This window comes from Oncorhynchus mykiss, unplaced genomic scaffold (genome assembly GCF_013265735.2).
Source record: "Oncorhynchus mykiss isolate Arlee unplaced genomic scaffold, USDA_OmykA_1.1 un_scaffold_226, whole genome shotgun sequence".
NCBI classification, from domain to species: Eukaryota; Metazoa; Chordata; class Actinopteri; order Salmoniformes; family Salmonidae; genus Oncorhynchus; species Oncorhynchus mykiss.
In genome coordinates this window covers 54,899-199,077 of record NW_023493694.1, presented here as the reverse complement: position 1 = coordinate 199,077, position 144,179 = coordinate 54,899, and the positions used below count along the sequence as shown (strand labels likewise).

The 144,179-nt window shown below is 44.5% G+C and overlaps 5 protein-coding genes across 30 annotated transcripts in view; 2 read left to right on the top strand and 3 right to left on the bottom strand.

Annotated features, from left to right (window-relative positions):
• The window catches only part of ldlrad4b (low density lipoprotein receptor class A domain containing 4b), a 39,654-nt gene extending 29,179 nt beyond the window's left edge, over nucleotides 1–10,475 (top strand). Inside the window, exons 2-4 of one of the 2 annotated variants that reach the window (XM_036973245.1) lie at nucleotides 2,690–2,844; nucleotides 4,689–4,739; nucleotides 9,517–10,475. In XM_036973245.1, coding sequence (XP_036829140.1) covers nucleotides 2,690–2,844; nucleotides 4,689–4,739; nucleotides 9,517–10,038 — 728 coding nt within the window. In that variant the 3' untranslated portion in view covers nucleotides 10,039–10,475. Of the gene's footprint in view, nucleotides 1–2,334; nucleotides 2,845–4,688; nucleotides 4,740–9,516 lie in introns of both variants that reach the window. The other variant, XM_036973244.1, reaches the window with a different exon arrangement.
• Nucleotides 10,476–36,178: 25,703 nt separating this feature from the next.
• Nucleotides 36,179–52,861, bottom strand: fam210ab (family with sequence similarity 210 member Ab). Of its 18 annotated transcripts, none has more exons than XM_036973207.1 (8): nucleotides 52,234–52,801; nucleotides 51,606–51,640; nucleotides 50,980–51,454; nucleotides 43,426–43,566; nucleotides 43,011–43,275; nucleotides 42,593–42,861; nucleotides 42,069–42,530; nucleotides 40,619–41,890 (listed from the first exon to the last, which is right to left on the bottom strand). In XM_036973207.1, exons 6-8 carry the CDS (start codon nucleotides 42,809–42,811, stop codon nucleotides 41,204–41,206), a joined length of 1,368 nt encoding a protein of 455 aa, XP_036829102.1. In that variant the 5' UTR covers nucleotides 42,812–42,861; nucleotides 43,011–43,275; nucleotides 43,426–43,566; nucleotides 50,980–51,454; nucleotides 51,606–51,640; nucleotides 52,234–52,801; the 3' UTR covers nucleotides 40,619–41,203. The 18 variants fall into 18 exon arrangements, with proteins under 18 accessions (XP_036829121.1, XP_036829120.1, XP_036829119.1 ...); XM_036973210.1 differs by having other exon boundaries at nucleotides 40,620–41,890; nucleotides 42,593–43,010; nucleotides 43,041–43,275; nucleotides 52,234–52,803; XM_036973222.1 differs by having other exon boundaries at nucleotides 42,069–42,500; nucleotides 42,593–43,275; nucleotides 52,234–52,802.
• A 2,682-nt stretch (nucleotides 52,862–55,543) lies between these two features.
• On the bottom strand, nucleotides 55,544–57,968 carry mc2r (melanocortin 2 receptor). The gene is given in 3 exon segments (NM_001124680.1): nucleotides 55,544–55,776; nucleotides 56,860–56,873; nucleotides 56,900–57,968. A coding segment is annotated over 1 exon segment (918 nt). The 5' UTR covers nucleotides 57,899–57,968; the 3' UTR covers nucleotides 55,544–55,776; nucleotides 56,860–56,873; nucleotides 56,900–56,980.
• A 13,840-nt stretch (nucleotides 57,969–71,808) lies between these two features.
• On the bottom strand, nucleotides 71,809–108,450 carry ice1 (KIAA0947-like (H. sapiens)). 6 transcript variants are annotated; one of them, XM_036973236.1, is made up of 23 exons: nucleotides 108,212–108,448; nucleotides 108,033–108,091; nucleotides 101,856–101,890; nucleotides 100,092–100,110; nucleotides 99,840–99,951; nucleotides 98,730–98,806; nucleotides 98,612–98,649; nucleotides 98,415–98,497; nucleotides 98,179–98,255; nucleotides 98,045–98,082; nucleotides 97,832–97,914; nucleotides 92,972–93,008; nucleotides 90,084–90,140; nucleotides 88,776–88,841; nucleotides 84,839–88,671; nucleotides 84,644–84,781; nucleotides 82,323–82,491; nucleotides 81,307–81,467; nucleotides 80,918–81,108; nucleotides 78,605–78,705; nucleotides 76,763–76,861; nucleotides 72,198–72,981; nucleotides 71,809–72,103 (listed from the first exon to the last, which is right to left on the bottom strand). In XM_036973236.1, the coding sequence occupies exons 1-22, from the start codon at nucleotides 108,290–108,292 to the stop codon at nucleotides 72,800–72,802; spliced, it is 5,736 nt and encodes a 1,911-aa protein (XP_036829131.1). In that variant the 5' UTR covers nucleotides 108,293–108,448; the 3' UTR covers nucleotides 71,809–72,103; nucleotides 72,198–72,799. The 6 variants fall into 6 exon arrangements, with proteins under 6 accessions (XP_036829131.1, XP_036829130.1, XP_036829129.1 ...); XM_036973235.1 differs by having other exon boundaries at nucleotides 84,644–84,858; nucleotides 84,916–88,671; XM_036973234.1 differs by having other exon boundaries at nucleotides 84,644–87,180; nucleotides 87,211–88,671.
• A 6,995-nt stretch (nucleotides 108,451–115,445) lies between these two features.
• Nucleotides 115,446–120,735, top strand: LOC110513695 (zinc finger protein 239). Of its 3 annotated transcripts, none has more exons than XR_005042079.1 (3): nucleotides 115,446–115,749; nucleotides 118,485–119,588; nucleotides 119,630–120,735. XR_005042079.1 is itself a non-coding variant. In XM_036973247.1 (3 exons), exons 2-3 carry the CDS (start codon nucleotides 116,034–116,036, stop codon nucleotides 119,531–119,533), a joined length of 1,068 nt encoding a protein of 355 aa, XP_036829142.1. In that variant the 5' UTR covers nucleotides 115,446–115,749; nucleotides 115,993–116,033; the 3' UTR covers nucleotides 119,534–120,735. The 3 variants fall into 3 exon arrangements, 2 of the variants coding, with proteins under 2 accessions (XP_036829142.1, XP_036829141.1); XM_036973247.1 differs by adding an exon at nucleotides 115,993–116,052 and having other exon boundaries at nucleotides 118,485–120,735; XM_036973246.1 differs by having other exon boundaries at nucleotides 118,485–120,735.
• The last annotated feature ends 23,444 nt before the right edge of the window (nucleotides 120,736–144,179 follow it).

Genomic DNA, 144,179 nt, shown 5'->3' with positions numbered 1-144,179 from the left:
ATAGTGGTCCTGTCTGTAGTGGTCCTGTCTGTAGTGGTCCTGTCTATAGTGGTCCTGTCTGTAGTGGTATTGTCTATAGTTGTCCTGTCTATAGTGGTCCTGTCTATAGTGGTCCTGTCTGTAGTGGTCTATAGTGGTCCTGTCTGTAGTGGTCTATAGTGGTCCTGTCTATAGTGGTCCTGTCTGTAGTGGTCCTGTCTGTAGTGGTCTATAGTGGTCCTGTCTCTAGTGGTCTATAGTGGTCCTGTCTGTAGTGGTCCTGTCTGTAGTGGTCTATAGTGGTCCTGTCTGTAGTGGTCTATAGTGGTCCTGTCTGTAGTGGTCTTGTCTGTAGTGGTATTGTCTATAGTGGTCCTGTTTGTAGTGGTCCTGTCTGTAGTGGTCTATAGTGGTCCTGTCTGTAGTGGTATTGTCTATAGTGGTCCTGTCTGTAGTGTTCCTGTCTGTAGTGGTCTATAGTGGTCCTGTCTGTAGTGGTCCTGTCTATAGTGGTCATGGCTATAGTGGTCCTGTCTATAGTGGTCCTGTCTATAATGGTCCTGTCTGTAGTGGTCATGTTTTGTAGTGGTCCTGTCTATAGTGGTCCTGTCTATAGTGGTCATGTCTATAGTGGTCATGTCTATAGTGGTCCTGTCTATAGTGGTCATGTCTATAGTGGTCCTGTCTATAGTGGTCCTGTCTATAGTGGTCCTGTCTGTAGTGGTCCTGTCTGTAGTGGTATTGTTTATAGTGGTCCTGTCTATAGTGGTCCTGTCTGTAGTGGTATTGTCTGTAGTGGTATTGTCTGTAGTGGTCCTGTCTGTAGTGGTCTATTGTGGTCCTGTCTGTGTAGCCTGAAGACTAAAGCTCTCTGAGTGTCTGGATGAGCCTCACATGTTGACCTCTGCTTCCACCTGGTGGGGGAATAGAAAAACAACACATCATCCCAAATATATGCTTTCTTAATGCCGTCATCCAACATCAATCTTGCAACCTTTCGGTTCCTCGTCCAACCCTCTAACCACTAGACTACCTGCCCCGCCCCCTCTAACCACTAGACTACCTGCCTCCCCCCTCTAACCACTAGACTACCTGCCTCCCCCCTCTAACCACTAGACTACCTGCCTCACCCCCTCTAACCACTAGACTACCTGCCTCCTCCTCTAACCACTAGGCTACCTGCCTCACCCCTCTAACCACTAGACTACCTGCCCCGCCCCCTCTAACCACTAGACTACCTGCCCGCCCCCTCTAACCACTAGACTACCTGCCTCCTCCTCTAACCACTAAACTACCTGCCTCCTCCTCTAACCACTAGGCTACCTGCCTCACCCCCTCTAACCACTAGACTACCTGCCTCCTCCTCTAACCACTAGGCTACCTGCCTCACCCCTCTAACCACTAGACTACCTGCCTCCCCCCTCTAACCACTAGGCTACCTGCCTCCTCCTCTAACCACTAGGCTACCTGCCTCCTCCTCTAACCACTAGGCTACTTGCCTCCCCCCTCTAACCACTAAACTACCTGCCTCCTCCTCTAACCACTAAACTACCTGCCTCCTCCTCTAACCACTAAACTACCTGCCTCCTCCTCTAACCACTAGGCTACCTGTCTCCTCCCCTCTAACCACTAGACTACCTGCCTCCCCCCTCTAACCACTAGGCTACCTGCCTCCCCCTCTAACCACAAGGCTACCTGCCTCCTCCTCTAACCACTAGGCTACCTGTCTCCTCCCCTCTAACCACTAGACTACCTGCCTCCCCCCTCTAACCACTAAACTACCTGCCTCCTCCTCTAACCACTAGGCTACCTGTCTCCTCCCCTCTAACCACTAGACTACCTGCCTCCCCCCTCTAACCACTAGGCTACCTGCCTCCCCCTCTAACCACTAGACTACCTGCCTCCTCCTCTAACCACTAGGCTACCTGCCTCCCCCCCTCTAACCACTAGACTACCTGCCTCCCCCCTCTAACCACTAGGCTACCTGCCTCCTCCTCTAACCACTAGGCTACCTGCCTCCTCCTCTAACCACTAGGCTACTTGCCTCCCCCCTCTAACCACTAAACTACCTGCCTCCTCCTCTAACCACTAAACTACCTGCCTCCTCCTCTAACCACTAAACTACCTGCCTCCTCCTCTAACCACTAGGCTACCTGCCTCCCCCCCTCTAACCACTAGACTACCTGCCTCCCCCCTCTAACCACTAAACTACCTGTCTCCTCCCCTCTAACCACTAGGCTACCTGCCGCCCGAAACGGTACCTGCCAGACATTGACAGTGATTAATTATTATGTTGTATTGTGGATGTTGAAACCTGTTGTCTTTCTCTCCGTGTCTCTCCTCTCTGTCCTCCAGCTGTCCTGGAGTCTGCTCAGATCCTCCAACCTGTTGTCTTTCTCTCCGTGTCTCTCCTCTCTGTCCTCCAGCTGTCCTGGAGTCTGCTCAGATCCTCCAACCTGTTGTCTTTCTCTCCGTGTCTCTCCTCTCTGTCCTCCAGCTGTCCTGGAGTCTGCTCAGATCCTCCAACCTGTTGTCTTTCTCTCCGTGTCTCTCCTCTCTGTCCTCCAGCTGTCCTGGAGTCTGCTCAGATCCTCCAACCTGTTGTCTTTCTCTCCGTGTCTCTCCTCTCTGTCCTCCAGCTGTCCTGGAGTCTGCTCAGATCCTCCAACATGTTGTCTTTCTCTCCGTGTCTCTCCTCTCTGTCCTCCAGCTGTCCTGGAGTCTGCTCAGATCCTCATCATCCTGGTCCTGATGACTGTAATGCTGCTGGTGATTGGCTGTCTGTTGAACCACTACAAGCTGTCTGCCTGCTCCTTTACGACCAGACAGAGCCAGGCCCGGAGGCAAGCACAACACCTACAGCAGGTCAGTACCGTGTGTGTGTGTGTGTGTGTGTGTGTGTGTCTGCCTGCTCCTTTACGACCAGACAGAGCCAGGCCCGGAGGCAAGCACAACACCTACAGCAGGTCAGTACCGTGTGTGTGTGTGTGTGTGTGTGTGTGTGTGTCTGCCTGCTCCTTTACGACCAGGCAGAGCCAGGCCCGGAGGAAAGCACAACACCTACAGCAGGTCAGTACAGTGTGTGTGTGTGTCTGGCTGCTCCTTTACGACCAGACAGAGCCAGGCCCGGAGGCAAGTACAACACCTACAGCAGGTCAGTACCGTGTGTGTGTGTGTGTGTGTGTGTGTGTGTGTGTGTGTGTCTGCCTGCTCCTTTACGACCAGACAGAGCCAGGCCCGGAGGCAAGCACAACACCTACAGCAGGTCAGTACCATGTGTGTGTGTGTGTGTGTGTGTGTGTGTGTGTGTGTCTGCCTGCTCCTTTACGACCAGACAGAGCCAGGCCCGGAGGCAAGCACAACACCTACAGCGGGTCAGTACCGTGTGTGTGTGTGTGTGTGTGTGTGTGTGTGTGTCTGCCTGCTCCTCTACGACCAGACAGAGCCAGGCCCGGAGGCAAGCACAACACCTACAGCAGGTCAGTACCGTGTGTGTGTGTGTGTGTGTGTGTGTGTGTCTGCCTGCTCCTTTACGACCAGGCAGAGCCAGGCCCGGAGGCAAGCACAACACCTACAGCAGGTCAGTACCGTGTGTGTGTGTGTGTCTGCCTGCTCCTTTACGACCAGACAGAGCCAGGCCCGGAGGCAAGCACAACACCTACAGCAGGTCAGTACCGTGTGTGTGTGTGTGTCTGCCTGCTCCTTTACGACCAGACAGAGCCAGGCCCGGAGGCAAGCACAACACCTACAGCAGGTCAGTACCGTGTGTGTGTGTGTGTGTGTGTGTGTGTGTGTGTGTGTGTGTGTGTGTGTGTGTGTCTGCCTGCTCCTTTACGACCAGACAGAGCCAGGCCCGGAGGCAAGCACAACACCTACAGCGGGTCAGTACCGTGTGTGTGTGTGTGTGTGTGTGTGTGTGTGTCTGCCTGCTCCTTTACGACCAGACAGAGCCAGGCCCGGAGGCAAGCACAACACCTACAGCGGGTCAGTACCGTGTGTGTGTGTCAGTGGAGGTTGCTGAGGGGAGGACGGCTCTTAATAATGTCCGGAAAGGAGGAAATGGAATGGCATCAAACCCCTGGAAACCATGGAAACAGTGATGTGCCTCCACCCATTCTGCTCCAGTCATTACAACCAGCCTGTCCTCCCCAATTAAGGTACCACCAACCTCCTGTGATTTGTGTGTGTACGTGCGTGCGTGTGTGTGCCTGTGTTTGCATGCATATATACCCAGTCCTCCAGACACCTCTTCCCTCTTCATGTGTAATTCACCAGACACCTGTCTAGACAGCTGACCCTGTTCACCTGACACCTGTCTAGACAGCTGCCCCTGTTCACCAGACACCTGTCTAGACAGCTGACCCTGTACCAGACACCTGTCTAGACAGCTGACCCTGTTCACCTGTCTAGACAGCTGACCCTGTTCACCTGTCTAGACAGCTGACCCTGTTCACCAGACACCTGGCCCTGTTCACCTGTCTAGACACCTGACCCTGTTCACCAGACACCTGTCTAGACAGCTGACCCTGTTCACCAGACACAGCTGACCCTGTTCACCAGACACCTGTCTACACAGCTGACCCAAATCACCAGATTGGAGCTGGTTCTTGTTTTAACATATATTGCTGAGTGAAGCAGACCAATATGGCCGTTAGGTTAATGGTTTCCTCCACAGGTCAAATGTTCAGACTGTCTCTTTCTGTCATCAGGACGTATGTCTCTGGCCGCCGGAGAGCGGCTCTCGACAAGGTGCCTCCGAGGTAAAAACCAAGGGTGGGTGTGTGGGTGTGTGTGTGTTTAGTAATGGGTCCCACTGGATCCAATCTGTTTAGTAATGGATCCAATCTGTTTAGTAATGGACCCCACTGGATCCAATCTGTTTAGTAATGGATCCAATCTGTTTAGTAATGGATCCAATCTGTTTAGTAATGGGTCCCACTGGATCCAATCTGTTTAGTAATGGATCCAATCTGTTTAGTAATGGGTCCCACTGGATCCAATCTGTTTAGTAATGGATCCCACTGGATCCAATCTGTTTAGTAATGGATCCAATCTGTTTAGTAATGGGTCCCACTGGATCCAATCCGTTTAGTAATGGACCTCACTGGATCCAATCTGTTTAGTAATGGACCCCACTGGATCCAATCTGTTTAGTAATGGATCCAATCTGTTTAGTAATGGACCCCACTGGATCCAATCTGTTTAGTGATGGACCCCACTAGGTCCAATCTGTTTAGTAATGGACCCCACAGGATCCAATCTGTTTAGTAATGGACCCCATTGGACCCAATCTGTTTAGTAATGGACCCACTGGATCCAATCTGTTTAGTAATGGATCCAATCTGTTTAGTGATGGGTCCCACTGGATCCAATCTGTTTAGTAATGGACCCCACTGGATCCAATCTGTTTAGTAATGGATCCAATCTGTTTAGTAATGGACCCCACTGGATCCAATCCGTTTAGTAATGGACCTCACTGGATCCAATCTGTTTAGTAATGGATCCAATCTGTTTAGTAATGGGTCCCACTGGATCCAATCCGTTTAGTAATGGACCTCACTGGATCCAATCTGTTTAGTAATGGATCCAATCTGTTTAGTAATGGGTCCCACTGGATCCAATCCGTTTAGTAATGGACCTCACTGGATCCAATCTGTTTAGTAATGGACCCCACTGGATCCAATCTGTATAGTAATGGACCCCACTGGATCCAATCTGTTTAGTAATGGACCCCACTGGATCCAATCTGTTTAGTAATGGATCCAATCTGTTTAGTAATGGACCCCACTGGATCCAATCTGTTTAGTAATGGATCCCACTGGATCCAATCTGTTTAGTAATGGATCCAATCTGTTTAGTAATGGGTCCCACTGGATCCAATCTGTTTAGTAATGGATCCAATCTGTTTAGTAATGGGTCCCACTGGATCCAATCTGTTTAGTAATGGATCCCACTGGATCCAATCTGTTTAGTAATGGATCCAATCTGTTTAGTAATGGGTCCCACTGGATCCAATCCGTTTAGTAATGGACCTCACTGGATACAATCTGTTTAGTAATGGACCCCACTGGATCCAATCTGTTTAGTAATGGATCCAATCTGTTTAGTAATGGACCCCACTGGATCCAATCTGTTTAGTGATGGACCCCACTAGGTCCAATCTGTTTAGTAATGGACCCCACAGGATCCAATCTGTTTAGTAATGGACCCCATTGGACCCAATCTGTTTAGTAATGGACCCCACTGGATCCAATCTGTTTAGTAATGAACCCCACTGGATCCAATCTGTTTAGTAATGGACCCCACTGGATCCAATCTGTTTAGTAATGGACCCACTGGATCCAATCTGTTTAGTAATGGCTCCAATCTGTTTAGTAATGGACCACACTGGATCCAATCTGTTTAGTGATGGACCCCACTGGATCCAATCTGTTTAGTAATGGACCCCACTGGATCCAATCTGTTTAGTAATGGATCCAATCTGTTTAGTAATGGGTCCCACTGGATCCAATCTGTTTAGTAATGGGTCCCACTGGATCCAATCCGTTTAGTAATGGATCCAATCTGTTTAGTAATGGACCCACTGGATCCAATCTGTTTAGTAATGGATCCAATCTGTTTAGTAATGGACCCCACTGGATCCAATCTGTTTAGTAATGGACCCCACTGGATCCAATCTGTTTAGTAATGGACCCCATTGGACCCAATCTGTTTAGTGATGGACCCCACTGGAACCAATCTGTTTAGTGATGGACCCCACTGGATCCAATCTGTTTAGTAATGGACCCCACTGGATCCAATCTGTTTAGTGATGGATCCAATCTGTTTAGTGATGGATCCCACTGGATCCAATCTGTTTAGTAATGGATCCAATCTGTTTAGTAATGGACCCCACTGGATCCAATCTGTTTAGTAATGGACCCCACTGGATCCAATCTGTTTAGTAATGGACCCCACTGGATCCAATCTGTTTAGTAATGGATCCAATCTGTTTAGTAATGGGTCCCACTGGATCCAATCTGTTTAGTAATGGATCCAATCTGTTTAGTAATGGATCCCACTGGATCCAATCTGTTTAGTAATGGGCCCCAATCTGTTTAGTAATGGACCCCACTGGATCCAATCTGTTTAGTAATGGATCCAATCTGTTTAGTAATGGACCCCACTGGATCCAATCTGTTTAGTGATGGACCCCACTAGGTCCAATCTGTTTAGTAATGGACCCCACTGGATCCAATCTGTTTAGTAATGGACCCCATTGGACCCAATCTGTTTAGTAATGGACCCCACTGGATCCAATCTGTTTAGTAATGGACCCCACTGGTTCCAATCTGTTTAGTAATGGATCCCACTGGATCCAATCTGTTTAGTAATGGATCCCACCTGTTTAGTAATGGAGCCACTGGATCCAATCTGTTTAGTAATGGATCCAGTCTGTTTAGTAATGGACCCCACTGGATCCAATCTGTTTAGTAATGGATCCAATTTGTTTAGTGTTGGACCCCACTGGATCCAATCTGTTTAGTAATGGATCCAATCTGTTTAGTAATGGATCCCACTGGATCCAATCTGTTTAGTAATGGATCCAATCTGTTTAGTAATGGACCCAATCTGTTTAGTAATGGATCCCACTGGATCCAATCTGTTTAGTAATGGATCCAATCTGTTTAGTAATGGACCCCACTGGTTCCAATCTGTTTAGTAATGGATCCCATTGGACCCAATCTGTTTAGTAATGGACCCCACTGGATCCAATCTGTTTAGTAATGGACCCCACTGGAACCAATCTGTTTAGTGATGGACCCCACTGGATCCAATCTGTTTAGTAATGGATCCCACTGGATCCAATCTGTTTAGTAATGGATCCCACTGGATCCAATCTGTTTAGTAATGGAGCCACTGGATCCAATCTGTTTAGTAATGGATCCAGTCTGTTTAGTAATGGACCCCACTGGATCCAATCTGTTTAGTAATGGATCCAATCTGTTTAGTGTTGGACCCCACTGGATCCAATCTGTTTAGTAATGGATCCAATCTGTTTAGTAATGGATCCCACTGGATCCAATCTGTTTAGTAATGGATCCAATCTGTTTAGTAATGGACCCCACTGGATCCAATCTGTTTAGTAATGGATCCAATCTGTTTAGTAATGGATCCCACTGGATCCAATCTGTTTAGTAATGGACCCCACTGGATCCAATCTGTTTAGTAATGGATCCAATCTGTTTAGTAATGGACCCCACTGGATCCAATCTGTTTAGTAATGGATCCCACTGGATCCAATCTGTTTAGTAATGGATCCCACTGGATCCAATCTGTTTAGTAATGGAGCCACTGGATCCAATCTGTTTAGTAATGGATCCAGTCTGTTTAGTAATGGACCCCACTGGATCCAATCTGTTTAGTAATGGATCCAATCTGTTTAGTAATGGATCCAATCTGTTTAGTAATGGATCCCACTGGATCCAATCTGTTTAGTAATGGATCCAATCTGTTTAGTAATGGACCCCACTGGATCCAATCTGTTTAGTAATGGATCCAATCTGTTTAGTAATGGATCCCACTGGATCCAATCTGTTTAGTGATGGACCCCACTAGATCCAATCTGTTTAGTAATGGACCCCACTGGATCCAATCTGTTTAGTAATGGACCCCACTGGATCCAATCTGTTTAGTAATGGACCCCACTGGATCCAATCTGTTTAGTAATGGACCCCACTGGATCCAATCTGTTTAGTAATGGACCCCATTGGACCCAATTTGTTTAGTAATGGACCCCACTGGATCCAATCTGTTTAGTAATGGACCCCACTGGATCCAATCTGTTTAGTAATGGACCCCACTGGATCCAATCTGTTTAGTAATGGATCCCACTGGATCCAATCTGTTTAGTAATGGATCCCACTGGATCCAATCTGTTTAGTAATGGACCCCACTGGATCCAATCTGTTTAGTAATGGACCCCACTGGATCCAATCTGTTTAGTAATGGACCCACTGGATCCAATCTGTTTAGTAATGGATCCAATCTGTTTAGTAATGGACCCCACTGGATCCAATCTGTTTAGTGATGGACCCCACTGGATCCAATCTGTTTAGTAATGGATCCCACTTGATTCAATCTGTTTAGTAATGGATCCCACTGGATCCAATCTGTTTAGTAATGGATCCCACTGGATCCAGTCTGTTTAGGAATGGACCCACTGGATCCAATCTGTTTAGTAATGGAGCCACTGGATCCAATCTGTTTAGTAATGGATCCCACTGGATCTAGGTGGTGTTTCTGTCTCTGTCTAGGACTAGGTGGTGTTTCTGTCTGTATGTAGGACTTTGTGGTGTTTCTGTCTGTGTCTAGGACTAGGTGGTGTATCTGTCTGTGTCTAGGACTTTGTGGTGTTTCTGTCTATCTGTCTGTGTCTAGGACTGGGTGGTGTTTCTGTCTGTGTCTTGGACTAGGTGGTGTTTCTGTCTAACCCTCTATCTATCTCTGTGTCTAGGTGGTGTAACTATCTAACCCTCTCTCTATCTCTGTGTCTAGGTGGTGTATGTGCCCCAGGCCAGTGAGAGGTTCACAGCCCCCTCCTTTATGTACCGGGATCGTTTCAGTCGCTTCCAGCCCACCTACCCCTACCTGACCCACGACATCCACCTTCCCCCCACCATCTCCCTGTCTGACGGAGAGGAGCCCCCGCCCTACCAGGGCCCCTGCACCTTACAGCTGAGGGACCCAGAGCAGCAGTTGGAGTTAAACAGGGAGTCGGTCAGGGCCCCCCCCAATAGAACCATCTTCCACAGTGAAGTGATAGACATGCACAGTGGAGGGGGGGGAGGGCCGAGACCACCCAGCAGTAACTCTGGTATCAGCGTAGCCAATAGCAGCAGCCACGGACACATGGAACGCCCGCCTCCGGCATATTACGAGGTGATTGGTCACTTTTTTCACCACCCGCACAGCAGTAACCCTCTCAGGACCTGGACCGGGAGTGGGACCAGCCAGCAGGGCCAATCAGAAAGCACAATACCTGCCAAGGCCAGGAAAGGGGAGGAGCTGAGGGACTAAGCTGTCTTAGACTCCTCCCCCCTGTAAAGAGGTGTGGCCAATCTCTATATGGACAGACACTCCCAGGATGCACAACTAAACACAAAATTATCAACCTGCTACTGCTAAACACAACATTACCAACCTGCTACAACTAAACACAACATTATCGCCCTGCTACAACTAAACACAACATTATCAACCTGTTACAACTAAACACAACATTATCAACCTGCTACAACTAAACACAGCATTATCAGCCTGCTACAACTAAACACAACATTATCGACCTGCTACAACTAAACACAACATTATCAACCTGCTACAACTAAACACAGCATTATCAGCCTGCTACAACTAAACACAACATTATCATCCTGCTACAACTAAACACAACATTATCGACCTGATACAACTAAACACAGCATCTTCGACCTGCTACAACTAAACACAACATCGTCTACATGCTACAACTAAACACAGCATTATCGACCTGCTACAATTAAACACAGCATTATCGACCTGCTACAACTAAACACAACATTATCAACCTGCTACAACTAAACACAACATTACCGACCTGCTACAACTAAACACAACATTATCGACCTGCTACAACTAAACACAACATTATCAACCTGCTACAACTAAACACAACATTATCTACCTGATACAGCTAAACACAACATTATCAACCTGATACAGCTAAACACAACATTATCGCCCTGCTACAACTAAACACAACATTATCAACCTGTTACAACTAAACACAGCATTATCAGCCTGCTACAACTAAACACAATATTATCGACCTGCTACAACTAAACACAACATTATCAACCTGCTACAACTAAACACAGCATTATCGGCCTGCTACAACTAAACACAACATTATCATCATGCTACAACTAAACACAACATTATCATCCTGCTACAACTAAACACAACATTATCGACCTGATACAACTAAACACAGCATCTTCGACCTGCTACAACTAAACACAACATCGTCTACATGCTACAACTAAACACAGCATTATCGACCTGCTACAATTAAACACAGCATTATTGACCTGCTACAACTAAACACAACATTATCAACCTGCTACAACTAAACACAACATTACCGACCTGCTACAACTAAACACAACATTATCGACCTGCTACAACTAAACACAACATTATCAACCTGCTACAACTAAACACAACATTATCGACCTGATACAGCTAAACACAACATTATCAACCTGCTACAACTAAACACAACATTATCGACCTGATACAACTAAACACAACATTATCAGCCTGCTACAACTAAACACAACATTATCATCCTGCTGCAACTAGACACAACATTATCATCATGCTACAACTAAACACAACATTATCATCCTGCTACAACTAAACACAGCATCTTCGACCTGCTACAACTAAACACAACATTGTCTACATGCTACAACTAAACACAACATTATCGACCTGATACAACTAAACACAACATTATCTACCTGATACAGCTAAACACAACATTATCGACCTGATACAGCTAAACACAACATTATCACCATGCTACAACTAAACACAACATTATCGACCTGATACAACTAAACACAACACAGAGAGGAACCAAGCATAAATACATTAATTTTTTCATTAATTGAAAGTCTGTACCGACCCCGAGATGTACTGGGTGGTTTTATTCAGACCAGGGTCTGTACTGACCCTGAGCTGGACTGGGTGGTTTTATACAGACCAGGGTCTGTACCGACCCTGAGCTGGACCGGGTGGTTTTATACAGACCAGGGTCTGTACTGACCCCGAGCTGGACTGGGTGGTTTTATACAGACCAGGGTCTGTACTGACCTCGAGCTGGACTGGGTGGTTTTATACAGACCAGGGTCTGTACTGACCTCGAGCTGGACTGGGTGGTTTTATTCAGACCAGGGTCTGTACTGACCCCGAGCTGGACCGGGTGGTTTTATACAGACCAGGGTCTGTACTGACCCCGAGCTGGACCGGGTGGTTTTATACAGACCAGGGTCTGTACTGACCCCGAGCTGGACTGGGTGGTTTTATACAGACCAGGGTCTGTACTGACCCCGAGCTGGACTGGGTGGTTTTATACAGACCAGGGTCTGTACTGACCCCGAGCTGGACTGGGTGGTTTTATTCAGACCAGGGTCTGTACTGACCCCGAGCTGGACTGGGTGGTTTTATTCAGACCAGGGTCTGTACTGACCCTGAGATGGACTGGGTGGTTTTATTCAGACCAGGGTCTGTACTGACCCCGAGCTGGACTGGGTGGTTTTATACAGACCAGGGTCTGTACACAACCAAGCTAGAGAAGGAACGACTCAAACATCCAAATCTTAGTGCCAAGGTTACCGTGGAAACAGAGGAGAGGAACTGACGTGTCTATGTAACTAACATTAAAAATAATAAGCGTTATATGAAGTTGCATTGTCTACTTGTTGAAGCGTAAAGAGAGAAACACGAGATGTGAGGATGTGTGTTGTTGTCCTGTCAGGAGTGGATTGATTGATTGATTGAACTCTGGCTCCAAAGGTAAGGTAAGAGCAGATGGTAGGGCCAGGCCTCTTTCTATTGGAGGACCAACAGCCTATCAGTCCCACTACCACACAGTACACCGACTACCCTGTAGAACCCAGCCTAGTATCTATCAGTCCCACTACCACACAGTACACCAGCTACCCTGTAAAACCCAGCCTAGTATCTATCAGTCCTACCACACAATACACCAGCTACCCTGTAGAACCCAGCCGAGTATCTATCAGTCCTACCACACAATACACCAGCTACCCTGTAGAACCCAGCCGAGTATCTATCAGTCCTACCACACAATACACCAGCTACCCTGTAGAACCCAGCCGAGTATCTATCAGTCCTACCACACAATACACCAGCTACCCTGTAGAACCCAGCCGAGTATCTATCAGTCCTACCACACAATACACCAGCTACCCTGTAAAACCCAGCCGAGTATCTATCAGTCCTACCACACAATACACCAGCTACCCTGTAGAACCCAGCCAAGTATCTATCAGTCCTACCACACAATACACCAGCTACCCTGTAGAACCCAGCCGAGTATCTATCAGTCCTACCACACAATACACCAGCTACCCTGTAGAACCCAGCCTAGTATCTATCAGTCCTACCACACAATACACCAGCTACCCTGTAGAACCCAGCCGAGTATCTATCAGTCCTACCACACAATACACCAGCTACCCTGTAGAACCCAGCCGAGTATCTATCAGTCCTACCACACAATACACCAGCTACCCTGTAAAACCCAGCCTAGTATCTATCAGTCCTACCACACAATATACCAGCTACCCTGTAAAACCCAGCCGAGTATCTATCAGTCCTACCACACAATACACCAGCTACCCTGTAGAACCCAGCCTAGTATCTATCAGTCCTACCACACAATACACCAGCTACCCTGTAGAACCCAGCCTAGTATCTATCAGTCCTACCACACAATACACCAGCTACCCTGTAGAACCCAGCTGAGTATCTATCAGTCCTACCACACAATACACCAGCTACCCTGTAGAACCCAGCCGAGTATCTATCAGTCCTACCACACAATACACCAGCTACCCTGTAGAACCCAGCCGAGTATCTATCAGTCCTACCACACAATACACCAGCTACCCTGTAGAACCCAGCCGAGTATCTATCAGTCCTACCACACAGTACACCAGCTACCCTGTAGAACCCAGCCGAGTATCTATCAGTCCTACCACACAGTACACCAGCTACCCTGTAGAACCCAGCCGAGTATCTATCAGTCCTACCACACAATACACCAGCTACCCTGTAAAACCCAGCGGAGTAAGACCCTAAAACCTTCTCACTAATCCACAACACTGACCAGAACTCTGAAAGATTTAGTAACTAATCCACAAAAATGATCAGATTTGACCAGAGCTCTGTGGGAATAAGGTGCCATTTGGCCAGAGCGCTATGGGAATAAGGTGCCATTTGATCAGAGCTCTATGGGAATAAGGTGCCATTTGACCAGAGCTCTATGGGAATAAGGTGCCATTTGACCAGAGCTCTGTGGGAATAAGGTGCCATTTGATCAGAGCTCTGTGGGAATAAGGTGCCATTTGACCAGAGCTCTATGGGAATAAGGTGCCATTTGACCAGAGCTCTATGGGAATAAGGTGCCATTTGACCAGAGCTCTATGGGAATAAGGTGCCATTTGACCAGAGCTCTGTGGGAATAAGGTGCCATTTGACCAGAGCTCTGTGGGAATAAGGTGCCATTTGATCAGAGCTCTGTGGGAATAAGGTGCCATTTGACCAGAGCTCTGTGGGAATAAGGTGCCATTTGACCAGAGCTCTGTGGGAATAAGGTGCCATTTGACCGGAGCTCTGTGGGAATAAGGTGCCATTTGACCAGAGCTCTATGGGAATAAGGTGCCCTTTGATCGGAGGTCTGTGGGAATAAGGTGCCATTTGACCAGAGCTCTATGGGAATAAGGTGCCATTTGACCAGAGCTCTGTGGGAATAAGGTGCCATTTGGCCAGAGCGCTATGGGAATAAGGTGCCATTTGATCAGAGCTCTATGGGAATAAGGTGCCATTTGACCAGAGCTCTATGGGAATAAGGTGCCATTTGACCAGAGCTCTGTGGGAATAAGGTGTCATTTGATCAGAGCTCTGTGGGAATAAGGTGCCATTTGACCAGAGCTCTATGGGAATAAGGTGCCATTTGACCAGAGCTCTATGGGAATAAGGTGCCATTTGACCAGAGCTCTATGGGAATAAGGTGCCATTTGACCAGAGCTCTGTGGGAATAAGGTGCCATTTGACCAGAGCTCTGTGGGAATAAGGTGCCATTTGATCAGAGCTCTGTGGGAATAAGGTGCCATTTGACCAGAGCTCTGTGGGAATAAGGTGCCATTTGACCAGAGCTCTGTGGGAATAAGGTGCCATTTGACCGGAGCTCTGTGGGAATAAGGTGCCATTTGACCAGAGCTCTATGGGAATAAGGTGCCCTTTGATCGGAGGTCTGTGGGAATAAGGTGCCATTTGACCAGAGCTCTATGGGAATAAGGTGCCATTTGACCAGAGCTCTGTGGGAATAAGGTGCCATTTGACCAGAGCCCTATGGGAATAAGGTGCCATTTGACCAGAGCTCTATGGGAATAAGGTACCATTTGACCAGAGCTCTATGGGAATAAGGTACCATTTGACCAGAGCTCTATGGGAATAAGGTGCCATTTGACCAGAGCTCTGTGGGAATAAGGTGCCATTTGACCAGAGCTCTGTGGGAATAAGGTGCCATTTGATCAGAGCTCTATGGTAATAAGGTGCCATTTGATCAGAGCTCTATGGGAATAAGGTGCCATTTGACCAGAGCTCTATGGGAATAAGGTGCCATTTGACCAGAGCTCTGTGGAAATAAGGTGCCATTTGACCAGAGCCCTATGGGAATAAGGTGCCATTTGATCAGAGCCCTATGGGAATAAGGTACCATTTGACCAGAGCTCTATGGGAATAAGGTACCATTTGATCAGAGCTCTATGGGAATAAGGTACCATTTGATCAGAGCTCTGTGGGAATAAGGTGCCATTTGACCAGAGCCCTATGGGAATAAGGTGCCATTTGACCAGAGCTCTGTGGGAATAAGATGCCATTTGACCAGAGCTCTATGGGAATAAGGTGCCATTTGATCAGAGCTCTATGGGAATAAGGTGCCATTTGACCAGAGCTCTATGGGAATAAGGTGCCATTTGACCAGAGCTCTGTGGGAATAAGGTGCCATTTGACCGGAGCTCTGTGGGAATAAGGTGCCATTTGACCAGAGCTCTATGGGAATAAGGTGCCCTTTGATCGGAGCTCTGTGGGAATAAGGTGCCATTTGACCAGAGCTCTATGGGAATAAGGTGCCATTTGACCAGAGCTCTGTGGGAATAAGGTGCCATTTGATCAGAGCTCTATGGGAATAAGGTGCCATTTGACCAGAGCTCTATGGGAATAAGGTGCCATTTGACCAGAGCTCTGTGGGAATAAGGTGCCATTTGACCAGAGCTCTGTGGGAATAAGGTGCCATTTGACCAGAGCTCTGTGGGAATAAGGTGCCATTTGACCAGAGCTCTGTGGGAATAAGGTGCCATTTGACCAGAGCTCTATGGGAATAAGGTGCCATTTGACCAGAGCTCTGTGGGAATAAGGTGCCATTTGACCAGAGCCCTATGGGAATAAGGTGCCATTTGACCAGAGCTCTGTGGGAATAAGGTGCCATTTGACCAGAGCTCTGTGGGAATAAGGTGCCATTTGACCAGAGCTCTGTGGGAATAAGGTGCCATTTGACCAGAGCTCTGTGGGAATAAGGTGCCATTTGACCAGAGCTCTGTGGGAATAAGGTGCCATTTGACCAGAGCTCTGTGGGAATAAGGTGCCATTTGACCAGAGCTCTGTGGGAATAAGGTGCCATTTGACCAGAGCCCTATGGGAATAAGGTGCCATTTGACCAGAGCTCTGTGGGAATAAGGTGCCATTTGACCAGAGCTCTGTGGGAATAAGGTGCCATTTGACCAGAGCTCTGTGGGAATAAGGTGCCATTTGACCAGAGCTCTGTGGGAATAAGGTGCCATTTGACCAGAGCTCTATGGGAATAAGGTGCCATTTGACCAGAGCTCTATGGGAATAAGGTGCCATTTGACCAGAGCTCTGTGGGAATAAGGTGCCATTTGACCAGAGCTCTATGGGAATAAGGTGCCATTTGACCAGAGCTCTATGGGAATAAGGTGCCATTTGACCAGAGCTCTATGGGAATAAGGTGCCATTTGACCAGAGCTCTATGGGAATAAGGTGCCATTTGACCAGAGCTCTATGGGAATAAGGTGCCATTTGACCAGAGCTCTGTGGGAATAAGGTGCCATTTGACCAGAGCTCTATGGGAATAAGGTGCCATTTGACCAGAGCTCTGTGGGAATAAGGTGCCATTTGACCAGAGCTCTATGGGAATAAGGTACCATTTGACCAGAGCTCTATGGGAATAAGGTACCATTTGACCAGAGCTCTATGGGAATAAGGTGCCATTTGACCAGAGCTCTGTGGGAATAAGGTGCCATTTGACCAGAGCTCTGTGGGAATAAGGTGCCATTTGATCAGAGCTCTATGGGAATAAGGTGCCATTTGACCAGAGCTCTATGGGAATAAGGTGCCATTTGACCAGAGCTCTGTGGGAATAAGGTGCCATTTGACCAGAGCCCTATGGGAATAAGGTGCCATTTGACCAGAGCTCTATGGGAATAAGGTGCCATTTGACCAGAGATCTGTGGGAATAAGGTGCCATTTGACCAGAGCCCTATGGGAATAAGGTGCCATTTGATCAGAGCCCTATGGGAATAAGGTACCATTTGACCAGAGCTCTATGGGAATAAGGTACCATTTGACCAGAGCTCTGTGGGAATAAGGTGCCATTTGACCAGAGCTCTGTGGGAATAAGGTGCCATTTGACCAGAGCTCTGTGGGAATAAGGTGCCATTTGACCAGAGCTCTGTGGGAATAAGGTGCCATTTGACCAGAGCTCTGTGGGAATAAGGTGCCATTTGACCAGAGCTCTGTGGGAATAAGGTGCCATTTGACCAGAGCTCTGTGGGAATAAGGTGCCATTTGACCAGAGCTCTGTGGGAATAAGGTGCCATTTGACCAGAGCCCTATGGGAATAAGGTGCCATTTGACCAGAGCTCTGTGGGAATAAGGTGCCATTTGACCAGAGCTCTGTGGGAATAAGGTGCCATTTGACCAGAGCTCTGTGGGAATAAGGTGCCATTTGACCAGAGCTCTGTGGGAATAAGGTGCCATTTGACCAGAGCTCTATGGGAATAAGGTGCCATTTGACCAGAGCTCTATGGGAATAAGGTGCCATTTGACCAGAGCTCTGTGGGAATAAGGTGCCATTTGACCAGAGCTCTATGGGAATAAGGTGCCATTTGACCAGAGCTCTATGGGAATAAGGTGCCATTTGACCAGAGCTCTATGGGAATAAGGTGCCATTTGACCAGAGCTCTATGGGAATAAGGTGCCATTTGACCAGAGCTCTATGGGAATAAGGTGCCATTTGACCAGAGCTCTGTGGGAATAAGGTGCCATTTGACCAGAGCTCTATGGGAATAAGGTACCATTTGACCAGAGCTCTATGGGAATAAGGTACCATTTGACCAGAGCTCTATGGGAATAAGGTGCCATTTGACCAAAGCTCTGTGGGAATAAGGTGCCATTTGACCAGAGCTCTGTGGGAATAAGGTGCCATTTGATCAGAGCTCTATGGTAATAAGGTGCCATTTGATCAGAGCTCTATGGGAATAAGGTGCCATTTGACCAGAGCTCTATGGGAATAAGGTGCCATTTGACCAGAGCTCTGTGGAAATAAGGTGCCATTTGACCAGAGCCCTATGGGAATAAGGTGCCATTTGATCAGAGCCCTATGGGAATAAGGTACCATTTGACCAGAGCTCTATGGGAATAAGGTACCATTTGATCAGAGCTCTATGGGAATAAGGTACCATTTGATCAGAGCTCTGTGGGAATAAGGTGCCATTTGACCAGAGCCCTATGGGAATAAGGTGCCATTTGACCAGAGCTCTGTGGGAATAAGATGCCATTTGACCAGAGCTCTATGGGAATAAGGTGCCATTTGATCAGAGCTCTATGGGAATAAGGTGCCATTTGACCAGAGCTCTATGGGAATAAGGTGCCATTTGACCAGAGCTCTGTGGGAATAAGGTGCCATTTGACCGGAGCTCTGTGGGAATAAGGTGCCATTTGACCAGAGCTCTATGGGAATAAGGTGCCCTTTGATCGGAGCTCTGTGGGAATAAGGTGCCATTTGACCAGAGCTCTATGGGAATAAGGTGCCATTTGACCAGAGCTCTGTGGGAATAAGGTGCCATTTGATCAGAGCTCTATGGGAATAAGGTGCCATTTGACCAGAGCTCTATGGGAATAAGGTGCCATTTGACCAGAGCTCTGTGGGAATAAGGTGCCATTTGACCAGAGCTCTGTGGGAATAAGGTGCCATTTGACCAGAGCTCTGTGGGAATAAGGTGCCATTTGACCAGAGCTCTGTGGGAATAAGGTGCCATTTGACCAGAGCTCTATGGGAATAAGGTGCCTTTTGACCAGAGCTCTGTGGGAATAAGGTGCCATTTGACCAGAGCCCTATGGGAATAAGGTGCCATTTGACCAGAGCTCTGTGGGAATAAGGTGCCATTTGACCAGAGCTCTGTGGGAATAAGGTGCCATTTGACCAGAGCTCTGTGGGAATAAGGTGCCATTTGACCAGAGCTCTATGGGAATAAGGTGCCATTTGACCAGAGCTCTGTGGGAATAAGGTGCCATTTGACCAGAGCTCTGTGGGAATAAGGTGCCATTTGACCAGAGCTCTGTGGGAATAAGGTGCCATTTGACCAGAGCTCTGTGGGAATAAGGTGCCATTTGACCAGAGCTCTATGGGAATAAGGTGCCTTTTGACCAGAGCTCTGTGGGAATAAGGTGCCATTTGACCAGAGCCCTATGGGAATAAGGTGCCATTTGACCAGAGCTCTGTGGGAATAAGGTGCCATTTGACCAGAGCTCTGTGGGAATAAGGTGCCATTTGACCAGAGCTCTGTGGGAATAAGGTGCCATTTGACCAGAGCTCTGTGGGAATAAGGTGCCATTTGACCAGAGCTCTGTGGGAATAAGGTGCCATTTGACCAGAGCTCTGTGGGAATAAGGTGCCATTTGACCAGAGCTCTGTGGGAATAAGGTGCCATTTGACCAGAGCCCTATGGGAATAAGGTGCCATTTGACCAGAGCTCTGTGGGAATAAGGTGCCATTTGACCAGAGCTCTGTGGGAATAAGGTGCCATTTGACCAGAGCTCTGTGGGAATAAGGTGCCATTTGACCAGAGCTCTGTGGGAATAAGGTGCCATTTGACCAGAGCTCTATGGGAATAAGGTGCCATTTGACCAGAGCTCTATGGGAATAATGTGCCATTTGACCAGAGCTCTGTGGGAATAAGGTGCCATTTGACCAGAGCTCTATGGGAATAAGGTGCCATTTGACCAGAGCTCTATGGGAATAAGGTGCCATTTGACCAGAGCTCTATGGGAATAAGGTGCCATTTGACCAGAGCTCTATGGGAATAAGGTGCCATTTGACCAGAGCTCTGTGGGAATAAGGTGCCATTTGACCAGAGCCCTATGGGAATAAGGTGCCATTTGACCAGAGCTCTATGGGAATAAGGTGCCATTTGACCAGAGCTCTGTGGGAATAAGGTGCCATTTGACCAGAGCCCTATGGGAATAAGGTGCCATTTGATCAGAGCCCTATGGGAATAAGGTACCATTTGACCAGAGCTCTATGGGAATAAGGTACCATTTGACCAGAGCTCTGTGGGAATAAGGTGCCATTTGACCAGAGCTCTGTGGGAATAAGGTGCCATTTGACCAGAGCTCTGTGGGAATAAGGTGCCATTTGACCAGAGCTCTGTGGGAATAAGGTGCCATTTGACCAGAGCTCTGTGGGAATAAGGTGCCATTTGACCAGAGCTCTGTGGGAATAAGGTGCCATTTGACCAGAGCTCTGTGGGAATAAGGTGCCATTTGACCAGAGCTCTGTGGGAATAAGGTGCCATTTGACCAGAGCCCTATGGGAATAAGGTGCCATTTGACCAGAGCTCTGTGGGAATAAGGTGCCATTTGACCAGAGCTCTGTGGGAATAAGGTGCCATTTGACCAGAGCTCTGTGGGAATAAGGTGCCATTTGACCAGAGCTCTGTGGGAATAAGGTGCCATTTGACCAGAGCTCTATGGGAATAAGGTGCCATTTGACCAGAGCTCTATGGGAATAAGGTGCCATTTGACCAGAGCTCTGTGGGAATAAGGTGCCATTTGACCAGAGCTCTATGGGAATAAGGTGCCATTTGACCAGAGCTCTATGGGAATAAGGTGCCATTTGACCAGAGCTCTATGGGAATAAGGTGCCATTTGACCAGAGCTCTATGGGAATAAGGTGCCATTTGACCAGAGCTCTATGGGAATAAGGTGCCATTTGACCAGAGCTCTGTGGGAATAAGGTGCCATTTGACCAGAGCTCTATGGGAATAAGGTACCATTTGACCAGAGCTCTATGGGAATAAGGTACCATTTGACCAGAGCTCTATGGGAATAAGGTGCCATTTGACCAGAGCTCTGTGGGAATAAGGTGCCATTTGACCAGAGCTCTGTGGGAATAAGGTGCCATTTGATCAGAGCTCTATGGTAATAAGGTGCCATTTGATCAGAGCTCTATGGGAATAAGGTGCCATTTGACCAGAGCTCTATGGGAATAAGGTGCCATTTGACCAGAGCTCTGTGGAAATAAGGTGCCATTTGACCAGAGCCCTATGGGAATAAGGTGCCATTTGATCAGAGCCCTATGGGAATGAGGTACCATTTGACCAGAGCTCTATGGGAATAAGGTACCATTTGATCAGAGCTCTATGGGAATAAGGTACCATTTGATCAGAGCTCTGTGGGAATAAGGTGCCATTTGACCAGAGCCCTATGGGAATAAGGTGCCATTTGACCAGAGCTCTGTGGGAATAAGGTGCCATTTGACCAGAGCTCTGTGGGAATAAGGTGCCATTTGATCAGAGCTCTATGGTAATAAGGTGCCATTTGATCAGAGCTCTATGGGAATAAGGTGCCATTTGACCAGAGCTCTATGGGAATAAGGTGCCATTTGACCAGAGCTCTGTGGGAATAAGGTGCCATTTGACCAGAGCCCTATGGGAATAAGGTGCCATTTGATCAGAGCCCTATGGGAATAAGGTACCATTTGACCAGAGCTCTATGGGAATAAGGTACCATTTGACCAGAGCTCTGTGGGAATAAGGTGCCATTTGACCAGAGCTCTGTGGGAATAAGGTGCCATTTGACCAGAGCTCTGTGGGAATAAGGTGCCATTTGACCAGAGCTCTGTGGGAATAAGGTGCCAGTTGACCAGAGCTCTATGGGAATAAGGTGCCATTTGACCAGAGCTCTGTGGGAATAAGGTGCCAGTTGACCAGAGCCCTATGGGAATAAGGTGCCATTTGACCAGAGCTCTATGGGAATAAGGTGCCATTTGACCAGAGCTCTGTGGGAATAAGGTGCCATTTGACCAGAGCCCTATGGGAATAAGGTGCCATTTGATCAGAGCCCTATGGGAATAAGGTACCATTTGACCAGAGCTCTGTGGGAATAAGGTGCCATTTGACCAGAGCTCTGTGGGAATAAGGTGCCATTTGACCAGAGCTCTGTGGGAATAAGGTGCCATTTGACCAGAGCTCTATGGGAATAAGGTGCCATTTGACCAGAGCTCTATGGGAATAATGTGCCATTTGACCAGAGCTCTGTGGGAATAAGGTGCCATTTGACCAGAGCTCTATGGGAATAAGGTGCCATTTGACCAGAGCTCTATGGGAATAAGGTGCCATTTGACCAGAGCTCTATGGGAATAAGGTGCCATTTGACCAGAGCTCTATGGGAATAAGGTGCCATTTGACCAGAGCTCTATGGGAATAAGGTGCCATTTGACCAGAGCTCTGTGGGAATAAGGTGCCATTTGACCAGAGCTCTATGGGAATAAGGTGCCATTTGACCAGAGCTCTGTGGGAATACGGTGCCATTTGACCAGAGCTCTATGGGAATAAGGTACCATTTGACCAGAGCTCTATGGGAATAAGGTACCATTTGACCAGAGCTCTATGGGAATAAGGTGCCATTTGACCAGAGCTCTGTGGGAATAAGGTGCCATTTGACCAGAGCTCTGTGGGAATAAGGTGCCATTTGACCAGAGCCCTATGGGAATAAGGTGCCATTTGACCAGAGCTCTGTGGGAATAAGGTGCCATTTGACCAGAGCTCTGTGGGAATAAGGTGCCATTTGACCAGAGCTCTGTGGGAATAAGGTGCCATTTGACCAGAGCTCTGTGGGAATAAGGTGCCATTTGACCAGAGCTCTATGGGAATAAGGTGCCATTTGACCAGAGCTCTATGGGAATAAGGTGCCATTTGACCAGAGCTCTGTGGGAATAAGGTGCCATTTGATCAGAGCTCTATGGGAATAAGGTGCCATTTGACCAGAGCTCTATGGGAATAAGGTGCCATTTGACCAGAGCTCTGTGGGAATAAGGTGCCATTTGACCAGAGCCCTATGGGAATAAGGTGCCATTTGACCAGAGCTCTATGGGAATAAGGTGCCATTTGACCAGAGCTCTGTGGGAATAAGGTGCCATTTGACCAGAGCCCTATGGGAATAAGGTGCCATTTGATCAGAGCCCTATGGGAATAAGGTGCCATTTGATCAGAGCCCTATGGGAATAAGGTACCATTTGACCAGAGCTCTATGGGAATAAGGTACCATTTGACCAGAGCTCTGTGGGAATAAGGTGCCATTTGACCAGAGCTCTGTGGGAATAAGGTGCCATTTGACCAGAGCTCTGTGGGAATAAGGTGCCATTTGACCAGAGCTCTGTGGGAATAAGGTGCCATTTGACCAGAGCTCTGTGGGAATAAGGTGCCATTTGACCAGAGCTCTGTGGGAATAAGGTGCCATTTGACCAGAGCTCTGTGGGAATAAGGTGCCATTTGACCAGAGCTCTATGGGAATAAGGTGCCATTTGACCAGAGCTCTATGGGAATAAGGTGCCATTTGACCAGAGCTCTGTGGGAATAAGGTGCCATTTGACCAGAGCTCTATGGGAATAAGGTGCCATTTGACCAGAGCTCTGTGGGAATACGGTGCCATTTGACCAGAGCTCTATGGGAATAAGGTACCATTTGACCAGAGCTCTATGGGAATAAGGTACCATTTGACCAGAGCTCTATGGGAATAAGGTGCCATTTGACCAGAGCTCTGTGGGAATAAGGTGCCATTTGACCAGAGCTCTGTGGGAATAAGGTGCCATTTGACCAGAGCCCTATGGGAATAAGGTGCCATTTGACCAGAGCTCTGTGGGAATAAGGTGCCATTTGACCAGAGCTCTGTGGGAATAAGGTGCCATTTGACCAGAGCTCTGTGGGAATAAGGTGCCATTTGACCAGAGCTCTGTGGGAATAAGGTGCCATTTGACCAGAGCTCTATGGGAATAAGGTGCCATTTGACCAGAGCTCTATGGGAATAAGGTGCCATTTGACCAGAGCTCTGTGGGAATAAGGTGCCATTTGATCAGAGCTCTATGGGAATAAGGTGCCATTTGACCAGAGCTCTATGGGAATAAGGTGCCATTTGACCAGAGCTCTGTGGGAATAAGGTGCCATTTGACCAGAGCCCTATGGGAATAAGGTGCCATTTGACCAGAGCTCTATGGGAATAAGGTGCCATTTGACCAGAGCTCTGTGGGAATAAGGTGCCATTTGACCAGAGCCCTATGGGAATAAGGTGCCATTTGATCAGAGCCCTATGGGAATAAGGTGCCATTTGATCAGAGCCCTATGGGAATAAGGTACCATTTGACCAGAGCTCTATGGGAATAAGGTACCATTTGACCAGAGCTCTGTGGGAATAAGGTGCCATTTGACCAGAGCTCTGTGGGAATAAGGTGCCATTTGACCAGAGCTCTGTGGGAATAAGGTGCCATTTGACCAGAGCTCTGTGGGAATAAGGTGCCATTTGACCAGAGCTCTGTGGGAATAAGGTGCCATTTGACCAGAGCTCTGTGGGAATAAGGTGCCATTTGACCAGAGCTCTGTGGGAATAAGGTGCCATTTGACCAGAGCTCTGTGGGAATAAGGTGCCATTTGACCAGAGCCCTATGGGAATAAGGTGCCATTTGACCAGAGCTCTGTGGGAATAAGGTGCCATTTGACCAGAGCTCTGTGGGAATAAGGTGCCATTTGACCAGAGCTCTGTGGGAATAAGGTGCCATTTGACCAGAGCTCTGTGGGAATAAGGTGCCATTTGACCAGAGCTCTATGGGAATAAGGTGCCATTTGACCAGAGCTCTATGGGAATAAGGTGCCATTTGACCAGAGCTCTGTGGGAATAAGGTGCCATTTGACCAGAGCTCTATGGGAATAAGGTGCCATTTGACCAGAGCTCTATGGGAATAAGGTGCCATTTGACCAGAGCTCTGTGGGAATAAGGTGCCATTTGACCAGAGCTCTATGGGAATAAGGTGCCATTTGACCAGAGCTCTATGGGAATAAGGTGCCATTTGACCAGAGCTCTGTGGGAATAAGGTGCCATTTGACCAGAGCTCTATGGGAATAAGGTACCATTTGACCAGAGCTCTATGGGAATAAGGTACCATTTGACCAGAGCTCTATGGGAATAAGGTGCCATTTGACCAGAGCTCTGTGGGAATAAGGTGCCATTTGACCAGAGCTCTGTGGGAATAAGGTGCCATTTGATCAGAGCTCTATGGTAATAAGGTGCCATTTGATCAGAGCTCTATGGGAATAAGGTGCCATTTGACCAGAGCTCTATGGGAATAAGGTGCCATTTGACCAGAGCTCTGTGGAAATAAGGTGCCATTTGACCAGAGCCCTATGGGAATAAGGTGCCATTTGATCAGAGCCCTATGGGAATGAGGTACCATTTGACCAGAGCTCTATGGGAATAAGGTACCATTTGATCAGAGCTCTATGGGAATAAGGTACCATTTGATCAGAGCTCTGTGGGAATAAGGTGCCATTTGACCAGAGCCCTATGGGAATAAGGTGCCATTTGACCAGAGCTCTGTGGGAATAAGGTGCCATTTGACCAGAGCTCTGTGGGAATAAGGTGCCATTTGATCAGAGCTCTATGGTAATAAGGTGCCATTTGATCAGAGCTCTATGGGAATAAGGTGCCATTTGACCAGAGCTCTATGGGAATAAGGTGCCATTTGACCAGAGCTCTGTGGGAATAAGGTGCCATTTGACCAGAGCCCTATGGGAATAAGGTGCCATTTGATCAGAGCCCTATGGGAATAAGGTACCATTTGACCAGAGCTCTATGGGAATAAGGTACCATTTGACCAGAGCTCTGTGGGAATAAGGTGCCATTTGACCAGAGCTCTGTGGGAATAAGGTGCCATTTGACCAGAGCTCTGTGGGAATAAGGTGCCATTTGACCAGAGCTCTGTGGGAATAAGGTGCCATTTGACCAGAGCCCTATGGGAATAAGGTGCCATTTGATCAGAGCCCTATGGGAATAAGGTACCATTTGACCAGAGCTCTATGGGAATAAGGTACCATTTGACCAGAGCTCTGTGGGAATAAGGTGCCATTTGACCAGAGCTCTGTGGGAATAAGGTGCCATTTGACCAGAGCTCTGTGGGAATAAGGTGCCATTTGACCAGAGCTCTGTGGGAATAAGGTGCCATTTGACCAGAGCTCTGTGGGAATAAGGTGCCATTTGACCAGAGCTCTGTGGGAATAAGGTGCCATTTGACCAGAGCTCTGTGGGAATAAGGTGCCATTTGACCAGAGCTCTGTGGGAATAAGGTGCCATTTGACCAGAGCCCTATGGGAATAAGGTGCCATTTGACCAGAGCTCTGTGGGAATAAGGTGCCATTTGACCAGAGCTCTGTGGGAATAAGGTGCCATTTGACCAGAGCTCTGTGGGAATAAGGTGCCATTTGACCAGAGCTCTGTGGGAATAAGGTGCCATTTGACCAGAGCTCTATGGGAATAAGGTGCCATTTGACCAGAGCTCTATGGGAATAAGGTGCCATTTGACCAGAGCTCTGTGGGAATAAGGTGCCATTTGACCAGAGCTCTATGGGAATAAGGTGCCATTTGACCAGAGCTCTATGGGAATAAGGTGCCATTTGACCAGAGCTCTATGGGAATAAGGTGCCATTTGACCAGAGCTCTATGGGAATAAGGTGCCATTTGACCAGAGCTCTATGGGAATAAGGTGCCATTTGACCAGAGCTCTGTGGGAATAAGGTGCCATTTGACCAGAGCTCTATGGGAATAAGGTACCATTTGACCAGAGCTCTATGGGAATAAGGTACCATTTGACCAGAGCTCTATGGGAATAAGGTGCCATTTGACCAAAGCTCTGTGGGAATAAGGTGCCATTTGACCAGAGCTCTGTGGGAATAAGGTGCCATTTGATCAGAGCTCTATGGTAATAAGGTGCCATTTGATCAGAGCTCTATGGGAATAAGGTGCCATTTGACCAGAGCTCTATGGGAATAAGGTGCCATTTGACCAGAGCTCTGTGGAAATAAGGTGCCATTTGACCAGAGCCCTATGGGAATAAGGTGCCATTTGATCAGAGCCCTATGGGAATAAGGTACCATTTGACCAGAGCTCTATGGGAATAAGGTACCATTTGATCAGAGCTCTATGGGAATAAGGTACCATTTGATCAGAGCTCTGTGGGAATAAGGTGCCATTTGACCAGAGCCCTATGGGAATAAGGTGCCATTTGACCAGAGCTCTGTGGGAATAAGATGCCATTTGACCAGAGCTCTATGGGAATAAGGTGCCATTTGATCAGAGCTCTATGGGAATAAGGTGCCATTTGACCAGAGCTCTATGGGAATAAGGTGCCATTTGACCAGAGCTCTGTGGGAATAAGGTGCCATTTGACCGGAGCTCTGTGGGAATAAGGTGCCATTTGACCAGAGCTCTATGGGAATAAGGTGCCCTTTGATCGGAGCTCTGTGGGAATAAGGTGCCATTTGACCAGAGCTCTATGGGAATAAGGTGCCATTTGACCAGAGCTCTGTGGGAATAAGGTGCCATTTGATCAGAGCTCTATGGGAATAAGGTGCCATTTGACCAGAGCTCTATGGGAATAAGGTGCCATTTGACCAGAGCTCTGTGGGAATAAGGTGCCATTTGACCAGAGCTCTGTGGGAATAAGGTGCCATTTGACCAGAGCTCTGTGGGAATAAGGTGCCATTTGACCAGAGCTCTGTGGGAATAAGGTGCCATTTGACCAGAGCTCTATGGGAATAAGGTGCCTTTTGACCAGAGCTCTGTGGGAATAAGGTGCCATTTGACCAGAGCCCTATGGGAATAAGGTGCCATTTGACCAGAGCTCTGTGGGAATAAGGTGCCATTTGACCAGAGCTCTGTGGGAATAAGGTGCCATTTGACCAGAGCTCTGTGGGAATAAGGTGCCATTTGACCAGAGCTCTATGGGAATAAGGTGCCATTTGACCAGAGCTCTGTGGGAATAAGGTGCCATTTGACCAGAGCTCTGTGGGAATAAGGTGCCATTTGACCAGAGCTCTGTGGGAATAAGGTGCCATTTGACCAGAGCTCTGTGGGAATAAGGTGCCATTTGACCAGAGCTCTATGGGAATAAGGTGCCTTTTGACCAGAGCTCTGTGGGAATAAGGTGCCATTTGACCAGAGCCCTATGGGAATAAGGTGCCATTTGACCAGAGCTCTGTGGGAATAAGGTGCCATTTGACCAGAGCTCTGTGGGAATAAGGTGCCATTTGACCAGAGCTCTGTGGGAATAAGGTGCCATTTGACCAGAGCTCTGTGGGAATAAGGTGCCATTTGACCAGAGCTCTGTGGGAATAAGGTGCCATTTGACCAGAGCTCTGTGGGAATAAGGTGCCATTTGACCAGAGCTCTGTGGGAATAAGGTGCCATTTGACCAGAGCCCTATGGGAATAAGGTGCCATTTGACCAGAGCTCTGTGGGAATAAGGTGCCATTTGACCAGAGCTCTGTGGGAATAAGGTGCCATTTGACCAGAGCTCTGTGGGAATAAGGTGCCATTTGACCAGAGCTCTGTGGGAATAAGGTGCCATTTGACCAGAGCTCTATGGGAATAAGGTGCCATTTGACCAGAGCTCTGTGGGAATAAGGTGCCATTTGACCAGAGCTCTATGGGAATAAGGTGCCATTTGACCAGAGCTCTATGGGAATAAGGTGCCATTTGACCAGAGCTCTATGGGAATAAGGTGCCATTTGACCAGAGCTCTATGGGAATAAGGTGCCATTTGACCAGAGCTCTATGGGAATAAGGTGCCATTTGACCAGAGCTCTGTGGGAATAAGGTGCCATTTGACCAGAGCTCTATGGGAATAAGGTACCATTTGACCAGAGCTCTATGGGAATAAGGTACCATTTGACCAGAGCTCTATGGGAATAAGGTGCCATTTGACCAGAGCTCTGTGGGAATAAGGTGCCATTTGACCAGAGCTCTGTGGGAATAAGGTGCCATTTGATCAGAGCTCTATGGTAATAAGGTGCCATTTGATCAGAGCTCTATGGGAATAAGGTGCCATTTGACCAGAGCTCTATGGGAATAAGGTGCCATTTGACCAGAGCTCTGTGGAAATAAGGCGCCATTTGACCAGAGCCCTATGGGAATAAGGTGCCATTTGATCAGAGCCCTATGGGAATGAGGTACCATTTGACCAGAGCTCTATGGGAATAAGGTACCATTTGATCAGAGCTCTATGGGAATAAGGTACCATTTGATCAGAGCTCTGTGGGAATAAGGTGCCATTTGACCAGAGCCCTATGGGAATAAGGTGCCATTTGACCAGAGCTCTGTGGGAATAAGGTGCCATTTGACCAGAGCTCTGTGGGAATAAGGTGCCATTTGATCAGAGCTCTATGGTAATAAGGTGCCATTTGATCAGAGCTCTATGGGAATAAGGTGCCATTTGACCAGAGCTCTATGGGAATAAGGTGCCATTTGACCAGAGCTCTGTGGGAATAAGGTGCCATTTGACCAGAGCCCTATGGGAATAAGGTGCCATTTGATCAGAGCCCTATGGGAATAAGGTACCATTTGACCAGAGCTCTATGGGAATAAGGTACCATTTGACCAGAGCTCTGTGGGAATAAGGTGCCATTTGACCAGAGCTCTGTGGGAATAAGGTGCCATTTGACCAGAGCTCTGTGGGAATAAGGTGCCATTTGACCAGAGCTCTGTGGGAATAAGGTGCCAGTTGACCAGAGCTCTATGGGAATAAGGTGCCATTTGACCAGAGCTCTGTGGGAATAAGGTGCCAGTTGACCAGAGCCCTATGGGAATAAGGTGCCATTTGACCAGAGCTCTATGGGAATAAGGTGCCATTTGACCAGAGCTCTGTGGGAATAAGGTGCCATTTGACCAGAGCCCTATGGGAATAAGGTGCCATTTGATCAGAGCCCTATGGGAATAAGGTACCATTTGACCAGAGCTCTGTGGGAATAAGGTGCCATTTGACCAGAGCTCTGTGGGAATAAGGTGCCATTTGACCAGAGCTCTGTGGGAATAAGGTGCCATTTGACCAGAGCTCTATGGGAATAAGGTGCCATTTGACCAGAGCTCTATGGGAATAATGTGCCATTTGACCAGAGCTCTGTGGGAATAAGGTGCCATTTGACCAGAGCTCTATGGGAATAAGGTGCCATTGGACCAGAGCTCTATGGGAATAAGGTGCCATTTGACCAGAGCTCTATGGGAATAAGGTGCCATTTGACCAGAGCTCTATGGGAATAAGGTGCCATTTGACCAGAGCTCTATGGGAATAAGGTGCCATTTGACCAGAGCTCTGTGGGAATAAGGTGCCATTTGACCAGAGCCCTATGGGAATAAGGTGCCATTTGACCAGAGCTCTGTGGGAATAAGGTGCCATTTGACCAGAGCTCTGTGGGAATAAGGTGCCATTTGATCAGAGCTCTATGGTAATAAGGTGCCATTTGATCAGAGCTCTATGGGAATAAGGTGCCATTTGACCAGAGCTCTATGGGAATAAGGTGCCATTTGACCAGAGCTCTGTGGGAATAAGGTGCCATTTGACCAGAGCCCTATGGGAATAAGGTGCCATTTGATCAGAGCCCTATGGGAATAAGGTACCATTTGACCAGAGCTCTATGGGAATAAGGTACCATTTGACCAGAGCTCTGTGGGAATAAGGTGCCATTTGACCAGAGCTCTGTGGGAATAAGGTGCCATTTGACCAGAGCTCTGTGGGAATAAGGTGCCATTTGACCAGAGCTCTGTGGGAATAAGGTGCCAGTTGACCAGAGCTCTATGGGAATAAGGTGCCATTTGACCAGAGCTCTGTGGGAATAAGGTGCCAGTTGACCAGAGCCCTATGGGAATAAGGTGCCATTTGACCAGAGCTCTATGGGAATAAGGTGCCATTTGACCAGAGCTCTGTGGGAATAAGGTGCCATTTGACCAGAGCCCTATGGGAATAAGGTGCCATTTGATCAGAGCCCTATGGGAATAAGGTACCATTTGACCAGAGCTCTGTGGGAATAAGGTGCCATTTGACCAGAGCTCTGTGGGAATAAGGTGCCATTTGACCAGAGCTCTGTGGGAATAAGGTGCCATTTGACCAGAGCTCTATGGGAATAAGGTGCCATTTGACCAGAGCTCTATGGGAATAATGTGCCATTTGACCAGAGCTCTGTGGGAATAAGGTGCCATTTGACCAGAGCTCTATGGGAATAAGGTGCCATTTGACCAGAGCTCTATGGGAATAAGGTGCCATTTGACCAGAGCTCTATGGGAATAAGGTGCCATTTGACCAGAGCTCTATGGGAATAAGGTGCCATTTGACCAGAGCTCTATGGGAATAAGGTGCCATTTGACCAGAGCTCTGTGGGAATAAGGTGCCATTTGACCAGAGCTCTATGGGAATAAGGTGCCATTTGACCAGAGCTCTGTGGGAATACGGTGCCATTTGACCAGAGCTCTATGGGAATAAGGTACCATTTGACCAGAGCTCTATGGGAATAAGGTACCATTTGACCAGAGCTCTATGGGAATAAGGTGCCATTTGACCAGAGCTCTGTGGGAATAAGGTGCCATTTGACCAGAGCTCTGTGGGAATAAGGTGCCATTTGACCAGAGCCCTATGGGAATAAGGTGCCATTTGACCAGAGCTCTGTGGGAATAAGGTGCCATTTGACCAGAGCTCTGTGGGAATAAGGTGCCATTTGACCAGAGCTCTGTGGGAATAAGGTGCCATTTGACCAGAGCTCTGTGGGAATAAGGTGCCATTTGACCAGAGCTCTATGGGAATAAGGTGCCATTTGACCAGAGCTCTATGGGAATAAGGTGCCATTTGACCAGAGCTCTGTGGGAATAAGGTGCCATTTGATCAGAGCTCTATGGGAATAAGGTGCCATTTGACCAGAGCTCTATGGGAATAAGGTGCCATTTGACCAGAGCTCTGTGGGAATAAGGTGCCATTTGACCAGAGCCCTATGGGAATAAGGTGCCATTTGACCAGAGCTCTATGGGAATAAGGTGCCATTTGACCAGAGCTCTGTGGGAATAAGGTGCCATTTGACCAGAGCCCTATGGGAATAAGGTGCCATTTGATCAGAGCCCTATGGGAATAAGGTGCCATTTGATCAGAGCCCTATGGGAATAAGGTACCATTTGACCAGAGCTCTATGGGAATAAGGTACCATTTGACCAGAGCTCTGTGGGAATAAGGTGCCATTTGACCAGAGCTCTGTGGGAATAAGGTGCCATTTGACCAGAGCTCTGTGGGAATAAGGTGCCATTTGACCAGAGCTCTGTGGGAATAAGGTGCCATTTGACCAGAGCTCTGTGGGAATAAGGTGCCATTTGACCAGAGCTCTGTGGGAATAAGGTGCCATTTGACCAGAGCTCTGTGGGAATAAGGTGCCATTTGACCAGAGCTCTGTGGGAATAAGGTGCCATTTGACCAGAGCCCTATGGGAATAAGGTGCCATTTGACCAGAGCTCTGTGGGAATAAGGTGCCATTTGACCAGAGCTCTGTGGGAATAAGGTGCCATTTGACCAGAGCTCTGTGGGAATAAGGTGCCATTTGACCAGAGCTCTGTGGGAATAAGGTGCCATTTGACCAGAGCTCTATGGGAATAAGGTGCCATTTGACCAGAGCTCTATGGGAATAAGGTGCCATTTGACCAGAGCTCTGTGGGAATAAGGTGCCATTTGACCAGAGCTCTATGGGAATAAGGTGCCATTTGACCAGAGCTCTATGGGAATAAGGTGCCATTTGACCAGAGCTCTGTGGGAATAAGGTGCCATTTGACCAGAGCTCTATGGGAATAAGGTGCCATTTGACCAGAGCTCTATGGGAATAAGGTGCCATTTGACCAGAGCTCTGTGGGAATAAGGTGCCATTTGACCAGAGCTCTATGGGAATAAGGTACCATTTGACCAGAGCTCTATGGGAATAAGGTACCATTTGACCAGAGCTCTATGGGAATAAGGTGCCATTTGACCAGAGCTCTGTGGGAATAAGGTGCCATTTGACCAGAGCTCTGTGGGAATAAGGTGCCATTTGATCAGAGCTCTATGGTAATAAGGTGCCATTTGATCAGAGCTCTATGGGAATAAGGTGCCATTTGACCAGAGCTCTATGGGAATAAGGTGCCATTTGACCAGAGCTCTGTGGAAATAAGGTGCCATTTGACCAGAGCCCTATGGGAATAAGGTGCCATTTGATCAGAGCCCTATGGGAATGAGGTACCATTTGACCAGAGCTCTATGGGAATAAGGTACCATTTGATCAGAGCTCTATGGGAATAAGGTACCATTTGATCAGAGCTCTGTGGGAATAAGGTGCCATTTGACCAGAGCCCTATGGGAATAAGGTGCCATTTGACCAGAGCTCTGTGGGAATAAGGTGCCATTTGACCAGAGCTCTGTGGGAATAAGGTGCCATTTGATCAGAGCTCTATGGTAATAAGGTGCCATTTGATCAGAGCTCTATGGGAATAAGGTGCCATTTGACCAGAGCTCTATGGGAATAAGGTGCCATTTGACCAGAGCTCTGTGGGAATAAGGTGCCATTTGACCAGAGCCCTATGGGAATAAGGTGCCATTTGATCAGAGCCCTATGGGAATAAGGTACCATTTGACCAGAGCTCTATGGGAATAAGGTACCATTTGACCAGAGCTCTGTGGGAATAAGGTGCCATTTGACCAGAGCTCTGTGGGAATAAGGTGCCATTTGACCAGAGCTCTGTGGGAATAAGGTGCCATTTGACCAGAGCTCTGTGGGAATAAGGTGCCAGTTGACCAGAGCTCTATGGGAATAAGGTGCCATTTGACCAGAGCTCTGTGGGAATAAGGTGCCATTTGACCAGAGCTCTATGGGAATAAGGTGCCATTTGACCAGAGCTCTGTGGGAATAAGGTGCCATTTGACCAGAGCCCTATGGGAATAAGGTGCCATTTGATCAGAGCCCTATGGGAATAAGGTACCATTTGACCAGAGCTCTGTGGGAATAAGGTGCCATTTGACCAGAGCTCTGTGGGAATAAGGTGCCATTTGACCAGAGCTCTGTGGGAATAAGGTGCCATTTGACCAGAGCTCTGTGGGAATAAGGTGCCAGTTGACCAGAGCTCTATGGGAATAAGGTGCCATTTGACCAGAGCTCTGTGGGAATAAGGTGCCAGTTGACCAGAGCTCTATGGGAATAAGGTGCCATTTGACCAGAGCTCTTTCTCCTGTACTATTCCTGCTTCCCCCTGTTCTGTTCCTGCTTTATCCTGTTCTATTCCTGCTTTCCCCTGTTCTATTCCTGCTTTCTCCTGTTCTATGCCCTTTCCCTGTTCTATTCCTGCTTTCTCCTGTTCTATTCCTGCTTTCTCCTGTTTTATTCGCCTGTTCTATTCCTGCTTTCTCCTGTTCTATTCCTGCTTTCTCCTGTTCTATTCGCCTGTTCTATTCGCCTGTTCCAGGTGCACGGAGGAAACACCTGGCCATCTTGGCTAGCGTACACTGCGCCCAGCCCGCCACAGGAGTCGCTGGTGCGCGATGAGACAAGGACACCCCTACCGACCAAGCCCTCCCTAACCCGGGCGACGCAAGGCCAATTGTGCGTCGCCCCACGGACCTCCCGGTCGCGGCCGGTTACGACAGAGCCTGGGCGCGAACCCAGGACTCTGATGGCACAGCTGGCGCTGCAGTACAGCGCCCTTAACCACTGCGCCACCCGGGAGGCCGTCTCTGACAATTTGTAAGGCCTCCCTCTGACAACGCCTGGTATAGAGGTCCTGGATGGCAGGAAATTTGGCCTCAGTGATGTACTGGGCCGTACACACTACCCTCTGTAGCTCCTTGTGGTCGGATGCTGGTCAGGATGCTCTTGATGGTGCAGCTGTATAATGTTTTGAGGATCTGAGGACCCATACCAAATCTATTCAGCCTCCTGAGGGGGAAGAAGCGTTGTCGTGCCTTCTTCCCGACTGTGTTGGTGTGTGTGGACCACGATAATTCCTTAGTGATGTGGACACCGAGGAGCTTGAAGTTCTCGACCTGCTCTACTACAGCCCTGTTGATGTGGATGGGGGCGGACTTGGCCTTCCATTTCCTGTAGTCCACGGTCAGCTTGCTGACGTTGAGGAAGAGGTTGTTGTCCTGGCACCATACTACCATGTCTCTGACCTCCTCCCTATAGTCTGTCTCCTCGTTGTCGGTGATCAGGCCTACCACCGTCGTCCACAAACGTAATAATGGTGTTGGAGTCGCGGCCACGCAGTCATGGGTGAACAGGGAGTACAGGAGGGGACTAAGCACACACCCCTGTGTTGGGGGTCAGCGTGGCGGATGTGTTGGTGCCCACCCTCACCACCTGAGGGCGGCCCGTCAGGAAGTCCAGGATCCAGTTGCAGAGGGAGGTGTTCAGTCCCAGGGTCCTATGGCACTATGGTGTTGAATGCTGAGTTATAGTAAATGAACAGCATTGACACTTGCCAGATGTTAGCGCGGCCTTGTGAATGTTAACCTGTTCAAAGGTCTTACTCACGTTGCCTATGGTGAGCAAGATCATACAGTCGTCCAGAACAGCTGGTGCTCTCATGTATGGTTCAGTATGGCTTTCCTCGATGCGGATTTAGCTCGTCTGGTAGGCCCGTGGCTCTGTTTCCCTCTGTAATCTGTGATAGTTTGTAAGCCCTGCCACATCCGACGAGCGTCAGAGCCGGCATGGTATAATTCGATCTTTGTCCGGTATTGACGTCTCGACTGTTTGACGTCTCGACTGTTTGACGGCTCGTTGGGAGGTCGTAGCAGGACTTCTAATAAGCGTCCGGATTAGTGTCTCTCTCCTTGAAAGCGACAGCTTCAGCCTTTATCAATGCTGCTGGTAATCAGTTGTTGGACTTTCAATTCCCTACATGATTTTGGGAGTGAACCGTTCCATAGTTAAGTACAGTACTCAGAACATGGAATGAAGACAGGAAACGGAACGATGTTTGGAAGCTCAATATTCTGCTTTATTGCAAATTGTGATCATACCAGACATGACATTAACAGTACAGTCCAATAACTGGTACTACAGTACCCAACACCCTTCTGTTCAGACTGTGGTTTTAATTTGATTGCATTTTGGTTTAATAATTCTGTAATATCCACAGAGCAACTTAAAGGGATACTTCTGGATTTTGTCCATGAGTTCATCTGACTGTGGAAGTAGATAAAGGGCTGCATTGCCAACATCCAGAAGTCTCCCTTTAAGGAATCAATCAAACGACTTCTGTAATCACACTTCCTATTAAATGCACAACTTTCAATTGACTAGACATTAGGTAGTAGGAACACAAAAATAATACAATATATTAAACTTTGGGTATTGGATTAAAAAGACATTAGAAAACGTGATTTAAAACGTTGAAAGACGCAAGCAGTTACAGTCTCCATGAGGCTTTGATGGACGATGATGAATTAAACAGGAATTTTATTTTTCATACCCAGAATTCATAATGCTCCTCAGTGTATTCTAATGCAACTGAGAAATCCCACCTGCCTCCTCCTTATAGCAGGTATAATGGTACTAGCTGGGGCAGTCAGGAATTGCAGAAGAACAGTAATGTCTGGACTCATTCGTCTCTCAACAATAGGTTCATAATATGGGCCTTAAATCTGTCTTTGACCCCAACCACATTGAAGACACCAAACATGTGTTTATTCACAACCACTTGTAAACAAGACTAATCGAGCTTCTTTCGGTAAGACACTTTGTCTTTGGCTTCCTGTAGTTTATCAGAGAACGTGTCTTTCGTCTCCCCCATCTTTCCAGAGAAACGTTCTTTCGTCTCCTCCATCTTTCCAGAGAAACGTTCTTTCGTCTCCTCCATCTTTCCAGAGAAACGTTCTTTCGTCTCCTCCATCTTTCCAGAGAAACGTTCTTTCGTCTCCTCCATCTTTCCAGAGAAACGTTCTTTCGTCTCCTCCATCTTTCCAGAGAAACGTTCCTTCGTCTCCTCCATCTTTTCGGAAATACCAGACAATCGTTCTTTCGTATCTTCCATTTTCCCCGAGAGTAGTTCTTTGGTTTCCTCCATTTTTTCAGAGAACAGTTCCTTAGTTTCCTCCATTTTCTCTGTGAGTTTCTCCCTGGTCTCTTCCATCCGGTCCTGCAGGTAGTCTTTGACGGGCGGAGGGGTGGAGAAGTAGCCGTGTTTACGGAGGTACTGCACCGAGAAGGACGTCCCACCCAGAGTCACCGTGTATCTGGCGGGTGTTGCAATCTGAAGGAAATCAGGATAAAGAAAGCCACTAAGTTCAGTAGAACAAGTGAATTGAAGCTGATGTTGCAATCTGAGTATTTATGCTTACCCTGAACAGGGCGTATGTACATGTCCTTATACAAGTCATAGTCAGTAAGTATTCTTACCCTGTACAAGTCATAGTCAGTAAGTATTCTTACCTTGTACAAGTCATAGTCAGTGAGTATTCTTACCCTGTACAAGTCATAGTCAGTAAGTATTCTTACTCTGTACAAGTCATAGTCAGTGAGTATTCTTACCCTGTACGAGTCATAGTCAGTGAGTATTCATACCCTGTACAAGTCATAGTCAGTGAGTATTCTTAGCCTGTACAAGTCATAGTCAGTGAGTATTCATACCCTGTACAAGTCATAGTGAGTATTCTTACCCTGTACAAGTCATAGTCAGTGAGTATTCTTACCCTATACAAGTCATAGTCAGTAAGTATTCTTACCTTGTACAAGTCATAGTCAGTGAGTATTCTTACCCTGTACGAGTCATAGTCAGTGAGTATTCTTACCCTATACAAGTCATAGTCAGTGAGTATTCTTACCCTGTACAAGTCATAGTCAGTGAGTATTCTTACCCTGTACGAGTCATAGTCAGTGAGTATTCATACCCTGTACAAGTCATAGTCAGTGAGTATTCTTAGCCTGTACAAGTCATAGTCAGTGAGTATTCATACCCTGTACGAGTCATAGTCAGTGAGTATTCATACCCTGTACAAGTCATAGTGAGTATTCTTAGCCTGTACAAGTCATAGTGAGTATTCTTACCCTGTACAAGTCAGTCAGTGAGTATTCTTAGCCTGTACAAGTCATAGTCAGTGAGTATTCTTACCCTGTACAAGTCATAGTCCGTGAGTATTCTTAGCCTGTACAAGTCATAGTCAGTGAGTACTCATACCCTGTACGAGTCATAGTGAGTATTCTTAGCCTGTACAAGTCATAGTGAGTATTCTTAGCCTGTACAAGTCATAGTGAGTATTCTTAGCCTGTACAAGTCAGTCAGTGAGTATTCTTAGCCTGTACAAGTCATAGTCAGTGAGTATTCTTACCCTGTACAAGTCATAGTCAGTGAGTATTCTTACCCTGTACAAGGCATAGTCAGTGAGTATTCATACCCTGTACAAGTCATAGTGAGTGAGTATTCTTACCCTGTACAAGTCATAGTCAGTGAGTATTCTTACCCTGTACAAGTCATAGTCAGTGAGTATTCTTACCCTGTACAAGTCATAGTGAGTGAGTATTCTTACCCTGTACAAGTCATAGTGAGTATTCTTACCCTGTACAAGTCATAGTGAGTATTCTTACCCTGTACAAGTCATAGTGAGTATTCTTAGCCTGTACAAGTCATAGTGAGTATTCTTAGCCTGTACAAGTCAGTCAGTGAGTATTCTTAGCCTGTACAAGTCATAGTCAGTGAGTATTCTTACCCTGTACAAGTCATAGTCAGTGAGTATTCTTACCCTGTACAAGGCATAGTCAGTGAGTATTCATACCCTGTACAAGTCATAGTGAGTGAGTATTCTTACCCTGTACAAGTCATAGTCAGTGAGTATTCTTACCCTGTACAAGTCATAGTCAGTGAGTATTCTTACCCTGTACAAGTCATAGTCAGTGAGTATTCTTACCCTGTACAAGTCATAGTGAGTGAGTATTCTTACCCTGTACAAGTCATAGTGAGTATTCTTACCCTGTACAAGTCATAGTGAGTATTCTTACCCTGTACAAGTCATAGTGAGTATTCTTACCCTGTACAAGTCATAGTGAGTATTCTTACCCTGTACAAGTCATAGTGAGTATTCTTACCCTGTACAAGTCATAGTGAGTATTCTTACCCTGTACAAGTCATAGTCAGTGAGTATTCTTACCCTGTACAAGTCATAGTCAGTGAGTATTCTTACCCTGTACAAGTCATAGTGAGTGAGTATTCTTACCCTGTACAAGTCATAGTGATTATTCTTACCCTGTACAAGTCATAGTCTGAAATGTATTTTAGTCAATAAGTATTCAACCCCTTTCTTATGGAAAGCCTAAATAAGTTCAGGAGTAAACATTTGGTTAAAAGATGTACTGTGCAGCAATCGCTCCGCCATTAACCTGGTTGCTAAAATAGTTTGAAATTAATCAGTTTGTGACAAAACAAACAAGTATATTGTAGAGAATCATTGTACCATCTAAATTCACTGTGAAATATATTTGCCATAAACCATATTGTATTCTCAGCTGTTTGAAGCTGCTGTACAAAACCAAAAGTAAAAGACAAAAATAACTCAACTTATAAGCACCGGAAGCAAAGAAATAGAGCACATGGAACAGATCTACCACATCTTAGATTTGCTTCCAATGAGAATGACAGATCTATAACTCACATTTCTGTGAATTTGGTCAGGTCTCCTAAAAAGTTCCATATTGCAGCTTTAATGGAAAAATCCACCCAAACCCACTCATTCTTTTAATTGACAGTGTTAAATAACACATATGTGAGAATGTTTTAGTGAACTGACATTTACTCCTGAGGTGCTGACCTATTGCACCCTCTACGACCACTGTGATAATTATTATTTGACCTTGCTGGTCATCTATGAACATTTGAACATCTTGGCCATGTTCTGTTATAATCTCCACCCGGCACAGCCAGAAGAGGACTGTCCACCCCACATAGCCTGGTTCCTCTCTAGGTATCTTCCTAGGTTTTGGCCTTTCTAGGGAGTTTTTCCTAGCCACCGTGCTTCTACACCTGCATTGCTTGCCGTTTGGGGTTTTAGGCTGGGTTTCTGTACAGCACTTTGTGATATCAGCTTATGTAAGAAGGGCTATATAAATAAATAAAATGTTTGTAAATGTATGAGTTAATACGTGTTAGAATCCCCTTTTGGCAGCGACTACAGCTGTGAGCCTTCATGGATAAAGTCTCTAAGAGCTTGTTGCACACCTGAATTGTACAATATATGCACATCACTCTTACAAAAATTATTCAAACTCTGTCAAGTTGGTTGTTGATCATTGCTAGACAGCCATTTAGAAAAACGTATTAAAAAACAGATACCTTATTTACATTTTAGAATACGGCTGTAATGTAACAAAATGTGGAAAAAGTCACGAATACTCAAAGTCACGAGTCTGAATACTTTCTGAATGCTCTGTATCGTAGGCAGTGAGTATTACCTTGTACATGGAGTAGACAGGGAGTATTCTTACCTTGTACATGGAGTAGGCAGGGAGTATTACCTTGTACATGGAGTAGACAGGGAGTATTACCTTGTACATGGAGTAGACAGGGAGTATTACCTTGTACATGGAGTAGACAGGGAGTATTACCTTGTACATGGAGTAGACAGGGAGTATTCTAACCTTGTACATGGAGTAGACAGGGAGTATTCTAACCTTGTACATGGAGTAGACAGGGAGTATTACCTTGTACATGGAGTAGACAGGGAGTATTCTTACCTTGTACATGGAGTAGGCAGGGAGTATTACCTTGTACATGGAGTAGACAGGGAGTATTACCTTGTACATGGAGTAGACAGGGAGTATTCTTACCTTGTACATGGAGTAGACAGGGAGTATTCTTACCTTGTACATGGAGTAGACAGGGAGTATTACCTTGTACATGGAGTAGGCAGGGAGTATTACCTTGTACATGGAGTAGACAGGGAGTATTACCTTGTACATGGAGTAGGCAGGGAGTATTACATTGTACATGGAGTAGACAGGGAGTATTCTTACCTTGTACATGGCGTAGTGAGTATTATTACCTTGTACATGGAGTAGACAGGGAGTATTACCTTGTTCGTGGAGTAGGCAGGGAGTATTACCTTGTACATGGAGTAGACAGGGAGTATTCTTACCTTGTACATGGAGTAGACAGGGAGTATTACCTTGTACATGGAGTAGGCAGGGAGTATTACCTTGTACATGGAGTAGACAGGGAGTATTCTTACCTTGTACATGGAGTAGGCAGGGAGTATTACCTTGTACATGGAGTAGGCAGGGAGTATTACCTTGTACATGGAGTAGGCAGGGAGTATTACCTTGTTCATGGAGTAGACAGGGAGTATTCTTACCTTGTACATGGAGTAGGCAGGGAGTATTACCTTGTACATGGAGTAGACAGGGAGTATTCTAACCTTGTACATGGAGTAGACAGGGAGTATTACCTTGTACATGGAGTAGACAGGGAGTATTCTTACCTTGTACATGGAGTAGGCAGGGAGTATTACCTTGTACATGGAGTAGGCAGGGAGTATTACCTTGTACATGGAGTAGACAGGGAGTATTCTTACCTTGTACATGGAGTAGACAGGGAGTATTACCTTGTACATGGAGTAGACAGGGAGTATTACCTTGTACATGGAGTAGACAGGGAGTATTCTAACCTTGTACATGGAATAGACAGGGAGTATTCTTACCTTGTACATGGAGTAGACAGGGAGTATTACCTTGTACATGGAGTAGGCATGGAGTATTACCTTGTACATGGAGTAGGCATGGAGTATTACCTTGTACATGGAGTAGGCAGGGAGTATTACCTTGTACATGGAGTAGACGGAGTATTACCTTGTACATGGAGTAGACAGGGAGTATTACCTTGTACATGGAGTAGACAGGGAGTATTCTAACCTTGTACATGGAGTAGACAGGGAGTATTACCTTGTACATGGAGTAGACAGGGAGTATTCTTACCTTGTACATGGAGTAGGCAGGGAGTATTACCTTGTACATGGAGTAGACAGGGAGTATTCTTACCTTGTACATGGAGTAGGCAGGGAGTATTACCTTGTACATGGAGTAGACAGGGAGTATTACCTTGTACATGGAGTAGACAGGGAGTATTCTTACCTTGTACATGGAGTAGACAGGGAGTATTACCTTGTACATGGAGTAGGCAGGGAGTATTACCTTGTACATGGAGTAGACAGGGAGTATTACCTTGTACATGGAGTAGGCAGGGAGTATTACATTGTACATGGAGTAGACAGGGAGTATTACCTTGTACATGGAGTAGACAGGGAGTATTACCTTGTACATGGCGTAGACAGGGAGTATTACCTTGTACATGGAGTAGACAGGGAGTATTCTTACCTTGTACATGGCGCAGTGAGGAGTATTACCTTGTACATGGAGTAGACAGGGAGTATTACCTTGTACATGGAGTAGACGGGGAGTATTACCTTGTACATGGAGTAGACAGGGAGTATTACCTTGTACATGGAGTAGACAGGGAGTATTACCTTGTACATGGCGTAGACAGGGAGTATTACCTTGTACATGGAGTAGACGGGGAGTATTACCTTGTACATGGAGTAGACAGGGAGTATTACCTTGTACATGGAGTAGTGAGTAGTATTACCTTGTACATGGAGTAGACAGGGAGTATTACCTTGTACATGGAGTAGACGGGGAGTATTACCTTGTATATGGAGTAGACGGGGAGTATTACCTTGTATATGGAGTAGACAGGGAGTATTACCTTGTACATGGCGTAGACAGGGAGTATTACCTTGTACATGGAGTAGTGAGTAGTATTACCTTGTACATGGAGTAGACAGGGAGTATTACCTTGTACATGGAGTAGTGAGTAGTATTACCTTGTACATGGCGTAGTGAGTAGTATTACCTTGTACATGGCGTAGACAGGGAGTATTACCTTGTACATGGAGTAGTGAGTAGTATTACCTTGTACATGGCGTAGTGAGTAGTATTACCTTGTACATGGCGTAGTGAGTAGTATTACCTTGTACATGGAGTAGACAGGGAGTATTACCTTGTACATGGAGTAGACAGGGAGTATTACCTTGTACATGGAGTAGACGGGGAGTATTACCTTGTATATGGAGTAGACGGGGAGTATTACCTTGTATATGGAGTAGACAGGGAGTATTACCTTGTACATGGCGTAGACAGGGAGTATTACCTTGTACATGGAGTAGACAGGGAGTATTACCTTGTACATGGCGTAGTGAGTAGTATTACCTTGTACATGGCGTAGGCAGTGAGGGCATAGCCGCCAGAAGAGTGATTCAGCAGACCAACGATCTTCTCTGGTAAACCAATGAACTCCAGAAAAGGCACCACATTCACTCCCCTGTGGAATATACAGGTTAACTCAGGCCAGATACTGTGTAATATACAGGTTAACTCAGGCCAGATACTGTGTAATATTCAGGCCAGATACTGTGTAATATACAGGTTAACTCAGGCCAGATACTGTGTAATATACATGTCAACTCAGGCCAGATACTGGGCCTTCACATGAAACAGACTCAGTGGCCAGTTTATTAGGTACACCACTCTGTTCACCTAAACGGGTAGCTTCTATAAAACTGTGAGTCACATGGCCGTGGCAGACAGACATTCTGTTACTGTTAGATTATAATTTCATCTTTAAACATTGTAATGTGGTTAACCTTTAAAATCTAAATTTAAAAGATACAATTCAACTAGAGTGCCCTTAGATCATGGGGAAAGCACTTGATTGTTGTACTTCGAATCAAACTTTATTTGTCACAAACGCAGAATACAGGTGTAGACAAGTGTAGCCCTTACTGTGAAATGCCTAATTACAAGCCCTGAATTAGCACACGGGTCCCGCTAGCGGGATCAATTTCACCCACATCCGGTGACATTGCAGAGCGACAAATTCAAAATAAGAAATGGTCATATTAAACATGAAGTGCCTTTACATCATTCAAAAGCGAAGAATCTTGGTAATCGGACGGCTGATTTGTCATCCTGAGGGTCAGACTTGATGGTTATTTTCGCGGGACGTATTGACCCAAAGAAACCCATTTTGAAGACACTAAGCAATGACCTCATTGCGAACCAATGGGTGGTGTTTCGTTGATTGATTGTATTTTGGCCCAATGACCACTGATCGTCTAGAACTCTAGCTTGGTCGATAGCCAATGAGCTGAGGTAAACGGCAAAGTGTAATGGTTAAATGCTGGAAGACCAGCCTTCGTAGTGAAAGGTTCATTCGCCATTGAAGATCTGAGTTGAAGCAGCTCCCGCTCGTTACGCACAGCAATATTTGGTAAAGAGCATTTTCAGCACTTTCATATAAAACATTATGGCGACTAAATCAGGAAAAGCTAAATCAACGTCTAGGTATACAGATTTACACCAAATGATAGAAGAAATTGATAGGGAAAGTGAGAGAGTTGCTACAGGACGACGAGCCTGTGAGCGAGCATCGCTTCGGCTCACAGACATAAGACATGTTTTTGCACGGGGAGGACATCGTTTTGGACTGGTGAGTTCTTCTCATGCTAATGCCGTTGTTTGAAATGAAAAATATCAAATATTATTCATTTGAGATTTATTTTATTTGCAATATATAAAAATATAATCAGTAATGAAATGTGTAAAGTACACATTGGCTATAGATTGTGGGTGTGTGCGCATATATTTATATATATAAATGGAATGGAACGTCACCATAGTGATTGTGTTCCCTCTACTCTATATAACTCATCTGTTTAATTTACGTGTTGACACAGGGCTCAGACGTGAAAGTATTCTAGCTGAATTTCTTTGTTTCACACTGACTCTGGCTGGGAGCCCCCAGCGCCACCGACTCTGGCTGGGAGCCCCCAGCGCCACTGACTCTGGCTGGGAGCCCCCGGCGCCACTGACTCTGGCTGGGAGCCCCCAGCGCCACTGACTCTGGCTGGGAGCCCCCAGCGCCACTGACTCTGGCTGGGAGCCCCCAGCGCCACTGACTCTGGCTGGGAGCCCCCAGCGCCACTGACTCTGGCTGGGAGCCCCCAGTGCCACTGACTCTGGCTGGGAGCCCCCAGTGTCAAGGTGCCCATCCCCGACTGAAGCTGGTTCATCCAGCCAGACCCCTGCTGTCTCCGGCTCCACACCTACCCGGCCATCGAGAGGTGTGAAGACACTGACAGTGTGAAACCTGCAGACATGGAGGCAGAGGGGCGTTGGCACACTGTGCAGGACGAGGATGTGGAGCCACTTTCCACCAACATTCAGAGCAGAAAGGACCTCAGCTGGACAGGACTGCAAACTACAGCCCCCTTCAGCTTGTTTTTCAACACATCAGTTATTGATTCCCTGGTGTCTGACACTAACAAGTATTGAATCATTCCCTGGTGTCTGACACTAACAAGTATTGAATCATTCCCATGGTGAATGACTAGCTACACTATGAAACCACACACTATTGAATCCTTCCCATAGTGAATGACTAGCTACACTATGAAACCACACACTATTGAATCATCCCCATGGTGAATCACTAGCTACACTATGAAACCACACACTATTGAATCCTTCCCATGGTGAATGACTAGCTACACTATTGAATCATCCCCATGGTGAATGACTAGCTACACTATGAAACCACACAGTATTGAATCATCCCCATGGTGAATGACTAGCTACACTATTGAATCATCCCCATGGTGAATGACTAGCTACACTATGAAACCACACAGTATTGAATCATCCCCATGGTGAATGACTAGCTACACTATTGAATCATCCCCATGGTGAATGACTAGCTACACTATGAAACCACACACTATTGAATCATCCCCATGGTGAATGACTAGCTACACTATGAAACCACACAGTATTGAATCATCCCCATGGTGAATGACTAGCTACACTATTGAATCATCCCCATGGTGAATGACTAGCTACACTATGAAACCACACACTATTGAATCATCCCCATGGTGAATGAAGGTCCACTATGAAACTACACACTATTGAATCATCCCCATGGTGAATGAAGGTCCACTATGAAACTACACACTATTGCAGATATGGTGAAAACAATGTGTGGTGAGGCAGAAGCACAGAAACTCACATCAATACCTTTGTCAGATAACACTGTTAAATAAACAATGTATGCTATAGCTAGAGAGGAAACTGACCGACTCAGACTCCCCAGCTTATGCTCTGAGATATACCACAGCAGGTAACTTGCATTGTAAACTACACACTATTGAATCATTCCCAAACTAAACTGACCGACTCAAACTCGCCAGTTTATGCTCTGAGATATACCGCAGCAGGTAACTTGCATTGTAAACTACACACTATTGAATCATTCCCAAACTAAACTGACCGACTCGGACTCCCCAGTTTATGCTCTGAGATATACCACAGCAGGTAACTTGCATTGTAAACTACACACTATTGAATCATTCCCAAACTAAACTGACCGACTCGGACTCCCCAGTTTATGCTCTGAGATATACCACAGCAGGTAACTTGCATTGTAAACTACACACTATTGAATCATTCCCAAACTAAACTGACCGACTCGGACTCCCCAGTTTATGCTCTGAGATATACCACACCAGGTAACTTGCATTGTAAACTACACACTATTGAATCATTCCCAAACTAAACTGACCGACTCGGACTCCCCAGTTTATGCTCTGAGATATACCACAGCAGGTAACTTGCATTGTAAACTACACACTATTGAATCATTCCCAAACTAAACTGACCGACTCGGACTCCCCAGTTTATGCTCTGAGATATACCACACCAGGTAACTTGCATTGTAAACTACACACTATTGAATCATTCCCAAACTAAACTGACCGACTCAGACTCCCCAGCTTATGCTCTGAGATATACCACAGCAGGTAACTTGCATTGTAAACTACACCGAACAAAAATAAGCATGTTAAAGTGTCCCATTTTTTTATGATCTGAAATAAAAGATCCCAGAAATGTTCCATACGCACAAAAAGCTGATTTCTCAAAAATGTTGTGCTCACATTTGTTTACATCTCTGTTAGTGAGCATCTCTCCTTTACCAAGATAATCCATCCACCTGGACAGGTGTGGCATATAAAGAAGCTGATTAAACAGCATGATCATTACGCAGGTGCACCTTGTGCTGGGGACAATAAAATGCCACTAAAAATGTGCAGTTTTATCTAGGGCTGGGCGATAAGACCAAAATATCATATCATATATAGTATTTTTTTTATTTTTAAATTTGACATTTTTACAGTATTTTATGTTTTTGATTAATAAAAGTTCTTTGTGCTTTATGAGCAGTGGCAACACATACATTCTAAATGATTTCAATGGGTCTTTCTCCATTCTGATTGGTTTATACCGTTCAATTCAACTTCAACCTAAAATCATTTTCTGCATTTCCTGCGACTCATTTGAGATCATTTCCACAGCATAGTGGTTAGAGTGTTGGGCCAGTAACCGAAAGGTTGCTAGATCGAATCCCCATGCTGATAAGGTAAAAATCTGTTGTTCTGCCCCTGAACAAAATAAAAATAAAAATCTTTGTTGACTTTCTGTGTGATGAAAAGAAAATGTGTCTCCTTGCCTGTAACAGACATATTTGGGAACCTGAACGCGAGCATGCAAGGGGAAATACCAAAACATGCTACAGATTAGTGACCCGATCAGTCGATTCAGAGGACGTCATTATTATTGGAGAGAGTCTTTCAAAAGAGAACCGTGCCCCCTTCCCTCCGCTGTGCTTGTTTCTATCAGAAAACAGCATCAGGAAGTGTCCCACCCGAGTGATGACTGCTCACCAACGCTTGGAAGAGCACCATGGGACCCACTTCCCAATCCGTTTGACTGGGATCCTGGCTCAGTTGACATGCCGGTAAGTGAAATCAAACAGCTGATGGAGCTGTCATGTGACCAAAATGCATTTACGGGTCACTACGGAGGAGTTTTGGTTCCTGGCTCAAAGGGGCAGAATACCCTGCTCTCTGAGCATTAACGCTGCGTTCAAAACAACTCGGGAACTGGGAAATCTCCAACTTCCGACTTCAGTGCGTTCAAGACTACTGGGAACTCAGGGAAAAACTAGCTCCAACTGGGAGAATTATTTTTTAAAAACGGGCACCTGACTCAGAATTCCACCTCTGGAACTCGGGCCACTTTCTCTGACCTGAAGATCACTGACGTCATGATTTGAGCTCATATTAGATTTTTTTGAGTTCCCTGTTGTCTTGGAAGCACCATAAATCTCATGGTACCCTTCGTCAGCTCATATCTGTGTGAAGCTGGTTTCAGTGCTCTCGTCTTGCATTAAAACCAAATATCGATCCAGGTTGGATGTGACAGCAGAGATGACGTGCACACTGTCGACCACACCCCCTGACTAGCACACCCATCTCATTAGATGATGCACACTGTCAACCACGCTCCCTGACTAGCACACCTATCTCATTAGATGATGCACACTGTCGACCACGCCCCCTGACTAGCACACCCATCTCATTAGTGGTGATGAGATACATTATGTCAGACTAATTGACTGTCCTAGCCCCACATTATGTCAGACTAATTGACTGTCCTAGCCCCACATTATGTCAGACTAATTGACTGTCCTAGCCCCACATTATGTCAAACTAATTGACTGTCCTAGCCCCACATTATGTCACACTAATTGACTGTCCTAGCCCCACATTATGTCACACTAATTGACTGTCCTAGCCCCACATTATGTCACACTAATTGACTGTCCTAGCCCCACATTATGTCAGACTAATTGACTGTCCTAGCCCCACATTATGTCAGACTAATTGACTGTCCTAGCCCCACATTATGTCACACTAATTGACTGTCCTAGCCCCACATTATGTCAGACTAATTGACTGTCCTAGCCCCACATTATGTCAGACTAATTGACTGTCCTAGCCCCACATTATGTCAGACTAATTGACTGTCCTAGCCCCACATTATGTCAGACTAATTGACTGTCCTAGCCCCACATTATGTCAGACTAATTGACTGTCCTAGCCCCACATTATGTCAGACTAATTGACTGTCCTAGCCCCACATTATGTCAGACTAATTGACTGTCCTAGCCCCACATTATGTCAGACTAATTGACTGTCCTAGCCCCACATTATGTCAGACTAATTGACTGTCCTAGCCCCACATTATGTCAGACTAATTGACTGTCCTAGCCCCACATTATGTCAGACTAATTGACTGTCCTAGCCCCACATTATGTCAAACTAATTGACTGTCCTAGCCCCACATTATGTCACACTAATTGACTGTCCTAGCCCCACATTATGTCACACTAATTGACTGTCCTAGCCCCACATTATGTCACACTAATTGACTGTCCTAGCCCCACATTATGTCAGACTAATTGACTGTCCTAGCCCCACATTATGTCAGACTAATTGACTGTCCTAGCCCCACATTATGTCACACTAATTGACTGTCCTAGCCCCACATTATGTCAGACTAATTGACTGTCCTAGCCCCACATTATGTCAGACTAATTGACTGTCCTAGCCCCACATTATGTCAGACTAATTGACTGTCCTAGCCCCACATTATGTCAGACTAATTGACTGTCCTAGCCCCACATTATGTCAGACTAATTGACTGTCCTAGCCCCACATTATGTCAGACTAATTGACTGTCCTAGCCCCACATTATGTCAGACTAATTGACTGTCCTAGCCCCACATTATGTCAGACTAATTGACTGTCCTAGCCCCACATTATGTCAGACTAATTGACTGTCCTAGCCCCACATTATGTCAGACTAATTGACTGTCCTAGCCCCACATTATGTCCGACTAATTGACTGTCCTAGCCCCACATTATGTCAGACTAATTGACTGTCCTAGCCCCACATTATGTCAGACTAATTGACTGTCCTAGCCCCACATTATGTCAGACTAATTGACTGTCCTAGCCCCACATTATGTCAGACTAATTGACTGTCCTAGCCCCACATTATGTCAGACTAATTGACTGTCACAGCCCCACATTATGTCAGACTAATTGATTGACACAGCCCCAAATAAAAAGTTAATGTGGCTGTTAATTAGAGCATTTTTTCTTTCACGTGGTTGTGGTCGCGAGAGTTTTCAGATATAAAAATAGGGTTGAGGGCCAAAAAAGTTTGGGAACCCCTGGTCCTAGGGTTTACTGAGAACGGTGCGAAAAACATCCAGTCAGCAGCAGTCCTGTGGGTGAAAACAGCTCGTTGATGAGAGGTCGAAGGGCAATGGCAAGAACCGTGCAAGCTAACAGGCGGGCCTAACAGGCAAATAACGGCGCAGTACAACAGTAGTGTGCAGAACGGCTTCTCAGAACGCACAACTCGTCGGTCCTTGTCACGCATAGCCGCAGGAAGTAGGGGTGCTGAAGGTGCTGCACCCCCTGAAAAAACAAATTAAAAAATAATAATACAATAATAATAATAATAATAACAATAATAACAATAACAATAATACAGGACTAGCCTTTACTAGTCCATCCCCCGAAGAATTCAGGCTGTTGTAGAGGCAAAGTGGGGTTCAACACAGTACTAGATGGGTGTACCTAATAAACTGGCCATTGAGTATCTAGGTAGTAGTACAATGAACACAACAGCAATGCCATTAACCTTAGGCCAAAATACCAGTTAGGTACTGCACTTCTAAATGCTCTATGTATAGCTAAATTATTCCTAACAAAAGACCATAGTAATGGAATCCCCAGGGAGATTAGACCAGAGACAGGTGACTCACTGCATAGCAGCGTAGTAGAAGGTCCCGAACCAGATGCTGGAGGTCAGGAGATGGACAGGTATCATCACCTTCCCATACTGCTTGAAGGTCTTCTTGAACCTCTGGACCAGACCAATGGACTTGTCCTGCAGAGGGTCTATCTCTGGGGCCTCCGGTGGGGCCTCCACAGGCAGCTTGGAGGAGTCTGCCCCATAGACGGGCTCTGTTCCAGCCAGGCTGGGGGGATGGCTGGGTGGGTCCTGGTCCTCCGGCCGGAGCTTGGGCTGTTCTACTGCCCTGTTAAAGGCTGAGGTACTGACCCAGCGCTGGCCGGGCCCGGGTGGCAGGCGGCCTACAATACACACCGACACGGCCAGGCGAGCCTCACACACCGACAGGCCCACGACCACAGACCGCATGTAGGCCATCTGCCGCAATGCACCCTGGGACAGAACACGATGCATCTCCTCCTCCCTGAGACGTTTGACCACAGAGCCTGCAGACAGCACACATCATCAGGGTTTACTAATGACTATCAATTACAACAGGAGTAATCATTTATGTTGATAAGTATATATTAAGTTGGGAACGCTATAAATTAGAGTGAAGAAACGTATCTGATGATAAGACATAATACCAAAACATACCTCCAACTAGAGCAGATCAACCATTAATCCAACACCTGAAATGAAAACGTCCAAATAAAATGATACAACAGACTAATCCAGTAGCCACTACTGTGGGTGATCCTCAGCTAAACAACCAAAGTTCTGGTTGAACTAAGTTTACTAGCTACACAGCCATATTCGGATATATAGCTAACAAGGCAAATAAAAAGCTAGCTAGCAAGCCAACTATAGTAAGTAGCTAGTCTGCTCGCTAAGTAGCTAGCTAGCCAAGTTACTATGTGCAAAGGTTAGCTACAGAACTTGCAAAACATCTAGTTATCCTTCTAGAGCTAGCTAGCTAGCTGGCTAGCTAGCTGTCACATACGCAGAGGCTTCTGTGTGGTTGACATTGGGGGAGTCTGGAGGACGACAAAACTTCCTTCACTTATAAAGCTTCCAGAACAACCCTGTGGAAACACGTGCCAGTTTTAGATGTGGTTAGCTAACATTAGTTGTCTGGCTGAAGCCTGATTCTGACAGAACGACAACTGGGGTTGTTTTGCTTACTAGCTAGCTAGCCCGAAACTTGGCAAAGTAGTTGTGTATATACATTTTTCGGGAAGTTGTAAAACTACGTGACAAAGCTGACACGTAACGGAATACATACATTGAAATTCAAGAGGTTTTTGATCCTGTCAAAAGTGTTTTCTGTAGTTGTATGAGCCATAAGTACATAGAATGACCGTCCTGTCAGTAGAAGACCTTACAGCAGAGATCGAGGGGAATCCGCGTGTCCTCGGACAGCGCACGGCATCATGGGATTCGTAGTCTATTTGTCGCGAGATTTGGTGTCTGCAAACTGCGTAAAAAACAGCACTTCCCGATATGCCTAAAACCTTTCGGTCAGAATTTCCATTTCTTTTGAAAGATATACAAACCTCTAGTCCAGCGGATAGGAACCAAATATACCCAAGATCGTTCCACTTTACGTTGGAAGTATCCAAGTTGGTACACAAACACTCAAATGTTACCTTTTTAGTGTGTAAATATAGTAATCACATATTCACTGCACTTAGCCTGTAATAACACCTTAACTCCGTCTTTATGGAACTAACTGCACACCCTCTCTTATATTCAATGTGATGTTTCTCTGTTCCTCTCTTTTCTGTGCTGCAGATCGTTTAACAACTTGATGGTATAGCAAAAGCTTAATAAACTTGACATTAACTTGAATCGTCTCTCTTCATTTTTACCCACAAATAAATTTACTTATAGTCTAGGGTTAGTCCCCTCAGTTGGTAGCGCATGGTGCTTGTGGGTTTGATTCCCACGGGGGTGAAGTATGAAAAAAGAGAAGTACATAAATGTATGCACTCACTAATGTAACTGGTGTCTGCTAAATGTAAAGCATTTTTTATTATTTTTTATTATTGCCAATATAACTTAGCAGCTTTGACGTGCGCCGTCCAAACAGCGGCTGAAGTGCAAATATGATCTAATGGTGACGTCATCTTGCCAATGCGCAAACGCTGTCCATACTCCATCAGCCCAATGTATAATGTATGCATCGGGGCGACGGCGGCTAGATGTATGTGTGCTGTCTGGGAAGACCTTATGGGGGTCATATTGAGGTCATTTTGACCGTAGTCTAGCAGCTATGGGAAAGAATAGTCGACTTTCTGATAGAGTCACACATAGCTGGGGCATGTCTAAATAAGTATTTTTGGGGGTTATAGTGCCATCACAGATTTAGTCCATTACCCCCTGGCGGCCATTTCCAATATGGCGGCCATTCAGCTGCAGGGGGTCATAATGGACTAGATCCACTTGGCCATATCTTATCCCTAGAAAGGCCAAAACCTAGGAAGATACCTAGAGAGGAACCAGGCTATGAGGGGTGGCCAGTCCTCTTCTGGCTGTGCCGGGTGGAGATTATAAACCTAGAGAAGAACCAGGGTATGAGGGGTGGACCAGTCCTCTTCTGGCTGTGCCGGGTGGAGATTATAAACCTAGAGAAGAACCAGGGTATGAGGGGTGGCCAGTCCTCTTCTGGCTGTGCCGGGTGGAGATTATAAACCAAAGAACTAATTACTTCGGCACAATGGCCTGTTCATTGCCTTTACCTCCCTTATCTTAACTCATTTACACACACTGTAGATAGATTTTTCTATTGTGTTATTTGACTGTATGTTTGTTTATGTGTAACTCTGTGTTGTTTTTGTCGCACTGCTATGCTTTATCTTGGCCAGGTCTCAGTTGTAAATGAGAACTTGTTCCCAACTGGCCTACCTGGTCAAATAAAGGTGTTCTCAACTGGCCTACCTGGTTAAATAAAGGTGTTCTCAACTGGCCTACCTGGTTAAATAAAGGTGTTCTCAACTGGCCTCCCTGGTTAAATAAAGGTGAAATAAAATAATAAATAAAATACAATCCACAATATAGCGGGGAGAGTAAAGCTAGACTATAATCGATAATGTCAAAAGCCACACTGAAGTCTAACAAAACAGCTCCCATAATCTTTTATCTTCACTTTCTCTCAGCCAATCATCAGTCATTTGTGTAAGTGGCGTTCTCTCAGCCAATCATCAGTCATTTGTGTAAGTGGCGTTCTCTCAGCCAATCATCAGTCATTTGTGTAAGTGGCGTTCTCTCAGCCAATCATCAGTCATTTGTGTAAGTGGCGTTCTCTCAGCCAATCATCAGTCATTTGTGTAAGTGGCGTTCTCTCAGCCAATCATCAGTCATTTGTGTAAGTGGCGTTCTCTCAGCCAATCATCAGTCATTTGTGTAAGTGCTGTGCTTGTTGAATGTCCTTCCCTATAAGCATGCTGTAAATCTGTTTTTCATTTATTTACTGTAAAATAGCATTGTATCTGGTCAAACACACATTCACCCAAACGTTTACGAAGGGTTGGTAACAGGCGGATTGGTCGTCTATTTGAGCCAGTGAAGGGTGGTTTGCTATGGAAAGCAGAATGACTTTTGCTTCCATCCAGGCCTGAGGGCACACACTTTCTAGTAGGCTTAGATTGAAGATATGACAAATAGGAGTGGCAATATCGTCCGCTATTATCCTCAGTAATTTTCCATATCAGACCCCGGTGGCTTTTCAATAATTTTTTCACCTCTTCCACACTCACTTTACGGAATTCTAAATTACACTCCTCGTCTGTCATATTTTGGTCAGGTTTACTTGCATGTGGAGGTTCGGCTTTTGGCCGAAGGTCATGACTACATTTGCTAATCTTGCCAATTAAAAAATCATTAAAGTTGTTGGCAATATCAGTGGATTTTGTGATGAATGAGCCATCTAATTCAATGAGTTGAGTTTGCCTTTTTGCCTAAAATGTCCTTTAAAGTGTCCCAAAGCGTTTTACTACCATTCTTTACATAATTTATCTGTGTTTCATAGTGTAGTTTCTTCTTTCTTTCGTTCCGTTTAGTCACATGATTTCTCACTTTGCAGTAGGTTTGCCAATCGGTTATTCAGCCAGACAGTCTTTTAGGTGCCTTTTGGCAAACTCCAAGTGGGCTGTCATGTACTTCCGTTTGGCCACTCGACAATAAAGGCCTGATTGGTGGAGTGCTGCAGAGATGGTTGTCCTTCTGGACATTGGGTTCTTGGTCACCTCCCTGACCAAGGCCCTTCTCCCGATTGCTAGTTTGGCCGGGCGGCCAGCTCTAGGAAGAATCTTGGTGGTTCCAAACTCCTTCTATTTAAGAATGATGGAGGCCACTGTGTTCTTGGGGACCTTCAATACTGCAGAAATGTTTTGGTACCCTTCCCCAGATCTGTGCCTCAACACAATCCTGCCTCGGAGGTCTACAGACAATTCCTTCGACCTGGTTTTTGCTCTGACATGCACTGTCAACTATGGGACCTTATATAGACAGGTGTGCGGCTTTCCAAATGCACCTGAGCTCAATTTCAAGTCTCATAGCAAAGGGTCTGAATACTTACTGAAATAAGGTATTTCTTTTTTTATTTGTTATAAATGTGCAAACATTTCAAAAAACCTGTTTTGATGTCATTATGGGGTATTGTGATGTCATTATGGGGTATTGTGATGTCATTATGGGGTATTGTGATGTCATTATGGGGTATTGTGATGTCATTATGGGGTATTGTGATGTCATTATGGGGTATTGTGATGTCATTATGGGGTATTGTGATGTCATTATGGGGTATTGTGATGTCATTATGGGGTATTGTGATGTCATTATGGGGTATTGTGATGTTATTCTGGGCTATTGTGATGTCATTATGGGGTGTTGTGATGTCATTATGGGGTGTTGTGATGTCATTATGGGGTATTGTGATGTCATTATGGGGTATTGTGATGTCATTATGGGGTATTGTGATGTCATTATGGGGTATTGTGATGTCATTATGGGGTGTGTAGATGAGGAAAAACATAATGGAATCCATTTTAGAATAAGGCTGTAACGTAACGAAATGTGGAAAAGGGAAAGAGTCTGAATACCTTCTGAACGCACTGTAGTATACATATAGTATAATATACAGTAGTTATCTATTCTGTACATAGTTATACATATAGTATAATATACAAAAGTTATCTATTCTGTATATAGTTATACATATAGTATAATATACAGTAGTTATCTATTCTATATATATATAGTTATCCATATAGTATAATATACAGTAGTTATCTATTCTGTATATAGTTATCCATATAGTATAATATACAGTAGTTATCTATTCTGTATATAGTTATACATATAGTATAATATACAGTAGTTATCTATTCTGTATATAGTTATACATATAGTATAATATACAGTAGTTATCTATTCTGTATATAGTTATACATATAGTATAATATACAGTAGTTATCTATTCTGTATATAGTTATCCATATAGTATAATATACAGTAGTTATCTATTCTGTATATAGTTATACATATAGTATAATATACAGTAGTTATCTATTCTGTATATAGTTATACATACAGTATAATATACAGTAGTTATCTATTCTATATATAGTTAGTTATACATCCTGTATAATATACAGTAGTTATCTATTCTGTATATAGTTATACATATAGTATAATATACAGTAGTTATCTATTCTGTATATAGTATACATTCTGTATGTAGTTAAACATATATATGTATATACACCTTTAACCAAGGCCCTATTCCCCATATAGTGCCCTACCTCTAACCAAGGCCCTACCCCCCATATAGTGCCCTACCTCTAACCAAGGCCCTACCCCCCATATAGTGCCCTACCTCTAACCAAGGCCCTACCCCCCATATAGTGCCCTACCTCTAACCAAGGCCCTACCCCCCATATAGTGCCCTACCTCTAACCAAGCCCCACGGGGTCAAAAACTCTGGTGGAAAGTTGTGCATTATCTAGGGAATAGGGTGCAGACAAAGCCCTTCAGTGGAACAGAGCTTTGACCTTGTAGCAGAGTGGTGAGTCGGAGCAGAACAGCATCTTCCTGAAGGTGTTTCGTAGCTCTGCGCTGCGGAAGGCGTAGATGGCCGGGTCGACCACGGCGTGACTCATCAGCAGAACCAAATTCAGCTGGAACAGAGAGCGGTAGCACTCACAGTAGGGGTTCTCTACACACACCATGAGGAGGAGGAGGTGGAGGAAGAAAGGCGCCCAGCACACCACAAACACCCCGAATAGCATGGTGAGCGTGAGCGCCCCCCGGAGGCTGCGGTGCGGCATGGCACTCCCGGGCAGCGCAGCAATCTTCCTGGCGTGGGACCGAGCCAGCAGGAACATGTGGACGTAGAGGAAGAGGATAAGGAGCAGCGAGATGAGGAAGAGCACGATGAAAAAGATCTTGATGACCGTGGCGTCACAGAACGCCACCATGACGGCCCCGGCGACGCCGCATAGCGCCCAGATCCCCGCCAGGGCGATGGCGGCTCGCCTCGTGGTCATGATGTTGTGGTAGCGCAGGGCGTGGAAGATGGTGACGTAGCGATCCACAGCGATGGCCAGGAAGCTACAGATGCAGCCGATAAAAGACATGCAGAGCAGTGCGTCTATGATGTCATCGACCCTCCGGACGGAGTCCCCTCGGGAGTCCAGTTGTCCGACATCGCTGAACTCCATCATTAGGGTTTCCCAGGTCTTGGAGAGGGAGGAGATGGTGTTGAACGTGGCCAGGCTACAGATAAACATGTACATCGGGGAGTGGAGGTTCTTGTTGCGCACCACGGCCACCACCACCAACAGGTTCTCACTGAGAGACACCATACCCAACACTAAGAACACCAGGTGGGGTACCTTCACCACCTGACAGTCTGTGTGGTTGGAGGGGAGAGCAGAGACATCATTCATTATGGAGACCACAGACAGTGTCAGAGCAACGTCCACAGTAGATCAGATCAGAACAGGGTGTTTCAGAATAGATCAGAACAGGGTGTTTTAGAATAACATCCAGATCAGAACAGAACGGGGTGTTTCAGAGTAATGTACAGATCAGATCAGAACAGGGTGTTTCAGATTAACGTCCAGATCAGAACAGGGTGTTTCAGAGTAACGTCTAGATCAGATCAGAACAGGGTGTTTCAGAGTAACGTCTAGATCAGATCAGAACAGGGTGTTTCAGAGTAATTTCCAGATCAGATCAGAACAGGGTGTTTCAGAGTAACGTCCACAATAGATCAGGACAGATCAGGGTGTTTCAGAGTTACGTCCAGATCAGATCAGAACAGGGTGTTTCAGAGTAACATCTAGATCAGAACAGGGTGTTTCAGAGTAACGTCCAGATCAGATCAGAACAGGGTGTTTCAGAGTAACGTCCAGAACAGAACAGGGTGTTTCAGAGTAACGTCCAGAACAGAACAGGGTGTTTCAGAGTAACATCTAGATCAGAACAGAACAGGGTGTTTCAGAGTAACGTCCAGAACAGAACAGGGTGTTTCAGAGTAACGTCCAGAACAGAACAGGGTGTTTCAGAGTAATGTCCAGATCAGAAAAGGGTGTTTCAGAGTAACGTCCAGAATAGAACAGGGTGTTTCAGAGTAACGTCCAGAACAGAACAGGGTGTTTCAGAGTAACGTCCAGAACAGAACAGGGTGTTTCAGAGTAACGTCCAGATCAGAACAGGGTGTTTCAGAGTAACGTCCAGAATAGATCAGATCAGAACAGGGTGTTTCAGAGTAACGTCCACAATAGATCAGAACAGAACAGGGTGTTTCAGAGTAACGTCCACAATAGATCAGATCAGAACAGGGTGTTTCAGAGTAACGTCCACAATAGATCAGATCAGAACAGGGTGTTTCAGAGTAACATCCAGATCAGAACAGGGTGTTTCAGATTAACATCCAGATCAGATCAGAATAGATCAGAACAGAGGCAGAGCAGGACTGTCAGAGTTTTGGTTCAGACAGATAGCTGAAATGTTTCAGCTTTAGTTCAGACAGTTAGCTGAAATGTTTCATCTTTGTTTCAGACAGTTAGCTGAAATGTTTCATCTTTGGTTCAGACAGTTGGTTGTACTGTCTCCTCAGCAGTGTGATGGCACTCTGCATGGACCTGATGGGTGGTAATTGTGATGGATCACGTTAGTAGACCAGGTACTGTAGAGAGGAGATGATTCTGGAGAGGAGATGACTCTAGAGAGGAGATGATTCTGGAGAGGAGATGACTCTAGAGAGGAGATGATTCTGGAGAGGAGATGACTCTAGAGAGGAGATGACTCTGGAGAGGAGATGATTCTGGAGAGGAGATGATTCTGGAGAGGAGATGATTCTAGAGAGAAGATTATTCTAGAGAGGAGATGAGTCTAGAGAGGAGATGATTCTGGAGAAGAGATGATTCTAGGGAGGAGATGATTCTGGAGAGGAGATGATTCTGGAGAAGAGATGATTCTGGAGAAGAGATGATTCTGGAGAGGAGATGATTCTGGAGAGGAGATGATTCTGGAGAGGAGATGATCCTGGAGAGGAGATGATTCTGGAGAGGAGATGATTCTGGAGAGGAGATGATTCTGGAGAGGAGATGATTCTAGAGAGGAGATTATTCTAGAGAGGAGATGATTCTAGAGAGGAGATGATTCTGGAGAGGAGATGATTCTGGAGAGGAGATGATTCTGGAGAGGAGATGATTCTGGAGAGGAGATGATTCTGGAGAGGAGATGATTCTGGAGAGGAGATGATTCTGGAGAGGAGATGATTCTGGAGAGGAGATGATTCTGGAGAGGAGATGATTCTGGAGAGGAGATGATTCTGGAGAGGAGATGATTCTAGAGAGGAGATGATTCTAGAGAGGAGATGATTCTGGAGATGAGATGATTCTGGAGATGACACCCACCTGTGGAAAGAGAAAAAAAACATTAAAGAAATTACATCAAATTTAATTGAACACATGATGAGTGTGTTAGTGTGTGTGAATGTGTGTGTTTGTTATGTGTGTATGTGTATATAGTGTATGTGCATATGTGGGGAAGCCACCAGTGGGGCAAAAAAGTATTTAGTCAGCCACCAATTGTGCAAGTTCTCCCACTTAAAAAGATGAGAGAGGCCTGTAATTTTCGTCATAGGTACACTTCAACTATGACAGACAAAATGAGAAAAAAAATCCAGAAAATAACATTGTAGGATTTTTAATAAATTTATTAGCAAATTACGGTGGAAAATAAGTATTTGGTCACCTACAAACAAGCAAGATTTCTGGCTCTCACAGACCTGTAACTTCTTCTTTAAGAGGCTCCTCTGTCCTCCACTCGTTACCTGTATTAATGGCACCTATTTGAACTTGTTATCAGTATAAAAGTCACCTGTCCACAACCTCAAACAGTCACACTCCAAACTCCACTATGGCCAAGACTAAAGAGCTGTCAAAGGACACCAGAAACAAAATTGTAGACCTGCACCAGGCTGGGAAGACTAAATCTGCAATAGGTAAGCAGCTTGGTTTGAAGAAATCAACTGTGGGAGCAATTATTAGGAAATGGAAGATATACAAGACCGCTGATAATCTCCCTCGATCTGGGGCTCAACCGTGAGCAAAAATCCCAGAACCACACGGGGGTACCTAGTGAATGACCTGCAGAGAGCTGGGACCAAAGTAACAAAGCCTACCATCAGTAACACACTACGCCGCCAGGGACTCAAATCCTGCAGTGCCAGACATGTCCCCCTGCTTAAGCCAGTACATGTCCAGGCCCATCTGAAGTTTTCTAGAGAGCATTTGGATGATCCAGAAGAAGATTGGGAGAATGTCATATGGTCAGATGAAAGCAAAATATAACTTTTTGGTAAAAACTCAACTCGTCGTGTTTGGAGGACAAAGAATGCTGAGTTGCATTCAAATAACACCATACCTACTGTGAAGCATGGGGGTGGAAACATCATGCTTTGGGGCTGTTTTTCTGCAGAGGGACCAGGACGACTGATCCGTGTAAAGGAAAGAATGAATGGGCCCATGTAGCGTGAGATTTTGATTGAAAACCTCCTTCCATCAGCAAGGGCATTGAAGATGAAACGTGGCTGGGTCTTTCAGCATGACAATGATCCCAAACACACCGCCCGGGCAACGAAGGAGTGGCTTTGTAAGAAGCATTTCAAGGTCCTGGAGTGGCCTACCCAGTCTCCAGATCTCAACCCCATAGAAAATCTTTGGAGGGAGTTGAAAGTCTGTGTTGCCCAGCAACAGCCCCAAAACATCACTGCTCTAGAGGAGATCTGCATGGAGGAATGGGCCAAAATACCAGCAACAGTGTGTGAAAACCTTGTGAAGACTTACAGAAAACGTTTGACCTCTGTCATTGCCAACAAAGGGTATATAACAAAGTATTGAAATAACTTTAGTTATTGACCAAATACTTATTTTCCACCATAATTTGAAAATAAATTCATAAAAAATCCTACAATGTGATTTTCTGGATTTTTTTTCTCATTTTGTCTGTCATAGTTGAAGTGTGCCTATGATACAGGCCTCTCTCATCTTTTTAAGTGGGAGAACTTGCACAATTGGTGGCTGACTAAATACTGTTTTGCCCCACTCTAGGCCTAAGGCCTTAACTGACTTGCCTAGTTATTAAAGGTTAAATTAACAGATACCCCAAATGCCGACTTCAGTAGTTAGCTGTACGGAATGGCTGTGAGAAGGACCTGATCCCGAGACGGGCATTGGTTAATAAGAATTGAGATATCTGAGAGAGCCGTGCGAGTGAGTGGTGCTTCAGAGCAAGGCTATGGGGAGTACGGCCACGGCCAAGCCTTAGAATTATTACATTCAGCCCAAGGGCACAATGGCCACTGTGGCAGCAAGGCATTCATTTTGTTACAGGGCACAATGGCCACTGTGGCAGCAAGGCATTCATTTTGTTACAGGGCACAATGGCCACTGTGGCAGCAAGGCATTCATTTTGTTACAGGGCACAATGGCCACTGTGACAGCAAGGCATTCATTTTGTTACAGGGCACAATGGCCACTGTGGCAGCAAGGCATTCATTATGTTAAAGGACACAATGGCCACTGTGGCAGCAAGGCATTCATTTTGTTACAGGGCACAATGGCCACTGTGGCAGCAAGGCATTCATTATGTTACAGGGCATTATGGCCACTGTGGCAGCAAGGCATTCATTTTGTTAAAGGACACAATGGCCACTGTGGCAGCAAGGCATTCATTATGTTACAGGGCACAATGGCCACTGTGGCAGCAAGGCATTCATTATGTTACAGGGCATTATGGCCACTGTGGCAGCAAGGCATTCATTATGTTACAGGGCATTATGGCCACTGTGGCAGCAAGGCATTCATTATGTTACAGGGCATTATGGCCACTGTGGCAGCAAGGCATTCATTATGTTACAGGGCATTATGGCCACTGTGGCAGCAAGGCATTCATTATGTTACAGGGCATTATGGCCACTGTGGCAGCAAGGCATTCATTATGTTACAGGGCATTATGGCCACTGTGGCAGCAAGGCATTCATTATGTTACAGGGCATTATGGCCACTGTGGCAGCAAGGCATTCATTATGTTACAGGGCATTATGGCCACTGTGGCAGCAAGGCATTCATTATGTTACAGGGCATTATGGCCACTGTGGCAGCAAGGCATTCATTATGTTACAGGGCATTATGGCCACTGTGGCAGCAAGGCATTCATTATGTTACAGGGCACAATGGCCACTGTGGCAGCAAGGCATTCATTATGTTACAGGGCATTATGGCCACTGTGGCAGCAAGGCATTCATTATGTTACAGGGCATTATGGCCACACAAGAGGACATCAACGGCCATGGACGCCGGGAAATTAGAGCCCTGGTATCAACAGCCTATAATGTTGTGATATTACAGTAAACAGGATAATAACTGGGGTATCAACAGCCTATAATGTTGTGATATTACAGTAAACAGGATAATAACTGGGGTATCAACAGCCTATAATGTTGACTACAGTAAACAGGATAATAACTAGGGTATCAACAGCCTATAACGTTGTGATATTACAGTAAACAGGATAATAACTAGGGTATCAACAGTCTATAATGTTGTGTTATTACAGTAAACAGGATAATAACTGGGGTATCAACAGCCTATAATGTTGTGTTATTACAGTAAACAGGATAATAACTGGGGTATAAACAGCCTATAATGTTGACTACAGTAAACAGGATAATAACTAGGGTATCAACAGCCTATAACGTTGTGATATTACAGTAAACAGGATAATAACTAGGGTATCAACAGTCTATAATGTTGTGTTATTACAGTAAACAGGATAATAACTAGGGTATCAACAGTCTATAATGTTGTGTTATTACAGTAAACAGGATAATAACTGGGGTATCAACAGCCTATAATGTTGACTACAGTAAACAGGATAATAACTAGGGTATCAACAGCCTATAACGTTGTGATATTACAGTAAACAGGATAATAACTAGGGTATCAACAGTCTATAATGTTGTGTTATTACAGTAAACAGGATAATAACTAGGGTATCAACAGTCTATAATGTTGTGATATTACAGTAAACAGGATAATAACTAGGGTATCAACAGCCTATAATGTTGTGACATTACAGTAAACAGGATAATAACTAGGGTATCAGCCTATAATGCTGACTACAGTAAACAGGATAATAATTAGGGTATCAACAGCCTATAATGTTGTGATATTACAGTAAACAGGATAATAACTAGGGTATCAACAGCCTATAATGTTGTGATATAACAGTAAACAGGATAATAACTAGGGTATCAACAGCCTATAATGTTGTGATATTACAGTAAACAGGATAATAACTAGGGCATCAACAGCCTATAATGTTGACTACAGTAAACAGGATAATAACTTGGGTATCAACAGTCTATAATGTTGTGATATTACAGTAAACAGGATAATAACTAGGGTATCAACAGTCTATAACGTTGTGATATTACAGTAAACAGAATAATAACTAGGGTATCAACAGCCTATAATGTTGTGATATTACAGTAAACAGGATAATAACTAGGGTATCAACAGTCTATAATGTTGTGATATTACAGTAAACAGGATAATAACTAGGGTATCAACAGTCTATAATGTTGACTACAGTAAACAGGATAATAACTAGGGTATCAACAGCCTATAATGTTGACTACAGTAAACAGGATAATAACTAGGGTATCAACAGTCTATAATGTTGTGATATTACAGTAAACAGGATAATAACTAGGGTATCAGCCTATAATGTTGTGATATTACAGTAAACAGGATAATAACTAGGGTATCAGTCTATAATGTTGTGATATTACAGTAAACAGGATAATAACTAGGGTATCAGCCTATAATGTTGTGATATTACAGTAAACAGGATAATAACTAGGGTATCAACAGTCTATAATGTTGTGATATTACAGTAAACAGGATAATAACAAGGGTCTCAACAGCCTATAATGTTGTGATATTACAGTAAACAGGATAATAACTAGGGTATCAACAGCCTATAACGTTGTGATATTACAGTAAACAGGATAATAACTAGGGTATCAACAGTCTATAATGTTGTGTTATTACAGTAAACAGGATAATAACTAGGGTATCAACAGTCTATAATGTTGTGATATTACAGTAAACAGGATAATAACTAGGGTATCAACAGCCTATAATGTTGTGACATTACAGTAAACAGGATAATAACTAGGGTATCAGCCTATAATGCTGACTACAGTAAACAGGATAATAATTAGGGTATCAACAGCCTATAATGTTGTGATATTACAGTAAACAGGATAATAACTAGGGTATCAACAGCCTATAATGTTGTGATATAACAGTAAACAGGATAATAACTAGGGTATCAACAGCCTATAATGTTGTGATATTACAGTAAACAGGATAATAACTAGGGCATCAACAGCCTATAATGTTGACTACAGTAAACAGGATAATAACTTGGGTATCAACAGTCTATAATGTTGTGATATTACAGTAAACAGGATAATAACTAGGGTATCAACAGTCTATAACGTTGTGATATTACAGTAAACAGAATAATAACTAGGGTATCAACAGCCTATAATGTTGTGATATTACAGTAAACAGGATAATAACTAGGGTATCAACAGTCTATAATGTTGTGATATTACAGTAAACAGGATAATAACTAGGGTATCAACAGTCTATAATGTTGACTACAGTAAACAGGATAATAACTAGGGTATCAACAGCCTATAATGTTGACTACAGTAAACAGGATAATAACTAGGGTATCAACAGTCTATAATGTTGTGATATTACAGTAAACAGGATAATAACTAGGGTATCAGCCTATAATGTTGTGATATTACAGTAAACAGGATAATAACTAGGGTATCAGTCTATAATGTTGTGATATTACAGTAAACAGGATAATAACTAGGGTATCAGCCTATAATGTTGTGATATTACAGTAAACAGGATAATAACTAGGGTATCAACAGTCTATAATGTTGTGATATTACAGTAAACAGGATAATAACAAGGGTCTCAACAGCCTATAATGTTGACTACAGTAACAGGATAATAACTAGGGTATCAACAGTCTATAATGTTGTGATAATACAGTAAACAGGATAATAACTAGGGTATCAACAGCCTATAATGTTGACTACAGCCAGTTCCGCTACCAAGGACTGTGGGCTCTCCTTCGCCGAGGCCGACGTGAGTAAAACATTTCAACGTGTTAACCCTCGCAAGGCTGCCGGACCAGATGGCATCCCTAGCCGCGTCCCCTGAGCATGCGCAGACCAGCTGGCTGGTATGTTTACGGGCACATTCAATCTCTCCCTATCCCAGTCTGTTGTCCCCGCATGCTACAAATTGGCCACCATTGTTCCTGTACCCAAGGCGGCAAAGGCTCCTGAACATGATGACTATCGCCCTGTAGCACTCACCTCTGTCATCATGAAGTACTTTGAGAGACTAGTCAAGGATCATATCACCTCCACCTTACCTGACACCCTAGACCCTTTTCAGTTTGCTTACCGCCCCAATAGATTCACAGACGATGCAATTGCCATCACTCTGCACACTGCCCTAACCCATCTGGACAAGATGTAAGAATGCTGTTCATTGACTACAGCTCAGCATTTAACACCATAGTACCCTCGAAACAACATCTCCACTTCGTTTATCCTCAACACTGGGGCCCCACAATGGTGCGTGCTCAGCCCCCTCCTGTACTCCCTGTTCACCCATGACTGCGTGGTCATGCACGCCTCCAACTCAATCAGCAAGTTTGCGGACGACACAACAGTAGTAGGCTTGATTACCAACAATGACGAGACGGCCTACAGGGTGGAGGTGAGGGCCCTCGGAGTGTGGTGCCTGAAAAACAACCTCTCACTCAACGTCAACAAAACAAAGGAGATGATCGTGGACTTCAGGAAACAGCAGAGGGAGCACCCCCCATCTACATTGACAGGACCACAGTGGAGAAGGTGGAAAGCTTCAAGTTCCTTTACGTACACATCACTGACTAACTGAATTGGTCCACCCACACAGACAGTGTGGTGAAGAAGGTGCAACAGAGCCTCTTCAACCTCAGGAGGCTAAAGAAATGTGTCTTGTCATCTAAATCCCTCACAATTTTTAACAGATTTTAACAGCAATTGAAAGCATCCTGTTGGGCTGAATCACCACCTGGTACGGCAACTGCACCGCCCTTAACCGCAAGGCTCTCCAGAGGGTGGTGCGGTCTGCCCAACGCATTACCGGGGTCAAACTACCCGCCCTCCAGGACATCGACAGCACCTGATGTCACAGGAAGGCCAAAAATATCACCAAGGACAACAACCACCCGAGCCACTGTCTGTTCACCCCGCTATCATCCAGAAGGTGAGGTCAGTACAGGTGCATCAAAGCAGGGACCGAGAGACTGAAAAACAGCTTCTATGTCAAGGCCATCAGACTGTTAAACAGCCATCACTAGCACATTAGAGGCTGCTGCCTATAGGCATAGACTAGGAATCACTGGCCAATTTAAGGAATGGGATAACTCATCTCATATGTGTATACTGTATTCCATACAATTCTACCGTATCTTAGTTACTTAATAATGCTTACATATCTTGCATTACTCATCTCATATGTATATACTGTTATTCTATACTATTCTACTGTATCTTAGTTAATTCCGCTCTGACATCGCTCGTCCATATGTATAAGGTCTTAATTCATTCCTTACCTAGATTTGTGTGTATTGGGTATATGTTGTGTAATTTGTTAGATATTACTTGTTAGATATTACTGCACTGTCGGAGCTAGAAGCACATGCATTTTGCTACACCTGCAACAACAACAACTGCTAATCACTCTCAAAGCTGATCCGTATCCACCATGTCTTAGATCTATCAAAGCTGATCCGTATCCACCATGTCTTAGATCTATCAAAGCTGATCCGTATCCATGTCTGAGATCTATCAAAGCTGATCCGTATCCACCATGTCTTAGATCTATCAAAGCTGATCCGTATCCACCATGTCTTAGATCTATCAAAGCTGATCCGTACCCACCATGTCTTAGATCTATCAAAGCTGATCCGTATCCATGTCTGAGATCTATCAAAGCTGATCCGTATCCATGTCTTAGATCTATCAAAGCTGATCCGTATCCACCATGTCTTAGATCTATCAAAGCTGATCCGTATCCACCATGTCTTAGATCTATCAAAGCTGATCCGTATCCACCATGTCTTAGATCTATCAAAGCTGATCCGTATCCACCATGTCTTAGATCTATCAAAGCTGATCCGTATCCACCATGTCTTAGATCTATCAAAGCTGATCCGTATCCACCATGTCTTAGATCTATCAAAGCTGATCCATATCCACCATGTCTTAGATCTATCAAAGCTGATCCACCATGTCCTAATCTATCAAAGCTGATCCGTATCCACCATGTCTGATATCTATCAAAGCTGATCCACCATGTCCTAATCTATCAAAGCTGATCCGTATCCACCATGTCTTAGATCTATCAAAGCTGATCCGTATCCACCATGTCTTAGATCTATCAAAGCTGATCCGTATCCACCATGTCTTAGATCTATCAAAGCTGATCCGTATCCACCATGTCCTAATCTATCAAAGCTGATCCGTATCCACCATGTCTTAGATCTATCAAAGCTGATCCGTATCCACCATGTCCTAATCTATCAAAGCTGATCCGTATCCACCATGTCTTAGATCTATCAAAGCTGATCCGTATCCACCATGTCTTAGATCTATCAAAGCTGATCCGTATCCACCATGTCTTAGATCTATCAAAGCTGATCCGTATCCACCATGTCTTAGATCTATCAAAGCTGATCCGTATCCACCATGTCTTAGATCTATCAAAGCTGATCCGTATCCACCATGTCTTAGATCTATCAAAGCTGATCCGTATCCACCATGTCTTAGATCTATCAAAGCTGATCCGTATCCACCATGTCTTAGATCTATCAAAGCTGATCCGTATCCACCATGTCTTAGATCTATCAAAGCTGATCCGTATCCACCATGTCTTAGATCTATCAAAGCTGATCCGTATCCACCATGTCTTAGCTCTATCAAAGCTGATCCGTATCCACCATGTCCTAGATCTATCAAAGCTGATCCGTATCCACCATGTCTTAGATCTATCAAAGCTGATCCGTATCCATGTCTTAGATCTATCAAAGCTGATCCGTATCCACCATGTCTTAGATCGATCAAAGCTGATCCGTATCCACCATGTCTTAGATCTATCAAAGGGAAATGAAGCACCGTATGAAAACAGCACAAGACAAGCCTGTAGTGTACGGCTCACGTCAGAGGAACCCACGGCCCTATTGATGGAATCTGATCACCATGACGATATCTCTCCAAAAGCTCTCAAACCTGATGAGTCTTCAGGGCTGTTTAAAATCCTTACCTTTTGACTATTACAGGCTGCTGTGTTGTCCAATCATTGTCCTGTCGGTCTCAATACAGAGCTCTATAGGAGAGTGGGACTGGACACTTCCTGCAGTAGGCGGATATGTCCCAAATGGCACCCTATTCCCTACATAGTGCCCTGTGCGCCCTGGTCAAATGTAGTGCACTACATAGGGAATAGGTTGTCATTTGGAGGCATCCTGTGAGGAACACTACTCTGTTATTGTACCCTTGGATGATGTCATCGTCGAGGGTGACGGAGATGTTATCAGGCCGTCTCATGTTTTCTCTGCTGTTTCACAAGGCCTTCTGAGAAGCAGAAGACAGCTTTTTGAACGACAACCCTAAACCCAAAAGCTGAAGCAAATGAAACGTTGAAAGACGTGTTTTTCACCTACAGGTAACATTCTGAGTATGTTGTCTATCACTAGCAGCACCATATCACCAGGTAACATTCTGAGTATGTTGTCTAACAGCACCATATCACCAGGTAACATTCTGAGTATGTTGACTAGCAGCACCATATCACCAGGTAACATTCTGAGTATGTTGTCTAGCAGCACCATATCACCAGGTAACATTCTGAGTATGTTGTCTATCATCAACATATCACCAGGTAACATTCTGAGTATGTTGTCTATCACTAACAGCACCATATCACCAGGTAACATTCTGAGTATGTTGTCTAGCAGCACCATATCACCAGGTAACATTCTGAGTATGTTGTCTATCACTAACAGCACCATATCACCAGGTAACATTCTGAGTGTGTTGTCTAGCAGCACCATATCACCAGGTAACATTCTGAGTATGTTGTCTAGCAGCACCATATCACCAGGTAACATTCTGAGTATGTTGTCTAGCAGCACCATATCACCAGGTAACATTCTGAGTATGTTGTCTAGCAGCACCATATCACCAGGTAACATTCTGAGTATATTGTCTAGCAGCACCATATCACCAGGTAACATTCTGAGTATGTTGTCTATCACTAGCATCACCATATCACCAGGTAACACTGAGTATGTTGTCTATCACTAGCAGCACCATATCACCAGGTAACATTCTGAGTATGTTGTCTAGCAGCACCATATCACCAGGTAACATTCTGAGTATGTTGTCTATCATCAACATATCACCAGGTAACATTCTGAGTATGTTGACTAGCAGCACCATATCACCAGGTAACATTCTGAGTATGTTGTCTAGCAGCACCATATCACCAGGTAACATTCTGAGTATGTTGTCTATCACTAGCATCACCATATCACCAGGTAACACTGAGTATGTTGTCTATCACTAGCAGCACCATATCACCAGGTAACATTCTGAGTATGTTGTCTAGCAGCACCATATCACCAGGTAACAATCTGAGTAAGTTGTCTAGCAGCACCATATCACCAGGTAACATTCTGAGTATGTTGTCTAGCAGCACCATATCACCAGGTAACATTCTGAGTATGTTGTCTATCACTAGCAGCACCATATCACCAGGTAACATTCTGAGTATGTTGTCTATCAGCACCATATCGCCAGGTAACATTCTGAGTGTGTTGTCTATCACTAGCAGCACCATATCACCAGGTAACATTCTGAGTATGTTGTCTAGCAGCACCATATCACCAGGTAACAGAGTATGTTGTCTAACAGCACCATATCAGCAGGTAACACCGAGTATGCTGTCTAACAGCACCATATCACCAGGTAACACTGAGTATGTTGTCTAGCAGCACCATATCACCAGGTAACATCTGAGTATGTTGTCTATCACTAGCAGCACCATATCACCAGGTAACACTGAGTATGTTGTCTAGCAGCACCATATCACCAGGTAACGCTGAGTATGTTGTCTAGCAGCACCATATCAGCAGGTAACACTGAGTATGTTGTCTAACAGCACCATATCACCAGGTAACACTGAGTGTGTTGTCTAACAGCACCATATCACCAGGTAACACTGAGTGTGTTGTCTATCAGCACCATATCACCAGGTAACACTGAGTGTGTTGTCTATCAGCACCATATCACCAGGTAACACTGAGTATGTGTAAATGTACTTGGTAAATAAAGGTGATTCTGAAAAGAACACGTTTGCTTTCTGAATGTTCTAGAATAGTTCCAGTTTCACTTGGTTTCTCCAAGTGCCATCATGGGCAGGCTTTCTATCACCACAATTGGAAGGAGGAAGAACAGGCTTTTCCCCACTATCCCCATTTAGTTTGACTGGTCAGTAATAATGACCCTTTAAAGGTCAAGACACAGCAGTGGCATGGATAATGGATAGATGGATGAATGATGGATAATGGATAGATGGATGAATGATGGATAATGGATAGATGGATGAATGATGGATAATGGATGGATGGATGAATGATGGATAATGATAGATGGATGAATGATGGATAATGGATGGATGGATGCATACTGGACAATGGATGGATGGATGAATGATGGATAATGGACAGATGGATGCATGCTGGATAGGTGAATGGACAATGGATGGATGGATGGATGCATACTGGACAATGGATGATGAATGATGGACAATGGATGGATGGATGAATGATGGATAATGGACAGATGGATGCATGCTGGATAGGTGAATGGACAATGGATGGATGGATGGATGCATACTGGACAATGGATGGATGAATGATGGACAATGGATGAATGATGGATGCATGCTGGATGGATGAATGACGGACAATGGATGGATGAATGATGGATGGATGACTGGTCAGTAATAATGACCCTTTAAAGGTCAAGACAGAGCAGTGGCATGGATAGTTGATGGATGGATGATGGTCAATATGGAGAAGTGAAGCAGTCTTCCATGAGACAATCGTTGAATCATATTATTAAACAATGTTTACCTCTTAGATTTTAATTTGTCAAATTAAATAGAAATAGGCTCTGTAACAGTGAACATTTACAAAACATTTACAGAAGTAAGAAGATATTGTATACAACATCATATTTACAAAGTCATGCTTAACATATAAAGAACCGCAACAGAAAACATCAAGGGGAACGTGATGCGTTAACCAACAGATAAATCATATGGACATTAAAACCAGTCCCAGAAGTTCAGTCCACAGCAGGGTTCAAGGTGTCAGATCTGAAAAGGTATGGATAGATAACAGTGAAATGGATGCTGCTTCACCTTGTCCTCTGATAGGATTTCCTAGGGGTTAGGAGCTAGGGGTTAGGAGCTAGGGGTTAGGAGCTAGGGGTTAGGGGTGTGGATGCTGCTTCACCTTGTCCTCTGATAGGATTTCCTAGGTCCAAGAATGTTGCCTTTCAGATCTGTACAAGTGGCAATGGACCTAGGGGTTAGGAGCTAGGGATTAGGAGCTAGGGGTTAGGAGCTAGGGGTTAGGAGCTAGGGGTTAGGGTGTGGAGGTGTTAAGGACTAGGGGTTAGGAGCTAGGGGTGTGGAGCTGTTAAGGACTAGGGATTATGAGCTAGGGGTTAAGGACTAGGGATTAGGAGCTAGGGGTTAGGAACTAAGGGTTAGGAGCTAAGGGTTAGGGGTGTGGAAGGGTTAAGGACTAGGGGTTAGGAGCTAGTGGTTAGGGGCTAGGGGTTAGGAGCTAAGGGTTAGGGGTGTGGAAGGGTTAAGGACCTGGGATTAGGAGCTAGTGGTTAGGGGGTTAGGAGCTAAGTGTTAGGGGTGTGGAAGGGTTAAGGACTAGGGAATAGGAGCTAGGTTTAAGGGACTAGGGGTCAGGGGCTAGGGGTTAGGAGCTAGGGGTTAGGAGCTAGGGGTTAGGAGCTAGGGGTTAGGAGCTAGGGGTTAAAGACTAGGGGTTAGGAGCTAGGGAATAGGAGCTAGGGATTAGGAGCTAGGTTTTAGGGACTAGGGTTTGATGTGTCGGCAGAGCGAGGCGATCTGTGTGATGCAGCTGGTGACAGCGGGGGGGACGGGCTGGGTGGTCTCTCCTCGCCATGACGCCAGCGCAGCCAGAGCCTCCTTGGGGTTGCTAGGCGACAGGTCGTAGACAGTGTAGACAGCTGCCAGCTGGACCTCCCAGGGAACACCTGGAAAAGACATCACAGAGACTCATTGGTTGGCCATCTGTCCAATACAGACACACAGATCTGTCCAGTCTCATCTCTAAAAACGAAACAAAAAGTAATTCTGCTCAGATGAGACTGGACAGATGTCTGCCCGGTCCCGTCTGCCCGGTCCCGTCTGCCCGGTCCCGTCTGCCCGGGCCGGGTCTGAGCAGAATTACTTTTTGTTATTCGCAGAAGAGTTAGGGTTACAGGTACATATATCCCACCCAGAAACTGAGGTTATCAGGAAACGAGGCGTACAGCGCCTTCAGAAGGTAATCAGAACCCTGGACTTTTTACACATTTTATGTTTACAGCCTTAACCTAAAATGGATTCAATTAAATACAAATATCAGCAATCTACACACAATACCCCATAATGACATCACAATACCCTATAATGACATCACAATACCCTATAATGACATCACAATACCCCATAATGACATCACAATACCCTATAATGACATCACAATACCCCATAATGACATCACAATACCCCATAATGACATCACAATACCCCATAATGACATCACAATACCCCATAATGACAAAGCGAAAATAGGTTTAGACAATTAAAAATTAAATACCTTACTAAAAGTTTGGACACCTACTCATTCCAGAGTTTCTTTATCTTTACAATTTTCTATATTGTAGAATAATAGTAAAGACATTAAAACTATGAAATAAAACACATGGAATAATGTGAAAGTGATAAATAAAATATATTTTATATTTGAGTATCTTCAAAGTAGCCATCCTTTGCCTTGACAGCTTTGCACAATCTTGGCAATCTCTCAACCAGATTCACCTGGAATTATTTTCCAACAGTCTTGATGGAGTTCCCACATATGCTGAGCACTTGTTGGCTGCTTTTCATTCACTGGGCAGTCCAACTCATCACAAACCATCTCAATTGGGTTGAGGTCGGGTGATTGTGAGCTCAGGTGCATCCGGTTTCCATTGATCATCATTGAGATGTTCCTACAACTTGATTGGAGTCCATCTGTTCAATTGATTGGACATGATTTGGAAAGGCAAACACCTGTCTATATGAGGTCCCACAGATGACAGTGCAGGTCAGAGCAAAAACCAAGCCATGAGGTCAAATTAAATTTTCCGTAGAGCTCCGAGACAGGAGGGTGTCGAGGCACAGATCTGGAGAAGGTTACCAAAACATTTCAGCTGGTCCCCAAGAACACATTGGCCTTCATAATTCTTAAATTGAATTAGTTTGGAACCACCAAGACTCTTCCTAGAGCTGGCAGCCCAGCCAAACTGAGCAATCAGGGGAGAATGGTCACTCTGACAGAGCTCCAGAGTTCCTCTGTGGAGATGAGAAAACCTTCCAGAAGGACAACCATCTCTGCAGCACTCCACCAATCAGGCCTTTTTGGTAAAGTGGCCAGAAGGAAGCCACTCCTCAGTAAAAAGGCACATGAGAGCCCGCTTGGAGTTTGCCAAAAGGCACCTAAAGACTCTAAAGACTCTAAAAAGATTATCTGGTCTGATGAAACCAAGATGAATCACTTTGGCCTGAATGCCAAGCGTCACATCTGGAGGAAACCTGGCACCATCTGCAGCATCATGCTGTGGGGATGTCTTTCAGAGGCAGGGACTGGGAGACTAGTCAGGATCGAGGTTCACCATCCAACAGGACAACGACCCTAAGCACACAGCCAAGACAATGCAGGAGTAGCTTCGGGACAAGTCTCTGAATGTCCTTGAGTGGCCCAGCCAAAGCCCGGACTTGAACCTGATCTAACATCTCTGGATAGACCTGAAAATAGCTGTGCAGTGACTCTCCACATCCAACCTGACAGAGCTTGAGGATCTGCAGAGAAGAAATGGGAGAAAATCCCCAAATACAGGTGTGCCAAACTTGTAGTGTCATATCCAAGAAGACTCAAGGCTGTAATTGCTGCCAAAGGTGCTTCAACAAAGTACTGAGTAAAGGGTCTGAATACTTATGTAAATGTTTTCAGTTTTTATTTTTTATAAATTAACAAAATGTCTTAACCTTTTTTTTTGTTGCTTTGTCATTATGGGGTATTGTGATGTCATTATTGGGTATCGTGATGTCATTATGGGGTATTGTGATGTCATTATGGGGTATTGTGATGTCATTATGGGGTATTGTGATGTCATTATGGGGTATTGTGATGTCATTATTGGGTATTGTGTGTAGATGATGAGGGGGAAAACAACAGTGTAATCCATTTAGAATAAGTCTGTAACCTAACAAAAGTCAAGGCATCTGAATACATTCTGCATGTCCCACGTCACAGAAGCGGCATTTGTAAACGTAAACATTTTTTCTTTTCAATCAAAATGCTTTTTTTTTTTGGCAGAAATGCCTTCTGGAACTTTCATGTACCTTAATAACAAACTTGTAGTCCATCCATAAATACAAATAAAATTGTTAAATTACGAGCCTAGTTGGTTTAGCCACAAAAAGGCAGGAACCTTCCTGCTAGCCATGATTGGCTGAGATAATGAATGGGCTGGACATGCCAGGAGAGGAGTTTGGATTGGTCTACCATGCCGGATGCTTCTGTCTATAACGTGAGCTGTTCAGTATGTGTTGACAGTCGTTTCTACCACACCGTTTTTGAAAGATATAACGTTAGCCATTGAGAACTACAAATGTTTTTCTACTTTTCTCAGCAATATTGAAACCCTGAATGTAGCAGGCGCTATCGACAGATCAGTTGGAACAAGTGATGGGCTACTTTCTGCATAGGCCACAGTCAGTGTGAACCAGAGTGACTTGACACAACGCTGCCAAACAAGATGTAGCTACAACCAAACCGGAGTTAAATGGTTCCAGTCAGTGTGAACCGGAGTGACTTGACACAACGCTGCCAAACAAGATGTAGCTACAACCAAACCGGAGTTAAATGGTTCCAGTCAGTGTGAACCGGAGTGACTTGACACAACGCTGCCAAACAAGACGTAGCTACAACCAAACCGGAGTTAAATGGTTCCAGTCAGTGTGAACCGGAGTGACTTGACACAACGCTGCCAAACAAGATGTAGCTACAACCAAACCGGAGTTAAATGGTTCCAGTCAGTGTGAACCAGAGTGACTTGACACAACGCTGCCAAACAAGATGTAGCTACAACCAAACCGGAGTTAAACATGGTTCCAGTCTACCGTGAAGCGTTCCTCCATGTAAGAGTCTAGCTACAATTTCAGATATAAGTTTCTAATTCTGTCAGAAATGTGTTTTTATTGCAAGCTAAAGTGTACTGTTAGTTAGCATGCTGGCTCGCTAGCTAATGTTACGCGTATAATCTGTGTAGTAATATGATTTGAATCAGAAATCCATTCGCGTTGCTAGTTATAGCCTAATGTTAGCTAGCTAACGTTTACCCTAGTCTGTTAGCTTTAGCTACCTGCAGATTCATACTACAGCTATGACCATGTTTGTATTGGTAGTAGCACGAGCTGGGATTGTGCCCAGTCATAGTTTAGCTAGCTAGCCACATTCAGCCGTGGCAGTATGTTCATCCTGAAGCATTGAACTACACACATTCAGCCGTGGCAGTATATCCATCCTGAAGCCTTGAACTACACACATTCAGCCGTGGCAGTATTTCATCCTGAAGCATTGAACTACACACATTCAGCCGTGGCAGTATTTCACCCTGACGATAGACATTCTGCCGGGTTAAAGCGACTGGGATGTCAGTCCGTCTGAGTAGAATGACTGATGAAATATAGATGGACCATTCCAGAAGCTTTACAGTAGACGGTTACCTTCTGACTGTCCGTGTCTGGCGAATGTGTTGATGACCCTGGCGATGTTCTTCACAGACGAGCCGCATCTCTCCTTTATTCCGAGCTGCCCGAGGCGCCCTAACGAGGTGGTTCTCATGGTTACGCTTCATTGGTCAGTACAAATTATACAGTGCCTTGCGAAAGTATTCGGCCCCCTTGAACTTTGCGACCTTTTGCCACATTTCAGGCTTCAAACATAAAGATATAAAACTGTATTTTTTTGTGAAGAATCAACAAGTGGGACACAATCATGAAGTGGAACGACATTTATTGGATATTTGAAACTTTTTTAACAAATCAAAAACTGAAAAATTGGGCGTGCAAAATTATTCAGCCCCTTTACTTTCAGTGCAGCAAACTCTCTCCAGAAGTTCAGTGAGGATCTCTGAATGATCCAATGTTGACCTAAATGACTAATGATGATAAATACAATCCACCTGTGTGTAATCAAGTCTCCGTATAAATGCACCTGCACTGTGATAGTCTCAGAGGTCCGTTAAAAGCGCAGAGAGCATCATGAAGAACAAAGAACACACCAGGCAGGTCCGAGATACTGTTGTGAAGAAGTTTAAAGCCGGATTTGGATACAAAAAGATTTCCCAAGCCTTAAACATCCCAAGGAGCACTGTGCAAGCGATAATATTGAAATGGAAGGAGTATCAGACCACTGCAAATCTACCAAGACCTGGCCGTCCCTCTAAACTTTCAGCTCATACAAGGAGAAGACTGATCAGAGATGCAGCCAAGAGGCCCATGATCACTCTGGATGAACTGCAGAGATCTACAGCTGAGGTGGGAGACTCTGTCCATAGGACAACAATCAGTCGTATATTGCACAAATCTGGCCTTTATGGAAGAGTGGCAAGAAGAAAGCCATTTCTTAAAGATATCCATAAAAAGTGTTGTTTAAAGTTTGCCACAAGCCACCTGGGAGACACACCAAACATGTGGAAGAAGGTGCTCTGGTCAGATGAAACCAAAATTGAACTTTTTGGCAACAATGCAAAACGTTATGTTTGGCGTAAAAGCAACACAGCTCATCACCCTGAACACACCATCCCCACTGTCAAACATGGTGGTGGCAGCATCATGGTTTGGGCCTGCTTTTCTTCAGCAGGGACAGGGAAGATGGTTAAAATTGATGGGAAGATGGATGGAGCTAAATACAGGACCATTCTGGAAGAAAACCTGATGGAGTCTGCAAAAGACCTGAGACTGGGACGGAGATTTGTCTTCCAACAAGACAACGATCCAAAACAGAAAGCAAAATCTACAATGGAATGGTTCAAAAATAAACATATCCAGGTGTTAGAATGGCCAAGTCAAAGTCCAGACCTGAATCCAATCGAGAATCTGTGGAAAGAACTGAAAACTGCTGTTCACAAATGCTCTCCATCCAACCTCACTGAGCTCGAGCTGTTTTGCAAGGAGGAATGGGAAAAAATGTCAGTTTCTCGATGTGCAAAACTGATAGAGACATACCCCAAGCGACTTACAGCTGTAATCGCAGCAAAAGGTGGCGCTACAAAGTATTAACTTAAGGGGGCTGAATAATTTTGCACGCCCAATTTTTCAGTTTTTGATTTGTTAAAAAAGTTTGAAATATCCAATAAATGTCGTTCCACTTCATGATTGTGTCCCACTTGTTGTTGATTCTTCACAAAAAAATACAGTTTTATATCTTTATGTTTGAAGCCTGAAATGTGGCAAAAGGTCGCAAAGTTCAAGGGGGCCGAATACTTTCGCAAGGCACTGTATATATATATAAAAAAAAGAAAGTGTTTCATGATTTTTTTTTTACACAAACAAAACACCACCCACCTATGAGTCTGAGGACCGCAGCCACAGTGACATCCTGGATGGGTGTTTGTCTTGACCTGGGCTGGGTCACCCAGGAGTTCATCATCGGCCACAGCTCTGTACTTTAAACAGAACAACAACAACACACCTAAGGCCACGATTCACTGACTGATACACACTCCTACATACTGTATCTACTGTCTACAGTCTGTCTCTATCTGACTGATAAACACACTCCTACATACTGTATCTACTGTCTTCAGTCTGTCATGTTGTCTCTATCTCCACTGACTGATATCGTGATACAGGTTGTGGCCGAAAGTTTTGAGAATGACAAATATTAATTTTCAAAGTCTGCTGCCTCAGTTTGTATGATGGAAATTTGCATATACTCCAGAATGTTATGAAGAGTGATCAGATGAATTGCAATTCATTGCAAGGTCCCTCTTGGCCATGCAAATTAACTGAATCCCCCCCAAAAAACATTTCCACTGCATTTCAGCCCTGCCACAAAAGGACCAGCTGACATCATGTCAGTGATTATCTCGTTAACACAGGTGTGGGTGTTGACGAGGACAGGGCTGGAGATCACTCTGTCATGCTGATTGAGTTTGAATAACAGACTGGAAGCTTCAAAAGGAGGGTGGTGCTTGGAATCATTGTTCTTCCTCTGTCAACCATGGTTACCTGCAAAGAAACACATGCCGTCATCATTGCTTTGCACAAAAAGGGCTTCACAGGCAAGGATATTGCTGCCAGTAAAATTGCACCTAAATCACCCATTTGATCAACCAAGTTCATCAATAACTTCAAGGAGAGCGGTTCAATTGTTGTGAAGAAGGCGTCATGGCGCCCAAGAAAATCCAGCAAGCGCCAGGACCGTCTCCTAAAGTTGATTCAGCTGCGGGATCGGGGCACCACCAGTACAGAGCTTGCTCAGGAATGGCAGCAGGCAGGTGTGAGTGCATCTGCACAGACAGTGAGGCGAAGACTTTCTGAGGATGGCCTGGTGTCAAGAAGGGCATCAAAGAAGCCACTTCTCTCCAGGAAAAACATCAGGGACAGACTGATATTCTGCAAAAGGTACAGGGATTGGACTGCTGAGGACTGGGGTAAAGTCATTTTCTCTGATGAATCCCCTTTCCGATTGTTTGGGGCATCCGGGAAAAGCTTGTCCGGAGAAGACAAGGTGAGCGCTACCATCAGTCCTGTGTCATGCCAACAGTAAAGCATCCTGAGACCATTCATGTGTGGGGTTGCTTCTCAGCCAAGGGAGTGTTCTCACTCACAATTTTACCTAAGAACACAGCCATGAATAAAGAATGGTCCAGGAACAGTTTGGTGACGAACAATGCCTTTTCCAGCATGATGGAGCACCTTGCCATAAGGCAAAAGTGATAACTAAGTGGCTCAGGGAACAAAACATTGATATTTTGGGTCCATGGCCAGGAAACTCCCCAGAACTTAATCCCATTGAGAACTTGTGGTCAATCCTAAAGAGGCGGGTGGACAAACAAAAACCTGCAAATTCTGACAAACTCCAAGCATTGATTATGCAAGAATGGGCTGCCATCAGTCAGGATGTGGCCCAGAAGTTAACTGACAGCATGCCAGGGTGGATTGCAGAGGTCTTGAAAAAGGGTCAACACTGCAAATATTGACTCTTTGCATCAATTTCATGTAATTGTCAATAAAAGCCTTTGACACTTGTAATTACACTTCAGTATTTCATAGTAACATCTGACAAAAATATCTAAAGACACTGAAGCAGCAAACTTTTTGGAAATTAATATTTGTGTCATTCTCAAAACTTTTGGCCATGACTGTACAGTGTAGAGAATCATTGTACCATCTAAATCACTGTATCTTTTCTACAACCATATTTACTGTTTACAGCCGGGCCGGTGTACAAAACCAAAACATGAAAAAAATTCAACTTTAGACCGGAAGCATAGAAATAGTGACATAGAACAGATATACCTCTTCTTAGACTGGCTTTCAATGACAAATGACAGATCTATAACTCGCATTTCTGTGTGAATTTTGCAGATGTCACCTAAAAAGTGACATCTGCAGTCAAATGGGGCTAACTGGCTGAGTTAGTTACATACATTATCTAACCATCTTCAACGCGTCACAAAATCATTTTTAGGTCGTTTTCCACCCCCCCCACATGCTGTCTAGCTAGATTATTATTTATCTGGATGGTCATAATGACATTAAAAGAGTTTACTAAATGTATGCATCTGGTTCTGTCTTCACTGTTTTGTTAGCTGGTGAATTTCAGTCCAGCTGTGGCAGTCAACAACAACCAATAGCAGGCCTGCTTTCTACCTCAGTAGGTTGTCATGGGTCCACTTCCAGTGTGTATGAGAGCAGAGCAGCTCCAGGGTGAAGACGTGTTGCCAGGCAACGGGGTTCAGGTCCTGTCCCTGTCGCGGGTGTTTCTGGAAGGTCATCTCAGCTGCAGCTCTGACGGACGTCAACGTGCGGGACACCAACTGATCCACGTCACTAGGAGGACTCTGGGGACACAGACATGGCATGAAGTCCAAACAGATGTTACTCCAAGCTTCATAATCCACAAACAGGAAATGGCCTTCTCAGTGACGGAATACTGACAACTCTTCCCTCTGTTAATTGAACAAAAGGCGGAGACCAATAGACAACAGTAGATCCATAAAACCTCATGACCACAGACCAAGATTACAGAGATGCCATACCTTCTCCCAACCCAGGTAAGCAGTTAGGCAGTGGAGCACCTCTCCTTGAGCTTTGACCTTGGTGACCGTGTGGATGGCCTGGCACACTACAGTCCTGCATGAGAACACATTGGGCCATGTGGTCACCATGAACAGAACCAGCTTGGTTGACTCAGGGAAATCTGGGGGGTAACAAGAACAGAAACAATGTCAACTCAAGCTGTGAAGTCACGTGACGTCAGTCAAATCAAGCTATTCAATGAAGCCATGTTACCTTCTCTAAGGACACTGTAGGCCAGGATGTGTTACCTTCTCTAAGGATGCCGTAGGCCAGGATGTGCTACCTTCTCTAAGGACGTCGTAGGCCAGGATGAGTTACCTTCTCTAAGGACGCTGTAGGCCAGGATGTGCTACATTCTCTAAAGACGCCGTAGGCCTGGATGAGTTACCTTCTCTAAGGATGCCGTAGGCCAGGATGTGTTACCTTCTCTAAGGATGCCGTAGGCCAGGATGTGTTACCTTCTCTAAGGATGCCGTAGGCCTGGACCTTCTCTAAGGACGCTGTAGGCCAGGATGAGTTACCTTCTCTAAGGACGCTGTAGGCCAGGATGAGTTACCTTCTCTAAGGACGCTGTAGGCCAGGATGAGTTACCTTCTCTAAGGACGCTGTAGGCCAGGATGTGTTACCTTCCCTAAGGACGCTGTAGGCCAGGATGAGTTACCTTCTCTAAGGACGCTGTAGGCCAGGATGTACTACCTTCTCTAAGGATAATGTAGGCCAGGATGAGTTACCTTCTCTAAGGATGCCGTAGGCCAGGATGTGCTACCTTCTCTAAGGATAATGTAGGCCAGGATGAGTTACCTTCTCTAAGGATGCCGTAGGCCAGGATGTGCTACCTTCTCTAAGGATAATGTAGGCCAGGATGAGTTACCTTCTCTAAGGATGCCGTAGGCCAGGATGAGTTACCTTCTCTAAGGATGCCGTAGGCCAGGATGTGTTACCTTCTCTAAGGATGCTGTAGGCCAGGATGTGTTACCTTCTCTAAGGATGCTGTAGGCCAGGATATGTGCTCTGTCCCAGTCCCTCCTCCGTCGGCACAGAGCAGTGTAGACTCTAACCAGAGCCTGGAGGTGAGACCCAGGCAGCTCAGTCCTCTCAGTCTTCAGCTTAGTCAGCATCACCGACATCAGGTCATCTGCCAGAGGCTGACAAGTCACAGGACAGCCATGTACCAATGATTCACAGTACCAACGATTCACAGGACAGCCATGTACCAATGATTCACAGGACAGCCATGTACCAATGATTCACAGGACGGCCATGTACCAATGATTCACAGGACAATAATGTACCAATGAGTCACAGGACAGCCATGTACCAATGAGTCACAGGACAGCCATGTACCAATGAGTCACAGGACAGCCATGTACCAACGATTCACAGGACAACCATGTAAGAGGTGTTACCGTCTACAAATTAAAGGGATATTTTAGGATCTCTGCTAGCAGATACCATTAACTTCTAGTCATTATGCTAACGCTAGTTAGCAACTACGTTCAAACTGCACGGAGACATAAAAATGGTATCCACGAGTTCACCTGACTCTGGGGAAGTCGATAAAGGAGACCACCTGACTCTGGGGAAGTCGATAAAGGAGACCACCTGACTCTGGGGAAGTCGATAAAGGAGACCTCCTGACTCTGGGGAAGTCGATAAAGGAGACCTCCTGACTCTGGGGAAGTCGATAAAGGAGACCTCCTGACTCTGGGGAAGTCGATAAAGGAGACCTCCTGACTCTGGGGAAGTCGATAAAGGAGACCTCCTGACTCTGGGGAAGTCGATAAAGGAGACCTCCTGACTCTGGGGAAGTCGATAAAGGAGACCTCCTGACTCTGGGGAAGTCGATAAAGGAGACCACCTGACTCTGGGGAAGTCGATAAAGGAGACCACCTGACTCTGGGGAAGTCGATAAAGGAGACCACCTGACTCTGGGGAAGTCGATAAAGGAGACTACCTGACTCTGGGGAAGTCGATAAAGGGTCTCATTGACAAAATCCAGAATAGAGGTCGACCGATTAGTCGGAATGGCCGATTAATTAGGGCCGATTTCAAGTTTTCATTTATACCTTTATTTAACTAGGCAAGTCAGTTAAGAACACATTCTTATTTTCAATGACGGCCTAGGAACGGTGGGTTAAGTGCCTCGTTCAGGGGCAGAACGACAGATTTTCACCTTGTCAGCTCGGGGGATCCAATCTTGCAACCTTACAGTTAACTAGTCCAACGCTCTAACCACCTGCCTCTCATTGCACTCCACGAGGAGCCTGCCTGTTACGCGAATGCAGTAAGCCAAGGTAAGTTGCTAGCTAGCATTAAACTTATCTTATAAAAAACAATCAACCATAATCACTAGTTAACTACACATGGTTGATGATATTACTAGATATTATCTAGCGTGTCCTGCGTTGCATTTAATCTGACTGAGCATACAAGTATCTAAGTATCTGACTGAGCGGTGGTAGGCAGAAGCAGGCGCGTAAACATTCATTCAAACAGCACTTTCGTGCGTTTTGCCAGCAGCTCTTCGTTGTGCGTCAAGCATTGCGCTGTTTATGACTTCAAGCCTATCAACGCCTGAGATGAGGCTGGTGTAACCGAAGTGAAATGGCTAGCTAGTTAGCGCGCGCTAATAGCGTTTCAAACGTCACTCGCTCTGAGACTTGGAGTAGCATGGGTAACGCTGCTTCGATGGTAGCGGTTGTCGTTGTGTTGCTGGTTCGAGCCCAGGGAGGAGCGAGGAGAGGGACGGAAGCTATACTGTTACACTGGCAATACTAAAGTGCCTATAAGAACATCCAATAGTCAAAGGTTAATGAAATACAAATGGTATAGAGGGAAATAGTCCTATAATAACTACAACCTAAAACTTCTTACCTGGAATATTGAAGACTCATGTTAAAAGGAACCACCAGCTTTCATATGTTCTCATGTTCTGAGCAAGGAACTGAAACGTTAGCTTTCTTACATGGCACATATTGCACTTTTACTTTCTTCTCCAACACTTTGTTTGTGCATTATTTAAACCAAATTGAACATGTTTCATTATTTATTTAAGGCTAAATTGATTTTTATTGATGTATTAAGTTAAAATAAGTGTTCATTCAGTATTGTTGTAATTGTCATTATTACAAATAAATAAATAAAAATTGGCTGATTAATTGGTATCGGCTTTTTTGGTCCTCCAATAATCGGTATCGGCGTTGAAAAATCATAATCGGTCGACCTCTACTCCAGAAGCATGCCTTTAAAAGATCCTACGGTAAATATGCTATGTAGGCAAAGCTGTTCGTGACTAACCTCATTGTCTGAGAACTCAGAGAGGACCTCCTTCTCCTCATCCCGTAACACAGGTTTCCTAGACAGATTCCCAACAAACAGGTGACTCTTGATGACAGGTAACAGGTCAAAACACTGGGCTGCTATCTTCTCTAAGGCCTGGGATATGGAGGCTTCGCCTGCTGCTTTCCCAACCAGTTTCTCCTTCTCTAAGGCCTGGGATATGGAGGCTTCGCCTGCTGCTTTCCCAACCAGTTTCTCCTTCTCTAAGGCCTGGGATATGGAGGCTTCGCCTGCTGGTTTCCCAAACAGTTTCTCCATCTCTGTAGGCTGTGAATAACTCCCATGTTGAGGTGTCCTGAGTAGTGGGTCAGGACAGGCTGATGTCGTGGAGGATATCCCCTTCGCAGCAGGGCCGGCCGTCGCCCCAGCAGGGCCGGGGGAGCAGTTATCCAGCCTCAGTCTTTTGGCACTCTTTGGTAGAAGCACGTCGACTCCACTTCGCTTCCCTCTTTGCTCTGTTTTGGTGAAAGCCGTGGACGAGGAGTTGATGGTTTTGAAGCCAGATATCTGACTGACAGAGCTGGAAGGTGTGGTCCCCGTCTCAGCAGAAGACATAGAGAGGTTTCCTCGGAGGATACTGAGAGTCCAGGCACGGGCAGACAGTTCTGGATACATGCCGTCTACAATCCTCATGGAGTTCTCCTGGGCGGGACTAGTGGAGGAAGAGGAGGGGCTGAAGGCAGGAAGTCTCCCTGGAACAGGAACAGCGTGTTTAGGAGTGGCTGAACCAAACTGTAGTGGTGAGGAAGGGGTGGTTCGAGACGGGGAGCTCAACATCTGATCATCAGGTGCTGTTTGGGATCCCACAGGGGAAACAGGCCCTTCCATCGGTGAGGGAAAGGACAGTTTACCAATCGCCGGTCTTGGATTGCCAGGTTTTACCGGTCTCGGAGGAGTTAAAGTGAGAGGCATCAGAAGAGGAGGTAGTGGAGGACCCATTTCAAAGCGAACCTTCCCAATGGGAACTTTCCATGTACATTCTGGGGAGTGGCCCACAGGCAAGGCTGCTGTAGGTTTTGGGGAGTGGCCCACAGGCAAGACTGTTGTAGCTTCTGGGGAGTGGCCCACAGGCAAGGCTGCTGTAGGTTCTGGGGAGTGGCCCACAGGCAAAGCTGCTGGCCTGATCCCATCACTCATGTCAGGGCTGAGTCTTTCAATAATAACTTTACATGAAAGGGTGGCCGTTTGCTGGCCGTCCCTGGGAGCCGCTCCGTCCCTGGGAGCCGCGCTGTCCCTGGGAGCCGCGCCGTCCCTGGGAGCCGCGCCGTCCCTGGGAGCCCCTCCGTCCCTGGGAGCCGCGCCGTCCCTGGGAGCCCCTCCGTCCCTGGGAGCCCCTCCGTCCCTGGGAGCCCCTCCGTCCCTGGGAGCCCCTCCGTCTTTCACTGAGCTGGTTTGGACTGCGTTTGATCTAACAAGACTCTTCCTGACACGCCCACTTCTAGTACTGATCATCTCAGTCTGGTCTTTCCCACCTAGTTTCTCAGACCCTTCATCTGTCAGCTGGGACTCAGAGATGCAGTCGGTGGTTGTAGGACGCTTACGGTCAGCTTTCATATCCTGGTGTTGTAGAACATGGACTGGGCGATCACAATCTTTCAGCATCCCGTTGTTCAAAGGCTCGTCCCTCTGTAACTCTGTAGGAGACGGTGGATTCCTAACGTCAGACCCTGGGTCTTCAGCATCTTTCCTTCCATTCATCCTCTTCGGTTGTGTACCAGATCTCAGGAGCTTCACGTTCACCACAGGGGAAAGACATATGGGACTATGTAACCTCTTGCAAACTGTATGGTTTCTGCTACTCTGAGCATTGGGTTTTGTTGCCTGGATGTCTTCATGGAGTTCAGATGTCGTAGTACAGTTCTCTACGTTATTTACAGAGCTCATTAAACTGGCAGGAGAGATGTGGACACTTGTTTTTGTCAGCGGTGCCAGAGACTTCTGTTCAGATGATGATTCCTCTGCCCCAGAGGAATGCACCGTGATGACTGTTGATACTATACCTACATCCTTCAGTCCTTCTGTAGGGTGACTGTGGGAGGCCAGTCTTTCTGTAGGTTGACTTGGGGAGGCCAGTCCTTCTGTAGGGTGACTGGGGGAGGCCAGTCCTTCTGTAGGGTGACTGGGGGAGGCCAGTCCTTCTGTAGGGTGACTGGGGGAGGCCAGTCCTTCTGTAGGGTGACTGGGGGAGGCCAGTCCTTCTGTAGGGTGACTGGGGGAGGCCAGTCCTTCTGTAGGGTGACTGGGGGAGGCCAGTCCTTCTGTAGGGTGACTGGGGGAGGCCAGTCCTTCTGTAGGGTGACTGGGGGAGGCCAGTCCTTCTGTAGGGTGACTGGGGGAGGCCAGTCCTTCTGTAGGGTGACTGGGGGAGGCCAGTCCTTCTGTAGGGTGACTGGGGGAGGCCAGTCCTTCTGTAGGGTGACTGGGGGAGGCCAGTCCTTCTGTAGGGTGACTGGGGGAGGCCAGTCCTTCTGTAGGGTGACTGGGGGAGGCCAGTCCTTCTGTAGGGTGACTGGGGGAGGCCAGTCCTTCTGTAGGGTGACTGGGAGGGAACAGTACATCACCAACCTGTTTCCAAGAGAAACCCTCTTCATCGTCTTTATCTGATTCCTGGCCTGTAAACAACTTGTCTTGTTTATGGGGACATGCTTGAGGAGCTGCTTTCTGATCAGTTGTGTTACATTGAGTGTTAGGAGCCCATTCAGTCAGTTGTTCTGGACCAGTCACTGTCTCTGCAGAACACTCAACCAGAAGACTGGGTTCCAGCTGCTCTCCTGACTGATCTTTAATGCTTTCTACTTTCTCTGAGTCCCCATGGTTGATGCTCTGACCCGCCAAGACACAGCCATTATAACACGGGTTAGTCTCAACATCCATCTCTGTCGTGTCTGGTGAGAAGTCCTGCACTTCTTCTCCTTGTGTCTGGGTGAGTGAGTTCTGAATGGCCCCATTATGGACAGAGAGGTTGTCTGGATGCTCTACTGAGTTTGGGAGACACTCTGTGGCTTTGGTAAAGGAAGGTAGATCATTAGAGGAGGTTTGAGTCTCTCCTGATGGTGACTGGATGGTTTCAGCAGCTGGTTCTACCTGCATGTCTTCCTGTTCACAGACAGCCACACTGTTCCTCTCTGTCTCTCCTGAGGTCCCTGTGGCCAGATCAGGGCTTTTTCTCAGAGTAGAATTAGTGCTGTCTGAAACAGGGCTTTCTCTCGGAGTAAAATTAATTCTGTCTGATGGTAGTTCCACTGAGGAGTCTGCAGGTTGTTGTCCTGCCAAAACAAGGGCCATCTGATTGGCTGGTCCAGTTTTCTGTCCTGCTGTCTGATTGGCTGGTCCAGGCTGCTGTCCTGCTGTCTGATTGGCTGGTCCTGTAGTGTAGACAGAGTGGTTTCTGTTCTCTAGAGGAGATCTGGTTCCTCGAGCTCTGGACTCCAAGACATCATCCAACCTCTCCTGAGCTGAGGAGCAGGGTAAGGGGGAGAGGACAGGGGGCAGCGGCTTGAACCAGTCCAGGATCTCCTCAACTGATCTACTATGTTTATGGCCTGGCGGGTCATTGTTCCTGCCGGGACCAGGGCCTGCCGGGTCACTGTTCCTGCTGGGTCCAGGGCCTGCCGGGTCACTGTTCCTGCCGGGTCCATGGCCTAGCGGTTCACTGTTCCTGCCGGGTACATGGCCTAGCGGGTCACTGTTCCTGCCGGGTACATGGCCTGCCGGGTCACTGTTCCTGCTGGGTCCATGTCCTGCCGGGTCACTGTTCCTGCTGGGTCCATGGCCTGGCGGGTTACTGTTCCTGTTGGGTCCATGGCCTGGAGGGTCACTGATCCTGCTGGGTCCATGGCCTGGCGGGTCACTGTTCCTGCTGGGTCCATGACCTGGCGGGTCACTGTTCCTGCTGGGTCCATGGCCTGGCGGGTCACTGTCAGGTCTGTGGGGTTCAACTGTGCTGCGGTCTTGTAGGTGCTCCTTTAACTGCTGTTTCCTCCTGGCTGTGAGTGAGACAGACAGAGACATAATGATATTCTGGTCTGCTGTAACAAGGAGAGGTCCATTATATCATATGACATCATTACAATGCGTCTTGAATACATACCAGGGAGGTGTGATGAGGGAGGAGCTACACACACCCATAGATCCTCCAGCAGCCTCTGGATCTTCTCTGTAAAACACACCACCGTATCAACACCGTGACGACTGTAGGTACTACACCCCACCGTGACGACTGTAGGTACTACACCCCACCGTGACGACTGTAGGTACTACACCCCACCGTGACGACTGTAGGTACTACACCCCACCGTGACGACTGTAGGTACTACACCCCATCGTGACGACTGTAGGTACTACACAACACCGTGACGACTGTAGGTACTACACAACACCGTGACGACTGTAGGTACTACACCCCACCGTGACGACTGTAGGTACTACACCCCACCGTGACGACTGTAGGTACTACACCCCATCGTGACGACTGTAGGTACTACACCCCATCGTGACGACTGTAGGTACTACACAACACCGTGACGACTGTAGGTACTACACCCCACCGTGACGACTGTAGGTACTACACCCCACCGTGACGACTGTAGGTACTACACCCCACCGTGACGACTGTAGGTACTACACCCCACCGTGACGACTGTAGGTACTACACCCCATCGTGACGACTGTAGGTACTACACCCCATCGTGACGACTGTAGGTACTACACAACACCGTGACGACTGTAGGTACTACACCCCACCGTGACGACTGTAGGTACTACACCCCACCGTGACGACTGTAGGTACTACACCCCACCGTGACGACTGTAGGTACTACACCCCACCGTGACGACTGTAGGTACTACACCCCACCGTGACGACTGTAGGTACTACACCCCACCGTGAGGACTGTAGGTACTACACAACACCGTGAGGACTGTAGGTACTACACCCCATCCTATACACCCCACCCTATACAACACCGTGACGACTGTAGGTACTACACCCCACCGTATCAACATCATGACGTGGGTAGGTACTACACCCCACCGTGACGACACCCCACTGTGACGACTGTAGGTACTACACCCCCACTACAGTACTATACAACACTGTGACGACTGTAGGTACTACCGTGACAACTGTAGGTACAGTTACCTAACCAACACCATGATGACTGTAGGTTTTTAATTTTATTTAACTAGGCAAGTCAGTTAAGAACAAATTCTTATTTACAATGACGGCCTACATGGGAACAATGGGTTAACTGGGGCAGAACGACAGATTTATACCTTGTCAGCTCGGGGATTCGATCCTGCAACCTTTCGGTTACTGGCCCAACGCTCTAACCACTAGGCTACCTGCCGCCCCAAAGGTATTAGTGTGTGGTATCAACTTGGGGTAATAAAAACATACCTTTATCCACCTGTGTTTCTTCAGGTGCCGTTGCTTGAGTTGATGTGCTCTTTAATACTGAACAAAGACAAGATTGAACTTAATTAACAAACGCTGTGATACTACTACTGCTACTTATACTGATACTACTACTACTGATACTGCTACTACTACTGCTACTACTACTGATACTGCTACTACTACTGCTACTACTGATACTGTTACTACAGATACTGCTGATACTACTACCACTTCCACCACTACTACTACTTATACTGATACTACTGATACTGCTACTACTACTGCTACTACTACTGATACTGCTACTACTGATACTGTTACTACTGATACTGCTGATACTACTACCACTTTCACCACTACTACTACTACTACTACTACTACTACTACTGATACTGCTACTACTACCACTACTACTGATACTGCTACTACCGATACTACTACTACCACTACTACTACTACTTCCACCACTACTACCACTACTACTACTACTGATACTGCTACTACTACTGATACTGCTACTACTACCACTACTACTGATACTGCTACTACCGATACTACTACTACCACTACTACTACTACTTCCACCACTACTACCACTACTACTGATACTACTACTACTGATACTGCTACTACTTCCACCACTACTACCACTTCCACCACTACTACCACTACTACTGATACTGCTACTACTGATACTGCTACTACTACTGCTACTACTACTGCTACTACTGATACTGCTACTACTGATACTGCTACTGATACTACCACTACTTCCACCACTACTACCACTTCCACTACTACCACTACTGATACTACCACTACTGATACCACTACCACTACTGATACCACTACCACTACTGATACCACTACTGATACCACTACCACTACTCAACCACTACTACTAGCACCACAACTACCACTACTACTCAACTACCACTACTACTAAACTACCACTACTACTCAACTACCACTACTGATACTACCGATACTAATACTACTACTACTCAACCACTACTACTACTCAACCACTACTACTACTACTGATACTACTACTACTACTGATACTACTACTACTACTACTGATACTACTACTACTACTACCACCACTACTACTACTACCACCACTACTACCACTACCGCTACTACCACCACTACTACTACTACCACCACCACTACTACCACCACCACTACTACCACCGCTACTACTACTACTACTACTACCACTACCACTGCCACTACTACCACCACTACCACTACTACCACTACCACTACTACTACTGATACTACTACTACTACTGATACTACTACTACCGCTACTACCACCACTACTACCACCGCTACTACTACTACTACTACTACTACTGATACTACTACTACTACTACTACTGATACTACTACTACTACTACCACCACCATTACTACCACCGCTACTACTACTACCACTGCTACTACTACCACTACTACTACTACCACTACTACCACTACTACTCAACCACTACTACTACTACTGATACTACTACTACCGCTACTACCACCACTACTACCACCGCTACTACTACTACTACTACTACTACTACTACTACTACTACTACTACCGCTACTACCACTACTACCACCACCGCTACTACCACTACTACTACCACCGCTACTACCACTACTACTACCACTACCACTACTACCACCACTACTACTACTACCACTACCACCACCACTACTACCACCGCCACTACTACCACCGCTACTACTACTACTACCACTACTACTACTACTACCACTACTACTACCACCACTACTACTACCACTACCACTACTACTACCACCACTACTACTACCACTACCACAACTACCACCACTACTACTACTACCACTACCACCACCACCACTACTACTACTACTACCACCGCCACTACTACCACCGCTACTACTACTACTACCACTACTACTACTACCACTACTACTACCACCACCACCACTACTACTACCACTACTACTACCACTACTACCACTGCTACTACTACTACTACCACCACCACCACCACCACTACTACTACTACCACTACTACTACCACTACTACTACTACTACTACTACTACTACTACCACTGCTACTACTACCACCGCTACTACTACTACTACCACTACCACCACCACTACTACCACCGCCACTACTACCACCGCTACTACTACTACTACCACTACTACTACTACTACTACCACTACTACTACCACCACTACTACTACCACTACCACTACCACCACTACTACTACCACTACCACAACTACCACCACTACTACTACTACTACTACCACCGCCACTACTACCACCGCTACTACTACTACTACCACTACTACTACTACCACTACTACTACCACCACCACCACTACTACTACCACTACTACTACCACTACTACCACTGCTACTACTACTACCACCACCACCACTACTACTACCACTACTACTACTACTACCACCGCCACTACTACCACCGCTACTACTACCACTACCACTACTACTACTACCACTACTACTACTACCACTACTACTACCACCACCACCACTACTACTACCACCACTACTACCACCACCACCACTACTACTACCACTACCACTACTACCACTGCTACTACTACTACTACTACTACCACCACCACCACTACTACTACCACCACCACCACTACTACTACCACCACTACTACTACCACTACCACTACTACCACTGCTACTACTACCACTACTACTACCACCACCACCACCACTACTACTACCACCACCACCACTACTACTACCACTGCTACTACTACTACTACCACCAATACTACTACTACCACTGCTACTACCACTACTACTACTACTACCACTACTACCACTACTACTAACAGCACTGTTACCTTTATTCTTCTCCGTCTCCAGTTTCTCTAGTCGTTCCTGGAATAGAAAGAGGGTCCAATCAGACCGTTTCAAAACACTTTACAGTTGATACTACAGCCAATGAGAGTCTAACACTCTACAACAGTGGTCACCAACCTTTTCTGAGTCAAGATCAGAGTCAAAATGCAAGCTGAGATCTACCGCTCTGATTAGACTTTAAAAAACAACAAATTAAAAACAGTTCTGTAGCAATGAGGTTTGAGCAGTAGACTATAGGCCCAATACATTATACAGCGCCTTGCAAAAGTATTCATCCCCCTTGGCATTTTTCCTAATTTGTTGCATTACAACCTGTAATTTAAATTGATTTTTATTTGAATTTCAAGTAATGGACAAACACAAAATAGTCCAAATTGTTGAAGTGAAATGAAAAATAACACTTTCAAAAATATAAATAAAGAATAAAACCTGAAAAGTGGTACGTTCATATGTATTCACCCCCTTTACTAGGAAGCCCCTAAATAAGATCTGGTGCAAACAATTACCTTCACAAGTCACATCATTAGTTAAATAAAGTCCACCTGTGTGCAATCTAATTGTCACATGATCTCAGTATATATGTATACACACACCTGTTCTGAAAGGCCCCAGAGTCTGCAACACCATTAAGCAAGGGGCACCACCAAGCAAGCGGCACCATGAAGACCAAGGAGCTCTCCAAACAGGTCAGGGATAAAGTTGTGGAGAAGTACAGATCAGGGTTGGGTTATAAAAAAATATCAGGAACTTTGAACATCTCACGGAGCACCATTAAATCCATAATTCAAAAATATGAATATGAAGAATATGGCACCACAACAAACCTGCCAAGAGAGGGCTACCCACCAAAACTCACAGAACAGGCAAGGAGGGCAACAACGATGACCCTGAAGGAGCTGCAAAGTTCCACAGCGGAGATTGGAGTATCTGTCCATAGGACCACTTTAAGCCGTACACTCCACCAAGCTGGGCTTTATGGAAGAGTGGCCAAAAAAATGCCATTGCTTAAAGAAAAAAATAAGCAAACACGTTTGTTGTTCACCAAAAGGCATGTGGGAGACTCCCCAAACATATGGAAGAAGGTACTTTGGTCAGATGAGACTAAAATTGAGCTTTTTGGCCATCAAGGAAAACGCTATGTCTGGCGCAAACCCAACACCTCTCATCACCCCGAGGACACCATCCCCACAGTGAAGCATGGTGGTGGCAGCATCATGCTGTGGGGATGTTTTTCCATCGGCAGGGAAACTGGTCAGAATTGAAGGAATGATTGATGGCGCTAAATAAAGGGACATTCTTGAGGGAAACCTGTTGGAGTCTTCAAGAGATTTAAGACTGGGACGGAGGTTCACCTTCCAGCAGGGCAATAACCCTAAGCATACTGTTAAGGCAACACTCGAGTGGTTTAAGAGGAAACATTTAAATGTCTTGGAAAGGCCAAGTCAAAGCCCAGACCTCAATCCAATTGAGAATCTGTGGTATGACTTAAAGATTGCTGTACACCAGCGGAACCCATCCAACTTGAAGGAGCCGGAGCAGTTTTGCCTTGAAGAATGGGCAAGAATCACAGTGGCTATATGTTTCAAGCTTATCAAGACATACCCCAAGAGACTGTCAGCTGTAATTGCTGCGAAAGGTGTCTCTACAAAGTATTGACATTGGGGGGTGATAGTTATGCACGCTCAAGTTCTGTTTTTTTGTTTTATTTCTTGTTTCTCAATAAAAAAATATTTTGCATCTTCAAAGTGGTAGGCATGTTGTGTAAATCAAATGATACACACACACCCCCTCCCCCAAAAAATATATTTTAATTCCAGGTTCTGAGGCAACGAAATAGGAAAGATGCCAAGGAGGGTGAATACTTTCGCAAGCCACTGTTACTGCATTTTGGCTATGCTCAGTAGGCTATAGGCCCAATACATTATCCATGCATATTGGCTATGCTCAGTAGGCTATAGGTCCAATACATTACCACTGCATATTGGCAATGCTCAGCACTCCCAATACATTATCCCTGCATATCGGCTATGCTCAGTAGGCTATAGACCCAATACATTATCACTGCATATTGGCTATGCTCAGTAGGCTAGAGGCCCAATACATTATCCCTGCATATCGGCTATGCTCAGTAGGCTAGAGGCCCAATACATTATCCCTGCATATTGGCAATGCTCAGCACTCCCAATACATTATCCCTGCATATCGGCTATGCTCAGTAGGCTATAGACCCAATACATTATTACTGCATATTGGCTATGCTCAGTAGGCCCAACACATTATCCCTGCATATTGGCAATGCTCAGTAGGCTATAGAACCAATACATTATCCCTGCATATTGGCAATGCTCAGCACTCCCAATACATTATCGCTGCATATCGGCTATGCTCAGTAGGCTATAGACCCAATACATTATCCCTGCATATTGGCTATGCTCAGTAGGTTATAGACCCAATACATTATCCCTGCATATTGGCTATGCTCAGTAGGCCCAATACATTATCCCTACATATTGGCTATGCTCAGTAGGCCCAATACATTATCCCTGCATATTGGCTATGCTCAGTAGGCCGTAGACCCAATATATTATCCCTGCATATCGGCTATGCTCAGTAGGCTATAGACCCAATACATTATCCCTGCATATTGGCAATGCTCAGCACTCCCAATACATTATCCCTGCATATCGGCTATGCTCAGTAGGCTATAGACCCAATACATTATCACTGCATATTGGCTATGCTCAGTAGGCTAGAGGCCCAATACATTATCCCTGCATATTGGCAATGCTCAGCACTCCCAATACATTATCCCTGCATATCGGCTATGCTCAGTAGGCTAGAGGCCCAATACATTATCCCTGCATATTGGCAATTCTCAGCACTCCCAATACATTATCCCTGCATATCAGCTATGCTCAGTAGGCTATAGACAGAATACATTATCCCTGCATACTGGCAATGCTCAGTAGGCCGTAGACCCAATACATTATCCCTGCATATTGGCTATGCTCAGTAGGTTATAGGCCCAATACATTATCCCTGCATATTGGCTATGCTCAGTAGGCCGTAGACCCAATACATTATCCCTGCATATTGGCTATGCTCAGTAGGTTATAGGCCCAATACATTATCCCTGCATATTGGCTATGCTCAGTGGGCTATAGACCCAATACATTATCCCTGCATATTGGCTATGCTCAGTGGGCTATAGACCCAATACATTATCCCTGCATATTGGCTATGCTCAGTAGGCCCAATACATTATCCCTACATATTGGCTATGCTCAGTAGGCCCAATACATTATCCCTGCATATTGGCTATGCTCAGTAGGCTACAGGCCCAATACATTATCCCTGCATATTGGCAATGCTCAGCACTCCCAATACATTATCCCTGCATATCGGCTATGCTCAGTAGGCTATAGACCCAATACATTATCCCTGCATATTGGCTATGCTCAGTAGACCCAATACATTATCCATGCACATTGGCTATGCTCAGTAGGCTATAGGCCCAATACATTATCCCTGCATATTGGCTATGCTCAGTAGGCTAGAGGCCCAATACATTATCCCTGCATATTGGCAATGCTCAGCACTCCCAATACATTATCCCTGCATATCGGCTATGCTCAGTAGGCTATAGACCCAATACATTATCACTGCATATTGGCTATGCTCAGTAGGTTATAGACCCAATACATTATCCCTGCATATTGGCTATGCTCAGTAGACCCAATACATTATCCCTGCACATTGGCTATGCTCAGTAGGCTATAGGCCCAATACATTATCACTGCATATTGGCTATGCTCAGTAGGTTATAGACCCAATACATTATCCCTGCATATTGGCTATGCTCAGTAGACCCAATACATTATCCCTGCACATTGGCTATGCTCAGTAGGCTATAAGCCCAATACATTATCACTGCATATTGGCTATGCTCAGTAGCTATAGGCCCAATACATTATCCCTGCATATTGGCTATGCTCAGTAGGCCATAGGGCCAATACATTATTCCTGCATATTGGCTATGCTCAGTAGGCCCAATACATTATCCCTACATATTGGCTATGCTCAGTAGGCCCAATACATTATCCCTGCATATTGGCTATGCTCAGTAGGCTATAGGCCCAATACATTACCACTGCATATTGGCTATGCTCAGTAGGCTGTAAGCCCAATACATTATCACTGCATATTGGCTATGCTCAGTAGGCCATAGGCCCAATACATTATCCCTGCATATTGGCTATGCTCAGTAGGCCATAGGCCCAATACATTATCACTGCATATTGGCTATGCTTGAATTGCCCTTCCAATGCTATTCTTCTCAGAACATTTAGAAAATATATTTTCTGGAAATAGATCATGTGTTGTATTATATATATAGTTATTATTATATAGTATATAGTTGTATTACTATTTTTACTGGACTGCTGTCCTGCATCTGATGGTCAGTCTGAGGGAGGGAGGGGGCAGCGGTAAGGCTGCCTCACCTGACTCACCGTCCCTCTGGTCTCCCTCCCTCTGCCCTCCCTCCCCCCGCTTAGAAAAGGGGACGCAGTCTTCTAGCTGATGGTCAGTCTGAGGGAGGGAGGGGGCAGCGGTAAGGCTGCCTCTCACCTGACTCACCGTCCCTCTGCTCTCCCTCCCTCCCTCCGCTGAGAAAAGGGGACGCAGTCTTCTAGCTGATGATGAAACTCAAGTCACTCTGCATTATTTAAAAGACAAGTCTCTAATAAAAACAACGTAAGCTTATCGGAACACTTTGTGAAACTCCATCGCAGCTGCAGTGCTGGTTGTAGCGTGAGTGGAAGTAGGGAGAACATGCAAACCTGAAGATGAAGAAGCTCGTTCTCCAGTACAATCTTCTCTGTTTTCAGCCTGGTAATGTCACGCTCTTGCTTGAGTTTAGAATCTAAAAACAGAACAACCCAGGCACATCGCCAATAAGACAAGGCAGGTAAAAGGCTGTGTGACAGATCACAATAGGAATATTGTAAATGATGTTTCCCACAGACTAGCAGATAATAAAAAGTAATATCAACCTTGAAACAGTACAAGTTGTTTTTCCAGGTCGTATTTTCTGTTGGTGAAATCAGAAGGTAGAAACATGAGTACAGCAACACCATGACTTATTCCATCCACTTGTTGTTTTAGTGTTCGGTGAAAACCCCCTTACAGAACGGATGTCCTGGCGTTGTCCTCCTTCAACTGCTGCACTTCCTCTGCTACCTTCTGACATGTCTTCAACGACACCTGACAAGACAAACACACGTCAAATCATCCCCGTACTAAACACTTTGACACCAATACTTCACCGTGGTTCTTAGTTCAGTGGGTTGAAACCACGCAGACAAACATTGGATAAGTGTCAGAACGAGGAGGATTTATTGTCCCGATCGATGATACTGTTACCTGTGTTTTCAGCAGGTCTTTCTGCAGTGCCGTATTCTCCTGTCTCAGCTGGACATTATCCACACACTGCTTCTCTGTTGTCTCTTCATAATAAAACAGTTTCAGAGGAAAAACCGAGTTACATACATCAGACAGTGGACTATTACAATGTGGGTATGAGGGTTTACAGAAAGTACAATTATAACCAGAGACGATACCTGCTACCATCTTCAGCTGGTCCTCAAGTCTCTTCTTTCTGGAGAACAGAGAAAAGAGATGTCAGCGGAACAAGAACCAAACCAAAATATGCTGTAAAATGTTCTTGATGAGTCTTACAGAGTCTCTGTGTTGTTGTTCTGCTCCTTCAGCCTCTCCACTTCCTCCAAAAGCTGCTGGGACAACTTCTCAGCGCTCTACAGGACAGAAACACAGCTCTGTTAGAGCTCTCCAGGACCATAGGACACAACTCTGTTAGAGCTCTACAGGACAGAAACACAGCTCTGTTAGAGCTCTCCAGGACCATAGGACACAACTCTGTTAGAGCTCTCCGGGACAATAGGACACAACTCTGTTAGAGCTCTCCAGGACACAACACTGTTAGAGCTCTCCGGGACAATAGGACACAACACTGTTAGAGCTCTCCAGGACCATAGGACACAACACTGTTAGAGCTCTCCGGGACAATAGGACACAACACTGTTAGAGCTCTCCAGGACCATAGGACACAACTCTGTTAGAGCTCTCCAGGACGCAACACTGGTAGAGCTCTCCAGGACCATAGGACACAACACTGTTAGAGCTCTCCAGGACCATAGGACACAACACTGTTAGAGCTCTCCAGGACAATAGGACACAACACTGTTAGAGCTCTCCGGGACAATAGGACACAACACTGTTAGAGCTCTCCAGGACCATAGGACACAACTCTGGTAGAGCTCTCCAGGACACAGCTCTGTTAGAGCTCTCCAGGACACAACTCTGTTAGAGCTCTCCAGGACACAACACTGTTAGAGCTCTCCAGGACAATAGGACACAGCTCTGTTAGAGCTCTCAGGGACAATAGGACACAACTCTGTTAGAGCTCTCCGGGACAATAGGACACACCACTGTTAGAGCTCTCCGGGACACAACACTGTTAGAGCTCTCCAGGACAATAGGACACACCACTGTTAGAGCTCTCCAGGACAATAGGACACACCACTGTTAGAGCTCTCCAGGACAATAGGACACAACTCTGTTAGAGCTCTCCAGGACACAACACTGTTAGAGCTCTCCAGGACACAACTCTGTTAGAGTTCTCCAGGACAATAGGACACAGCTCTGTTAGAGCTCTCCAGGACAATAGGACACAGCTCTGTTAGAGCTCTCCAGGACACAGCTCTGTTAGAGCTCTCCAGGACACAGCTCTGTCATGATGAGTAGAACGGAGCATTTCACATCTCTTACCTGCTTAGCCTCCAGCTCTGCCCGCACGGCTTCGTACTCCGCATGTTGCTTTCCCAGAGAAGCTACTTTCAACTGCAGATCATCAAGTTGTATACGCTGCTTACTGGTCTCCCTGGAACAATGTTGTGTGACAGAAACTAATGAACAACTTTATGTTGTCAACCATATAAGTTTCCATAACATGTCAAATACTCACAAAGACATAGACGAGCATTTAGTAAAGAGGAACTGGAGAAGTGAAATGTGTCATACCTCTGGGATGTCTGGAGCTGTAAACAAACTGTCAAGGAAAACACTTCATAATCCTGGAATTAAAGCAGAGGCCTTTTATCCAAAGCATTAATGCGTGCATACATTTTTAGGTACGGGTGGTTCTGGGAATCGAACACACTATCCTAGCGTTGCCAGCGCTACGCTCTATCAACTGAGCTAGACGAACACTTCTAACAACACTGACAGTAGTGCAATGGGGGTGGCAGGTAGCCTTGTGGGTAAGGCTGTTGGGCCAATGGGGGTGGCAGGTAGCCTTGTGGATAAGGCTGTTGGGCCAATGGGGTGGCAGGTAGCCTTGTGGATAAGGCTGTTGGGCCAATGGGGGTGGCAGGTAGCCTTGTGGATAAGGCTGTTGGGCCAATGGGGGTGGCAGGTAGCCTTGTGGATAAGACTGTTGGGCCAATGGGGGTGGCAGGTAGCCTTGTGGATAAGACTGTTGGGCCAATGGGGGTGGCAGGTAGCCTTGTGGATAAGGCTGTTGGGCCAATGGGGGTGGCAGGTAGCCTTGTGGATAAGACTGTTGGGCCAATGGGGGTGGCAGGTAGCCTTGTGGATAAGGCTGTTGGGCCAATGGGAGTGGCAGGTAGCCTTGTGGGTAGCCTTGTGGATAAGACTGTTGGGCCAATGGGGGTGGCAGGTAGCCTTGTGGATAAGGCTGTTGGGCCAAAGGGGGTGGCAGGTAGCCTTGTGGATAAGACTGTTGGGCCAATGGGGGTGGCAGGTAGCCTTGTGGATAAGGCTGTTGGGCCAATGGGGGTGGCAGGTAGCCTTGTGGATAAGACTGTTGGGCCAATGGGGGTGGCAGGTAGCCTTGTGGATAAGGCTGTTGGGCCAATGGGGGTGGCAGGTAGCCTTGTGGATAAGGCTATTGGGCCAATGGGGGTGGCAGGTAGCCTTGTGGATAAGGCTGTTGGGCCAATGGGGGTGGCAGGTAGCCTTGTGGATAAGGCTGTTGGGCCAATGGGGGTGGCAGGTAGCCTTTACCTCAGTAAGGTCACCCCCATAGAATTCTAATGGTCACCCCCATAGAATTCTAATGGTCACCCCCATAGAAGTCTAAATGGCCACTCCCATAGAAGTCTAAATGGCCACTCCCATAGAAGTCTAAATGGCCACTCCCATAGAAGTCTAAATGGCCACTCCCATAGAAGTCTAAATGGCCACTCCCATAGAAGTCTAAATGGCCACTCCCATAGAAGTCTAAATGGTCACTTCCACTAAGGACGAGGTCAGTACAATACATAATCACCTTGAACCTCTCATCCCACTGTAACCAGTGAAGTCAAAACAGACTTGTTATGATGGTGTTATATTGTAACACCAGTGAAGTCAAAACAGATTTATTATGATGGTGTTATCTTGTAACACCAGTGACAGGAGTGAGAGTAGTGAAGTTGGAAATAGTGGCCATTAGTACCAGAGCCAGCCAATCAGAACAGTTTTCTGTTCTGTTCATTCCAAGGGCGGCACTGAGACCTAATTAATGACTGAAGAGAGGCTGAAGAGCATGAATGGCTGAGACCTAACAACTGAAGAGAGGCTGAAGAGCATGAATGGCTGAGAACCTAATTAACGACTGAAGAGAGGCTGAAGAGCATGAATGGCTGAGACCTAATGAATGACTGAAGACAGGCTGAAGAGCATGAATGGCTGAGGCCTAATGAATGACTGAAGAGAGGCTGAAGAGCATGAATGGCTGAGACCTAATAAGTGAAGAGAGTGAATGGACTTTTGAAAGGATATCTTCACACTTCCCTTGATATTCACTCAGCAGGTGACTGAAAAAAAAAGAAAGTTAAACAGATTACATTAGTAGCCTACCGTTTCTAAAACATACTAGTGATTCACTCCACCTGTTACATTAAACATGGTAGGCCTAGCTACATAGCTACATGGTAGGCCTAGCTACATGGTAGGCCTAGCTACATAGCTACATGGTAGGCCTAGCTACATAGCTACATGGTAGGCCTAGCTACATAGCTACATGGTAGGCCTAGCTACATAGCTACATGGTAGGCCTAGCTACATAGCTACATGGTAGGCCTAGCTACATAGCTACATGGTAGGCCTAGCTACATAGCTACATGGTAGGCCTAGCTACATAGCTACATGGTAGGCCTAGCTACATAGCTACATGGTAGGCCTAGCTACATAGCTACATGGTAGGCCTAGCTACATAGCTACATGGTAGGCCTAGCTACATATGGTGTTTAACATTGTCATTTTCAGTTCCAAAACACAGCTAGCTACATCAGATGAGTCTAGATAGAGTCTATGGGTCGTAGTCAGTCAAACCAGGCACCGGGTCAATGACAACACTGTTGCTGCTCTGTGACATGTGTAGCAGACAGGCATATAGCTTTAACGTCGTGTCTGGCTCCGTTTCCACACAGATGTTTATTGACAAGTGGAATGAAACTGTCATCAGAATTCAGACAATGCAGGTTTGTTTTCAACTTCCAGGGAACCAGACTACAGAGTTTGATTGAATAGCCCCCACCCTGAGTATGTAGTTAGTTAGCTGTTTGATTGAATAGCCCCCACCCTGAGTATGTAGTTAGTTAGCTGTTTGATTGAATAGCCCCCACCCTGAGTATATATATGTAGTTAGCTGTTTGATTGAATAGCCCCCACCCTGAGTATGTAGTTAGCTGTTTGATTGAATAGCCCCCACCCTGAGTATATATGTAGTTAGTTAGCTGTTTGATTGAATAGCCCCCACCCTGAGTATATATGTAGTTAGCTGTTTGATTGAATAGCCCCCCACCCTGAGTATGTAGTTAACTGTTTGATTGAATAGCCCCCACCCTGAGTATATATATGTAGTTAGCTGTTTGATTGAATAGCCCCCCACCCTGAGTATGTAGTTAACTGTTTGATTGAATAGCCCCCCACCCTGAGTATATATATGTAGTTAGCTGTTTGATTGAATAGCCCCCCACCCTGAGTATGTAGTTAGCTGTTTGATTGAATAGCCCCCACCCTGAGTATATATATAGTTAGCTGTTTGATTGAATAGCCCCCACCCTGAGTATATATATGTAGTTAGCTGTTTGATTGAATAGCCCCCACCCTGAGTATGTAGTTAGCTGTTTGATTGAATAGCCCCCACCCTGAGTATATATATATATATATATAGTTAGCTGTTTGATTGAATAGCCCCCACCCTGAGTATATATGTAGTTAGCTGTTTGATTGAATAGCCCCCACCCTGAGTATGTAGTTAGCTGTTTGATTGAATAGCCCCCACCCTGAGTATATATATATATATATATAGTTAGCTGTTTGATTGAATAGCCCCCACCCTGAGTATATATATGTAGTTAGCTGTTTGATTGAATAGCCCCCACCCTGAGTATATATGTAGTTAGCTGTTTGATTGAATAGCCCCCACCCTGAGTATATAGTTAGTTAGCTGTTTGATTGAATAGCCCCCACCCTGAGTATATAGTTAGTTAGCTGTTTGATTGAATAGCCCCCCACCCTGAGTATGTAGTTAGCTGTTTGATTGAATAGCCCCCACCCTGAGTATATATATGTAGTTAGCTGTTTGATTGAATAGCCCCCCACCCTGAGTATATATATGTAGTTAGCTGTTTGATTGAATAGCCCCCCACCCTGAGTATATATGTAGTTAGCTGTTTGATTGAATAGCCCCCACCCTGAGTATGTAGTTAACTGTTTGATTGAATAGCCCCCCACCCTGAGTATATATATGTAGTTAGCTGTTTGATTGAATAGCCCCCCACCCTGAGTATATATATGTAGTTAGCTGTTTGACTGAATAGCCCCCACCCTGAGTATGTATGTAGTTAGCTGTTTGATTGAATAGCCCCCACCCTGAGTATATATATGTAGTTAGCTGTTTGATTGAATAGCCCCCACCCTGAGTATGTAGTTAACTGTTTGATTGAATAGCCCCCCACCCTGAGTATATATATGTAGTTAGCTGTTTGATTGAATAGCCCCCCACCCTGAGTATATATATGTAGTTAGCTGTTTGATTGAATAGCCCCCCACCCTGAGTATATATGTAGTTAGCTGTTTGATTGAATAGCCCCCCACCCTGAGTATGTAGTTAGCTGTTTGATTGAATAGCCCCCACCCTGAGTATATATATGTAGTTAGCTGTTTGATTGAATAGCCCCCCACCCTGAGTATGTAGTTAGCTGTTTGATTGAATAGCCCCCACCCTGAGTATATATATGTAGTTAGCTGTTTGATTGAATAGCCCCCACCCTGAGTATGTAGTTAACTGTTTGATTGAATAGCCCCCCACCCTGAGTATATATATGTAGTTAGCTGTTTGATTGAATAGCCCCCCACCCTGAGTATGTAGTTAGCTGTTTGATTGAATAGCCCCCCACCCTGAGTATATATGTAGTTAGCTGTTTGATTGAATAGCCCCCACCCTGAGTATGTAGTTAACTGTTTGATTGAATAGCCCCCCACCCTGAGTATATATGTAGTTAGCTGTTTGATTGAATAGCCCCCCACCCTGAGTATGTAGTTAACTGTTTGATTGAATAGCCCCCACCCTGAGTATGTATGTAGTTAGCTGTTTGATTGAATAGCCCCCACCCTGAGTATGTAGTTAGCTGTTTGATTGAATAGCCCCCACCCTGAGTATATATGTAGTTAGCTGTTTGATTGAATAGCCCCCCACCCTGAGTATGTAGTTAGCTGTTTGATTGAATAGCCCCCCACCCTGAGTATATATGTAGTTAGCTGTTTGATTGAATAGCCCCCACCCTGAGTATATATGTAGTTAGCTGTTTGATTGAATAGCCCCCCACCCTGAGTATGTAGTTAGCTGTTTGATTGACTAGCCCCCCACCCTGAGTATATATGTAGTTAGCTGTTTGATTGAATAGCCCCCCACCCTGAGTATATAGTTAGTTAGCTGTTTGATTGAATAGCCCCCACCCTGAGTATTTATGTAGTTAGCTGTTTGATTGAATAGCCCCCCACCCTGAGTATATAGTTAGTTAGCTGTTTGATTGAATAGCCCCCACCCTGAGTATTTATGTAGTTAGCTGTTTGATTGAATAGCCCCCCACCCTGAGTATATATATGTAGTTAGCTGTTTGATTGAATAGCCCCCACCCTGAGTATATAGTTAGTTAGCTGTTTGATTGAATAGCCCCCACCCTGAGTATATAGTTAGTTAGCTGTTTGATTGAATAGCCCCCACCCTGAGTATGTAGTTAGCTGTTTGATTGAATAGCCCCCACCCTGAGTATATATGTAGTTAGCTGTTTGATTGAATAGCCCCCCACCCTGAGTATATAGTTAGTTAGCTGTTTGATTGAATAGCCCCCCACCCTGAGTATATATGTAGTTAGCTGTTTGATTGAATAGCCCCCCACCCTGAGTATATAGTTAGTTAGCTGTTTGATTGAATAGCCCCCCACCCTGAGTATATATGTAGTTAGCTGTTTGATTGAATAGCCCCCACCCTGAGTATGTAGTTAGCTGTTTGATTGAATAGCCCCCACCCTGAGTATATATGTAGTTAGCTATTTGATTGAATAGCCCCCACCCTGAGTATGTATGTAGTTAGCTGTTTGATTGAATAGCCCCCACCCTGAGTATGTAGTTAGCTGTTTGATTGAATAGCCCCCCACCCTGAGTATATATATGTAGTTAGCTGTTTGATTGAATAGCCCCCACCCTGAGTATGTATGTAGTTAGCTGTTTGATTGAATAGCCCCCCACCCTGAGTATATATATGTAGTTAGCTGTTTGATTGAATAGCCCCCACCCTGAGTATGTAGTTAGCTGTTTGATTGAATAGCCCCCACCCTGAGTATATATGTAGTTAGCTGTTTGATTGAATAGCCCCCCACCCTGAGTATATAGTTAGTTAGCTGTTTGATTGAATAGCCCCCACCCTGAGTATATATATGTAGTTAGCTGTTTGATTGAATAGCCCCCCACCCTGAGTATATATGTAGTTAGTTAGCTGTTTGATTGAATAGCCCCCACCCTGAGTATATATATGTAGTTAGCTGTTTGATTGAATAGCCCCCACCCTGAGTATATATATGTAGTTAGCTGTTTGATTGAATAGCCCCCCACCCTGAGTATGTAGTTAGATAGCTGTTTGATTGAATAACCCCCACCCTGAGTATGTAGTTAGTTAGCTGTTTGATTGAATAGCCCCCACCCTGAGTATATAGTTAGTTAGCTGTTTGATTGAATAGCCCCCACCCTGAGTATATATATGTAGTTAGCTGTTTGATTGAATAGCCCCCACCCTGAGTATATAGTTAGTTAGCTGTTTGATTGAATAGCCCCCACCCTGAGTATATATATGTAGTTAGCTGTTTGATTGAATAGCCCCCACCCTGAGTATATATATGTAGTTAGCTGTTTGATTGAATAGCCCCCCACCCTGAGTATATATGTAGTTAGATAGCTGTTTGATTGAATAACCCCCACCCTGAGTATGTAGTTAGTTAGCTGTTTGATTGAATAGCCCCCCACCCTGAGTATGTAGTTAGTTAGCTGTTTGATTGAATAGCCCCCACCCTGAGTATATATATGTAGTTAGCTGTTTGATTGAATAGCCCCCCACCCTGAGTATATATGTAGTTAGCTGTTTGATTGAATAGCCCCCACCCTGAGTATGTATGTAGTTAGATAGCTGTTTGATTGAATAGCCCCCCACCCTGAGTATGTATGTAGTTAGCTGTTTGATTGAATAGCCCCCACCCTGAGTATATATGTAGTTAACTGTTTGATTGAATAGCCCCCACCCTGAGTATATATATGTAGTTAGTTGTTTGATTGAATAGCCCCCCACCCTGAGTATGTATGTAGTTAGATAGCTGTTTGATTGAATAGCCCCCCACCCTGAGTATGTATGTAGTTAGATAGCTGTTTGATTGAATAGCCCCCCACCCTGAGTATGTATGTAGTTAGCTGTTTGATTGAATAGCCCCCACCCTGAGTATATATATGTAGTTAGCTGTTTGATTGAATAGCCCCCACCCTGAGTATATATATGTAGTTAGCTGTTTGATTGAATAGCCCCCACCCTGAGTATGTATGTAGTTAGCTGTTTGATTGAATAGCCCCCACCCTGAGTATATATGTAGTTAGATAGCTGTTTGATTGAATAGCCCCCACCCTGAGTATGTAGTTAGCTGTTTGATTGAATAGCCCCCACCCTGAGTATGTAGTTAGCTGTTTGATTGAATAGCCCCCACCCTGAGTATATATATGTAGTTAGCTGTTTGATTGAATAGCCCCCACCCTGAGTATGTATGTAGTTAGCTGTTTGATTGAATAGCCCCCACCCTGAGTATATATGTAGTTAGCTGTTTGATTGAATAGCCCCCACCCTGAGTATATATGTAGTTAGATAGCTGTTTGATTGAATAGCCCCCACCCTGAGTATATATGTAGTTAGCTGTTTGATTGAATAGCCCCCACCCTGAGTATATATGTAGTTAGATAGCTGTTTGATTGAATAGCCCCCACCCTGAGTATATAGTTAGTTAGCTGTTTGATTGAATAGCCCCCACCCTGAGTATATATGTAGTTAGCAGTTTGATTGAATAGCCCCCACCCTGAGTATGTATGTAGTTAGCTGTTTGATTGAATAGCCCCCACCCTGAGTATATATGTAGTTAGCTGTTTGATTGAATAGCCCCCACCCTGAGTATATATGTAGTTAGCTGTTTGATTGAATAGCCCCCACCCTGAGTATGTATGTAGTTAGCTGTTTGATTGAATAGCCCCCACCCTGAGTATATATGTAGTTAGCTGTTTGATTGAATAGCCCCCACCCTGAGTATATATGTAGTTAGCTGTTTGATTGAATAGCCCCCACCCTGAGTATGTATGTAGTTAGCTGTGTTTTAGGGGCCTGTACAGCCTCATCACACAAGTCTAATAACGTTAGTTACTTACTCGGAGTCAATAGTTTTCTGTTTCAAAACCAGGAGAGCTGCCACATATTCGTTTAGGTTCTACAATGAGAGAGAGGATGGATTGTCCGTCAGTATAGTTGGGTGAAATATTATCTAACTATCTTTTTCTCCAGGTTTGAAGCAAGTTTAGACCAGTAGCCAGAGCTTTTCTCTCCTCACCTGGTGAAGCACAGTGCAGTTTTGACAGGCTCCAGTAGTTGCTCCTGAAGCGATTTTGGAAAGATTCTCCCCCGGCATCATGATAAGTCGTCACAGTTACTGTCCAATATCCCAAACTAGTAATGTCAAAATAAAACTACTGACATTAAAAACACAAACACTTGACAACAAATTCGGCATGACACAAACGCACTGTCCCACGTTGACTCAGGACCCAAAATATACACGGGGTTGTCTATAGAAATGCCGGTCTGAAAAAGTCAGACCTTAGCGATATATTTTTTCAGAATTTTTATATATTACATTTTTGTATTATTATTATAAACAACAAATCAATACAAAAAAAGTACATGGGGGAACACAAGCATATATAAAGAATATCCCAAGAACAATTGGGCTAGGGGAGGGGCTGGAGGCAGGGCTGGGGGCGGGGCTTGGGGGCACAATTATCACGTTACACAACGACCTCAAGGGGAATATACACGTTTATCATTCTAACAGTTTATTTGTTGTATTTAGTTGTCTTAAAATAAAGTTCCATTTATTTTTGTAATGTAAAATGTGGTGTTTTGTTTGTAAATTTACATTTGTGAATATGGCCAAAAGAATAATGAAATTAATTGTTTCAATTTATTTCTATCGTAGGTAAATAATCCAAGCAGTACATCTCTCCACAATAGTATAAAATCTTCATAAATGTGTTTGATTATAAATCTACTGATGTCTTGCCACAGATTCCTTAAATGCATAAAATACCGAAAAAGATACAACACTGTTTCTGGGTGGTCATTACAAAAGGTACAATTTGAATTTATATTTTCTTAAAATTTCTTCATGATATGGTGGTTGGCAGGATAATATTTATTAATAATTTTTAAAGAAACTTCCTTAATTTTGTTAATAAGTAGGTATGTGTGTGGCAATATCCAAACTTTTTTCCAACAGACATGATCAATAAAACCGTTCCAATATGGCACGACATAAGGAATAGATAGATACAACATCCTGTTGAAACAAGGTTCCTATAGTTCTATTGTTGTTGAATGGACCAACATGACATAAGGAATAGATACAACATCCTGTTGAAACAAGGTTCCTATAGTTCTATTGTTGTTGAATGGACCAACAGAAAAACTCATCTCTCCTGCTGATGGATGGTTAATTGTAGGTATGTTCTGAGGGTCAGGTCTTGACGGGGTCAGGTCTTGACGGAGTCAGGTCTTGACAGGGTCAGGTCTTGACGGGGTCAGGTCTTGACGGGGTCAGGTCTTGACGGGGTCAGGTCTTGACGGGGTCAGGTCTTGACGGGGTCAGGTCTTGACGGGGTCAGGTCTTGACGGAGTCAGGTCTTGACGGGGTCAGGTCTTGACGGGGTCAGGTCTTGACGGAGTCAGGTCTTGACGGGGTCAGGTCTTGACGGGGTCAGGTCTTGACGGGGTCAGGTCTTGACGGGGTCAGGTCTTGACGGGGTCAGGTCTTGACGGAGTCAGGTCTTGACGGGGTCAGGTCTTGACGGAGTCAGGTCTTGACGGGGTCAGGTCTTGACGGGGTCAGGTCTTGACGGGGTCAGGTCTTGACGGGGTCAGGTTCCTGAATAATACAGCAACACCAGAGGGAATGGCATCTAAAACAATCACAACACTTTTAGGTGTTACAGGGACCTTGTAAAGGAATAAGAATTCCTTATAACTAAGTAAAAGAGCCTCTGAATTTACCAGTTGGCACCAATAGCATATTATATCAGAACCAATATTCTAAAATCAAAGAGGTATTTTTATACAATATGTCCTGATTATTCCATATATAAAATCTGTGCTTATTAATTAAGGACCATGACAAGAAAACATGCTGATGAAAAACAGAGAGTTTCACTAGAAAACATGCTGATGAAAAACAGAGAGTTTCACTAGAAAACATGCTGATGAAAAACAGAGAGTTTCACTAGAAAACATGCTGATGAAAAACAGAGAGTTTCACTAGAAAACATGCTGATGAAAAACAGAGAGTTTCACTAGAAAACATGCTGATGAAAAACAGAGAGTTTCACTAGAACTTTGACAATATTCTAATTCCAAACCAACAGGACGTCAAGGCCACCGAAAGCAGAGAACACAGGAGTACAGTTCCACATAGAAGTGGGTCTTCTTAGGAATTGTTTTATCCAATTGATCTCAAAAGTATTATTTAAGGTAGTAAAGTCCAGAAAATTCAACCCACCATTCTCATGTGTTCATTACAACAGCTTTCCTAGCGTAACGGGTACGGTTTCTCCACAGAAAGTTGAAAAGCATCTGTTCTATCTCCTTGCTGATTTTACCGTCAAGATATAAAGATAGCGTATGTTAGTCTAGAGATACCTTCAGCCTTGGTTATTAGGACTCTTCCTTTTAAAGAGAAGTCCCTCTGTAGCCATTGATTTAGCTTCTTCTGTTTAAAAAATAATAAGATGGTTAAAATGTAGTAAGCCTGTAGACTTCTGATCCTTAGTGACGGTTATACCTAAATGTGTAATATATTCTTTCACTGGAAAACCATCATATGTCACAATCTTTGACAGCCATGAGTTCACATGTATTCATGTTAAGACATAATAAATGACACATCACATTGTTCGAATTGGTAATCTGACTAGTGTCTTTCAGAACAAGTGTAGTATCGTCAGCCAGCTGGCTTATAATAATTTCTTTACCATCTATGGAAATACCTTGTACTGGACTATTTAAATCATTTGTAAGAAGTTGGGTGATTAATAAAAACAGATACAGTGAGATAGGACAACTTGACCTAGTACCTCTCTTCAACTCAAATCTAGGTGAGGGCCCATGTTTCAGTTTGATAGAGCTGTTACCATTCGTATTGAGAGTTTTAATAGCCTTACAGAAAAAATCCCCAAAGCCAAATGTCTCAAGGGAGTGGAAGAGGAACTGATGCTCTACTGTGTCAAATGCTTTACAAAAATAATACGAAGCTATCCTCTGTTGTCAGGTCTGAGTAGTCAATAAAAATAATACGAAGCTATCCACTGTTGTCAGGTCTGAGTAGTCAATAAAAATAATACGAAGCTATCCTCTGTTATCAGGTCTGAGTAGTCAATAAAAATAATATGAAGCTATCCTCTGTTATCAGGTCTGAGTAGTCAATAAAAATAATATGAAGCTATCCTCTGTTATCAGGTCTGAGTAGTCAATAAAAATAATACGAAGCTATCCACTGTTGTCAGGTCTGAGTAGTCAATAAAAATAATACGAAGCTATCCTCTGTTATCAGGTCTGAGTAGTCAATAAAAATAATATGAAGCTATCCTCTGTTATCAGGTCTGAGTAGTCAATAAAAATAATATGAAGCTATCCTCTGTTATCAGGTCTGAGTAGTCAATAAAAATAATATGAAGTTATCTACTGTTATCAGGTCTGAGTAGTCAATAAAAATAATACGAAGCTATCCTCTGTTATCAGGTCTGAGTAGTCAATAAAAATAATACGAAGCTATCCTCTGTTATCAGGTCTGAGTAGTCAATAAAAATAATACGAAGCTATCCTCTGTTATCAGGTCTGAGTAGTCAATAAAAATAATATGAAGCTATCCACTGTTGTCAGGTCTGAGTAGTCAATAAAAATAATATGAAGTTATCTACTGTTATCAGGTCTGAGTAGTCAATAAAAATAATATGAAGCTATCCTCTGTTATCAGGTCTGAGTAGTCAATAAAAATAATACGAAGCTATCCTCTGTTATCAGGTCTGAGTAGTCAAGCTTGTCTAATACTAGTCTGATATTGTTAGAAATATGTCTGTTCCTCATAAAGCCAGACTGTGTTTCATCCATGACTGCATCCAGGACTTCTTTAATTATTTGTGCAAGTAGTAAGGCTAATATCTTGTAGTCATTATTGTGTCTGGAACCTGTTTTGTTACTCCAAGCGAATGATCTGTCGGCCAGAAACCTCTCTCTCCATATATCAGTAAGATCAAACTTTTCCGTAAAAAAGTATTAAACCCAAATTCTGATTGGTTGGCCTACCTGGGGGCCATCTATCAGATGAATTATTTATAATAATGTTAAAGTCCCCTCCTATCAATAATAACGAATTGGGACATTTAGATAACCAATGAAGTATGTTTCTCTACAGATTCAAGCAACTCATCATTCTCATGTTTGGTGTTGTACCCCTAGAAGTTTACAGTAATGAGCGTAATGTCATTGTAACTGATGACAGGATAAATAAAGTGACCAAAGGGGTCACAGTCCGAGTGTAGAATATTACCACCAGCGCGACTCCTAAAATATATATATATTTTTTCGAAGTTGTTTAGCAAATTAAAATAAGGCCTTGTGCTTCACATTGTTTCGTAACCCCCAGACCTTTGCATTTTTAAAATCAGTTTCTAAACCCAGAGGCGCTGCATTGCGAGACTTGTGGGAACGCTTGGGAAGTGGACCACATATGATCCATTATATTGATAGGTGAGATTTAGGACTTTGTGGCTGTGGTAACTAGTGACGACCAGGCACAATTTCGAAGTGTTTTTCCAAAGTTGCCGGGATGTCACGTGTCCTAGTTATATCAGTACCCTCATAGCTACCTAATCATTACGAAACGTCTATTCGATTAAATAAGCCACACGTAACAAATAAGCCATTAGATTTTTTGTTAACCAAATTCGACACTCTCTCATTGATCTCCATAAAAATACTTATCGCTTGGTGAGCGGAAACAACGCCACTTACTGGAGAAGACAGATTTTGGTCCCAGCTTCGCCTCTCCCTCTCAGAGAAGACCAAGCAGGACGTTCTTCTTCTTCGGTGGAGTTTAACGGCGGTTGGCATCCAATATGTTGCATTACCGCCACCAACTGAACTATAGTATAAATCCATTCAACTTTGTGACGGAAAAAGGGGAAACGGGAAAAATACAATATACATTTAAATGTTTGAATTAACCCTTATTTTACAGGGTAAGTTGACTGAGAACACATTCTAATTTACAGCAATGACCTGGGGAATAGTTACAGGCGAGAGGAGGGGGGATGAATGAGCCAATTGTAAACTGGGGATTATTAGGTGGCCGTGATGGTACCAACTAGCCCTCATTAAAACCCACCACCTTATTCCACTACTTTAACCCCATCTAATCCTACCCCAGGCCAACGACCTGAGAGGACAGACCTTGTTCCACTAGAGGACGGACTTCATTCCACAAGCGGACAAACCTTATTCCACTAGAGAGGACAGACCTTATTCCACTAGAGAGGACAGATCTTATTCCACTAGAGAGGACAGACCTTATTCCACTAGAGAGGACAGACCTTATTCCACTAGAGAGGACAGACCTTATTCCACTAGAGAGGACAGACCTTATTCCACTAGAGAGGACAGACCTTATTCCACTAGAGAGGACAGACCTTATTCCACTAGAGAAGACGGACCTTATTCCACTAGAGAGGACAGACCTTATTCCACTAGAGAAGACAGACCTTATTCCACTACTTTAACCATATCTGATCCTACTTCAGGCCAACGACCTGAGAGGACAGGACACCACCACCCAGCACACCCTGTAACTCTCCTGAAGTCAAATCTCCTACCCCCAAGTAATTCTCTGCAGCTGCCACCCCTTCATCTATTGTCTGTGACTTACGTTCCATCTCTGCTGTACAGTTGATAACCGTTGCTATGAACGCTGAGAAGCCAACCTTACTGAAACATATATCACTCATTGGCCGATCCCTCTGTTCTGGCAGAGATCTACTATTCACAGGGATCCTCTCAGAAACCCACAGCCTTGATCCGCCCTCCTATACTTCCTTCACTGCCTCAGCATACCACATCTCCTGCACTACTCTGACCCTGGTCACCTCAACCTGCCTCAACATACCACATATCCTGCACTACTCTGACCCTGGTCACCTCAACATACCACATCTCCTGCACTACTCTGACCCTGGTCACCTCAACATACCACATCTCCTGCACTACTCTGACCCTGGTCACCTCAACCTGCCTCAACATACCACATATCCTGCACTACTCTGACCCTGGTCACCTCAACATACCACATCTCCTGCACTACTCTGACCCTGGTCACCTCAACATACCACATCTCCTGCACTACTCTGACCCTGGTCACCTCAACCTGCCTCAACATACCACATATCCTGCACTACTCTGACCCTGGTCACCTCAACATACCACATCTCCTGCACTACTCTGACCCTGGTCACCTCAACCTGCCTCAACATACCACATATCCTGCACTACTCTGACCCTGGTCACCTCAACATACCACATCTCCTGCACTACTCTGACCCTGGTCACCTCAACCTGCCTCAACATACCACATCTCCTGCACTACTCTGACCCTGGTCACCTCAACATACCACATCTCCTGCACTACTCTGACCCTGGTCACCTCAACCTGCCTCAACATACCACATCTCCTGCACTACTCTGACCCTGGTCACCTCAACATACCACATCTCCTGCACTACTCTGACCCTGGTCACCTCAACCTGCCTCAACATACCACATCTCCTGCACTACTCTGACCCTGGTCACCTCAACATACCACATCTCCTGCACTACTCTGACCCTGGTCACCTCAACCTACCACATATCCTGCACTACTCTGACCCTGGTCACCTCAGCATACCACATCTCCTGCACTACTCTGACCCTGGTCACCTCAGCATACCACATCTCCTGCACTACTCTGACCCTGGTCACCTCAACATACCACATCTCCTGCTCTACTCTGACCCTGGTCACCTCAACCTGCCTCAACATACCACATTTCCTACACTACTCTGACCCTGGTCACCTCAACCTGCCTCAACATACCACATATCCTGCACTACTCTGACCCTGGCCACCTCAACATACCAAATCTCCTGCACTACTCTGACCCTGGCCACCTCAACCTGCCTCAACATACCACATATCCTGCACTACTCTGACCCTGGCCACCTCAACATACCACATCTCCTGCACTACTCTGACCCTGGCCACCTCAACATACCACATCTCCAGCACTACTCTGACCCTGGCCACCTCAACCTGCCTCTCTCACCTTTAATCACTCCACTTGTATTGTGCAACAGCTAATAACAGTGAATTGTACTAAAATGTTAGTGTTACAATAATTATTTAATCTATTTTAATTACGTAGTATATAATATCAGCCATTGCTTAGAACATTACTCTCTCTATTTTACATAGTTTCCCGATGAGGGCTTTTATTTTGAAGCCCAAAACCGGAAGTGACGTTGACTCTACGTCCTGTTTTCTAAACGCAAAGAATACACTGCTAGTTTATAAGCTTAATTTAGCTATTCACTACGAAGTTTAAAATGTCTAGAATAGAACTATTACGGTCGTTTTTCAACCAGAGATTAGCAGCTGCTGCCGAAGAGATATTCCGGGTCGTGGAGAAAACGATAGCCGAGTACCAGGACGAGATGTCCCGCTCGGAAGAGAGGAACAGCCGTCTACAGAAGCTGCTCGATATCACTATTAAACCAGAAATAAAGTTGTATAGAGCAGGTTTGTGAATGATTTACTAGGTATGTTTACATTGTTAGTAGGTAGATGTTCGTTAGCTTCTAGATGCCGTCGCCCCCTCAGTGGACCAGGGCCCTTATCCACAAAGCATCTCAGAGTAGGAGTATCTGATCTGGGATCCGTTTTCCCGTTAGATTATATCGACAGATCCCAGATCAGCACTGCTGCTCTGTGATGCTTTGTGTTGATGTGCCCAGAGTTAATGTTGTGTTTCCCCGTTCATAGACGCTAATTAATTTCAGATCCCAGATCAGCAGTGCCTATTGATGAGTTTCAATCTTCCGGGTGGGTTTTGTTGTTCGGTCTGAAGGAGAACAAACATAGCTTGGGATACGGTTTTGGAAACAAGGAACGTATCTTTTATATCAGCAATAAATACTTTTTCAAAAAGCATAAGGTTAAATAGAGTACCACAGTGTGAGTCATAATACCCATAAAACCTAGCAGTCAAAAAAAGGAAATGGTTCCAATTGTTTTTCCACAATGTTTCCCATAGTGGATTTTAGAAACATTTAAATTAAGGGTGGTGTTTCGTGTAGGCCTACCCTGGGGTAACATTTAGATAATAATGTAAATGAAAGGGATAACGAATCCAGTTTAACGAATCCAGTTTGTGTCATCTGTTTCGGGAAAGTACCAGCGTAACTCCGATGCTTCGCTATATCACATTTGACATTGTCCGTTAGCTCGAGTTAATTTACACACAAAATCCTGCAGTGATGGAAAGACCTGTGTGTTTTTAATGCAGACAGAGAAGAGCTCATTCAGGTCAGAAAAAAACATCCCCCAGATAGGCCAGTCGTGTGAGAAACTCGTCATCATGCAAGCAGTCAGACAAGTGAAAACTATGGTCAGTAAAGAAAACTTTAAGCTCGTCTCTCAATAAAAAAAAAACGTGCCAATACTTTCCCCCTTGATAATCAGCGCTCTTCTGTATGTTGTAAAACGGTCACATGGTCGCTGCCCATATCATTGCAAAGTGCAGAAAATATACGAGAGTTCAGGGGTCTTGCTTTAACAAAGTTAACCATTTTCACTGTAGTGTCCAAAACGTCTTTCAAGCTGTCAGGCATTCCCTTGGCAGCAAGAGCCTCTTAGTGGATGCTGCAGTGTACCCAAGAGCCTCTCGGTGGATGCTGCAGTCTACCCAAGAGCCTCTCAGGGGATGCTGCAGTCTACCCAAGAGCCTCTCAGGGGATGCTGCAGTCTACCCAAGAGCCTCTCAGGGGATGCTGCAGTCTACCCAAGAGCCTCTAGGTTGATGCTGCAGTCTACCCAAGAGCCTCCCGGTGGATGTTGCAGTCTACCCAAGAGCCTCTCGGGGGATGCTGTAGTGTACCCAAGAGCCTCTCGGTGGATGTTATAGTCTACCCAAGAGCCTCTAGGTTGATGCTGCAGTCTACCCAAGAGCCTCTAGGTTGATACTGCAGTCTACCCAAGAGCCTTTAGGTTGATACTGCAGTCTACCCAAGAGCCTCTAGGTGGATGCTGCAGTCTACCCAAGAGCCTTTAGGTTGATACTGCAGTCTACCCAAGAGCCTCCCGGTGGATGCTGCAGTGTACCCAAGAGCCTCTAGGTTGATACTGCAGTCTATCCAAGAGCCTCTCGGTGGATGCTGCAGTTTACCCAAGAGCCTCTTGGTGGATGCTGCAGTGTACCCAAGAGCCTCCCGGTGGATGCTGCAGTGTACCCAAGAGCCTCTAGGTTGATACTGCAGTCTACCCAAGAGCCTCTAGGTTGATACTGCAGTTTACCCAAGAGCCTCTTGGTGGATGCTGCAGTGTACCCAAGAGCCTCCCGGTGGATGCTGCAGTGTACCCAAGAGCCTCTAGGTTGATACTGCAGTCTACCCAAGAGCCTCTAGGTTGATACTGCAGTTTACCCAAGAGCCTCTTGGTGGATGCTGCAGTGTACCCAAGAGCCTCCCGGTGGATGCTGCAGTGTACCCAAGAGCCTCTAGGTTGATACTGCAGTCTACCCAAGAGCCTCTAGGTTGATACTGCAGTTTACCCAAGAGCCTCTCGGTGGATGCTGCAGTGTACCCAAGAGCCTCTCGGTAGATGTTGCAGTGTACCCAAGAGCCTCTTGGTGGATGCTGCAGTGTACCCAAGAGCCTCCCGGTGGATGTTGCAGTGTACCCAAGAGCCTCTTGGTGGATGCTGCAGTGTACCCAAGAGCCTCCCGGTAGATGTTGCAGTGTACCCAAGAGCCTCTTGGTGGATGCTGCAGTGTACCCAAGAGCCTCCCGGTGGATGCTGCAGTCTACCCAAGAGCCTCTCGGGGGATGCTGTAGTGTACCCAAGTGGCGTCGGGAGCAACTGTTGCAGGCGTGTTACCACTCCACTATGTCTCCCTGTTATGGCTTTTACACCATCAGTACAGATACCAACATGAGCAGCAGCTACGTCTGGCTCCATACAGACCGTTAGTGGAATTACCACGAGAGAGTAACGGTTAATGTGATTGGATGTTAATTACTTGGCTAGGCTACCCGGTTAATGTGATTGTATGTTAATTACTTGGCTAGGCCACCTGTATTTGACATTGTGTTGTTATTTCGCTATTTTTGTCAGTGGAACAAGGCTCCTCACCCAAATGTAGAGCCCCGTTGGAAAATATAAGTGGACTGTTTGAAAATGGGAATCACATTTTCATTTGGCGTATCTCCGTTTGGGAATACCTGTTCTGATCTCTGTCTCTGCTTCCTTCCTTCCAGACACCCAGCTGCAGCAGCTCCCAGCCTGTGGAGAACAGGTTCCCTCTGAGCAGGAGGAGTGGATCCACAGTCTGGGGCAGGAGGATCCACAGTCTGGGCCAGGAGGATCCACAGTCTGGAGCAGGAGGATCCACAGTCTGGGGCAGGAGGATCCACAGCCCGTTCACATTAAAGAGGAACAGCAGGAACTCTGGACCAGTCTGGGGGAAGGTCAGGAGTCTGACACCACAGAGTTCATATTCACTTCCGCTTGTGTGCAAAGTGACTGTAATCAGGACCCACCTCAGCCCTCACATCTCTACCAGACCCAGAGTACCAGCACCTCATATGAACAGTTGAAAAGAGGAACTACAGAGGACCGCCAACTATTAGAGACACCCAGTGCTTCTCAGCCCGTCTCTGCAGGGAAGTCGATCCATCCTAGTTCTCCCTCTAAGAGTCGCTGTAAGGTGTGTGGGAAAATGTTTCTCATGAAAAGCTATTTCTTTAAACATGTGAGAATGCACACCAAGATGAGAGAACGTGTCTGTGGGGTGTGTGGAAAACAGGTTGAGTTAGAGGCTCTAAAAGATCACGTTCAAGCTCACATCGATGCTCAGTTTACTTGTCAGTTCTGCAGTAAGTGTTTCACTAAGAATAATGCTCTGAGGTTACACATGAGGATCCACACAGGGGAGAAACCCTACCGCTGTTCTGTCTGCGGCAGAGGGTTCGCAGGAGCAACCAATCTAACCAATCACATGAGGATCCACACAGGGTATAAACCCCACCGCTGTACTGAGTGTGGACGGTGTTTCTCTGTCCTGGGTCATCTCCAGACACACATGAGGAGCCACACGGGGGAGAAACCCTACCGGTGTACTGTCTGTGGTAAAGGGTTTAGTGTGAGCTGCAACCTGACGCAGCACATGATGATACACACAGGGGAGAGACCTTACCACTGTCCTGACTGTCAGAAAGGATTCATCACCATGGTCCGGCTGAGGAGACATCAGATCGCTGTTCACATGCAGGGAGCAATGTTCTTCTGTAATGAGCAACAGCTGTAAAAGCATGCAGGCCTTGAAACACACAGTAGAGTACAGAGAGAGAGACAGCGATGACATGATGAGCCCTGACGTAAGACACAGAGAGACAGCGATGACATGATGAGCCCTGACGTAAGACACAGAGAGACAGCGATGACATGATGAGCCCTGACGTAAGACACAGAGAGACAACGATAACATGATGAGCCCTGACGTAAGACACAGAGAGACAGCGATGACGTAAGACACAGAGAGACAGCGATGACATGATGAGCCCTGACGTAAGACACAGAGAGACAGCGATGACATGATGACCCCTGACGTAAGACACAGAGAGACAGCGATGACATGATGAGCCCTGACGTAAGACACAGAGAGACAGCGATGACATGATGAGCCCTGACGTAAGACACAGAGAGACAGCGATGACATGATGAGCCCTGACGTAAGACATAGAGACAGCGATGACATGATGAGCCCTGACGTAAGACACAGAGACAGCAATGACATGATGTGCCCTGACGTAAGACACAGAGAGACAGCGATGACATGATGAGCCCTGACGTAAGACACAGAGACAGAGAGACAGCGATGACATGATGAGCCCTGACGTAAGACACAGAGACAGAGAGACAGCGATGACATGATGAGCCCTGACGTAAGACACAGAGAGACAGCGATGACGTAAGACACACAGAGAGACTAGCTTCCACCTGTAAGAGGAGACTTCTTGGTGAATAAGACATGACTGAACTGCTGGACTTCAGATTTAACAGAGAAGTTGGTGGACCGTATCTTCTGAGCAACAGAAGTCCCTGATCATTAGTTAGAACAGTTGGTTCTCAGACTGTTTGGGGCCTGGGACCCCTTCTGTGTGAGTAAATTCATCAGGGACACCCTCATCAGAACACAACTAGAGTGAGATATGAAATAGCATACAAGGAATTTTACTGTGACTTTGGCAGTGCATTGTGGGACAAACCAAGTCCCCGGGAAGGAACATTTTAAAAGGCATCACAGAAAGAAATGAGCAGTTTTCAAGCTAATTTCCATGTACTGTCATCTGTTGTTGAGAGTAAAACATATTGTTTATATACTGTCACCTGTATTGTCACATCTGCTTAATATTGCTAACCTTAAATCTACAATGATTGGGGATCTTTCACTATTCTACCTATTTGACTTTAACTTGAGAATAAAATGTGTTGTTTTAAATAGTGTAATCTGCTGTAATGTGTCATGTATATCTGCTTAATGTTGCTTTGGGGATGTGTCTCTATGTTGTGGTACATTGGGGAAGTTGGGAGAGACACGGTGACATCGTAACTCTTCCTGTGTTAAGTCCCTGATCCTGTGGTTAACCACGATCCATTCTGCCGCTCGTCTGGACAGAAAGAAAGGGCTCTAGAATGTTAACAATGGAAGCCTTGACAACAGCCCTAAATCACCCTCGGGAACATTCAGAGGACAGAGACCTCTTAGAGGAGTCGTTGGTGAGAGAGAGAGCTCTTAGAGGAGTCGTTGGTTAGAGAGAGCTCTTAGAGGAGTCGTTGGTGAGAGAGAGAGCTCTTAGAGGAGTCGTTGGTGAGAGAGAGAGCTCTTAGAGGAGTCGTTGGTTAGAGAGAGAGCTCTTAGAGGAGTCGTTGGTTAGAGAGAGAGAGCTCTTAGAGGAGTTGTTGGTTAGAGAGAGCTCTTAGAGGAGTCGTTGGTTAGAGAGAGCTCTTAGAGGAGTCGTTGGTTAGAGAGAGAGCTCTTAGAGGAGTCGTTGGTTAGAGAGAGCTCTTAGAGGAGTCGTTGGTTAGAGCCCACCCCAAACCCCCACACTAGGCCCCCCCAAACCCCCACACTAAGCCCACCCCATATATGAGTGTGAAAGCCTCCTAACTCAGAACCAACCCAGGATCCCTCCTAACTCAGAACCAACCCAGGACCCCTCCTAACTCAGAATCAACCCAGGACACAGGACCCCTCCTAACTCAGAACCAACCCAGGACACAGGACCCCTCCTAACTCAGAACCAACCCAGGACCCCTCCTAACTCAGAACCAGCCCAGGACCCCTCCTAACTCAGAACCAGCCCAGGACCCCTCCTAACTCAGAACCAAGCCAGGACCCCTCCTAACTCAGAACCAAGCCAGGACCCCTCCTAACTCAGAACCAACCCAGGACCCCTCCTAACTCAGAACCAACCCAGAACCCCTCCTAACTCAGAACCAACCCAGGACCCCTCCTAACTAAAAACCAGCCCAGGACCCCTCCTAACTCAGAACCAACCCAGGACCCCTCCTAACTAGGAACCAGCCCAGGACCCCTCCTAACTCAGAACCAACCCAGGACCCCTCCTAACTCAGAGCCAACCCAGGACCCCTCCTAACTCAGAACCAACCCAGGACCCCTCCTAACTCAGAACCAGCCCAGGACCCCTCCTAACTCAGAACCAGCCCAGGACCCCTCCTAACTCAGAACCAACCCAGGACCCCTCCTAACTCAGAACCAGCCCAGGACCCCTCCTAACTCAGAACCAACCCAGGACCAAGGACCCCTCCTAACTCAGAACCAACCCAGGACCCCTCCTAACTCAGAACCAACCCAGGACCCCTCCTAACTCAGAACCAACCCAGGACCCCTCCTAACTAAAAACCAGACCAGGACCCCTCCTAACTCAGAACCAACCCAGGACCCCTCCTAACTCAGAACCAGCCCAGGACCCCTCCTAACTCAGAACCAGCCCAGGACCCCTCCTAACTCAGAACCAGCCCAGGACCCCTCCTAACTCAGAACCAACCCAGGACCCCTCCTAACTCAGAACCAACCCAGGACCCCTCCTAACTCAAAACCAGCCCAGGACCCCTCCTAACTCAGAACCAGCCCAGGACCCCTCCTAACTCAGAACCAACCCAGGACCAAGGACCCCTCCTAACTCAGAACCAACCCAGGACCCCTCCTAACTCAGAACCAACCCAGGACCCCTCCTAACTCAGAACCAACCCAGGACCCCTCCTAACTAAAAACCAGACCAGGACCCCTCCTAACTCAGAACCAACCCAGGACCCCTCCTAACTCAGAACCAGCCCAGGACCCCTCCTAACTCAGAACCAACCCAGGACCCCTCCTAACTCAGAACCAACCCAGGACCCCTCCTAACTCAGAACCGACCCAGGACCCAGGACCCCTCCTAACTCAGAACCGACCCAGGACCCCTCCTAATTCAGAACCAACCCAGGACCCCTCCTAACTCAGAACCGACCCAGGACCCCTCCTAATTCAGAACCAACCCAGGACCCTGACACCTCTTATAGATTATTGTCTCTTAAATATAAACCTGTATGGTATAATATAAACCTGTATGGTATAATATAGTGTAATATAAACCTGTATGGTATAATATAGTATAATATAAACCTGTATAGTATAATATAGTATAATATAAACCTGTATGGTATAATATAGTGTAATATAAACCTGTATGGTATAATATAGTATAATATAAACTTGTATGGTATAATATAGTATAATATAAACCTGTATAGTATAATATAGTGTAATATAAACCTGTATGGTATAATATAGTATAATATAAACCTGTATGGTATAATATAGTATAATATAAACCTGTATGGTATAATATAGTATAATATAAACCTGTATAGTATAATATAGTATAATATAAACCTGTATGGTATAATATAGTATAATATAAACCTGTATAGTATAATATAGTATAATATAGTGTAATATAAACCTGTATGGTATAATATAGTATAATATAAACCTGTATGGTATAATATAGTATAATATAAACCTGTATAGTATAATATAGTATAATATAGTGTAATATAAACCTGTATGGTATAATATAGTATAATATAAACCTGTATAGTATAATATAGTATAATATAGTGTAATATAAACCTGTATGGTATAATATAGTATAATATAAACCTGTATGGTATAATATAGTATAATATAAACCTGTATGGTATAATATAGTATAATATAAACCTGTATAGTATAATATAGTATAATATAGTGTAATATAAACCTGTATGGTATAATATAGTATAATATAAACCTGTATAGTATAATATAGTATAATATAGTGTAATATAAACCTGTATGGTATAATATAGTATAATATAGTGTAATATAAACCTGTATGGTATAATATAGTATAATATAGTGTAATATAAACCTGTATGGTATAATATAGTATAATATAGTGTAATATAAACCTGTATGGTATAATACAAACCTGTATGGTATAATATAGTATAATATAAACCTGTATGGTATAATATAGTGTAATATAAACCTGTATGGTATAATATAGTATAATATAAACCTGTATAATATAGTATAATATAGTGTAATATAAACCTGTATGGTATAATATAAACCTGTATGGTATAATATAGTGTAATATAAACCTGTATGGTATAATATAGTATAATATAAACCTGTATAGTATAATATAGTATAATATAAACCTGTATGGTATAATATAGTGTAATATAAACCTGTATGGTATAATATAGTATAATATAAACCTGTATAGTATAATATAGTATAATATAAACCTGTATGGTATAATATAGTATAATATAAACCTGTATGGTATAATTTAGTATGATATAAACCTGTATGGTATAATATAGTGTAATATAAACCTGTATGGTATAATATAGTATAATATAAACCTGTATAGTATAATATAGTATAATATAAACCTGTATGGTATAATATAGTGTAATATAAACCTGTATGGTATAATATAGTATAATATAAACCTGTATGGTATAATATAGTGTAATATAAACCTGTATGGTATAATATAGTATAATATAAACCTGTATAGTATAATATAGTACAATATAAACCTGTATGGTATAATATAGTATAATATAAACCTGTATGGTATAATATAGTATAATATAAACCTGTATAGTATAATATAAACCTGTATAGTATAATATAAACCTGTATGGTGAAATATAAACCTGTATAATATAAACCTGTATGGTATAATATAAACCTGTATAGTATAATATAAACCTGTATAATATAAACCTGTATAATATAAACCTGTATAGTATAATATAAACCTGTATAGTATAATATAAACCTGTATGGTGAAATATAAACCTGTATAATATAAACCTGTATGGTATAATATAGTATAATATAAACCTGTATGGTATAATATAGTATAATATAAACCTGTATAGTATAATATAGTATAATATAGTGTAATATAAACCTGTATGGTATAATATAAACCTGTATGGTATAATATAGTGTAATATAAACCTGTATGGTATAATATAGTATAATATAAACCTGTATGGTATAATATAGTATAATATAAACCTGTATGGTATAATATAGTATAATATAAACCTGTATAGTATAATATAGTATAATATAAACCTGTATAGTATAATATAGTATAATATAAACCTGTATAATATAAACCTGTGTGGTATAATATAGTATAATATAGTATAATATAAACCTGTGTGGTATAATATAGTTTAATATAAACCTGTATGGTATAATATAGTATAATATAAACCTGTATGGTATAATATAGTATAATATAGTTTAATATAAACCTGTATGGTATAATATAGTATAATATAAACCTGTATGGTATAATATAGTATAATATAGTTTAATATAAACCTGTATGGTATAATATAGTATAATATAGTATAATATAGTATAATATAGTATAATATAAACCTGTATAGTATAATATAGTATAATATAGTTTACTATAAACCTGTATGGTATAATATAGTATAATATAGTATAATATAAACCTGTATGGTATAATATAGTATAATATAAACCTGTATAGTATAATATAGTATAATATAAACCTGTATAGTATAATATAGTATAATATAAACCTGTATGGTATAATATAGTTTAATATAAACCTGTATGGTATAATATAGTATAATATAAACCTGTATGGTATAATATAGTGTAATATAAACCTGTATGGTATAATATAGTATAATATAAACCTGTATGGTATAATATAAACCTGTATGGTATAATATAGTGTAATATAAACCTGTGTGGTATAATATAGTATAATATAAACCTGTATAGTATAATATAGTATAATATAAACCTGTGTGGTATAATATAGTATAATATAAACCTGTATGGTATAATATAGTGTAATATAAACCTGTATGGTATAATATAGTATAATATAAACCTGTATGGTATAATATAAACCTGTATGGTATAATATAGTGTAATATAAACCTGTGTGGTATAATATAGTATAATATAAACCTGTATAGTATAATATAGTATAATATAAACCTGTATGGTATAATATAGTATAATATAAACCTGTATGGTATAATATAGTATAATATAAACCTGTATAGTATAATATAGTATAATATAAACCTGTATGGTATAATATAGTATAATATAAACCTGTATAGTATAATATAGTATAATATAAACCTGTATGGTATAATATAGTTTAATATAAACCTGTATGGTATAATATAGTATAATATAAACCTGTATGGTATAATATAGTATAATATAAACCTGTATAGTATAATATAGTATAATATAAACCTGTATGGTATAATATAGTATAATATAAACCTGTATAGTATAATATAGTATAATATAAACCTGTATAGTATAATATAGTATAATATAAACCTGTATGGTATAATATAGTATAATATAAACCTGTATGGTATAATATAGTATAATATAAACCTGTATTGTATAATATAGTATAATATAAACCTGTATGGTATAATATAGTATAATATAAACCTGTATAGTATAATATAGTATAATATAAACCTGTATGGTATAATATAGTGTAATATAAACCTGTATAATATAAACCTGTATGGTATAATATAGTATAATATAAACCTGTATGGTATAATATAGTATAATATAGTATAATATAAACCTGTATGGTATAATATAGTATAATATAAACCTGTATGGTATAATATAGTATAATATAGTATAATATAAACCTGTATGGTATAATATAGTATAATATAAACCTGTATAGTATAATATAAACCTGTATGGTATAATATAAACCTGTATAATATAAACCTGTATGGTATAATATAGTATAATATAAACCTGTATGGTATAATATAGTATAATATAAACCTGTGTGGTATAATATAGTATAATATAAACCTGTATGGTATAATATAGTATAATATAAACCTGTATAGTATAATATAAACCTGTATGGTGAAATATAAACCTGTATAATATAAACCTGTATGGTATAATATAGTATAATATAAACCTGTGTGGTATAATATAGTATAATATAGTATAATATAAACCTGTATGGTATAATATAGTTTAATATAAACCTGTATATTATAATATAGTATAATATAAACCTGTATGGTATAATATAGTATAATATAGTGTAATATAAACCTGTATGGTATAATATAGTATAATATAGTGTAATATAAACCTGTATGGTATAATATAGTATAATATAAACCTGTATGGTATAATATAGTATAATATAGTGTAATATAAACCTGTATGGTATAATATAGTATAATATAAACCTGTATGGTATAATATAGTATAATATAAACCTGTATGGTATAATATAGTTTAATATAAACCTGTATGGTATAATATAGTATAATATAGTATAATATAAACCTGTATGGTATAATATAGTGTAATATAAACCTGTATGGTATAATATAGTTTAATATAAACCTGTATGGTATAATATAGTATAATATAGTATAATATAAACCTGTGTGGTATAATATAGTATAATATAAACCTGTATGGTATAATATAGTTTAATATAAACCTGTATGGTATAATATAGTATAATATAGTATAATATAAACCTGTGTGGTATAATATAGTATAATATAAACCTGTATGGTATAATATAGTTTAATATAAACCTGTATGGTATAATATAGTATAATATAGTATAATATAAACCTGTGTGGTATAATATAGTATAATATAAACCTGTATGGTATAATATAGTATAATATAAACCTGTATGGTATAATATAGTATAATATAAACCTGTATGGTATAATATAGTATAATATAGTTTAATATAAACCTGTATGGTATAATATAGTATAATATAAACCTGTATAGTATAATATAGTTTAATATAAACCTGTATAGTATAATATAGTATAATATAAACCTGTATAGTATAATATAGTATAATATAGTATAATATAAACCTGTATGGTATAATATAGTATAATATAGTATAATATAGTATAATATAGTATAATATAAACCTGTATGGTATAATATAGTATAATATAAACCTGTATGGTATAATATAGTATAATATAGTATAATATAAACCTGTATAGTATAATATAGTTTAATATAAACCTGTATGGTATAATATAGTATAATATAAACCTGTATGGTATAATATAGTATAATATAAACCTGTATAGTATAATATATTATAATATAAACCTGTATGGTATAATATAGTATAATATAAACCTGTGTGGTATAATATAGTGTAATATAAACCTGTGTGGTATAATATAGTATAATATAAACCTGTATGGTATAATATAGTGTAATATAAACCTGTATGGTATAATATAGTATAATATAAACCTGTATAGTATAATATAGTATAATATAAACCTGTATGGTATAATATAGTATAATATAAACCTGTGTGGTATAATATAGTATAATATAAACCTGTATGGTATAATATAGTTTAATATAAACCTGTATGGTATAATATAGTATGATATAAACCTGTATAGTATAATATAGTATAATATAAACCTGTATGGTATAATATAAACCTGTATGGTATAATATAGTATAATATAAACCTGTATGGTATAATATAGTTTAATATAAACCTGTATGGTATAATATAGTATAATATAAACCTGTGTGGTATAATATAGTATAATATAAACCTGTATGGTATAATATAGTATAATATAAACCTGTATAGTATAATATAGTATAATATAAACCTGTATGGTATAATATAGTATAATATAAACCTGTATGGTATAATTTAGTATGATATAAACCTGTATGGTATAATATAGTATAATATAAACCTGTATGGTATAATATAGTATAATATAAACCTGTATAGTATAATATAGTATAATATAAACCTGTATGGTATAATATAGTATAATATAAACCTGTATGGTATAATATAGTATAATATAAACCTGTATGGTATAATATAGTATAATATAAACCTGTGTGGTATAATATAGTATAATATAAACCTGTATGGTATAATATAGTGTAATATAAACCTGTATGGTATAATATAGTATAATATAAACCTGTATGGTATAATATAGTTTAATATAAACCTGTATGGTATAATATAGTTTAATATAAACCTGTATGGTATAATATAGTATAATATAAACCTGTATGGTATAATATAGTATAATATAAACCTGTATGGTATAATATAGTTTAATATAAACCTGTATGGTATAATATAGTATAATATAAACCTGTATGGTATAATATAGTATAATATAAACCTGTGTGGTATAATATAAACCTGTATGGTATAATATAGTATAATATAAACCTGTGTGGTATAATATAGTATAATATAAACCTGTATGGTATAATATAGTTTAATATAAACCTGTATGGTATAATATAGTATAATATAGTATAATATAAACCTGTGTGGTATAATATAGTATAATATAAACCTGTATGGTATAATATAGTTTAATATAAACCTGTATGGTATAATATAGTATAATATAGTATAATATAAACCTGTGTGGTATAATATAGTATAATATAAACCTGTATGGTATAATATAGTTTAATATAAACCTGTATGGTATAATATAGTATAATATAGTATAATATAAACCTGTGTGGTATAATATAGTATAATATAAACCTGTATAGTATAATATAAACCTGTATAGTATAATATAAACCTTTATGGTATAATATAGTATAATATAGTATAATATAAACCTGTATAGTATAATATAAACCTGTATGGTATAATATAGTATAATATAGTATAATATAAACCTGTGTGGTATAATATAGTATAATATAGTATAATATAAACCTGTATGGTATAATATAGTATAATATAAACCTGTATGGTATAATATAGTATAATATAAACCTGTATGGTATAATATAGTATAATATAAACCTGTATGGTATAATATAGTATAATATAAACCTGTATGGTGAAATATAAACCTGTATAATATAAACCTGTATGGTATAATATAGTATAATATAAACCTGTATGGTGAAATATAAACCTGTATAATATAAACCTGTATGGTATAATATAGTATAATATAAACCTGTATGGTATAATATAGTATAATATAGTATAATATAAACCTGTATGGTATAATACAGTATGATATAAACCTGTATGGTATAATATAGTATAATATAGTATGATATAAACCTGTATGGTATAATATAGTATAATATAAACCTGTATGGTGAAATATAAACCTGTATAATATAAACCTGTATGGTATAATATAGTATAATATAAACCTGTATGGTATAATATAGTATGATATAGTATAATATAGTATAATAAAAACCTGTATGGTATAATATAATATAGTATAATATAGTATAATATAAACCTGTGTGGTATAATATAGTATAATATAGTATAATATATTATAATATAAACCTGTATGGTATAATATAGTATAATATAGTATAATATAGTATAATAAAAACCTGTATGGTATAATATAGTATAATATAGTATAATATAGTATAATATAAACCTGTGTTTATATACTGTGTTTCAGTGAGGTGAGTCTGGTGTCCCTGTGTTTCAGTGAGGTGAGTCTGGTGTCACTGTGTTTCAGTGAGGTGAGTCTGGTCTCACTGTGTTTCAGTGAGGTGAGTCTGGTGTCACTTTGTTTCAGTGAGGTGAGTCTGGTGTCACTGTGTTTCAGTGAGGTGATTCTGGTGTGGCAGAATGAGGTTGGTCTTGTGATGGGCCAACCTCTCTCCAGGGGTCACCAGACAACAGAGTTTAACCACCTCTACAGATACTGTAAGGCCTGAGCAGACAACAGAGTTTAACCACCTCTACAGATACTGTCAGGGCTGAGCAGACAACAGAGTTTAACCACCTTTACAGATGGTAGTGCCTGTCCATCAAGTTAAACCCTCTAGTGGTAGGTTTATGGTAGTGTCTGTTCATCAGGTTAAACCCTCTAGTGGTAGGTTTATGATAGTGTATGTTCATCAGGTTAAACCCTCTAGTGGTAGGTATATGGTAGTGTCTGTTCATCAGGTTAAACCCTCTAGTGGTAGGTTTATGGTAGTGTTCATCATTAAACCCTCTAGTGGTAGGTTTATGGTAGTGTCTGTTCATCATTAAACCCTCTAGTGGTAGGTTTATGGTAGTGTCTGTTCATCATTAAACCCTCTACTGGTAGGTTTATGGTAGTGTCTGTCCGTCATTTAACCCTCTAGTGGTAGGTTTATGGTTGTGTCTGTCATAAAACCCTCTAGTGGTAGGTTTATGGTAGTGTCTGTTCATCATTAAACCCTCTAGTGGTAGGTTTATGGTAGTGTCTGTTCATCATTAAACCCTCTACTGGTAGGTTTATGGTAGTGTCTGTCCGTCATTTAACCCTCTAGTGGTAGGTTTATGGTTGTGTCTGTCATAAAACCCTCTAGTGGTAGGTTTATGGTAGTGTCTGTTCATCATTAAACCCTCTAGTGGTAGGTTTATGGTAGTGTCTGTCATTAAACCCTCTAGTGGTAGGTTTATGGTAGTGTCTGTTCATCATTAAACCCTCTAGTGGTAGGTTTATGGTAGTGTCTGTTTATCATTAAACCCTCTAGTGGTAGGTTTATGGTAGTGTCTGTTCATCAGGTTAAACCCTCGAGTGGTAGGTTTATGGTAGTGTCTGTCATTAAACCCTCTAGTGGTAGGTTTATGGTAGTGTCTGTCATTAAACCCTCTAGTGGTAGGTTTATGGTAGAGTCTGTTCATCATTAAACCCTCTAGTGGTAGGTTTATGGTAGTGTCTGTCCATCAGGTTAAACCCTCTAGTGGTAGGTTTATGTTAGTGTCTGTTCATCAGGTTAAACCCTATAGTGGTAGGTTTATGATAGTGTCTGTTCATTATTAAACCATCTAGTGGTAGGTTTATGGTAGTGTTCATCATTAAACCCTCTAGTGGTAGGTTTATGGTAGTGTTCATTATTAAACCCTTTAGTGGTAGGTTTATGGTAGTTTCCATCATTAAACCCTCTAGTGGTAGGTTTATGGTAGTGTATGTTCATCAGGTTAAACCCTCTAGTGGTAGGTTTATGGTAGTGTCTGTTAACCCTCTAGTGGTAAGGTATATGATAGTGTCTGTTCATTATTAAACCCTCTAGTGGTAGGTTTATGGTAGTGTTCATCATTAAACCCTCTAGTGGTAGGTATATGGTAGTGTCTGTTCATCATTAAACCCTCTAGTGGTAGGTTTATGGTAGTGTCTGTCATTAAACCCTCTAGTGGTAGGTTTATGGTAGTGTCTGTTCATCATTAAACCCTCTAGTGGTAGGTATATGGTAGTGTTCATCATTAAACCCTCTAGTGGTAGGTTTATGGTAGTGTTCATCATTAAACCCTCTAGTGGTAGGTTTATGGTAGTGTCCATCATTAAACCCTCTAGTGGTAGGTATATGGTAGTGTCCGTCATTAAACCCTCTAGTGGTAGGTTTATGGTAGTGTCTGTTCATCATTAAACCCTCTAGTGGTAGGTTTATGGTAGTGTTCATCATTAAACCCTCTAGTGGTAGGTTTATGGTAGTGTCTGTTCATCAGGTTAAACCCTCTAGTGGTAGGTTTATGGTAGTGTCTGTTCATCAGGTTAAACCCTCTAGTGGTAGGTTTATGGTAGTGTTCATCATTAAACCCTCTAGTGGTAGGTATATGGTAGTGTCTGTTCATCATTAAACCCTCTAGTGGTAGGTTTATGGTAGTGTCCATCATTAAACCCTCTAGTGGTAGGTTTATGGTAGTGTTCATCATTAAACCCTCTAGTGGTAGGTTTATGGTAGTGTTCATCATTAAACCCTCTAGTGGTAGGTTTATGGTAGTGTTCATCATTAAACCCTCTAGTGGTAGGTTTATGGTAGTGTCTGTTCATCATTAAACCCTCTAGTGGTAGGTTTATGGTAGTGTCTGTTCATCATTAAACCCTCTAGTGGTAGGTTTATGGTAGTGTCCATCATTAAACCCTCTAGTGGTAGGTTTATGGTAGTGTTCATCATTAAACCCTCTAGTGGTAGGTTTATGGTAGTGTTCCTCATTACACCCTCTAGTGGTAGGTTTATGGTAGGAAATCCCATTTTCAGTGTTATTGCACAGATCAGTCATTAAGTCAGTCTGGTCTGTGATAGTGTTTGACAGAGGTGAAGTGATGAGAGAGGTCTCTGTGGTATAGAGGTCCCTGTGGTAGAGAAGTCCCTGTGGTAGAGAAGGTCATAGAGAAGTCCCTGTGGTAGAGAGGTCTCTGTGGTGAAGAGGTCTCTGTGGTGGAGAGGTCTCTGTGGTAGAGAGGTCCCTGTGGTAGAGAGGTCTCTGTGGTAGAGAAGTCTCTGTGGTGAAGAGGTCTCTGTGGTGGAGAGGTCTCTGTGGTGGAGAGGTCCCTGTGGTAGAGAGGTCTCTGTGGTAGAGAAGGCCATAGAGAAGTCCCTGTGGTAGAGAGGTCTCTGTGGTGGAGAGGTCTCTGTGGTGGAGAGGTCTCTGTGGTAGTGAGGTCTCTGTGGTAGAGAGGTCCCTGTGGTAGAGAGGTCTCTGTGGTAGAGAAGTCTCTGTGGTAGTGAGGTCCCTGTGGTAGAGAAGTCTCTGTGGTAGAGAAGTCTCTGTGGCGGAGAGATCCCTGTGGTGGAGAGGTCACTGTGGTAGAGAGGTCACTGTGGTAGAGAGGTCTCTGTGGTAGTGAGGTCCCTGTGGTAGAGACGTTTCTGTGGTAGAGAAGCCTCTGTGGTAGAGAAGCCTCTGTGGTAGAGAAGGCCATAGAGAGGTCCCTGTGGTAGAGAAGTCCCTGTGGTAGAGAGTTCCCTGTGGTAGAGAGGTCCCTGTGGCAGAGAGGTCCCTGTGGTAGAGAGGTCTCTGTGGTAGTGTGGTCTCTGTGGTAGAGAGGTCTCTGTGGTAGACAGGTCTCTGTGGTATAGAAGTCCCTGTGGTAGAGAGGTCTCTGTGGTAGATAGGTCTCTGTGGTAGAGAAGGCCATAGAGAGGTCCCTGTGGTAGAGAGGTCCCTGTGGTAGAGAGATCTCTGTGGTAGAGAGGTCTCTGTGGTAGAGAAGTCTGTGGTACAGAGGTCTCTGTGGTAGAGAAGGCCATTGTACTAGCTAGTAGTTCTAGACTGGTCTCTGTGGTAGAGAGGTATCCGTGGTAGAGAGGTCTCTGTGGTAGAGAAGGCCATTGTACTAGCTAGTAGTTCTGGACTACTGTTGCAACTAGATGAGCTAGAGTACTGGAGGAGTAGACAGCTGCTCCTTCCATAAAGGGTTAGAGAGAATATTTAAAGAGTACTAGCTAGTAATACTGGACTAGTAATACTCCACAAAGCACTTAACTGTCCTCATTACTGTGCCCCCGGGACCCCCAGGCCTCAGAGGGGTTGATCACGCTGCAGGATGATCCTCTCTCAAGTCCTTTCATGTTCACTGCCTGGATGGGGCTGAAATTCTAATACGACTTTGCTATGAAAAAATATGCACATACATTTAGCATGGAAATCTCCAAGGACTGAACAGAGGAGATGGGCATATGTCATCTAACATATCGTGTGAGGAGCAGGACTTCCCATAAATGATTCAGACATTATTTATCACCAGTTTGTCTGCCCTGTGCTCCTAACGCCCCCTCACCTCACCCCCCCTCTCCACCAGGCCAGGGTAATGTTACTGTCTTGGCCTGTTACCCCCTCCCCCTCACCCCCCAGCCCCACCTCCACCAGGCCAGGGTAATGTTAATGTCTTGGCCTGTTACCCCCTCCCCCTCCCCTCCCCTCCCCACCTCCACCAGGCCAGGGTAATGTTAATGTCTTGGCCTGTTAGCCCCTCCCCTCCCTCCCCACCTCCACCAGGCCAGGGTAATGTTAATGTCTTGGAATGTTACCCCTCCCCCTCCCCTCCCCACCTCCACCAGGCCAGGGTAATGTTAATATCTTGCCCCCCCCCCTCCCCTCCCCACCTCCACCAGGCCAGGGTAATGTTAATGTCTTGGCCTGTTACCTCCCCTCCCCACCAGGCCAGGGTAATGTTAATGTCTTGGCCTGTTACCTCCCCTCCCCACCAGGCCAGGGTAATGTTAATGTCTTGGCCTGTTACCTCCCCACCTCCACCAGGCCAGGGTAATGTTAATGTCTTGGCCTGTTACCTCCCCACCTCCACCAGGCCAGGGTAATGTTAATGTCTTGGCCTGTTACCTCCTCCCCCTCACCTCCCCTCCCCACCTCCACCAGGCCAGGGTAATGTTAATTTCTTGGCCTGTTACCTCCCCTCCCCACCAGGCCAGGGTAATGTTAATGTCTTGGCCTGTTACCTCCCCACCTCCACCAGGCCAGGGTAATGTTAATGTCTTGGCCTGTTACCTCCTCCCCCTCACCTCCCCTCCCCACCTCCAACAGGCCAGGGTAATGTTAATGTCTTAAACCTGTTACCTCCCCACCTCCACCAGGCCAGGGTAATATTAATGTCTCGGCCTGTTACCCGCTCCCCCTCCCCTCCCCACCCCCACCAGGCCAGGGTAATGTTAATGTCTTGGCCTGTTACCTCCCCACCTCCACCAGGCCAGGGTAATGTTAATGTCTTGGCCTGTTACCTCCTCCCCCTCATCTCCCCTCCCCACCTCCACCAGGCCAGGGTAATGTTAATTTCTTGGCCTGTTACCTCCCCTCCCCACCAGGCCGGGGTAATGTTAATGTCTTGGCCTGTTACCCCCTCCCCCTCACCTCCCCTCCCCACCTCCACCAGGCCAGGGTAATGTTAATGTCTTGGCCTGTTACCTCCCCTCCCCACCAGGCCAGGGTAATGTTAATGTCTTGGCCTGTTACCCCCTCCCCCTCACCTCCCCACCTCCACCAGGCCAGGGTAATGTTAATGTCTTGGCCTGTTACCTCCCCTCCCCACCAGGCCAGGGTAATGTTAATGTCTTGGCCTGTTACCTCCCCTCCCCACCAGGCCAGGGTAATGTTAATGTCTTGGCCTGTTACCCCCTCCCCCTCACCTCCCCTCCCCACCTCCACCAGGCCAGGGTAATGTTAATGTCTTGGCCTGTTACCTCCCCTCCCCACCAGGCCAGGGTAATGTTAATGTCTTGGCCTGTTACCTCCCCACCTCCACCAGGCCAGGGTAATGTTAATGTCTTGGCCTGTTACCTCCCCTCCCCACCAGGCCAGGGTAATGTTAATGTCTTGGCCTGTTACCTCCCCTCCCCACCAGGCCAGGGTAATGTTAATGTCTTGGCCTGTTACCTCCCCACCTCCACCAGGCCAGGGTAATGTTAATGTCTTGGCCTGTTACCTCCCCACCTCCACCAGGCCAGGGTAATGTTAATGTCTTGGCCTGTTACCTCCCCTCCCCACCAGGCCAGGGTAATGTTAATGTCTTGGCCTGTTACCTCCCCTCCCCACCAGGCCAGGGTAATGTTAATGTCTTGGCCTGTTACCTCCCCACCTCCACCAGGCCAGGGTAATGTTAATGTCTTGGCCTGTTACCTCCCCTCCCCACCAGGCCAGGGTAATGTTAATGTCTTGGCCTGTTACCTCCCCTCCCCACCAGGCCAGGGTAATGTTAATGTCTTGGCCTGTTACCCCCTCCCCCTCACCTCCCCTCCCCACCTCCACCAGGCCAGGGTAATGTTAATGTCTTGGCCTGTTACCTCCCCTCCCCACCAGGCCAGGGTAATGTTAATGTCTTGGCCTGTTACCCCCTCCCCACCAGGCCAGGGTAATGTTAATGTCTTGGCCTGTTACCTCCCCTCCCCACCAGGCCAGGGTAATGTTAATGTCTTGGCCTGTTACCTCCCCACCTCCACCAGGCCAGGGTAATGTTAATGTCTTGGCCTGTTACCTCCCCTCCCCACCAGGCCAGGGTAATGTTAATGTCTTGGCCTGTTACCTCCCCTCCCCACCAGGCCAGGGTAATGTTAATGTCTTGGCCTGTTACCTCCCCTCCCCACCAGGCCAGGGTAATGTTAATGTCTTGGCCTGTTACCTCCCCTCCCCACCAGGCCAGGGTAATGTTAATGTCTTGGCCTGTTACCTCCCCACCTCCACCAGGCCAGGGTAATGTTAATGTCTTGGCCTGTTACCTCCCCTCCCCACCAGGCCAGGGTAATGTTAATGTCTTGGCCTGTTACCTCCCCTCCCCACCAGGCCAGGGTAATGTTAATGTCTTGGCCTGTTACCTCCCCTCCCCACCAGGCCAGGGTAATGTTAATGTCTTGGCCTGTTACCTCCCCACCTCCACCAGGCCAGGGTAATGTTAATGTCTTGGCCTGTTACCTCCCCTCCCCACCAGGCCAGGGTAATGTTAATGTCTTGGCCTGTTACCTCCCCTCCCCACCAGGCCAGGGTAATGTTAATGTCTTGGCCTGTTACCTCCCCTCCCCACCAGGCCAGGGTAATGTTAATGTCTTGGCCTGTTACCTCCCCACCTCCACCAGGCCAGGGTAATGTTAATGTCTTGGCCTGTTACCTCCCCTCCCCACCAGGCCAGGGTAATGTTAATGTCTTGGCCTGTTACCTCCCCTCCCCACCAGGCCAGGGTAATGTTAATGTCTTGGCCTGTTACCTCCCCTCCCCACCAGGCCAGGGTAATGTTAATGTCTTGGCCTGTTACCTCCCCTCCCCACCAGGCCAGGGTAATGTTAATGTCTTGGCCTGTTACCTCCCCTCCCCACCAGGCCAGGGTAATGTTAATGTCTTGGCCTGTTACCTCCCCTCCCCACCAGGCCAGGGTAATGTTAATGTCTTGGCCTGTTACCTCCCCTCCCCACCAGGCCAGGGTAATGTTAATGTCTTGGCCTGTTACCTCCCCTCCCCACCAGGCCAGGGTAATGTTAATGTCTTGGCCTGTTACCTCCCCTCCCCACCAGGCCAGGGTAATGTTAATGTCTTGGCCTGTTACCTCCCCACCTCCACCAGGCCAGGGTAATGTTAATGTCTTGGCCTGTTACCTCCCCTCCCCACCAGGCCAGGGTAATGTTAATGTCTTGGCCTGTTACCTCCCCTCCCCACCAGGCCAGGGTAATGTTAATGTCTTGGCCTGTTACCTCCCCTCCCCACCAGGCCAGGGTAATGTTAATGTCTTGACCTGTTACCCCCTCCACCTCACCTCCCCTCCCCACCTCCACCAGGCCAGGGTAATGTTAATGTCTTGGCCTGTTACCTCCCCTCCCCACCAGGCCAGGGTAATGTTAATGTCTTGGCCTGTTACCTCCCCACCTCCACCAGGCCAGGGTAATGTTAATGTCTTGGCCTGTTACCTCCCCTCCCCACCAGTCCAGGGTAATGTTAATTCTTGGCCTGTTACCTCCCCTCCCCACCAGGCCAGGGTAATGTTAATGTCTTGGCCTGTTACCTCCCCTCCCCACCAGGCCAGGGTAATGTTAATGTCTTGGCCTGTTACCTCCCCTCCCCACCAGGCCAGGGTAATGTTAATGTCTTGGCCTGTTACCTCCCCTCCCCACCAGGCCAGGGTAATGTTAATGTCTTGGCCTGTTACCTCCCCTCCCCACCAGGCCAGGGTAATGTTAATGTCTTGGCCTGTTACCTCCCCTCCCCACCAGGCCAGGGTAATGTTAATGTCTTGGCCTGTTACCTCCCCTCCCCACCAGGCCAGGGTAATGTTAATGTCTTGGCCTGTTACCTCCCCTCCCCACCAGGCCAGGGTAATGTTAATGTCTTGGCCTGTTACCTCCCCTCCCCACCAGGCCAGGGTAATGTTAATGTCTTGGCCTGTTACCTCCCCTCCCCACCTCCACCAGGCCAGGGTAATGTTAATGTCTTGGCCTGTTACCTCCCCTCCCCACCAGGCCAGGGTAATGTTAATGTCTTGGCCTGTTACCTCCCCTCCCCACCAGGCCAGGGTAATGTTAATGTCTTGGCCTGTTACCTCCCCACCTCCACCAGGCCAGGGTAATGTTAATGTCTTGGCCTGTTACCTCCCCTCCCCACCAGGCCAGGGTAATGTTAATGTCTTGGCCTGTTACCTCCCCTCCCCACCAGGCCAGGGTAATGTTAATGTCTTGGCCTGTTACCTCCCCTCCCCACCAGGCCAGGGTAATGTTAATGTCTTGGCCTGTTACCTCCCCACCTCCACCAGGCCAGGGTAATGTTAATGTCTTGGCCTGTTACCTCCCCACCCCCACCAGGCCAGGGTAATGTTAATGTCTTGGCCTGTTACCTCCCCTCCCCACCAGGCCAGGGTAATGTTAATGTCTTGGCCTGTTACCTCCCCACCTCCACCAGGCCAGGGTAATGTTAATGTCTTGGCCTGTTACCTCCCCTCCCCACCAGGCCAGGGTAATGTTAATGTCTTGGCCTGTTACCTCCCCACCTCCACCAGGCCAGGGTAATGTTAATGTCTTGGCCTGTTACCTCCCCACCTCCACCAGGCCAGGGTAATGTTAATGTCTTGGCCTGTTACCTCCCCTCCCCACCAGGCCAGGGTAATGTTAATGTCTTGGCCTGTTACCTCCCCTCCCCACCAGGCCAGGGTAATGTTAATGTCTTGGCCTGTTACCTCCCCTCCCCACCAGGCCAGGGTAATGTTAATGTCTTGGCCTGTTACCTCCCCTCCCCACCAGGCCAGGGTAATGTTAATGTCTTGGCCTGTTACCTCCCCACCTCCACCAGGCCAGGGTAATGTTAATGTCTTGGCCTGTTACCTCCCCACCCCCACCAGGCCAGGGTAATGTTAATGTCTTGGCCTGTTACCTCCCCTCCCCACCAGGCCAGGGTAATGTTAATGTCTTGGCCTGTTACCTCCCCACCTCCACCAGGCCAGGGTAATGTTAATGTCTTGGCCTGTTACCTCCCCTCCCCACCAGGCCAGGGTAATGTTAATGTCTTGGCCTGTTACCTCCCCACCTCCACCAGGCCAGGGTAATGTTAATGTCTTGGCCTGTTACCTCCCCACCTCCACCAGGCCAGGGTAATGTTAATGTCTTGGCCTGTTACCTCCCCTCCCCACCAGGCCAGGGTAATGTTAATGTCTTGGCCTGTTACCTCCCCACTATCTCTTACTTTTTTGTTGTTGTATTTTCTTAAAATTGCATTGTCGGTTAAGGTAAGTAAGCATTTCACTGTAAGGTCTACTACGCCTGTTGTATTCGGCACATGTGATCTCTGCAGCACTCCACCAATCAGGCCTTTACGGTAGAGTGGCCAGACGGAAGCCACTCCTCAGTAAAAGGCACATTACAGCACTCTTGGAGTTTGCCAAAAGGCACCTAAAGACTTTCAGACCATGAGAAACAAGAAAAAGCTGTGCAGCGACGCTCCCCATCCAACCTGACAGAGAGGATCTGCAGAGAAGAATGGGAGAAACTCCCCATCCAACCTGACAGAGAGGATCTGCAGAGAAGAATGGGAGAAACTCCCCATCCAACCTGACAGAGAGGATCTGCAGAGAAGAATGGGAGAAACTCCCCATCCAACCTGACAGAGAGGATCTGCAGAGAAGAATGGGAGAAACTCCCCATCCAACCTGACAGAGAGGATCTGCAGAGAAGAATGGGAGAAACTCCCCATCCAACCTGACAGAGAGGATCTGCAGAGAAGAATGGGAGAAACTCCCCATCCAACCTGACAGAGAGGATCTGCAGAGAAGAATGGGAGAAACTCCCCATCCAACCTGACAGAGAGGATCTGCAGAGAAGAATGGGAGAAACTCCCCATCCAACCTGACAGAGCTTGAGAGGATCTGCAGAGAAGAATGGGAGATACTCCCCATCCAACCTGACAGAGCTTGAGAGGATCTGCAGAGAAGAATGGGAGAAACTCCCCATCCAACCTGACAGAGCGTGAGAGGATCTGCAGAGAAGAATGGGAGAAACTCCCCATCCAACCTGACAGAGCTTGAGAGGATCTGCAGAGAAGAATGGGAGAAACTCCCCATCCAACCTGACAGAGCTTGAGAGGATCTGCAGAGAAGAATGGGAGAAACTCCCCATCCAACCTGACAGAGCGTGAGAGGATCTGCAGAGAAGAATGGGAGAAACTCCCCATCCAACCTGACAGAGCTTGAGAGGATCAGCAGAGAAAAATGGGAGAAACTCCCCATCCAACCTGACAGAGCTTGAGAGGATCTGCAGAGACGAATGGGAGAAACTCCCCATCCAACCTGACAGAGCTTGAGAAGATCAGCAGAGAAGAATGGGAGAAACTCCCCATCCAACCTGACAGAGCTTGAGAGGATCTGCAGAGAAGAATGGGAGAAACTCCACATCTAACCTGACAGAGCTTGAGAGGATCTGCAGAGAAGAATGGGAGATACTCCCCATCCAACCTGACAGAGCTTGAGAGGATCTGCAGAGAAGAATGGGAGAAACTCCCCATCCAACCTGACAGAGCGTGAGAGGATCTGCAGAGAAGAATGGGAGAAACTCCCCATCCAACCTGACAGAGCTTGAGAGGATCTGCAGAGAAGAATGGGAGAAACTCCCCATCCAACCGGACAGAGCGTGAGAGGATCTGCAGAGAATAATGGGAGAAACTCCCCATCCAACCTGACAGAGCGTGAGAGGATCTGCAGAGAAGAATGGGAGAAACTCCCCATCCAACCTGACAGAGCGTGAGAGGATCTGCAGAGAAGAATGGGAGAAACTCCCCATCCAACCTGACAGAGCGTGAGAGGATCAGCAGAGAAGAATGGGAGAAACTCCCCATCCAACCTGACAGAGCGTGAGAGGATCTGCAGAGAAGAATGGGAGAAACTCCCGAAATACATGTGTTCCAAGCTTGTAGCGTCATACCCAAGAAGACTCCAGGCTGTCATCGCTGCCAAAGGTGCTTAAAGAAATACTGAGTAAAGGGTCTGAATACTTATGTAAATGTAATATTTACGTTTTTGTTTTATTTTATAGATTTTCAAAAATTCTAAAAAACAGTTTTTGCTTTGTCATTATGGGTTATTGTGTGTAGATTGATGAAGAAGCAAATACATTTTATAATAACGCTATAACAAGTTCTGCCCACAAATGTTCAATTGGTTTGAGGTCAGGGCTTTGTGCTGGCCACTCCAATACCTTGACTTTGTTGTCCTTAAGATTTTTTGCCATAACTTTGAAAGCATGCTTGGGGTCATTGTCCATTTGGAAGACCCATTTGCGACCAAGTTTTAACTCCCTGACTGATGTTTTGAGATGTTGCTTCAGTATATCCACATAATTTTCCTTCCTGCAGATTGCCATCTATTTTGTGAAGTGCACCAGTTGTGGGGTTGCTTTGCTGCAGTATCTATATCCACTGTAAAACGAGTCCTATATCGACATAACCTGAAAGGCCGCTCAGCAAAGAAGAAGCCACTGCTCCAAAACCACCATAAAAAAAGTCAGACTACGGTTTGCAACTGCACATGGGGACAGAGATCATACGTTTTGGAGAAATGTCCTCTGGTCTGTGGGGGTGCTTTGCTGCATCATGTTGTGGGGGTGGCAGCATCGTGTTGTGGGGGTGCTTTGCTGCATCATGTTGTGGGGGTGGCAGCATCATGTTGTGGGGGTGCTTTGCTGCATCATGTTGTGGGGGTGCTTTGCTGCAGTTCTATTTTTGTTTCATCAGACCAGAGGACATTTATACAAAAAGTATGATCTTTGTCCCCATGTGCAGTTGCAAACCGTAGTCTGGCTTTTTTATGGCGGATTTGGAGCAGTGGCTTCTCCTTTGCTGAGCTGCCTTTCAGGTTATGTCGATATAGGACTAGTTTTACAGTGGATATAGATACTTTGTACCTGTTTCCTCCAGCATCTTCACAAGGTCCTTTGCTGTTGTTCTTGGATTGATTTGCACTTTTCGCACCAAAGTACGTTCATCTCTAGGAGACAGAACGCGTCTCCTTCCTGAGCGGTATGACAGCTGTGTGGTCCCATGGTGTTTATACTTACGTACTATTGTTTGTACAGATGAACGTGGTACCTTCAGGCGTTTGGAAATTGCTCCCAAGGATGAACCAGACTTGTGGAGGTCTACAAATTTGTTTTCTGAGGTCTTGGCTGATTTCTTTTGATTTTCCCATGATGTCAAGCAAAGAGGCACTGAGTTTGAAGGTAGGCATTGCAATACATCCACAGGTACACCTCCAATTGACTCAAATTATGTCAATTAGCCTATCAGAAGCTTCTCAAGCTTTGACATCATTCCCGGAAATGTTCAACTTAGTGTATGTAAACTTCTGACCCACTGGAATTGTGATACAGTGAATTATAAGTGAAGTAATCTGTCTGTAAACAATTATTGGAAAAATTACTTGTGTCATGCACAAAGTAGATGTTCCAACCGACTTGCAAATCCTATAGTTTGTTAACAAGAAATGTGTGGAGTGGTTGAAAAACAAGTTTTAATGACTCCAATCTAAGTGTATGTAAACTTCCGTTTTCAACTGTATATACTTACACAAAGTTAAATCCTTTTCTTGAGTAGGCACAAAACTACCTTCATACTTCCATTTGTCAATCAACTCTAGGGGGTTAACCACGAAGGCTGTGGTACAGGTACTTAGAGATCTTCTTCAATAGAACACTAATGTGCTATACTTTTAATATTCCATTCCCACTCGCAGGGTTCAAATTAATCATCTCAGGATTCCATTCCTCATTGCAGGCTTCCATTCTCCATCGCAGGGTTCCCTTCCCCATCGCAGGATTCCATTCCTCATCGCAGGCTTCCATTCCCCATCGAAGGGTTCTATTCCTCATCTCAGGCTTCCATTCCTCTTCGCAGGCTTCCATTCCTCATCGCAGGCTTCCATTCCTCATCGCAGGCTTCCATTCCTCATCGCAGGCTTCCATTCCTCATCGCTGGCTTCCATTCCCCATCGAAGGGTTCCATTCCTCATCAAAGTGTTCCATTCCTCATCGCAGGCTTCCGTTCCCCATCGAAGGGTTCCATTCCTCATCGCAGGCTTCCGTTCCCCATCGCAGGCTTCCATTCCTCATCGCAGGCTTCCATTCCTCATCGCAGGCTTCCGTTCCTCATCGCAGGCTTCCATTCCTCATCGCAGGCTTCCATTCCTCATCGCAGGCTTCCATTCCTCATTGCAGGCTTCCATTCCTCATCGCAGGCTTCCATTCCTCATCGCAGGCTTCCATTCCTCATCGCAGGCTTCCATTCCTCATTGAAGGGTTCTATTCCCCATCAGATGATTCCATTCCTCATCTCAGGCTTCCATTCCTCATCGCAGGCTTCCATTCCTCATAGCAGGCTTCCATTCCTCATCGCAGGATTCCATTCCTCATCGCAGGCTTCCATTCCCCATCGAAGGGTTCTATTCCCCCTCAGAGGATTCCATTCCTCATCGCAGGCTTCCATTCCTCATCGCAGGCTTCCATTCCTAATCGCAGGGTTCTATTCCTCATC

Coding starts and splice junctions, on each gene's coding strand:
- fam210ab (XM_036973213.1), bottom strand. CDS start 42,811: ATGTACAAGGTAATACTCCCTGTCTACTCCATGTACAAGGTAATACTC. Junction 42,531..42,592: donor CTGTCTACTCCATGTACAAG/GTAATACTCCTC, acceptor TCCATGTACAAG/GTAATACTCCCTGTCTACGC. Junction 41,891..42,068: donor CTGTCTACTCCATGTACAAG/GTAATACTCCCT, acceptor TCCATGTACAAG/GTAAGAATACTCCCTGTCTA.
- ice1 (XM_036973233.1), bottom strand. CDS start 108,292: ATGATGCCGGGGGAGAATCTTTCCAAAATCGCTTCAGGAGCAACTACT. Junction 81,109..81,306: donor CTTACCTGGGTTGGGAGAAG/GTATGGCATCTC, acceptor CTGTGTCCCCAG/AGTCCTCCTAGTGACGTGGA. Junction 76,862..78,604: donor TGCGGTCCTCAGACTCATAG/GTGGGTGGTGTT, acceptor CCACCTCGTTAG/GGCGCCTCGGGCAGCTCGGA.
- LOC110513695 (XM_036973246.1), top strand. CDS start 115,557: ATGTCTAGAATAGAACTATTACGGTCGTTTTTCAACCAGAGATTAGCA. Junction 115,750..118,484: donor AATAAAGTTGTATAGAGCAG/GTTTGTGAATGA, acceptor CCTTCCTTCCAG/ACACCCAGCTGCAGCAGCTC.